This window comes from Manis pentadactyla, chromosome 11, assembly GCF_030020395.1.
Source record: "Manis pentadactyla isolate mManPen7 chromosome 11, mManPen7.hap1, whole genome shotgun sequence".
Taxonomy (NCBI): Eukaryota; Metazoa; Chordata; class Mammalia; order Pholidota; family Manidae; genus Manis; species Manis pentadactyla.
Window position 1 is genome coordinate 27,313,735 of NC_080029.1, and position 137,045 is coordinate 27,450,779.

Below are 137,045 nucleotides of genomic sequence, written 5' to 3' on the forward strand. Positions count from 1 at the left end.
CAATTCTTTGGATGTTATTCAAAGCACAGCTGAAACTTAAAATGTATTGGAAAAATATCCTGGAAGTCACAAAGTGGACAAAAAGGCCATGTAACTAAGTCTAAAACTGGAAAAAGCCGAGGCTGGAGCTATTTTACCATCAAAGCTCTGCATGCTCTAAGAAACAAGGTTCAACTCCTTTTTTTCCCTCTTCAGCCACTCAGTATCTTCTCAGATATATAGAGTGGTAGGAGGAAGAATCTGGAAGAAGGAACCTTCAGTGCTCTCCTCAGCTTCTACAGTGAAAGGGCTGGGCACTCTGATCTAAGTCCTGATACAGCTGCATACAATTTTGGAAAATGTAACATTCCAAAAAAAGTCTGGGTGCTATTAGGAAGGAGTGGATGTGGACAAGCAAAAACAACAAATATCCGCTACCCTGAGGAAGGGCTTCCTTTGTCAGGTAAATGTACTTTTTAAAGACAGGTGCATAAAGAGGACTTTAGCACTATAGATCAAATGCAGAAAACATCATCAAAAAGATCTTGAGAGAGAACAAACTCTCTCTGAGCATGGTTAAGTTGGTAATAACTTTAAAACTGAAGAACTAATGTATTAATCAGGATGCCATCTAAGTCTCTGTAACAATGAGACTCTAAAGTACAGTGGCTTAAACAAAAGTTCATTTTTCATTCATAAAACAATTCAGAAGTAAGCAGCCCAAAACTGTCATCTTCAACATAGACCTTTCATCTGTGAGTTCAAGGTGACTGCTCTGTCTCCTACTGTCAAATCTGCATCTAGCCATGGGGAGGCAGAATGGGTTAGAGGAGCATAACTTTTAAGGAGCATGCCTTCTAAGTCAAGACCCAGAAGAGATACATATCATTTTCAGTTACATCTATTGGCTACAACTTGGTTGGCCATGCCTACGTGCAGGAAGGCTTGGAAATAGGGTTTTTACCTGGGCAAATGACCTAAAACATATGAGATCCATTATTAAAGGAGGAAGAGAAGAGTGGATACTGGGAACAACCAACAGTATCTGCCACAATGACAGTGCCAAGTTCTAATGAGGCTGTGGAGCAACAGAAAGTTCCATACACTGTTGATGAGAGTGCAAATGTGTACTTAAAGAGTAATTTGACAATATCTGCTACAACTGAAGAAACACAATGCCTTATGATACTTTTCAATTCTACTATGTATGTTGTACCAGAAATACTTTTGTATATATGTACAAGGAGGCATGGAAAAGAATGCAGCCCTGTTTGTAATAGCAAAAATTGAAAACTTTTTTTTTCAATAAAGGACCACCTATATGAGAATGGATAAACATTTTTTAATATTCACACAATGAAATATCATACAATTAAGGAGAAAATCAGCCACACATATTAACATGGATGAATCTCACAAACATAACTCAGCAAAAGCATTGAAAGTCAAAACTTGAACAGTTATTTGTATACCCATGTTCATAGTAGCATTATTTACAATAGCCAAAAGGTGGAAGCAGTCCATGTCCATTGACAGATGAATGGATAAGCAAAATGTGTTATATCTGTACAATGGAATATTATTCAGCATTAAAAGGAAATAAATTCTGACAAATCTTACAACACAGATGAATCTTGAACATTATGCCAAGAGAAATAAGCCATTCATGAAAGAAAAGGACTATACTAATCCATTTATATGATGTACATAAAGTAGTCAAATTCATGGAAACAAAAAATAGTATCATGATTGAAAGGGTTGGAGGAAGAGGGAATGGGGAATTATTGTTCAAAAGGGGCGGAGTTCCAGTTTGGGAAAAGGAAAAAACTTCTAGAGTTGGATGGTGGTGATCATTGTACACTAATGTGAATGTATTTAATGACACTGAACTGTATACACTTAAAAGTGGTTAAAATGGTAAACTTTATGTTATGCATATCTTCATATGATTTCATTTATAGGCAGCTAAAAAACAGACATTACAAACATTGTTAGGGTATACAAGTAATGGGTAAAACTATAATGAAAATCAAGAGGACAGCAAATACAAAATCCAGGATAGTGATTACCTCAGAGTGGGGCTAGAGTTGAGGGAAGGAAATATAATCATGAGGAAGGATTACATAGAAAGCTTCAAAGTTATGGATAATATTCTTTTTCTTAAATAAGGTTATGGATGCAAGGGTGTTTATTTTAGTAACATTCTTTATGCCTTAAAATACTCTATATATGCAATATTTTATATTATCCAGATATAGTATACAATATTTTAAATTCAAAGGCATACATGTGAATATATATAATGTATATTTAAATATTTAATATAAATCTATACCTTCAAATGCGTAAAGTATTACCTCCTTTTATGTGAGAAAAAGGCAAATGGAGAAATATTCAAGTGGGTTGAGGAAAAATTTGAAAAATTACTGTTAAAACAATTTTTCTACACTTGCAAACATAGATTTAATTTGTGCAATTCCACCTTAAACATTCAGGTTTGAGTGTTTGAGAATGAGGTGTAGTGAATACTATTGTTTGCTTAAAGAACATCCACTTCCTTCCTTCTTATTAAAATCCCAGTTTTGTTCAGGTGTGTACATCTCCCATGTTACTCAGAAAAAGCTAACCATCTCCAGCTCCAAGAGTAGGTCCCAATTAGTTTAAGTCAATCATGGTTATATCATTCCCTTTACCATTTATTGGTTCAGAGATTCTGGCTTAACCTGATCAACAGGCGGCATTTCTTTGGCTATCTAAGAGTTGGCATCTACCCAAAATTGGCACAATCATACTGAAGAGAAGGGTTTTTATTACATGGTTAGGCGAGAGGTTCTCTTTCTCTTCTTTGGATATGAACAAGGAGTACATTGCTGTTCACAGCCAACTGGGGGCTTTGATGACAAAGTCAACTGAGGGCAAAGGTCAGAATTGAGAACATGGAGCTTTGAGCCTTGATCGTACTGTACACAGAGCTGCACTACCTTTGAAATTGCTGTTGAGATGAATTTCCTTATTGTTCAAGGTAGACTGAACTAGGATTTTTTTTCTACTTGCACTGAAAGCACCCTAACTGAAACCTGGAGATATATTCAAAAGGATACATATGGAAACAGGAACCTCAGACACATAGTTGGGCTCCACGAAAACTCAGGAACTTCACTAGGTACTACAAAAGCTGCATATTTAAGCCTCACAGAGATTGCAATGTGGTTCAGGACCTGGATGGTGCTTAGGACCCAGTGTAGATCTAGCTGCCCCTCTCTCAACTTTCAGAAGTTCTTGACTAATTACTATACGATGACTCCGCCATCGTGGTACTCTGGTGTCAGGTGCATCCCTGCTTTTCTTTAGTATTGTTTCTACTCTGGCTATAGAGGTTCAACTCTTCATGTCTTGAGATCTAAATTCTCCAAAGAAGATCTATTTCCTTAGGACAAAACTTTCCTAACAGTTCACTTCATGATCTCCTGGCCAATCTTTAGATTGAATGTTTGTGGGGAAAGATGCCCCTACCTTTGACTCAACTCACAGAGTCAAGTTTGCTGATTCTGAAGTACCAATTTGGCAATTTATATGGAAGGAACCTCCTAGAACTGGCCTATGGGTGTGCCATTCATGCTGGGCTTCTGTTCAGTATGCAGATGGATGAATCACTGGGCAATTCAGGCTTAAAGTTCTTTCGTCACATCTATCTCAAAATCTTTATCTACAGTTGGTACCCATAGTAACACCAGCCCTTGTCTTTGCTAGAATGGTTCCACCTCTAGTCTTTTCTGTCTGAGTCTTTTATATCTACAGCCCTCTCACTTCATAATTTTTAATATATGTGTTGGTCAACCTCCTTGAGCCTCCAGTCCTGTGACGGATCCTTTCCCTCATGTTCACCACTCCTTTCATGGTTTTACTTCACTTCCTATCAATTCCTGAACCTATGATCCACCAATCCAACCTCACTTGCATGCATCCTCAACTCCTTGTTCTATTGTGGTACTTGCCCTGTAAATTCCCAACTATAACTCATTCCATGCATCTATTTTCTTTTGTTGAATGGTTATGAAGAAACCACACAACACAAAATTAGTCTCACTATTAATTCAGGTTCTGCAATTCTGTCTGGGTTCTCATCATTATTTTGCCATCATTTTATGTCCTTGACCTCCTCCACTCATGAGAGTAGCTCCTTCAATCCTTCACCACTACCCTATGACTTGTCTCTCAATAAATGGCCTTGCTTTCAACTTCGCATAGGTTAAGGCCAGTAGACACAAAAGTCTACTTTTATGTCTACTGGGCTTCAACTGCTGCTCATACACCCAACACTGAACTTTACTGGCAGCCACCCCTGCTTCTTGTCTTCTAGTGTTTAGAGTGGCTCTTCTCCTGTCCCAAGTTAATCCTGGCCTTCATGCTCTAGATCCTATCTCTTGACACTATTCTGTCAGTTATCTTTTCTCTCTGGTTCACTTATCTTTTTCATTGATTTTATTTCAAAAATTGCAAATCTACTGAAAAGTTGTAAGAATAGTAAATAAACACCCCTCTTACCCTTCATTTAGGTGTATCATTTATCAATGTCTTGCTACAGACTCTCTCTCTCTCACCATCTATCTTCTTTTTCTCTTTCCCTTCCTCTCCCTTCTTCTCTCTCCCTTCCTTCCTTCTTTCTCCAAATCATTAAAGTATTTGAAGATATTGTGACCCTTCCTATCTAAACATTCAACATGTATTTCCTAAGAACAAGGATATCCTTACATAAACTACAATATAATGTTCATGCTGAAGAATTTAAGACAAATGCATCAGTTTTTATTTAAAAATCCCCAGTTGCCCCAAAAATATCCCTTATAGTTTCTAGTTATATTTTAAATTTATAGTCCAATCAAGAATCACATTGCATTTAATTGTTATGCCTTGTTAGTCTCCTTTAATATAAAATAGTTCTCCAACCTTTTTTGACTTTCATGACATTGACATTTTTTTAAGAATATAAGCCAATTCACAAGAATGGTAGTACAACATGGAGAATATAGTCAATGACTCTGTAACATCTTTCTACATTGATAGATAGTAGCCACACTAGAGGGGGTGAGGATTTAATAATATGGGTAACTGTTGAACCGCTGTGTTGTATATTTGAAACCAATATTAGATTGTGTATCAATGATACTTGTATTAAAAGAGACAAACCATAGTCTGGCAACCAAAAAAAAAAAGAATATAAGCCTATTATTTAACAGAATGTCCCTGATTTTTGGATCCTCATAACTAGATTTAGGTAATTTTAAAAAAATTTGTGAGGACAACAATACTACATAGGTAATATATCCTTCTGTACATCACATCATGATATACATTATGCTAGTTTGTCCCCTCAATAATGATATCAAGTTTGATAATTTGTTTCAGGCAGTGTCTGCCAAGTTTCTCTAATGTAGAAGTATATATACTAATCTGTGGAGTGATACTTTGAAGCTCTGCAAATATTGTGGTCCTCCCAGTTTTTCAACAGTGGTTTTAGCATTCACTGATGATTTTTGACTGAAAGTTATTACAATGGTGATTGTAAAACTAATTTTATATTTCTATCATTCATACTAGTCATATTTTTATATAAAAAAGGTCTTCAATCTCTCTTATTTTGCTTATTTTTAGGCTTATATCTTATGTACTCATGGATTCTTTATTAAAAATCAATGTGTACCAACATATTATATATCTTGAATTTATATATTATGTTAAACATATAATAAAAATCAGTATGTGATAATCCACTACTGTTATTAATTTTGATGGCTAAATTTTCATCAGTATGAGCCTTTTCAAGCTGTTTTCTGTTTCTTTTGAAAGTCCCCATCAGTTTCTGAGTGTTTTCTTGCATTTTTCTATAACTAAAAGTTTTTCTCATTATGGAAAGGGACTAAGATGGTGACATAGGAGGCTCCTGACCTTCCCTACTCTCATGACACACAGAATGTATAGCTACACACACAGCAGTTCTCTCTGGGAGAAATCTAGAAATTAACTGAGTGACTCCTACACATTGGGTGAATGGAAAATTACCTCAAAATAGGTAGGAAAGGCTGAGACACACTCTCACCATGATCCTCACAGTAAGCATACAATTGGGAGGGAATCTCCAACTCCCATCTTCTCCCTGAGGAGCAAAGTTTGGACCACACATCTAGTACCCCGCCTTTTAAGGCACCCACACCAGGGATGGGTTCCCCAAACACCTAGCTCTGAAAGCAATAGGGCTTGTGTCCATGAGTCCCACAGGACTACAGCAAATAAACGGTTCTTTCTGGGCATGTGACTTTGATATTTACATTCATTGCTCACTGTGCATTGCTTTGATCTTGCCATGTATATTTTTATTATAGTAAAAGCACATCACATTAAATTTACTATATCATTTTTAGTGTAATTAGCAGTGTTAAATATATTTACATGATTGTGCAACAGATCTCTAGAACTTTATAATCTTGCAAAACTGAAACTCTATATCCACTAAATTCTAATTCCCTCTCTCCTCTGCATCTGGCAACTACCTTTCCAACTCTCTGTCTCTATGATTTTAGATATGTAGATACATCTTATGAGTGGAATTAAGCAGTATTTATCCTTTTGAGATTGGCTTATTTCGCATAGCATAATATCCTTAAATTTTATCAATGCTGAAGTATGTGACAAAATTTTCTTCTTTTTTAAGTCTGCATAATATTCCATTATATGTACATACCATATTTCCTTTCATTCCTCAAATGGATAGATAGGTTGTTTCCAACTCTTGGTTACTGAGAATAATACTGGAACAAGGGTGTGCAAATATCTCTGAGATCCTGCTTTGAATTCTATTTGATATATACACAGAAATGGGATTGCCAGATCATATGGTAATTCTTTTTTTTTTTTTTTTTTGAGAGGGCATCTCTCATATTTATTGATCGAATGGTTAACAACAATAGAATTCTGTATAGGGGACTCAATGCACAATCATTAATCAACCCCAAGCCTAATTCTCAACAGTCTCCAATCTTCTGAAGCATAACGAACAAGTTCTTACATGGTGAACAAGTTCTTACATAGTGAATAAGTTCTTACATGGTGAACAGTACAAGGGCAGTCATATCACAGAAACTTTCAGTTTTGATCACACATCATGAACTATAAACAATCAAGTCAGATATGATTATTCATTTGATTTTTATACTTGATTTATATGTGAATCCTACATTTCTCCCTTATTATTATTATTTTTTAATAAAATGCTGAAGTGGTAGATAGATGCAAGATAAAGGTAGAAAACATAATTTAGTGCTGTAAGAGGGCAAATATAGATGATCAGGTCTGTGCCTATAGACTAAGTATTAATCCAAGCTAGACAAGGGCAACAAAACATCCACGGATGCAGAAGATTTCTCTCAAAACAGGGGGGGTGAGGTTCTAAGCCTCCCCTCTGTTGATCCCCAATTTCTCACCTGATGGCCACCCTGCGACTGTGCCTGTCTTAGGTTGTTCCTCCCTTGAGGAATCTTACCCATCTCTGGCTAACCAGTCATCTCCTGGGGCCATACAGGGAAATGTAAAGTTGGTTAGTGAGAGAGAAGCGATATTCTTTGAAAAGGTTAGCTTTTCACTTCTTTGCAGATTTATGCCCTGTGGCTTCTATGCCCAGCATTTGTCTTGAGGTATCTTTATCACTTGGAAGAATTATGATACTCAGTAATTTTCGATATGAGGCATGAATTCTACTAAAGGGTTGTAATTAGGAAGGAAGAAGAGAAGTTATAGAAGTAGCACATGGAAGAAAACATGGGAAGACTGGGGGGGGACTTGGTGAAGGGGGGAGCCTAGTAAACATAATGTCCTTCATGTAATTATAGATTAATGATACCAAAATAAAACTAATAAAAAAAAAAAGAAAACATGGGAAGATTATTTCTTTGACATATCTTCTTGTAGAGTAACATAAGCATGTATAGGTTTTAAACTACTAATTAAATTGCATACGCACATTCACAGAATAGGAGTACAGTTACATAACAAAAGCAGACCTACAATTACCAGCCATATCCAGTGAAACCAAGAAAACCAATTAAGTACCCTAGGCATTTGTGAAAACTTATCAATGATATGATGGATATTGTCTAACTGAATTTGAATAGTTTGAGAAAAATCAGACAAATTAAAACAACACATTCCTGGGAACTGTTCACATCCCATATGTTCTTTTAACAGTAGATAGTCTATAGTTGCACGATTTTGGAGCACTACAACTTGCACTTCTCCTAATTCTTGGTTGAGTTCCGACAGTATAGATCCAGTCAAATTTGTTGTTTTACTGTATGCACAGGCCAGCTTAGATATCTCCTTCTTCATTCCAATGGCAAGTCCAGGAACCGGTGAGATGACTGCAGCTACAACTGCAACAGCACCAGGATCTTTGTTGAAGTTTTTTGATGATCATCTTCTGGAATAACTCTACCAGAGGATGGTGATGTTGGAAGTGACTCTTCCAGAGGATGGTGATGTTGGAAGTTCTTCTTCATATCGTATCTTAATTCATTTTCTGGGTAGCCAAATTAGGCTTTGATCCTCTGTATAAACACAAACAAACCCTTTGCCCACACTTTGATATGACCTTTATACTATTGTGAAGAACCTATTGGAGATCACCACACAGGAACTGCTTTCTTTTTTTTAAGAGAAAGGAGTATTATCAGAAAAATGTACTTCCATAGCTGATCATCTGACACCCTTTAAGATCAAAATTAAGGATATGTAAAGCATGCATTAATCGTTGATTTGCAGTTAGTTTTATCCTATCAGGGAGTAATCCCCCTTTTCTTTCTCTTTTTTTTTGTTATCATTAATCTACAATTACATGAAGAATATTATGTTTACTTGGCTCTCTCCTACACCAAGTCCCCCCCACAAACCCCATTACAGTCACTGTCCATCAGCATAGCAAAATGTTGCAGAATCACTACTTGTCTTCTCTGTCTCACACAGCCCTCCCCTTTCTCCCACACCCCACATTATGCATGCTAATCATAACACCCCCTTTCTCCCCCCCCATCCCTCCCTACCCACCCATCCTCCCCAGTCCCTTTACCTTTGGTACCTGTTGGTCCATTCTTGGGTTCTGTGATTCTGCTGCTGTTTTGTTCCTTCAGTTTTTCCTTTGTTCTTATACTCCACAGATGAGTGAAATCATTTGGTATTTGTCCTTCTCCGCTTGGCTTATTTCACTGAGCATAATAACCTCTAGCTCCATCCATGTTGTTGCAAATGGTAGGATTTGTTTTCTTCTCATGGCTGAATAATATTCCATTGTGTATATGTACCACCTCTTCTTTATCCAGTCATCTACTGATGGACACTTAGGTTGCTTCCAATTCTTGGCTATTGTAAATAGTGCTGCAATAAACATAGGGGTGCATCTGTCTTTTTCAAACTTGAGTGCTGCATTCTTAGGGTAAATTCCTAGGAGTGTAATTCCTGGGTCAAATGGTATTTCTATTTTGAGCATTTTGAGGAACCTCCATACTGCTTTCCACATTGGTTGAACTAATTTACATTCCCACCAGCAGTGTAGGAGGGTTTCCCTTTCTCCACAACCTTGCCAACATTTGTTGTTGTTTGTCTTTTGGATGGTAGCCAGCCTTACTGGTGTGAGGTGATATCTCATTGTGGTTTAATTTGCATTTCTCTGATAACTAGCGATGTGGAGCATCTTTACATGTGTCTGTTGGCCATCTGAATTTCTTTCTTGGAGAACTGTCTGTTCAGTTCCTCTGCCCGTTTTTTAATTGGATTATTTGTTTTTTGTTTGTTGAGGTGGGTGAGCTCTTTATATATTTTGGATGTCAAGCCTTTATCAGATCTGTCATTTACAAATATATTCTCTCATACTGTAGGGTACCTTTTTGTTCTATTGATGGTGTCTTTTGCTGTACAGAAGTTTTTCAGCTTAATATAGTCCCACTTGTTCATTTTTGCTTTGTTTTCCTTGCCCGGGGAGATATGTTCAAGAAGAGGTCACTCATGTTTATGTCTAAGAGATTTTTGCCTATGTTTTTTTCTAAGAGTTTTATGGCTTCATGACTTACATTCAGGTCTTTGATCCATTTTGAATTTACTTTTGTGTATGGGGTTAGACAATGGTCCAGTTTCATTCTCTTACATGTAGCTGTCCAGTTTTGCCAGCACCATCTGTTGAAGAGACTGTCATTTCCCCATTGTATGTCCATGGCTCCTTTATAAAATATTAATTGACCATATATGTTTGGGTTAATGTCTGGAGTCTCTAATCTGTTCCACTGATCTGTGGCTCTGTTCTTGTGCCAGTACCAAATTGTCTTGATTACTATGGCTTTGTAGGAGAGCTTGAAGTTGGGGAGTGAGATCCCCCCCCACTTTATTTTTCTTTCTCAGGATTGCTTTGGCTATTCGGGGTCTTTGGTGTTTCCATATGAATTTTTGAACTACTTGTTCCAGTTCGTTGAAGAATGTTGCTGGTAATTTGGTAGGGATTGCATCAAATCTGTATATTGCTTCGGGCAGGATGGCCATTTTGACAATATTAATTCTTCCTAGCCAAGAGCATGGGATGAGTTTCCATTTGTTAGTGTCCCCTTTAATTTCTATTAAGAGTGTCTTGTATTTTTTTAGGGTATAGGTCTTTCACTTCTTTGGTTAGGTTTATTCCTAGGTCTTTTATTCTTTTTGATGCAATTGTGAATGGAGTTGTTTTCCTGATTTCTCTTTCTATTGGTTCATTGTTAGGGTATAGGAAAACCACATATTTCTGTGTGTTAATTTTGTATCCTGCAACTTTGCTGTATTCTGATATCAGTTCTACTAGTTTTGGAGTGGAGTCTTTAGGGTTTTTTATGTACAATATCATGTCATCTGCATATAGTGACAGTTTAACTTCTTCTTTTCCAATCTGGATTCCTTGTATTTCTTTGTTTTGTCTAATTGCCGTGGCTAGGACCTCCAGTACTATGTTAAATAACAGTGGGGAGAGTGGGCATCCCTGTCTTGTTCCCGATCTCAGAGGAAAAGCTTTCAGCTTCTCGCTGTTCAGTATGATGTTGGCTGTGGGTTTATCATATATGGCCTTTATTATGTTGAGGTACTTGCCCTCTATACCCATTTTGCTGAGAGTTTTTATTATGAATGGATGTTGAATTTTGTCAAATGCTTTTTCAGCATCTATGGAGATGATCATGTGGTTTTTGTCTTTCTTTTGGTTGATGTGGTGGATGATGTTGATGGATTTTCAAATGCTGTACCATCCTTGCATCCCTGGGATGAATCCCACTTGGTCATGGTATATGATCCTCTTGATGTATTTTTGAATTCGGTTTGCTAACATTTTATTGAGTATTTTTGCATCTACATTCATCAGGGATATTGGTCTAATTTTCTTTTTTGGTGGGGTCTTTGCCTGGTTTTGGTATTAGGGTGATGTTGGCTTCATAGAATGAGTTTGGGAGTATTCCCTCCTCTTCTATTTTTTGGAAAACTTTAAGGAGAATGGGTATTATGTCTTCTCTGTATGTCTGATAAAATTCCGAGGTAAATCTGTCTGGCCCGGGGGTTTTGTTCTTGGGTAGTTTTTTGATTACCGTTTCAATTTCTTTCCTCGTAATTGGTTTGTTTAACTTTTGTGTTTCTTCCTTGGTCAGTCTTGGAAGGTTGTATTTTTCTAGGAAGTTGTCCATTTCTTCTAGGTTTTCCAGCTTGTTAGTATATATGTTTTCATAGTTGTCTAATAATTCTTTGTATTTCTGTGGAGTCTGTCGTGATTTTTCCATTCTCATTTCTGATTCTGTTGATGTGTGTTGATTCTCTTTTTCTCTTAATAAGTTTGGCTAGAGGCTTATCTATTTTGTTTATTTTCTCAAAGAACCAGCTCTTGGTTTCATTGATTTTTTCTATTGTTTTATTCTTCTCAATTTTGTTTATTTCTTCACTGATCTTTATTATGTCCCTCCTTCTGCTGACTTTAGGCCTCATTTGTTCTTCTTTTTCCAGTTTCGATAATTGTGATGTTAGACTATTCATTTGGGATTGGTCTTCCTTCTTTAAGTGTGCCTGGATTGCTATATACTTTCCTCTTAAAACTGCTTTCTCTGCATCCCACAGAAGTTGGGGCTTTGTGTTGTTGTTGTCATTTGTTTCCATATACTCCTTGATCTCTATTTTAATTTGTTCGTTGATCCATTGATTATTTAGGAGCATGTTGTTAAGCCTCCATGTGTTTGTGAGCCTTTTTGTTTTCTTTGTAGAATTTATTTCTAGTTTTATACCTTTGTGGTCTGAAAAGTTGGTTGGTAGGATTTCAATCTTTTGGAATTTACTGAGGCTCTTTTTGTGACCTAGTATGTGGTCTATTCTGGAGAATGTTCCATGTGCACTTGAGAAGAATGTATATCCGGTTGCTTTTGGATGTAGAGTTCTATAGATGTCTATTAGGTCCATCTGTTCTAGTGTGTTGTTCAGTGCCTCCGTGTCCTTACTGATTTTCTGCCCAGTGGATCTATCCTTTGGGCTGAGTGGCATGTTGAAGTCTCCTGAAATGAATGCATTGCAGTCTATTTCCCCCTTTAGTTCTGTTAGTATTTGTTTCACATATGCTGGTGCTCCTGTGTTGGGTGCATATATATTTAGAATGGTTATATCCTCTTGTTGGACTGAGCCCTTTATCATTATGTAATGTCCTTCTTTATCTCGTTACTTTCTTTGTTTTGAAGTCTATTTTGTCTGATACTAGTACTGCAACCCCTGCTTTATTCTCTCTGTTGTTTGCCTGAAATGTTTTTCCATCCCTTGACTTTTAGTCTGTGCATGTCTTTGGGTTTGAGGTGAGTTTCTTGTAAGCAAGCAGCATATAGATGGGTCTTGTTTTTTTATCCATTCTGTTACTCTGTGTCTTTTGATTGGTGCATTCAGTCCATTTACATTTAGGGTGACTATTGAAAGATATGTACTTATTGCCATTGCAGGCTTTAGATTCGTGGTTACCAAAGGTTCAAGGTTAGCTTCTTTAGTACCTTACTGCCTAACTTAGCTTGCTTATTGAGCTATTATATACACTGTCTGGAGATTCTTTTCTTCTCTCCCTTCTTATTCCTCCTCCTCCATTCTTTATATGTTGGCTGTTTTATTCTTTATTGTATTTTCAAAAATATATGTGGTTTTGGGAGGAGATTCCACTGCTCTACTCACGCCGCCATCTTGGCTCCGTCTCCCATATGGTAATTCTATTGTTGATTTTTTGATGAACTACCATACAGTTTTCCATAGTGGTTGCACCATTTTTGCATTCCCACCAACAGTGCTCAGTGCTGCAATTTTCTTTGCATCCTCCCCAACACTTGCTATTTTCTGTTCTTTTGATAGTGGTCATCTTAACAGGTGTGAGATGGTATCTCACCATGGTTTTGATTTTCACTTCTCTTAACAGTGATGTCAAACATCTTGTAATGTGCTTGTTAGATATGTGTATCTTCTTTAGAGAATTGTATATTCTTTTGCCTCTTTTTGTTGTTCAGTTGTAGAAGTCCCTTATAAATACCTGATTTTAATCCCTTATCAGATATATGATTTTCAAATATGCTCTCCCATTCTGTAGGCTACCTTTTCACTCTGTTGTTTCCTTTGATGCACAGAAGCTTTTAGTTTGACAAAGTCCCATTTTGTTGCCTGTACCTTTGGTATCATATCAAATAAATCATTGCGAAATCCAATGTTTTTAAGTTTTCCCATGTTTTATTCTAGTTTTATAGTTTTAGGTATGATGCTTAGGACTCTAATCTATTTTGAGTTAATTTTTGTATATGGTGTAAGGTAGGAGTCAAACAACATTCTTTTGCCTGTAGGTATCACTTTTCTCAATACCATTTTTTGAAGAGACTATCTTTTCCCCATTGTGTAGGCTTGTCACCTTTGTCAAAAATCATTTGGCAATTAATGCAAGGGTTTATTTTTGGGTTCTCTATTCTGTTCTATTGGTATATATCTCTGTGTCAATACAACACTGTCTTGATTACTATTGCTTTGTAGTATGTCTTGAAAACAGGAAGTGTGAGGCCTTCAACTTTTTCTTCTTAAGATTGTTTGGGCTATTTGCAATCTGTGGAAATTCCATATGCATTTTATTACTTCTTTTCTCTTCCTATTATTTCTGCAAACAAATGTTCATTGGGATTTTGATAGAGATTGCATTGAATCTATAGATCACTTTTGGTAGTATGGACATTTTAATGATACTGAGTCTCCCAAACCATTAGGATAGTATGTCTTTCCATTTGTTTCTATGTTTTCTGATTTCTTTTAGAGTTAGTTATCTTCAGTGTACAAGTCTTTCACCTCCTCAGTTGAGGTTTACTCCTATTTTATCCTTTCTGATGCTGTAGCAAATTGTTGTTTTTTTGATAGTTCATTGTTAGTGTATTGAAATGCAACTAATTTTTCTGTGTTCTTCGCCCTCCCCTGAAAATTCCTGTTACCTGTACACAGCCAATTCCTTTGCCCCCACCTCAGGCAATCAATGACTTACTTTCTATCACTATAGATTAGATCTGTCTTTTCTAGAGCTTTATATAAATGGAATCATGTAGTATACATTCTTTTGTATCTGACTTCTTTTGCTTAGTAGTTTCAAGATTCATCTGTTTCAGCAGTTCAATCCTTCTATGGCTAAATAGTATTCCACTGTATAACTAAAACAATCTGTTTACCCATTTACTTGATAGATACTTGGGTTGTTTCCAGTTCTTATCTATTATGAATAAAGATAATATGAACATTGATGTACGAGTCTTTGTGTGAATATATGTCTTCACTTCTCTTGAGTAGATTCCCTACAAGTGGAATTGTTGGGTTGTATGATGTATTTTCCCATTATTTCCAGCTGTTTTCTATCATTCTATTTTAGGTATGTCTTGTAAATACTATACAGCCACAAGATTTAAAAAATACCCAATCTATGCATTTGTCTTTAAATAAGAGAATTTACCTAGTCATATTCATCATGACTATGTTTGGACTTTCCCTATCATCTTACTTTATGTTTTCTGTGTACCATTATTTCTTCTTCCCTCTCCTTTTTTCATCTCTTTTTTCTTTTTAAACTTATATATAATGAAATATACAATCTCTAGTGGTGCAGTTCAATAGGTTTTGACAAATTCTTTTTCTTAATTTGAGTTTCCCTTTTTTATTTCTTCTGTTGGTTTAGGAGCTGTGCATTCTATATTAGGATTAGATTTAGCTATACAATTAAAGTAAAATGCAGGTAGGCTTTTCCAATGTAACAGCAAATACTGTCATTCAAATTTGAAGCTTACATTAAAGAATAGTACTCCTGCAGAAAAAAAGGGCAAGTGTACAGTCAAAGCTCTGGTTAAGACTATTTGGCTTAGCTTTAATCACCCAAGTTTGAAATACTCATAATGGCAGACAGAATAAGGATATTCTGATTGGTCCAATCTGGAAGATGAATCATCCATATTATGGGCTGGAGAAGGAGTTATGCCACAATCTGTCCTATGACAATGGTTTTCTCTAAAAGGAATTCTGTTAGCAGAGAAGGGAGGATTAAATAAATATTTTCTGAGAAAGAATTATTTTCAAGCCTGTTTTTAGTCTATTTATACATGTATATACCTATGTAAACAATCGCATATTTTTGTGGCTTAAAAAATGTATAATAGGTATTATGCTGTACCTAATTGTTCTACAAATTGTTTTCCCTAACAATAGGACAGAGTTATTTCCATGTGTGTAATATAGCACTACCCCATTCTTTCATTATCATCAATTGTCGTAAATACACGTAACATAAAACTTATCATCTTAACCATTTTAAAATGTGTAGTTCAGTAGTGTTAAGCATATTCACATTGTTGTGCAGTCCTTATTTTAATTTTGCACAACTGAAACTCCATACCCATTAAACTCCCCACTTTTCACTCCCTCCAGCCCCTGGCAACCACCCTCCCACTTTGTCTCTATGAATATGACTATTTTAGGTACCTTTGTCAGTGGATCACAGTATTTGTCTTTTGGTGACTGGCTTATTTCACTTAATGTCCTCAAGGTTTATCCATGCTGCAGCATATGTCAGAATTTCATAACTTTTTAAAGTGGAACCATTTTCCATTATATGATATACCACATTTTGGTTATTCATTCATCTTCCATTGATAGAAGCTTGGCTTGCTTCCATCTCCTGGCTGTTGTCAATAGTGCTGCTATGAACATGGGTGTGCAAATATCTCTTCAAGATCCTGCTTTCAATTCTTTGTAAATATGCCCAGAACTGGAATTGCTGGATCATATGGTAATTCTATTTTTAATTTTTTGAGAAACTACCATACTGTTCCACATAAAGGATGTACCACTTTACATTTCTACCAACAGTGCAGAGCAGCTCCAATTTCTCAACATCCTCTCATTTATTCCTGATAGTACCCATGCTAATAGATACGAAATGGTTTTGATTTGCATTTTTTGCAGTGATGTTGAGAATCTTCATGTGCTTGTTGGCCATTTGTACATCTACAGAAAACTGTCTATTCAAGACCTTTACCCATTTTTAAATCTTATCCTTTTTGTTATGAAGGTTATCATGTGATAGATGTGAAGATATTTCTACTGATACTTGTATTTTTAGTTTTTTGAGGAACTTCCATATTGCTTTCTTCAATATACAATCTTATGAAGGTTTCACACAATCAACATTGTGCTTACTACATTCAGTCATATTATCAAGTACCCCCGACACATCCCACTGCAGTGACTGTCCATCAGCATAGTAAGATGTCACAGAGACTACTTGTCATCTCTGCTACAGTGTCTTCCCCATGACACCCCCCCATACCATGTGTGCCAATAATAATGCCCCTCAATCCCCTTCTCCCTCCCTCCTGACCCACCCTTACCACCCCCTTCCCTTTGGTAACCGCTAGTCCCATCTTGGAATCTGTGAGTCTGCTGCTTTCTTGTTCCTTCAGTTTTGGTTTGTTGTTATACACCACAAATGAGTGAAATCATTTGGTATTTGTCTTTCTCTGCCTGGCTTATTTCACTGAGCATAATACCCTCTAGCTCCATCCATCCATGTCGTTGCAAATGGTAGGATTTGTTTTCTTCTTATGGCTGAATAATATTCCATTGTGTATATGTACCACATCTTCTTTATCCATTCATCTATTGATGGACACTTAGATTGCTTTCATATCTTGTCTATTGTAAATAGTGCTGCGATAAATACAGGGGTGCATATGTCTTTCTGAATCTGGGATCTTGCTTTCTTCGGGTAAATTCCTGGGAGTGGAATTCCAAGGTCAAATGGTATTTCTATTTTTAGTTTTTTGAACAACTTCCATATTGCTTTACTCAAATGGTTGAACTAATTTATCCCCACCAGCAGTGTAGGAGAGTTCCCCTTTTTCAAATCCTTGCATTTGTTGTTCCATTTCTTTTGGATGTTGGCCATCCTAACTGGTGTGAGGTGATACCTCATTGTGGTTTCAATTTGCATTTCCCTGATGATTAGAGTTGTGGAGCATCTTTTCATGTGTCTGTTGGCCATCTGAATTTCTTCTTTGGAGAAGTGTCTGCTCAGATCCTCTGCACATTTTCAAATTGGGTTATTTGCTTTTCAGGTGTTGAAATGTGTGAATTCTTTATATATTTTGGATGTTAACCCCTTGTCAGATATGTCATTTACAAATATATTCTCCCATACTTCAGGATGCCTTTTTGTTCTGCTGATGGTGTCCTTTTCTATAAAGAAGGTTTTTAGTTTGATGTAGTCCCATTTGATCATTTTTGCTTTTATTTCCCTTGCCTGAAGAGATGTGTTCATGAAAAAGTTGCTCATGTTTATACTGAAGAGATTTTTGCCTGTGTTTTCTTCTGAGAGTTTTGTGGTTTCATGACTTACATTCAGGCCTTTGATTCACTTTGAGTTTACTTTTGTGCATAGAGTTAGACAAAAATCCAGTTTCATTCTCTTACATGTAGCTTTCCAGTTTTCCAACACCAGTTGTTGAAAAGGCTGTCATTTCCCCATTGTCTAACCCTGGCTCCTTCATCATATATTAATTGGCCATATATATTTGGGTTTATATCAGGGCTCTCTATTCTGTTCCATTGATCTATGGGTCTGTTCTTGTGCCAGTACCAAACTGTCTAGATTACTGTGGCTTTACAGTAGAGCTTGAAGTTGGGGAGCATAATCCCCCGACCTTTATTCTTCCTTCTCAGAATTGCTTTGGCTATTCAAGGCCTATTCTGGTTCTATATGAATTTTAGAATTATTTGTTCAAGTTGGTTGAAGAATACTGTTGGTATTTTGATAAGGATTGCATTGAATCTGCAGATTGCTTTCGGCAGGATGATGGCCATTTTGACAATATTAATTCTTCTATCCATGAGCATGGGATGTATTTCCATTAATTGGTGTCTTCATTAATTCCTCTTATGAGTGTCTTGTAGTTTTCAGGGTATAGGTCTTTCATCTCCTTGGTTAGGTTTATTCCTAGGTATTTTATTTTGATGCAATTGTAAATAGAATTGTTTTCCTGATTTCTCTGTTATTTCATCACTAGTGTACAGGAATACCACAGATTTCTGCGTATTAATTTTGAATCCTGCAAATTGGCTGAATTCAGTTATTAGTCCTAGTAGTTTTGGGGTGGATTCTTGAGGGTTTTTTGTATACAATATCATGTCATCTGCAAACAGTGACAGTTTATCTTCTTCCTTACCAATCTGGATGCCTTTTATTTCTTTTGTGTTGCCTGATTGCTGTGGCTCAGACCTCCAGTACTATGTTGAATAAAAGTGGAGAGAGTGGGGAACCTTGTCTTGTTCCCAATTAGAGGAAAAGCTTTCAGCTTTTTACTGTTAAGTATGATGTTGGCTGTGAGTTTGTTATATACGGCCTTTATTATATTAAGGCACTTGCCCTCTATATGCATTTTGTTGAGAGTTTTTATCATGAATGGATGTTGAATTCTGTCAAATCTTCTTCAGCATCTATGGAGATGATCGTGATTTTTCTCCTTCTTTTTGTTGATGTGGTGTATGATGTTGGATTTTCTAATAATGTACCAGTCTTGCATCCCTGGAATAAATCCTACTTGATCATGATGTATGATCTTTTGGATGTATTTTTGAATTCAGTTTGCTAATATTTTGTTGAGTATTTTTGCATCTATGTTCATCAGGGATATTGGTCTGTAATTTTTTTTGTGGTGTCTTTGCCTGGTTTTGGTATTAGAGTGATGCTTGCCTTATAGAATGAGTTTGGAAGTATTCCCTCTTCTACTTTTTGGAAAACTTTAAGGTGGATGGGTATTAATTCTTTACTAAATGTTTGATAAAATTCAGTGGTGAAGCCATCGGGTCCAAGGGTTTTGTTCTTAGGTAGTTTTTTTTTTTATTACCAATTCAATTTCATTGCTGCTAATTGGTCTGTTCAGATTTTGTTTCTTCTTGGGTCAGTCTTGGATGGTTGTATTTTTCTAGAAAGTTGTCCATTTCTTGTAGGTTATGCAATTTTTTATGATTTTTCAAAGTATTCTCTAATAACTTTTTGTATTTCTGTGGTGTCTGTAGTGATTTTTCCATTCTCATTTCTGGTTCAGTTTATGTGTGGAGACTCTCCTTTTTTCTTGATAAGTCTGGCTAGGGGTTTACCTATTTTGTTTATTTTCTTAATGGACCAGCTACTGGTGTCATTGATTCTATTGTTTTATTCTTCTCAATTTTATTTTTTCTCTGATCTTTGTTATGTCCCTCCTTCTACTGCCTTTGGGCCTCATTTGTTCTTCTTTTTCTAGTTTCATTATTTGTGAGTTTAGACTGTTCATTTGGGATTGTTCTTCTTTCCTGAGGTAGGCCTGTATTGCAATATATTTCCCTCTTAGCATGGCCTTCACTGCGTCACACAGATTTTGCAGTGTTGAGTTTTCATTTGTCTCCATATATTGCCTGACTTTTATGTTTTTATTTGGTCATTGATCCATTTATTATTTAGGAGCATGTTGTTAAGCCTCCATGTGTTTGTGGGCTTTTTCGTTTCCTTTGCATAATTTATTTCTAGTTTCATACCTTTGTGGTCTAAGAAGCTGTTTGGTACAATTTCAATTCTTTTGAATTTGCTGAGGCTTTTTTGTGGCCGAGTATATGATATAGTCTGGAAAATGTTCCATGTGCACTTGAGAAGAATGTGTATCCTGCTGCTTTTGGATGAAGTGTTCTGTAGGTGTCTGTTAGGTCCACCTATTTAAATGTGTTGTTTAGTGCCTCTGCCTCCTTACTTATTTTCTGTCTGGTTGATCTGTTCTTTGGAGTGAGTGGTGTGTTGAAGTCTCCTAAAATGAATGCATTGCATTCTATTCCCCACTTTAATTCTGTTAGTATTTGTTTTATATATGTAGGTGCTCCTATGTTGGGTGCATATATATTAATAATGGTTACACCCTCTTGTTGGACTGACCTCTTTATCATTATGTAATGTCCTTCTCTGTCTCTTGTTACTTTGTTTTGAAGTCTATTTTGTCTGTTACAAGTACTGCAACTCCTGCTCTACTCTCTGTACTATTTGGATAAAGTATTTTTTTCTATCCCTTCACTTTTAGTCTGTTTATGTCTTTGGGTTTGAAGTGAGTCTCTTGTAGGCAGCATGTAGACAGGTCTTGGTTTTTTATCCATTAACTGAATGACTTTTGATTGGTGCGTTCAGTCCATTTACATTTAGAGTGATTATTGATAGATACATACTTACTGCCATTGCAGGCTTTAGATTCATGGTTACCAAAGGTTCAAGAGCAGCTTCTTAAGTATCTAATAGTCTAACTTAACTCACTTATTACGCTATTATGAACAGTCTAAAGATTCTTTTTTTCTCCCTTCTTTTTCTTCCTCTTCCACTCTTTATATGTTAGGTATCATATTCTGTACTCTTTGTGTATCCGTTGACTGACTTTGTGGGTAGCTGATTTAATTTTGCATTTGCTTAGTAATTAATTGGTCTACTTCCTTTGCTGTGGGTTTATTTTTTTCTGGTGACAGCTATTTAGCCTTAGGAACACTTCCATTTAGAGCAGTCCCTTTAAAATACACTGTAGAGACGGTTTGTGGGAGGTGAATTCCCTCAACTTTTCCTTACCTAAAAATTGTTTAATCCCTGTTTCAAATTTAAATGATAATCTTGCTGGGTAGAGTATTCTTAGGTCGAGGCCCTTCGGTTTCATTGCATTAAATGTATCATGCCATTCTCTTCTGGTCTGTAAGGTTGCTGCTGAGAACTCTGATGACAGCCTTATGGGTTTGCCTTTTATAGATTATCTTTTTTCTCTCTCTGGCTTCTTTTAATACTCTGTTCTTGTCCTTGACCTTTGCCATTTTAATTATTATACGTCTTGGTGTTGTCCTCCTTGGGTCCCTTGTGTTGGGAGATCTGTGAACTTCCATGGCCTCAGAGACTATTTCCTTCCCCAGACTAGGGAAGATTTTAGCAATTATTTCCTCAAAGACACTTTCTATCCCTTTTCCTCCCCCTTATTCTTCTGGTACCCCTATAATGTGAATATTGTTCCATTTGGATTGATCACATAGTTCTCTTAATATTGTTTCATTTCTAGAGATCCTTTTTTCTTTCTGCTCTGCAGCTTCTCTGTATTCCCATTCTCTTACTTATATTTCATTTACTATCTCCTCTACTTCATCTAATCTGCTTTTAAATCCCTCCATTGTATGTTTCATTTTAGATACTGTATTCTTCAGTTTGCATCTTATTCCTGACTTCACCTTGAGTTCTTGAATATTTTTCTGTAGCTCTGTGAGCATGTTTATGATTTTTATTTTGAAATCTCTTTCAGGAGGATTACAGTTTCACTTGGCCCTCTTTCTGGTATTTATTGGATTTTGGTTTGTACCAGGTTCTTCTGCCATTTTGTATTTGTAATGAATAATATGGAATAATAACTGTGTAGGTGGTGCCCTCTAGTGCCCAGAAGCTCTATTTTCTGGAGCTGCCCAGTACCTGGAGCAATGGCAGAGTTTGCAGGCAAGTAGCGCTGGTGCCTGCCAGGAGGAAGGAGTTCTTTACTACTTCCCGGCTGCAGTGCCTGCCTCCACTGCCAGGGCCAGTGGGCCAAGTGTGCAGGGAGGAACCTCTGTGTTTCACCCCTGTAGCTGCTGTAGTCAGGGCTGCCCTCTGGCTGGCCTGGCACAGTGGTGGGGGCAGCAGGTTTGTGAACTGATGCCAGCCAGGAGGAAGGAGTGTCAGGCTGTGTTATCGCAGTGGGGTGCCTTGGTGTTTGTTGCCAGCCAGGAAGCTGGAGCACTTGAAGCTCCTGAAAGTTCCCAACCTGCTGGGCTGAGTGTGCCTGGATGATTTTGTCCATCTGTCCTTTCTCCTGAGCAGCAAGCTCTCTGTAATCCTTGCTCTTCTATCAGCCCTCTCACTGTTGGGAAATCTTTCAAAGTGACCACCTTTCTTTTTTCCCAGAGTGGCTGGTTGTGGGTACCTGTTCTCCACAAGTGGCTAGAATTTCAGTCTCTCTGAGTATTCCACCGGACTTCGCTTTCCAACCCCATTAATCTCTAAAATACCATGTAATGTAGGTTTGTGCTCCCAGAGCAGATCTCCAGAGCTGGGTGTTCAGCAGTCGTAGGCCTCCACCCTCTCCCTGCTCCATTTCTCTTTCTCCCACCAGTGAGCTGGGGTCAGGGGTATGGCTTGGGTCCCACCGGATTATGACTTTGCTACTTTACCCTTTTCTGTGAGATCTTCTCTTTTCCCCAAATGTAGGCAGTCTGCTGTAGTCTTCTTTCCAGTTGCTCTTACAGGATTTGTTGTATTTGCTATATTTTTGTATTATATGTGGTTTTGGGAGGAAGTTGTCTCACTTCTCACACCGCCATCTTTAAGCCTCGCCTCTTATTCTTTTTAAATGCTCATGACATTCCACAGTATAGACATAATATAGTTAAGACTCTTTTGATGGACATTTACATTCTTTTCAACTTTTCTCTATTATAAACAGGTGCAGTAAACATCCTATATGGTTCCTTGTAAACATGTGTGAATGATTCTGTATACATTTATATTACATTTATGCATTTTTCTCACACTGATCATATGTTTTAAAGGAAATCACCTCTATGATACTATTAATAACCAAAAATAGAATTGGGCTCACAGAGTATCTTCAATTTTTATTTTAACAGATCCTGCCAAACTGCTGTCTAAAATGGTTATACCTATTTGCACTCCTGTCAGCATTACAGGACTACCCATTTCCTCACACCCCTGTAATATATATTAGAAAATCTTCTAATTTTAATAATTTTTTGTTTTTAATATTTTATTATTAATTTTTAATGATACAAATCAGTCACTTGTATTAATTTTTTGGGAGGTTGCTTTGCCCAGAAATCTGTAATTTTTAATATAGTCACATTTATCAATCTTTCCTTTTAGGGCTTTTACAGTTTTCACCTTATTTAAGAATTCTACCCAAAGGGTGAATTCGGTGAAGGTGGGAGTGAAGAAGTCTACTCAAAGGTTATATAATTTTTTTATGTGTTTTTCATAATACTTTCATAAGTTAAAAAACAAGTTTAGATCTTTGATCCATTTGAAATACATTCCCATGAAGGCTATGAAGTAGGAATCTAAATTTTTCAAACAGATAGTGAACTTGCTATTATGTTGATAACCATTAATATTTAATGACCAACACTTACTTGTGTCAGCTACTATTCAATTTAATAACCCCATCTATTAGAGTTGTTTTGAGGATTCAACTAAACATTTTAAATAGGAAGCAAGGAAGGCACCAAATGGTTATGTGGTTTTCTCAATACAGATACTAACTGGTGGACACAGGATTCTCACCCTAGCAAATGATATCTCCACACTACCTGGCCTTCTAATACAATCTCCTTCTCCCACAGCTTTGAAATACCACCTTTATAATATACCAAATTGACATAAATATATAGTTCTGTCTATGGATTTTCTACTGGTCCAATTATCTGTCAATTTTCATACTACCTTGTGATTATTTAAGATATCTAATCTGACTGCATCATCCATCCTAATCAGAATTTTAGTAACTCCCTCTGGAGCACAGGTTTAAGTCTGAACCCTCTAGTATGTTATATAAGTCACCCCGTGCTCCAACTCCTACCTCTGGAGTTTTACATGAGGGTACAGACCCCTTCCCCCCATGTTCTAGTTATAAAAACCTTCTGGCAGTTGTCTGAACAGGTTGCGCACATTAATTCCATGTCTCCATGCTTTTGTTCATATGCTTCCTATGCTTCATTTTCTTACCTCATTTACTGGGCAAGCATCTACTCATTTGTAAAGATTACTCAAACATTACTACCTCTAGCCTTTCTTCCTTCCCCATCCTAACTAAAGAGAAACAAATCATTCTTTCCTCCTATGTGTCCACTCCCTCATACTTTTATCCTAGCATTATTATTTTATAGTATTCATCTATACATTTCTCTTTCCCACCATAATATGAGTACCTTAAGGGCAGAACTATATCTTGTTAAGTACCCAGTGTAACCTTCATAAGTATTTGCTGAGTAAATCTACATAAAGCAATAACCATCAAATTATATGAGCAATCATTTGATTTATAAAAAGATGCAACAAACTTTAAAATGATAAAAATGTCATTTTCACAATATCAAAAAGTGAGTATATTTAAGCATACTCAGCTTGTAACAGAACAAATGGGTGAGTGGAATAACTCATGGTACATCACGTTTAATGAACTGGTAGCAGAGAAAGTTGGTTGAAGGAAGGCAGAGGAACTTTGTTTTTTAAGAATTAGAACCGAGGGGCTCCATAATCATCTGGCATTCGCTCAATGTTGTACCTGATCAGGACAAAAAATTAAATTGGTAAAAAAAAGGTGGGTCCCAAAGCCACCCAAAAACCCATCTTTTACTAATTGCAACATTCTCACCCCAACTGTGAATCCTTTTTTCATTGGCAACACTTTACAGGGATATTATAATGAATGACTTACAGCAAAATGCTGACTTTAATCTCTTTATTCTTTGAAATCAGAAAGGTAACAAGAGGGGGTGCCAGGCACTAAGTGCAGGTAAGCCTACCTCAGCCACCCATCTTCTTTCCACTATTATTGTGTTCTCTGCAGACTGAAAAGCTGGATGTAACAGTCAGCACTGACATGAGAACATCCAAGAAAGATAAAGAGCAGCTTTGGATTTTTATAAGCACGTAGTTGCCTGGATGAGTGTTAATCACATGCAATAAGGTTTTCAAAAAAAAGGTATTTCTGGTCAAAAATATTAACCTGATTTAAATTAGTGCTTTGAATTTAAAGCAACACATCTATTTCTTATATAATTGTAACAATATGAACGTCTGCTTCATTCCTAAATCCTAGCTTTATCTTTTGCCTTTGTTTTTGTTACTTTGTATCATTTCTTCAAATCTGACTATGTAAACATTTGATACAACAATTTTTGTCAAATCTTCTATAACCTAACTTCATTTTTAATTGTTATCAATTATATACAGTTGGCCCTTGAACAATGTGGGGGAAGGGGACCTAACCTCCCCACATAGTCAAAAATCTGCAAGTAACTTTGAACTCCCCCAAAACACAACTAATTGCCTATTGTTGAGTACTAGAAGCCTTACCAATAACATAAACAGTTGATTAACACATATTTTATATATGTATTATATACTGTATTCTTACAATAAATAGGCTAGAGAAAAGAAAATGTTTTCAAATTGTTGCAAATGTCCAAAAAAAAAAAAACCTTCCAGTATATTTATTTGAAAAAAATTGGCATATGTGTGGACCCATGCAGTTCAAACCCACACATTATTCAAAAGTTAACTGTACTTATGATTATTCCCCAAGAGAAAGTTCTCACCTATGGTTAGATATGTACATGATGGGAACTCCAGGGATCTTCCGGATTCTTCGCTTAAGGTCTCGGTCAACCGTGGCCACAATGTAACACTTGTGCTGTTAAGAGACATTAATTGAGCATTCACATAGAGCTCACTGTCTATTTAGCGATACTGGATAATGGGACAACCACTGGCTAGTGTGAAGAATTATTAATTTTCACAGTAAATAACAAAGGAAGGGCTGTAACAATTTGTTCAGTAGCTACTGTGATCTAGGAGCTAATATTTATAAAATATATAACAAACTACCTGGCCTGAATGTAGCTTGAAGAATCTTGAGAGGGAGAAGAGAGAAAAACTAAAAGCTGCAAATTGTTTTTCTATCTCCTAAGTGGAAAGGACTTTCACATTTGAGGCAGACAGTTCCTTGGTTCTGGGAAAACACCCTGAGGGACTTTCTGAATTGCCTTAATTTGGAGGATGCCGCTTTTGCTTTTCCTGGGGTCTCAGAGATTGGGCCTACTCTGAGGCCTCCTACTGATGAAGATACGCTACCTCCTGCCACAAACCCAGTAAAGATTTCCAGGACAGGCTGAGCCTAGCAGCTCTGAAAGCAGTAACATTTGGCTACCAGTTGGGAACCTTTTGTGCCATACTTTACTTCCATCATACCAAAATCTCCTTTTGAGTTTTAGAGAATTGCAGCGTGGTGTCAGCTGTCCTGCAGGACACTAAGGAAAACGCCAGCCCCACCAATGCGATGGAGTGCCTGAAGGGATAGCAGTGTGGTCACCAGAAGATGAGTATCCTTGGTAAAGAGGCTCTTGTCAGAGCAATCAGTAGCAGAAGTTCGTGTGGTGCTTGATAAGGAAGCCAGAAAGGAAGAATCAAAAACCTACTTATTCCAGGATACCTGTGAGACAGCCCCCTGAAAGACTTGACTGTAACTGAGAAATACTTCTGGGCTACAAGTAGGCATGGTGGAGAGGAACCAAATTCCTGCATGGAGAGTAAATGCAAATGGAACCATATTTAGGTTCACAGGAAAGGTGGAATCTGATCTATTACTACATTTATATTCACTCACTTTTAACCATTTTATAGAGAAGATCTGTGGAATAAAATATCAGTAAGTGTTCCAAGCACATCTCCAATAAAGGCAGGTGCTGAGATTTTTAAACCCATGTCTCCTTCTCCTTCCCATGCCTGTTATCTTTCCATTATGGTTAGAGTATACATTTCCAATCCACTTGCTCAAGTAAATGAGGATACCTATGCTTCCTATGAAAAATTTCCATACAAAAATATTACATGTATTTCCATACAAAAAAATAAAATTTTTTTACCATTTATATTCAGATACTTTACTGACCATGAACATTCAGATGATAAATAGTTCACCTTCTTTTTTTAAGCATAAAGTAAATATTCAGAAACTGATGATACCTGAGTCACTCTCTGTACTAAGCAGTCATCTGCATAGGTTCCTTTGTGCGTGCAAGGTAAACGTTCAAATCTTGGGTCTTTGGCGATTCTGCAGGGTTGCAAAAGTGTATTAATGAAAACATTTAGGCAACTGGGTAATTTTCTGAGCCTCAATCAGTAAAGTAAGAGTAACATGATCTATGTGGAGATTTTAAGGCACTCTCCTCCTCCTGAAGGTTATCTTCTAATCAGAAAGACAACGGATAGAGAAGGGAATTAAAGTGTACTGACTGACAGCTGGTGACAAATTATTTCTAAATGATTGATGAAATAAAATGGAGATAAAAATGCTCCAAGCAAAGTGAAGGCAGGCACATCCCAAACAGGGTTCTCTACATGTTAAGGATCTCTAAATTCTGTAAAATTCTGTGGTGCTCAGGGAAGAGCATTCGTGCAGAGGACCGAGAAACAGGGCTGGAAAGGATGGCGGAAGAGGACTTGGAAGTCTCCAATGTCAGGCTGTTAAGTTTGGGCTCCGTGACACAGGTGATAGGGAGCCATTTAAGATTGCTCAGTGACAGAGCGACATGAGCAAAGCTTTTTTGTCTTAGAAAGAGAGCAGACCATGGTGAGGAGGATACACCAGAAGCAGATGGACTGGCTGCTGAGAAGCTAGGTAGGTACCAGTCTAGGCCTGTGTTCTTTTGGTTATCCCTTTCACTTCTGACATCATCAATCTCCTCTTTCCTACTGGCTCTTTCCTAGAAACATACCAACATGTTATAGGATCTTCCCCACCTTAAAAAAAAAATTCCTTCTTTTTACTTATACTTCCTCCTTCAGTTTTCATCCCATTTCTCTGCTTCTCTTCACAGCTAAACCTGGTGCTTCCACTTGGTGCCTCTATTTTCTTCCCTTCTGTTCTTTATTTTTATTATTATTTTTAAACAATTGCCTCTTCCCCCCCTTTTTATTTGAAGTATTTTAAGTATGCAAAAAAGTAAAAGGAATGATGAATACTTTGTACCTCACATCTAGTTAAAGAGATGACACATTATAAATAAAAATGAAGCTCCCCTTCAGTCCATTTTACCTCCCTCAAAGTAACTATTTTTCTAAATTTGGTATTTCTCAGTCCTGTACACATTTTTACTACATATGTAAAATTACATATTACCTGTAAACAATGCAGTATTAATTTGCATGCCATTAAACTTTAGATAAATATGCTCATTTTTTGTTTTACACTGCTTTTGAGATTTATCAATATTGAATCATAACTCTACTTCACTCATTTTTCATGCCCATACAGTATTTCATTCATGAATACCCCACAGTTTATTCATTATCTTCTTAGTGGATCTTTTGGCTGTCTGCAATTTTTGCTACTATATACATAAGAAAATTCCAATACTTGCTTCCAGTATGTGTATGTGAGCCTCTCTATGTCAAGTCCTTTCTTTTTTACTAGAACCCACAGTATGAAACATACATTTTACCTAGCACATAGTAAGCACATATACACACACACACACACACCTATTAAAAGTGGAAAAAGTTCCTTTGACACAATACTCAAACTTTGCTACATGCAATCATGTAATGTAGTTAATCCCTTCTTCCCATCCTCAGCTCCAGGAAATCATTGATATGTATTCTATTACTATAGTTTGCCTTTTCTAGATATTCATATAAATGGAATCACATTTCTGGAGTAATGAAGATGTCTTATTTCATTTCATAACTGTGGACCTTTGCCAAACCCATCAAATTATACAATTAAACTTGGTGAGTTTAATAGGATATAAATTATACCTCTGTAAAAGTCTCTTTATCATACACACACACACAGGTATATCTTGCATTCTGAATGGGTCTTTCTCCCATGCATAATTTTGCAGTATCATGCATTGACCATTTGGAAAATGCTGATTCACTGAATTACATACATCTTCCAAATATTGACACATTTCATTATATAATATAAAAAAATACTCATTAATATCGTCACTCGTTTCTTAACAGAAAGGTCTTTAGTATTGGGAATGTGGTAAGCTCATAATTTCCTAAAACTCTTCACTTAAAAACTCAAATTTTATCATTGGTAATTAACACAGCAAGTCATTTTCCTTGATGTGACACGTTCACCGCACTAATTATTTTTGAAAAAGTACCTGCCAAATACCAAAGCCTGAAAAATCAGTGCTTGTCAGTTGTTCTTCACATAAAAACAATATTCCATGAAAAAGCAGCTGGTTCAGCTCACAACTCAAACAAGCACACAAATGCTTTTCAGATAATGTTCAATCTTTGCAATGCAGCAAAGCGCTTTATTTGTACCTCACATTTCATCACAAGGAATGCTGATGTGTATACTCCAGGGTTGAGATTTAACAAAGTTAATAAATTTTACTCTTCATCAAGGATAATCTTAAGTGACTGGCTTATTTTTTTAACTGCCACTGGGTGGCAATGAAGAAAAGAACAACTCCTAGCATTATTTGGGCACACTGCCTTGATTTGTACAAAAGTACCAGCATTTCTGCCATTAATACAAATGTCAACACAGTGACAAAAGCAATGTCTTGGTATTATTATGAAAGTAATTTTGCAAACTCCCTGCAAAAGTCTCTCAGATTCCTAGGTGTCCACAGACCACAGTTGTGGGACCATGTCTCTAAACTCAAGGGTACTTTCTAGAGTAAACTAGAAACTTAGAATATGACTCTTTTAAGTATGAGATTCTGGAGGAGATATCTAGATAACAAACTAATAGAAAGACACTTTCTAATTGAAAATATAGGGGAAGTTGAAAGGAGGCCCACAGGACTAATGATTAAGTAACTTAGTTAAAAAAGATCCAGCTTGGGCATAAAACCCACAGGGCATAAATCTGCAAAGAAGTAAAAAGCTAACCTTTTCAAACAATATGGCTTCTCTCTCACTTACCAACTTTACATTTCCCTGTATGGCCCCGGAAGATGACTGGTTAGCCAGAGATGGGTAAGATTCCTCAAGGGAGGAACAACCTAAGACAGGCACAGTCGCAGGGGGGGCCATCAGGTGAGAAATTGGGGATCAACAGAGGTGAGGCTTAGACCTCACCCCCCATTTTGAGAGAAATCTTCTGTATCCGTGGATGTTTTGTTGCCCTTGTCTAGCTTGGATTAATACTTAGCCTATAGGCACACACCTGATCATCTACATTTGCCTTCTTACAGCACTAAACTATGTTTTCTACCTTTATCTTGCATCTACCTACCACTTCAGCATTTTATTTAAAAAAATAATAATAATAATAGTAATAATAAGGGAGAAATGTGGGATTCACATATAAATCAAGTATAAAAATCAAATGAATATTCATATCTGACCTGATTGTTTATAGTTCATAATGCGTGATCAAAACCGAAAGTTTCTGTGATGACTGCCCTTGTACTGTTCACCATGTAAGAACTTATTCACTATGTAAGAATTTGAACTTGTTCATTGTGCTTCAGAAGATCGGAGACTGATGAGAATTAGGCTTGGGGTTGATTAATGATTGTGCATTGAGTCCCCTGTACAGAATTTTATTGTGGTTAACTGTTAACAACCATTTGATCAATAAATATGAGAACTGCCCTCTCAAAATAAGTAAATAAATAAATAAATAAATAAGATCCAGCTTAAAAATCTCTAACCTTCAAAACTTTGCTTTCTTAATCATATAGTAAACTAGTTTTACATGATTCATTTAAGCTAATCATCCAAGAAATCTTTGGATAGCAACAGATGAAGGAAGGTCAAAAGAATCTTTAGTATACCAATCTAGAACAAACCAGCTCCTTCCTACCTTAGAGCCACTCGATACTTTTGTCCCAGTTTCTCAATTTCAGCCATTACACAGTCAGTTATACAAGGGATACCTGCCAGGAGAAAAAAATACACATTAGTAACAAAATCTGTGAAGAAACTGACTTTATTCTCTCTGAATTCTATCCTATGTAGAGTCTTTAAAAGACCCATAAGACTCTGGAATGACAGGAGAATAAGCACACTGAAATGAATAGTAAGAAGTAGAGGAAAATAAAATCCCTATCGATAAACAAATCTAGAAGGGTCCAACCCTATACCACAGATTCTGTAAAGTTATCTGTTATAAACATATCTGGGAAAAAAATATAAGCTAGATCCCTGCCATTCTTTATATACTAAAATAAAATCTAGAGAGTGTGTTGAAAGATGGTGGCATAAGAAGTGAGGCAGAAACCTCTTCCCAAAACCACATATAATATGAAAATACAGCAATTACAACTAATTGTAAAACAGTGACCAGAAAGAAGATTGCAATAGCTGGCCTACATCTGGGAGGAAATGAAAAAACCAGACTTCATGGAAAAGGGTAAAGTACCAAAGCTATGATCCATTGGGAACCGAGCCCTTCCCCCACCACAGCTCACCTGTGGGAGGAAGAGAAACAGAGCGGAGAGGGAATAGAAGCCTGGGACAACTAAATACCCAGCCCTGGAGATCTATTCCAGGAGCACAAACCCACATTGTATGGTGCTCTGGAGATTAGAGGGATTGGAAAGCAAAGTCAGGCAGAATACTTGGAGAGTGAGATTCCAGCCACTATGGAGAACAGGTTGCCACAACCAGGGACTCTGGGACAAAGAAAGGTGGGCACGTTGAAAGACTTCCCAACAGTGAGAGGGCTGTTAAAGGGGCAAGGATTACACAGAGGTTGCTGCTCAGAAGGGACAGGTGGACAAAAATCATCCCAGCACACTCAGCCCAAGCAGGTTGGGAACTTTCAGGAGCTTCAGGTGCTCCATCCCGCTGGCTGGCAACGCAGCCCTGAGGCGCCCCACCATGATACTCAGCCTGTCGCTCCTTCCTCCTGGCCCACACCTGCACACAAACATGCTGCTCCTTCCATTGTGCCAGGCCAGCCAGAGGGCAGCCCCACCTACCGCAGCTTTAGGAGCTTAACAAGAGGCTGCTCCCTGTGCACTCGGCACACTGGCCCTGGCAGTGGAGGCAGGCACTGGACCAGGAAGCAGGAAGGAACTCTTTATTCTCTGTAGGCAGTGGCATGGCTTGACTGTGACCCTCACCACAGCTCCAGGCCAGCTGGAAGGCAGACCTGCCTACAACAGCTATACAGGGTCATATCACAGAAGCTTCTTCCTGCGTGCATGGCTCACTGGCCCTGACAGTGGAGGTAGGCACTGTGGCTGGCAAGCAGGAAGGAGCTCTTGCCTCCTGGCACGCACCAGCACCACTTGTCTGCAACCCCCGCAACTGGTCCAGATGCTAGGCAGCTCTGAAGAGCAGAGCTTCTGGGTACTAGAGGGTGCCGCCTATACAAAGCTAGTGTTCCACATTACCCAGTAGGATTATGAGAAGTAAGAAGAACCTGGTTCGATCCAAAATCCCTCAAACACCAGAAAGAGGGCTCAATGAAACTGAAATCACCTATCATCCTGAAAAAGATTTCAAAATAAAAATCATAAACATGCTAATGGAGCAACAGAAAAATATTCAAGATCTAAGGAACAAATTTGAGAGAGAGACAGACACTTTGAAAAATACAGTATCTGAAATGAAACATACAATGGAGGAATTTAAGAGCAGACTAGAAGAGAGAGAGATGGTAAATGGAATAGAAATTAGAGAAGAAGAATATAAAGAAGCTGAGGCACAAAGAGAAAAATTAATCTCTAGGAACAAAAGAATAAGAAGACAACTCCCTGATCAACCAAACGGAACAAATTTCACACTATAGGGCTAGCAGAAGAAGAGAGAGAAAAAGGGATAGAAAGTGTCTCTGAAGAAATAATTGCTGAAAACTTCCCCAATCTGGGGAAGGAAATAGTCTCTCACGCCATGGAAGTGCACAGATCTCCCAACATAAGAGATCCAAGAAAGACAATGAGACATATAAAGACTATAATGGCAAAGATCAAGGACAAGGACAGAGTATTAAAAGAAGCCAGAAGGAAAAAAAAGATTACCTACAAAGGAAAACCCATCAGGCTTTCATCAGCTTTCTCAGCAGCAACCTTACAGGCCAGAAGGGAGTGGCATGATATATTCAATGCAGTGAAACAGAAAGGTCTCAAACCAAGAGTACTCTGTCCAGCAAGATTATCATTTAAATTTGAAAGGACTAAACGATTCCCAGATAAGCAAAAGTTCAGGGAATTTACCTCCCCAAAAACATCTCTACAGTATATTTTAAAGGGACTGCTCTAGATGGAAGTATGCCTAAGGTTAAATAGCTGTCACCAGAGAAAATAAAACCACAGCAAAGGAAGTAGACCAATTAATTACTAAGCAAATGCAAAATTAAATCAGCTACCCACAAAATCAGTCAAGGAATACACAAAGAGTGCACAATATGACACCTAACATACAAAGAGTGGAGGAGGAAGAAAAAGAAGGGAGAGAGAAAAAAGAATCATCAGACTATGTTTATAATAGTGTAATAAGTGAGTTAAGTTAGAATGTTAGATACTAAAGAAGCTGCCCTTGAAGCTTTGGTAACCATGATTCCAAAGTCTGCAATGGTAATAAGTACATATCTATCGATAATCACCCTAAACATAGTGGACTGAATGCACCAATCAAAAGACAAAGAGTTACAGAATGGATAAAAAAGCAAGACCAGCTATATGCTGCCTACAAGAGACTCACTTCAAACCCAAAGACATGCACAGACTAAAAGTGAAGGGATGGAAAAAGATATTTCATGCAAATAATACAGAAAGTAAAGCAGGAGTAGCAGTACTTGTATCAGACAAATAGACTTCAAAACAAAGAAAGTAACAAGAGACAAAGAAGAACATTACATAATGATAAAGGGGTCAGTCCAACAAGAGGGCATAAACATTATAAATATCTATGTACCCAACACAGGAGCACCTACATAAATAAAACAAATACTAACAGAATTAAAGGGGGAAATAGAATGCAATGCATTAAGAGTCTTCAACATACCACTCACGCCAAAGGACAAATCAACCGGACAGAAAATAAGTAAGAACCCAGAGGCACTGAACAACACATTAGAACAGATGGATCTTATAGACATCTACAGAACACTGCACACAAAAGGAGCAGGATACACATCCTTCTCAAATACACATGGAACATTTTCCAGAATAGACCACATACTAGGCCACAAAAAGAACCTCAGCAAATTTTTAAAAAATTGAAATTGTACCAAAAAACTTCTCAGATCACAAAGGCATAAAACTAGAAATAAATTGTATAAAGAAAACAAAAAGACTCACAAACACATGGAGCCTTAACAACATGCTCCTAAATAATCAATGAATCAATGACCAAATTAAAACAGAGATCAAGCAATATATGGAGATAAATGAAAACAACAGCACAACGCCCCATCTTCTGTGGGACACAGTGAAGGCAGTTCTAAGAGGAAAGTATATAGCAGTCCAGGCCTATTTAAAGAAGGAAGAACAATCCCAAATGAATAGTCTAAATTCACAATTATTGAAATTGGAAAAAGAAGAACAAATGAGGCCCGAAGTCAGCAGAAGGAGGGACATAATAAAGATCAGAGAATAAAATTGCGAAGAAAAAACTAGAAAAAGTTAATAAAACCAAGAGCTGGTACGTTGAGAAAATAAACAAAATAGATAAACGCCTAGCCAGACTTATTAAGAAAAAAAGAGAATCTATACACATAAAGAGAATCAGAAATGAGAATGAAATATCACCACAGAAATAAAAATAATTATTAGAGAGTACTATGAAAAATTGCATGGTGACAAACTGGATAACCTAGAAGAAATGGACAACTTTCTAGAAAAACACAACCTTCCAAGACTAACCCAGAAAGAAAGAGACAATCTATACAGACCAATTACCAGCAATGAAATTGAATTGGTAATCAAAAAACTACCCAAGAACAAAACCCCCGAGCAAGACGGATTCACTGCTGAATTTTATCAGACATTTAAAGAAGACATAATACCCATTCTCCTTAAAGTTTTCCAAAAAAAAGAAGAGGAGGGAATACATCCAAACTCATTCTATGAAGCCAGCATCACTTTAATACCAAAACCAGGCAAAGAAACCACAAAAAAAGAAAACTACAGACCAGTATCTCTGATGAATATAGATGCAAAAATACTCAGCAAAATATCAGCAAACCGAATTCAAAAATACATCAAGAGGATCATACATCATAATCAAGTGGGATTCAGCCCAGGGATGCAAGGATGGTACAACATTCAAAAATCTATCATCATCCACCACATCAACAAAAAGAAGGACGAAAACCACATGATCATCTCCACAGATGCTGAAAAAGCATTTGACAAAATTCAACACCCATTCATGATAAAAACTCTCAACAGAATGGGTATAGAGGGAAAGTACCTCAACATAATAAAGGCCATATATGACAAACTGACAGCCAACATCATACTTAACAGTGAAAAGCTGAAAGCTTTTCCTCAAAAATTGGGAACAAGACAAGAAAGCCCACTCTCCCCACTTTTATATTCAACACAGTACTGGAGGTCCTAGCCACGGCAATCAGACAACACAAAGAAATAAAAGGCATCCAGATTGGTAAGGAAGAAGTCAAACTGTCCCTGTTTGCAGATGACATGATATTGTACACAAAAACCCTAAAGAAACCACTTGAATAGCATCTTACTAAGTTGATGGACAGTGACTGTAATGCTTATGTGGTGGGGACTTGATAATGGGGGCAATCTAGTAACCACAATGTTGCTGATGGAATTGTATATTAATGATACCAAAAAAAAAAAAAAAAAAAAGAGAACCCCCTCCAAACTACTAGTTCTAATATCTGAATTCAGCAAAGTGGCAGGATACAAAATTAATACACAGAAAGCTGTTGCATTCCTATCACTAACGATGAACTAGCAGAAAGAGAAATCAGGAAAACAATTCCATTCACAATTGCATCAAAAAGAATAAAATACCTAGGAAAAAACCTAACCAAGGAGGTGAAAGACCTATACCCTGAAAACTACAAGACACTCTTGAGAGAAATTAAAGAGGTCACTAATAAATGGAAATACATCCCATGCTCTTAGGTAGGAAGAATTAATATTGTCAAAATGGCCAACTTGCCTAAAGGAATCTACAGATTCAGTGCAATCCCTAATCAAAATACTAACAGCACTCTTCAACAAACTAGAACAAATAGTTCTGAAATTCATATGGAACCACAAAAAGGCCTGAATAGACAAAGCAATCCTGAGAAGGAAGAATAAAGCTGGGAGGATTACACTCCCCAACTTCAAGCTCTACTACAAAGCCACAGTAATCAAAAGAATTTGGTACTGGCACAAGAACAGACCCATAGACCAGTGGAATAGAACAGAGAGTCCAGACAAAAACCCACACATATATGGCCAATTAATATATGATAAAGGAGCAATAGATATACAACAGGGAAACGACAGCCTCTTCAACAACTGGTGTTGGCACAAAACTGGATTACTGTCTAACTTCATACACAAAAAGTTAAATTCAAATGGATCAAAAACCTGAATATAAGTCATGAAACCATAAAACTCTTAGAAGAAAACATACACAAAAATATCTTGAATATAAAGATGAGCAACTTTTTTCTTAACACAGCTCTTTGAGCAAGGCAAACAAAAGCAAAAATGAACAAATGGGACTACATCAAGCTAAAAACCTTCTGTACAGCAAAGGACACCATCAGAAGAACAAAAAGGCATCCTACAGTATGGGAGAATATATTTGTAAACGGTATATCCAATAAGGGCTTAACATCCAAAATATATAAAGAACTCACATACCTCAACACCCAAAAAGAAAATAACCTGATTTAAAAAATAGACAGAGGATATGAAGGGACAATTCTCCTTCATTCAAGAAGAAATTCAAGAAGAAACTCAGATGGCCAACAGACACATGAAAAGATGCTCTACATTGCTAATTATCAGGGAAATGCAAATTAAAATCACAATGAGATATCACCTCACACCAGTTAGGATGGCCAATATCCAAAAGACAAGGAACAACAAATGCTGGCGAGGATGCGGAGAAAGGGGAACCCTTCTACACTGCTGGTGGGAATGTGAATCAGTTCAACCATTGTGGAAAGCAGTATGGAGGTTCCTCAAAAATCTCAAAATAGAAATACCATTTCACCCAGGAATTCCACTCCTAGGAATTTATCCAAAGAAAAGAAGATCACAGATTCAAAAAGACATAGACACCCCTATGTTTGTCACAGTAGTATTTACAATAGCCAAGACATGGAAGCAACATAAATGTCCATCAGTAGATGAATGCGTAAAGAAGATGTGGTACATATACACAATGGAATATTATTCAGCCATAAGAAGAAAACAAATCCTACCATTTGCAACAACATAGATGGAGCTAGAGGGTATTATGCTCAGTGAAATAAGCCAGGCAGAGAAAGACAAGTGCCAAATGATTTCACTCATTTGTGGAGTATAACAACAAAGAAAAAAACTGAAGGAACAAGACAGCAGCAGATTCACAGACCCCAAGAAGGGACTAGCAGTCACCAAAGGGAAATGGGGTGGGGAGGACGGGAGGGAAGGGAAAGAGAAGGGGATTAAGGGGTATTATAATTAGCACAAATAATGTAGGGGTGGCACGGGGAAGGCAGTATAGCACAGAGAAGACAAGTAGTGACTCTATAGCATCTTATTACACTGATGGACAGTAAAGTAATAAGGGTATGAGGGGGGGACTTGATAGTAGGGGTAAATGGAGTAACCACAATGTTGCTTATATGAAACCTTCATAAGATTGTGTATCAATGATATCTTAATAATAAAAAAAAGTACCAGCAATCCATTTCTGGAGTTAGAAAAATGAATACCTAAGTACATGTGAAAATACCACAAAAGAATAGATAGGACAACACAGAAAACATAAAATAAAATAAAATCTAGATGGAAAAAAATTTATATGTGAACCAAAAGAAACCATGAAATGAACCAGAAAATGTATTATTTGACCACATAAAAATATAAAACTTGTTTGACTATCAAACAAAAGGTCATATTAAAGTAAAATGATAACCTGGGAAAAATATTTCTACACATTTGTCAAAGGGCTAATGTCCTTAATACATAAAGGACTTCTAATAATAATTTAGAATTATATGCTATTTGTCAGACAGTATGATAAGAATTTACAAGGATTACCTCATTTAATTTACATAACAATTTCTATCAGGTAGTATTGTTATTACTGTTATCATCCCCATTTTATAGATGAGGAACCTGAGGCACAAAGAAATAATTAGATAGCAAATGGCAAAGCCAAGATTTGGACAGAGACCATCAGGCTACAGACTGGGTTCTTTTCTTTCTTAAGTTTGCTTTTTTTAAAATTTATATATATATATATTTATTATTTTGGTATCACTAATACACAATTGCATGAGCAACACTGTGATTACTAGCTTCCCCCATTATTACCAGTCCCCACCACCAGACTGGGTTCTTAACTACCATGCTGCAAATCAGTTCACAGAAGACATGCAAATGGTCAATGATCATAAAGATGCTCAATCTCACTCCTAATTGAAAAGACATAAACTGAAATAAAACTTCATTTTCTACTTATTAGAGTGGCAGCGATTAAACAGATGAAAATACCTAGTACCGAGGAAACAGGTATTTTCACACTAGTTTAGTAAGTATATAAATTCGTGTAACTATGTTAGGGCATTTTGCAGTATCTGGTAAAAAAACAAAACAAAACATAATCCTTGATATTGTAATACAGTTTCTATAAAATGCATTCTAAAGAAAAACTCCCCCCTAATACACAGACATATTCGCAAAGATATTCACAACAGCCTTGTTTATAGTAGGGTAGAAACTGGAAATAATCCAAATGTTTACTTGGGTAATATTTTTTAAAAATTATATGTTAGAAATACTATGTGTAACTTTAAAAAATGAAGTATATCTATGTATACTAACAGAAAAACATTCAAGCTAACTCTTCAATGTAAAAAGCACAGAGAAATGGATTAATAACGTGATCTATCCATATTATGGAATATTATCTGGTAATAAAAAGAAATGATGTACTATTAACACGCTTTAACATGAATCACCCTTGAAAATATTATGTTAAATATCATGATGCTGTTTTAATGAAATGTCCAGAATAGGCAAATCCATAGAGACAGAAAGCAACTGGTGGTTACCTAGGGGTGGTGAAAATGGGAAGGGTTGAGTGATGTTGGCTAGAGGGCTCAGAGTTTCTTTTTGGGTAATGAAAATGTTCTAAAGTTGACTACGATACACTAAAAGCCATTGAATCATACATTTTACATGAGTGAATTTTACAGTATATACTGAATTTTATCTCAAAGCTGTTCTAAAAAAGCACAATATAAACATATAATTTATGATGATCCACTGTCATTAATAAAATGAAAATAACTTCCATTCCACAGAGACTATAAATTATTTTAAAATCTGCCCCTCTTTGAAGAAAGGCATCATACGGAATTTTCATTTTTTTATGCTAGATTTAATTTTCAAGTACATTAATACTTCAGAAAGCAGACAAAACTTTTAAACTAAAATACAATGCCCAGAAGAAAAAGCACTTGTAAAATGGAGTATGAAGTCAGTACGATCAGACAGTCATGGAATCAGGGGGCAATATGCCCCTTCAGAGGATCACTTTCACAGCCTTGTGACAGTGAAGCAAGCAAGAGCTTTTTCATTTGGAGCGAGGAAGTGAGTCCAGGAAGATCACTCTAAAGAGAAGCAAAGTAACAGGGAAGCGTACTCATGGGCAGAAAAGAAAGCTGGTGGGAAGGTAATTCCCCTTCCTTGCTGGAATATCATGTGGAAATGAAACAGGAGCTATGAAAAGGTCAAAGGGGCATCTTCAAGGCAAGAGGAAGATAAAGGCCTTCCTTTAGGTATCTTGATACACTAAACTTAGAGTCACTTTTTGTATTTGTTAATTTTAGGCATTAAAGAGTTTAGTTTTCTTACCCTTCACAAAGCCCTTACCCCATCATCCTACCTAGGTTTAATAAATCAACATATTTGCATTATCATCACTCTAAAAGTTGCTCATTATATAGCATTCTTTAAAGATTCAAGAAAGAGGAACACATTTTTTATTTCGATTCCTATTTATTCTCTATGCCAAAGTACAGGTCTAATTTTCATTTATAGCTAACTAGATGACTGGAAAATACATGAATAAACCCATCACAAAATGCAACAGATCTCACAATTAGGAATTTTTTTTCCTACTCATGGTAGTGAGGGAAGATCATCTGGAGGGGACACCAAATACACAAGGGAAATCTACTAATGGTAAACTGCAAACCTAGTGGAAGTAAACTACACCTCAGGTTCTTTGTGTTAAAAGTAATATGAAACTGAATAAACTTAGGAATCACCAACCATAACCACTTAGGGTTCTATGATTATAAATGCCAAATGTCTTATTTAGCTTTTCCACACTGGAGTGGAATGAAGATGTTTCTGCTTTAACTTAAAAGATATATATGCTGAAAAATATAAATTTTCAACTATACAGAATTTAAAATCCAGAATTCTGAAACAGAAAACTCCCCTTCTATGTTCAAAATTCATGTCCATAAAGATAGTCAAAGCATGCTGTGTTTTCTGAATTGTGGAAGTTTAATTATTCCCAAATTTGCATATTTTTTAATTCACTGCAAATGTTCACTGCTATGGTAAGCAAATTAAATGGCCAGCAATTCAGTTAACTATAACTCTATTCCTCTCTTTTCATGTATTTGGATAAGTATGACTATTATTAAAAGTACGGTACTCACACTTGGCATACAGACAGTCCATCATTGACTGCACTAAGTCCAGTTTGGCTTTAATGGAAAAGTTGATAAAGTTGGTATCAACCAGGATGTGGTAAGGTGGGCCCAGCTGTGTGTTATACTGGAAGAATAGGCAGGAAGGGTGTTGGGGGCTGAAGGAAAAAGACACAAAACACAAAGTAATGTCTACAGTGATACTTAATATCAACACAAAAAACAGTTTGGAACAGTTTACTATAGATTAAGCTCCTTTTTCTTTGTTAATTGGGAATAAATCCTAGTAAATTCTGTGATAATATATTCATCACCAATCTAGGGCAAAAAGAAAAAAAATCAAGAAAATGTGATAAGGTTTCATGAAGTTAAATGCATTTAAGAGAATCTTTATTCTAAAAATATGTTACTATTTTTGGTGATACATTCTCTCTCTTATGAAATGCTGGTGTGTTAAACAATGGCGATTACTTCTTTTGAAAGATTCTTGACAAAGAAAAAAAATTAATAATCTGAGATTTAATACCTGATATTTTAGGGGAAATTGCACTGCTCCATGAAATCCAAAAACCTTCAAACATTTGAACTGGTATATGTTCATCAATATCACTTTAGCATAGTTGTGCCATACTTAAAAATGATAGAAAATCAGAGCAGGGAAGCCTGAATTTCTAAGAGGTCTATGGTTTCAGAATGTCTCTTCTAGTTTTAAAGGAAAACTTGAAATTTTTTATTACTCACACTTCTCTTTCCTTGAGTGCACTGGGATCTTTCTTTTCTTTCTTTTTAGGTTTTAATCGATCCTTCTCTTTACTAGGAAAAGAAAAGCAAAATAAATGCAGGGGAGAAGACAAAACCAGAGTAGTTATAATTTCATTAAAAATTAAAAGTTTTTTTTTGGTCTATAGAGAAAATCCCACTTTCTGACTGCTTTATATTAATATCAGCATACACTTTTTGAGCAGTTATACAAATAACTGGAAAGTAGAATGGAAATAATAATCAGTAAAATATGACAAAATTAAAAATCTCTGGCTAATAATCCATTAAAATTGTTATTTGGTAAATAAATGTGGGCTATACTATCATACCTTTCTTAGAAGCTCTCAACCAGGATCAAAATCCAACTCAAAGCAGTGTATAAATAGGCTGACATTTACATTCTGAAGACTCAGATGCTTCAACACTGGGGTTAAAGGGTTCCCCCTTAGGTCTCTTACATAAGGCTAATATGTAACAATACACAAACAAAATTTAACCCTTAAGTGGAAATAACTTATTAATGGGGCAAGTTTCCTAAAAATTACATAATAAATACATACTAAGGGCTGAGAATACCCTAACTCTGATTCCTTTGTTCTGTGGCTTTTCTAGGGCAGTGACAATTTTTTTTTTTTAATTTTTCATATTGAAGTACATACAATAAAATGCACAAATCCTAGTGTACAGTGTTCTGAGGCTCTTAAAAACACGAAAACCAGTCCTTATTTAATAACTTTGACCATTTTTCACTGAAGCAGGGAAGCTATTTAGGTTCTCCTTATAATAGGGAATATCACTCCCCTCTTCTTCTCCAGTGTTCTGGATTCTTATAAAATTTATAAAATGGAGACACCTAGGTGTTTTCCCATTCTTTCTTTAAAAAATATTGGAATGTCAGGCGCTGGAGACACAGGACACACATGGTCTCTGACCTCACTGTTTTTCAATAATTATAAGACAAACACTTTTTCCTGGGGAATGTAGTAATGAAATGGCAAGAACATGAAGATAATTCTACCTACCTCAGAGAACTGTTAGGAGGCTTAAATGTGATATGGCACATAAAGTACATAAAAATGGCAGAACGTGAATACTTAACAAATATTTAATTTCTATCTCCCCAGTGTAATCGCTCAGCAGCAGAGTACTATACACTGGGCTTCTATCCCATGCTATATAAAATCCAAGACACAATAATTAAAAGTAAACACAAAATAACAACAAAAACTTGCACTACTTATCCCCTCGTTGACTCCTATTATCTCTGGGAAGTCTATGAACCCAGTGGATTCCAGACACTCACAGCCTCTGATCTCTGAGACTAAGCATTCGCTTCATGGTCGCATACTTCCTTGCTTTCTTTTGCTTCCCCTTAAAACGGAAATTTTAGAGTTAAAATAGTTGAAATACATTGCATATTGAGTTCCTTCTTTTGTCCATTCCCTTCCCCTCTTCGCTCAATTACTCTTACCCTCTCTGCCCCAATCCCGCCCTCTCCCCACTTCTAGGGGATAACAGGCACCGCTTGGAGCAGTTCAAGAGCTAAGACCAGAAAGAATATAAGCAAGAGGAATGTGGCGGAAATTCGGCTAAAGACTGACTCCTTCAATCTCCGCCCAAATTGTGGTCTAACAATGTCCTTTCTCCAACCCCTTTCTCACCATGTTCACGCCGTATTCTCGTTTCTTCCGGAATCCTCAACGACGCCAAATTTTTGCGTCATCTTCATACCGCTTCCGGCAAAGGATAGCCCGGAAGCGGAAGTCGATTCGGGAAACGGAGAGGCTCAGAGCCGTTTTCTAGTTTTAGACGGGTTCTGCCCCGGGGTCTCTTGCGAGGAAGATCGAGGGCCGGTCTTCTGCCCGGTGGTGCCGCAGCCTTCCGGAACAACAGAGCTGTGACTTCGCCGCGCTGCACCCCCTCAGCTCAGGTATCGTTTCTCTCTGCCCCTCCAACCCAGGGCAGTGCCTAGAGGACCTGCAGGCACCAGAGCTCCAGCAAGAGGGAGGACAAGAGGGGTCGGAGGTCTGAGTGGCCTGGTAGTTTGAGGTACCCCGTTGTCTTCATCTCTCAGCGCTGGTGTGTCGGGGCTCTACGGTGCAACTCGGAGGCTCTGGTTCCTAGTTGGTTCTCCTAGTCAGCAGCGTGCTTCATGCAGCTAGGTGGACGATTCTCCCGATTCTCCTCGAGTAAATAAATACCGTGCATTCCTCGCAATATAGGTACGTCACGGGGAAGGCAGTACAGCACGGAGAAGACAAGTAATGACTATAGCGTCTTACTATGCTGATAGTGACTACAGTGTGTGTTGGGGGGAGACGACTTGATATATGGGTGAATGTTGAAACCACAATGTTGCGCATGTGAAACTTTCATAAGATTGTATATTAGTGATACCTTAATTTTAAAAAAATACCAGTGCATTCGTCTTCGTGAAGCAGCGTTTGAGGGCCTTCTTTAGACTACCTTTAGGTAACTGGGGCTTAAGCTTGCATATACTAATAGTTACTAAGTCAGAAAAATGGTGGGAAATAATTGATATTTATTGTGAAGCCATTCTTAATGGAAAAGGGAAAGTTTTTGAGAAATAGAAGGGAAAGAGTGCTTCCATTTTTATGAGTATCTGTTATGTGCTCCAGTGGTTCTTAACGTTTTGGAGATCACATGCCACTTAAAAGTCTGGAAATCCAGGGACGATTCTTTAAAAATGGGTACACATACTACACTTGTAATACAATCTGTGTGACTCGGGACACTGAAACCTATTTGTGGATCTTCTACATGTCTGTGAACTTTAGGTTAAGAACCCTTCTTGTGTGGTGTACTTGGCACTTTATTTTACTTTTGATATTCACAGTAACTTAAGAGCCCTCGTTTTACATGTAGGAAGCTAAATAAGGCTCAGACTTCATTCAGGGGTTTGTTTAGGGCTGTTTTTGATTACAAAGCTTGTACTTTTCTTATTGCACAAAACTACTCTAGTATTTGAAATCCAAAAAGATTATTAGGTTTAAAAAAGAAAAAGCTGACCATTGCATAACCCTTTCAATGAAACAACATATTGGGGTTAATTCCTGCTCTGCCTCTTACTAGCTGCATGACATTGGGTGAGTTAATCTGCATCAGTTTCTTCATCTGTGAAATGAAGATAATTGTAACAGTACTTGTCTTACAGGGATGTTATCAGGACCAAGTGAAGAAATGAAGTCCTTAGAACAGTGGACACAAGTGATCCCTGTTAAAGTGGTTTTTGTTATTATCATTGTTTGTCTTCCAACATAGAGTAGTGGTGCTTGAATTTTATGCCAGTTGTATGGTAATATGGTTGGTCTGCTTTGGAACTTGAATGTGTTGATAACCTCAAGAACCCTGTGAAGTTTTCAGTTCTTGAAAAGATCACAAGGGGTTTCTTGAGTTGATTTTGAGTACAGGCACAGTCTTCCTGTTGCTTCTTTCTCTTGTAGGCATGCATGCATTTAGAATGCTTTATAGTTCACATACTTGACTTTCTAAGCTCTGAATTTTTGATGGTGAAATAGTTTTATTATTGAAGCATTTACATATGTGCCTGCCACTTTACCCCATTTTCGGTCCCTAGTGGTCTTAATCTTTACAGCTTGTCTGACAGCTTGTCATACATGGGTATTGCCGGCAGCTGCCACTTTTTTGATGCATTAAAACCTCTTGGGGATAAGGTGATAAAGCTTTTTAAGTAGACTGATCAGTTGTTTGTTAATTTTTAATATTTGGAGACTGATTAGTATCATAGCTTCAGAGGAAAATTGCATATAATTAAATAGTAATTTCCATGTAAATGCAGCCATTGACAGACTCCAAACACTCTCCTTGCAATGTGTACCATGAATTTTGGAATCATGAACAATAACAAATTTTGAAAAACAAGCAATTTGTAATACCCATTCTGAGGATTTTCCAATTTCCTTGATTGCTAATACTTGACAGGGAGCCAATTAGTGTAGGAACACCATGGGGGATGAGAACATACTTAGAAACATGTTTTTCTTGCAATTTTATTGCAATCTGAAGTCTAAGATTAAAGTACTCAAATACTCTGTAGCATGTTTTGATGGTGATGGCATGGGGGAGATGTTGCTTTGTGTTGGGTAGGAGCAGAAAGTAATTGCTTTTGATTACATACTTGTGAGAAAAAAATTATTTCAGTCCTAGCAGTCAAGAGGATTGTTTTGTATTTTTCTGCAGTCTTGAAGAGAAAGAATTGTTCAAGGTATTTGACCCACAGTTTGAACACATAATTGGGCTTAGACTTCATTCCGTTCACTAATTGGTCTAACTTACTAATTTAAGTTGATTAAATTTCTTTATAAAATTATGGACAATGAAAGATTCCTTAAAGAACTCTTGTATTGCAATGTTAGAAAGTTAAAGGTAGATTCAGTTTGTGGCCATCAAGGGAAAGAAAATTAATTCACAGATATTTTCTTCATTTCAAGTTACAATTTTCATACTTGCTTTTATGTTTTGTGTGGTGAGAGCTTTTCTCCCAACAGATAGTAGTTGCTATTAATTATTTTTCAATTAACTTGACTGCCTCCTAAATGTGGTAGCATGGTATACAGCATGCTCTGTTCCTAAGGTATTGATATTGAATTGGTTCATAAGGATACCTCAGAGGTACTTTATGGATGCATGTACATTCCTTCAGAAGGCATTGAGGTCCCATTCTGCCCTAGGCAGTGTACTACTTACTCTTCAAGAACTCAGGTCTGTATTGGAGAAAGATTTGTGGACAGATAAATTATGGTAGGTGGTTGAACAGAGGTATGCAAATGGAAATATTTTAGAGCAATTACTTGTTCATCTTTCTGGAAGTGGTCCAGATCAAAGTATTGTTGTGTAATGTATATATGAATTCTGACACTGTATATATATCAAAATTGAATAGTGTTATATCACCATGATATATATATATATATATATAGTGTATGTGTGTGTGTGTATGCACACTATAACATACCATATAACAATATATGGCATGTAAAAATCTAATATAACAAATTAGATTTTATTACCTTAATGGATTCTAGTATATCATTTTACCTTTAAATGACTTTAGCTTAGGTTTAAATTTCAGCTATCTTTCTTTGTTTTCATTTTCTTTGACGGATTCTTGAATGTTTGGCCTTCACTAATATTCTCTTGTATAGTAGTTCTTAAACTTTTGAGGCTATTTAACTTTATTGTAGTTTGTGTGTGTGTGTGTGTGTGCGCGCACATGTATGTGTAGCCTGAGGACTTGATATGGTGTTTTATCACCATGATGTTTTTTTCTGGTGGGACTCTTGAAGCCTGTTCTACAAATTTTGGTTTAATAGAGAGATGAGTATTCATTTAGTATTTGAAATCAAATAGTCATAGTAGATAAATATTTTGTCATTGAGCCTGAATTGAACAGCACCATATGATTGTAATGTGAAGTTTTGTTACCTTGAATAGTTGAGGAATTTGTACCATGTTTTTCAGAGCTTGTAGGTAAATCATTTCAGTGTAGTTTGCCTGTTTGTGTTGAGATGCTAATAACGAACATTTGTCCATTGTGTTTTCTATTCATTATCCTTTTTTGGCCAGAGATGAGGTAAAGGTAATCTAATAATATACAACATACATTTTCTGTAGTGTCCCCTTGTTTTTGTCCAGCAATTCTGCCCTGGTTTAACCTCTCTCTTGTCCACTTAGGGAGATTCAACTCCAAGGATACTCCCTGGTATATGTGGTGAAGCTATTAGGAAGAGAAAACAGTTGAAACCTCCTAAGTGTGATCTAATTTTTCATGTCATGGTGAAGAAGGAAACCCATTTATGGCTGCATAAATGATTTATAGAAAGAAATTGAAAAGGATTTGGAAAAAAATGTTTTAACTTAGCATTACCTGAATTGAGGCAGGGACTAAGGAGGCATGATCAGAATCTTAAGGGGAGTGAGAATGTAAAGTAGGGAACCATATGTAACTTTTTTAAAGCAGATTTTATTCTGGAATAATTTTAGATTTATAAAAAAAGTTGCAAAAACAGTACAGAGAATTCCTGTAACATTTTTCCACTGATTTTTTTTTTACAAGTTTTTCCACTAATTTCCTTTCTGTGTTCCAGGATTCAATCCAGGATACCACATTGCTACACAAACCAGACCATGTGTAGTTTTGATAAATAGGTTGGGGTTTCTAATGAGCTTTTCCTCTGCGATGTATGTGGCCCAGTAATCCATCCCCTCAGTGATGAAGAGAGAAAATCACTTACCATGAGAATAAATAATAATGCATAGGTAGTGTTTTGTACCCCTTGATTCCCAAAGCACTGTTAACTCAGTGGAATAGTTGGCTTTGTTCCCAGGAGGGTGGTGTAAAGTTTCCAGCAAAGCTAAGAGCTGATCCTTATTGAGCTGCTCTTCCTAGGCTCTACTAACATCGTGTGCTCATCTCATAGATTTTACTACAAGGGGCTATCGTTAATTACTTATCTGTCTTCACTACTAAACTGTTTCTAAAGGGGTCAGGGACCATCTTACTCATTTTGTAATCCTCAGAGTCCAACATATTGCTTTGCATGTAATAGGTTCTTGGTACACATCTGAAGAAATTAGTAAATCCTTGTTTGGTAACATAGAGTATTAGTATTAGTTCAACAGAAGTTTTGTTTTGAAGAACATAAGTGTTGAGTTCTTCAAATCAAGTCATCTTAGGTTGCCATTTCTGTTGCTAGTTGAGGTTTTCTTCTTAGAATCTTAAATAACTATAAAATCCTCATTTAAAGTTTTCTTCCCTCTGATTATATAAGTAATTTATTACCTTTAAAAATAAGAGTAGATTTGAAAATACTGGGTGATAGTACAGGTAGAGATTTTGTTAGGTTTTAAGTATATGTGTGACCCACTGGGCTGTGGATCTGGCCGTTTGCCTGCCGTTTCATGTGCAGTTAATGAAATAACACCTTACTAGACTTATTGAGGGAGACGGCTTGTCAGATTCAGAGAATTAGTTTAAAATTTTTCCTGTTATAGCCAAGATTCAGTGGCCCAGGATCACCTAAGCTTAAAAGCTGCCGTGGTATGGGAACACAAGGGTCTGTCTTAATTCTGTGGATTGGGCATCAGAGTCAGTTTGGTAAATAGAAAAAAAAATCAGGATAGGAGGGAGTTGTAAACTGAATCTGCTGTTTTCTCGATTTAAACTAAAGACTGTGACAGGCATAGATGAACCAGTTTTCTGTTTGTTTTTTCTCCAGACATCCCATGATGTTACAAAATGAGCAGTGATAAATTATTACTTCTCTGTGTTCTACTCATGTTTGCTTTGAATGCCTTTTCCTGTTTTCTCTGAACTGTGTTGAGATTTGCAAACTCTATTCCAGGGGGCAATTGAGTTTTAACTATGCTTTCATATATACTATTCATTTCATTTCGTTCCTGAACTCTAGTTTGCTTTAAAGAGAATGGTGTAATAGAATCTGAGTTAAGAAATGTAGAATTACTTTTGTCTTGGTCAGCTTAAACCTTAATAAATGTATGTTTTTTTTTAACCAGTGAATGATAACTCCAGCCTCCTCCCAGTTTAGAGTGACTCAGTATGGTGAGAATAATCTGATAAAAGCTTCTCTTTAAAACCGGAAGGGCAAATAGTTCTTTGTTCCTGGCTTAACCTGAAGGTGCATGCTCTGGGTTTTGGAATTTTGTTGTAGCATTAGGGGTCCAGAGGTTTTATGTCAATTTGAGGAGAACTGAGGGGCTAAAACCTCAGCTATGTTTAGAAATGCTGTTAATTAGGTACAAGTGGGGAAATCTGTTAAAAGATTAAAAGCCTTTCTTTCCAAATTCCAAAATAGACTGCAACTTATACACTGCTCGATAATGTCATGTTGGAAGTTGAATTTGAAAGAAACAAAGGAATAATAAAACTGAGTAACTAATTATGAGATAAAGGAATGTAGGAGCTTAAAAAACTTTTTAAAAATTTTATCAAGAGAGTCTGTGAAACTTTTAGATAAAAATCTTGAAGAAAAAAGGAGAAAATCTTTGTGCCCTGGAGGTAGGCAATTTTTAAAAAAATAAGACACAAAATACACAAACTATAAAAAAAATTGTTAAGTTGGATTTCTTTTTTTTTTTTTTTTTAAATAATTATTTTTTATTGAAGGGTAGTTGACACACAGTATTACATTACATGAGTTTCAAGTGTACAACACAGTGGTAGAACATTTATATACATAATTCTAGGTTCCAGCTATCACCCTACCAGGCTGTTACAATATCTTGACTATATTCCTTATGCTATACCTTACATCCCGGTTACTAATTTATTTTACCATTGGAAGTCTGTCCTTTTTTTTTTTTTTTTTTTTTGTGAGGGCATCTCTCATATTTATTGATCAAATGGTTGTTAACGACAATAAAATTCTGTATAGGGGAGTCAATGCTCAATGCACAATCATTAATCCACCCCAAGCCTAATTTTTGTCAGTCTCCAATCTTCTGAGGCATAACAAACAAGTTTTTACATGTAGAACAAATTCTTACATAATGAATAAGTTACATAGTGAACAGTACAAGGGCAGTCATCACAGAAACTTTCGGTTTTGCTCATGCATTATGAACTCTAAACAGTCAGTTCAAATATGAATACTCATTTGGTTTTTATACTTGATTTATATGTGGATACCACATTTCTCTCTTTATTATTATTATTTTTAATAAAATGCTGAAGTGGTAGGTAGATACAAGATAAAGGTAGAAAACATAGTTTAGTGTTGTAAGAGAGCACATGTAGATGATCAGGTGTGTGCCTGTAGACTATGTGTTAATCCAAGCTAGACCAGGGCAATAAAACATCCACGTATGCAGAAGATTTCTCTCAGAACGGGGGGGTGAGGTTCTAAGCCTCACCTCTGTTGATCCCCAATTTCTCACCTGATGGCCCCCCTGCGACTGTGCCTGTCTTAGGTTGTTCCTCCCTTGAGGAATCTTACCCGTCTCTGGCTAACCAGTCATCTTCCGGGGCCATACAGGGAAATGTGAAGTTGGTAAGTGAGAGAGAAGCCTTATTGTTTGAAAAAGTTAGCTTTTTACTTCTTTGCATATTTATGCCCTGTGGCTTCTATGCCCAGCATTTGTCTTGAGGTATCTTTACCACTTGGAAGAATTATGATACTCGGTAAATTTGATATGAGGCACGAATTCTATTTAAGGGTTGTAATTAGGAAGGAAGAAGAAAAGCTATAGAAGTAGCAGGCGGAAGAAAACATGGGAAGATTGATTATTTCTTTGATATATCTTCTTGTAGAGTAACTTCAGCATGTATAGGTTTTAAGCTACTACTTAAATTGCACACACACATTAACATAATAGGAGTATAGTTACATAACCAAAGCATATCTGTAATTACCAGCCATCTGCAGTGAAACCAAGAAAACCAGTTAGGCACCTTAGGCATTTGTGAAAACTTATCTATGATATGGTGGATATTGTCCAAATGAACTTGAACAGTCTGAGAGAAATCAGACAAATTAAAACAACCCATTCCTGGGGACTGTTCACATGCCATATGTTCTTTTAACAGTAAATAGTTTGTAGTTGTAAGACTTTGGAGCGCTACAATTTGCACTTCTCCAAATTCTTGGTTGAGTTCCAACAGTATAGATCCAGTCCAATTTTGTTGTTTTACTGTATGCACAGGCCAGCTTAGATATCTCCTTCCTCATTCCCATGGCAAGTCCAGGAACTGGTGGGATGAGTGCATCTACAGCTGTAGCAGTGCGTGGATCTTTGTTGGGGTTTTTTGATGATCATCTTCTGGCATGAGTCTTCCAGAGAGTGCAGATGTTGGAAGTTCTTTTTCATATCGTATCTTAGTTCATTTTCGGGGTAGCCCAATTAGGCTTTGATCCTCTGTATAAACACAAACAGACCCTTTGCCTACACTTTTATATGCCCTTTATACCCTTGTGTAGAACTCGTTGGAGGTTACCACACAGGAACTGCCCTTTTTTTTTTTTTTTTTTTTTTTTGCTATCACTGATCTACACTTATATGATGAATATTATGTTTACTAGGCTCTCCCCTATACCAGGTCTCCCCTATAAACCCCTTTACAGTCACTGTCCATCAGCATAGCAAAATGTTGTAGAATCACTACTTGCCTTCTCTGTGTTGTACAGCCCTCCCTTTTCTCCTACCCCCCCATGCATGTTAATCTTAATACCCCCCTACTTCTCCCCCCCTTATCCCTCCCTACCCACCCATCCTCCCCAGTCCCTTTCCCTTTGGTACCTGTTAGTCCATTCTTGAGTTCTGTGATTCTGCTGCTGTTTTGTTCCTTCAGTTTTTCCTTTGTTCTTATATTCCACAGATAAGTGAAATCATTTGGTATTTCTCTTTCTCCGCTTGGCTTGTTTCACTGAGCATAATACCCTCCAGCTCCATCCATGTTGCTGCAAATGATTGGATTTGCCCTTTTCTTATGGCTGAGTAGTATTCCATTGTGTATATGTACCACATCTTCTTTATCCATTCATCTATTGATGGACATTTAGGTTGCTTCCAATTCTTGGCTATTGTAAATAGTGCTGCAATAAACATAGGGGTGCATCTGTCTTTCTCAAACTTGATTGCTGCGTTCTTAGGGTAAATTCCTAGGAGTGCAATTCCTGGGTCAAATGGTAAGTCTGTTTTGAGCATTTTGAGGAACCTCCATACTGCTTTCCACAATGGTTGAACTAACTTACATTCCCACCAGCAGTGTAGGAGGGTTCCCCTTTCTCCACAGCCTCGCCAACATTTGTTGTTGTTTGTCTTTTGGATGGCAGCCATCCTTACTGGTGTGAGGTGATACCTCATTGTAGTTTTAATTTGCATTTCTCTGATAATTAGCGATGTGGAGCATCTTTTCATGTGTCTGTTGGCCATCTCTATTTCTTTTTTGGAGAACTGTCTGTTCAGTTCCTCTGCCCATTTTTTAATTGGGTTATTTGTTTTTTGTTTGTTGAGGTGTGAGAGCTCCTTATATATTCTGGGTGTCAAGCCTTTATCGGATGTGTCATTTTCAAATATATTCTCCCATACTGTAGGGATCCTTCTTGTTCTATTGATGGTGTCTTTTGCTGTACAGAAGCTTTTCAGCTTAATATAGTCCCACTTACTCATTTTTGCTGTTGTTTTCCTTGCCCGGGGAGATATGTTCAAGAAGAGGTCACTCATGTTTATGTCTAAGAGGTTTGTGCCTATGTTTTCTTCCAAGAGTTTAATGGTTTCATGGCTTACATTCAGGTCTTTGATCCATTTTGAGTTTACTTTTGTATATGGGGTTAGACAATGGTCCAGTTTCATTCTCCTACATGTAGCTGTCCAGTTTTGCCAGCACCACCTGTTGAAGAGACTGTCATTTCGCCATTGTATGTCCATGGCTCCTTTATCAAATATTAATTGACCATATATGTCTGGGTTAATGTCTGGATTCTCTAGTTTGTTCCATTGGTCTGTGGCTCTGCTCTTGTGCCAGTACCAAATTGTCTTGATTACTATGGCTTTATAGTAGAGCTTGAAGTTGGGGAGTGAGATCCCCCCTACTTTATTCTTCTTTCTCAGGATTGCTTTGGCTATTCGGGGTCTTTGGTGTTTCCATATGAATTTTTGAATTATTTGTTCCAGTTCATTGAAGAATGTTGCTGGTAGTTTCATAGGGATTGCATCAAATCTGTATATTGCTTTGGGCAGGATGGCCATTTTGACGATATTGATTCTTCCTAGCCACGAGCATGGGGTGAGTTTCCATCTGTTAGTGTCCCCTTTAATTTCTCTTAAGAGTGACTTGTAGTTTTCAGAGTATAAGTCTTTCACTTCTTTGGTTAGGTTTATTCCTAGGTATTTTATTTTTTTTTATGCAATTGTGAATGGAGTTGTTTTCCTGATTTCTCTTTCTGTTGGTTCATTGTTAGTATATAGGAAAGCCACAGATTTCTGTGTGTTGATTTTGTATCCTGCAACTTTGCTGTATTCCGATATCAGTTCTAGTAGTTTTGGGGTGGAGTCTTTAGGGTTTTTTATGTACAGTATCATGTCATCTGCAAATAGTGACAGTTTAACTTCTTCTTTACCAATCTGGATTCCTTGTATTTCTTTATTTTGTCTGATTGCCGTGGCTAGGACCTCCAGTACTATGTTAAATAACAGTGGAGAGAGTGGGCATCCCTGTCTAGTTCCCGATCTCAGAGGAAATGCTTTCAGCTTCTCGCTGTTCAATATAATGTTGGCTGTGGGTTTATCATAGATGGCCTTTATTATGTTGAGGTACTTGCCCTCTATTCCCATTTTGCTGAGAGTTTTTAACATGAATGGATGTTGAACTTTGTCAAATGCTTTTTCAGCATCTATTGAGATGATCATGTGGTTTTTGTCTTTCTTTTTGTTGATGTGGTGGATGATGTTGATGGACTTTCGAATGTTGTACCATCCTTGCATCCCTGGAATGAATCCCACTTGGTCATGGTGTATGATCCTTTTGATGTATTTTTGAATTCGGTTTGCTAATATTTTGTTGAGTATTTTTGCATCTACGTTCATCAGGGATATTGGTCTGTAGTTTTCTTTTTTGGTGGGGTCTTTGCCTGGTTTTGGTATTAGGGTGATGTTAGCTTCATAGAATGAGTTTGGGAGTATCCCCTCCTCCTCTATTTTTTGGAAAACTTTAAGGAGAATGGGTATTATGTCTTCCCTGTATGTCTGATAAAATTCCGAGGTAAATCCATCTGGCCCGGGGGTTTTGTTCTTTGGTAGTTTTTTGATTACCTCTTCAATTTCGTTGCTGGTAATTGGTCTGTTTAGATTTTCTGTTTCTTCCTGGGTCAATCTTGGAAGGTTATATTTTTCTAGGAAGTTGTCCATTTCTCCTAGGTTTCCCAGCTTGTTAGCATATAGGTTTTCATAGTATTCTCCAATAATTCTTTGCATTTCTGTGGGGTCCGTCGTGATTTTTCCTTTCTCGTTTCTGATACTGTTGATTTGTGTTGACTCTCTTTTCTTCTTAATAAGTCTGGCTAGAGGCTTATCTATTTTGTTTATTTTCTCAAAGAACCAGCTCTTGGTTTCATTGATTTTTGCTATTGTTTTAATCTTCTCAATTTTATTTATTTCTTCTCTGATCTTTATTATGTCCCTCCTTCTGCTGACCTTAGGCCTCATCTGTTCTTCTTTTTCCAATTTCGATAATTGTGACATTAGACCATTCATTTGGGATTGCTCTTCCTTTTTTAAATATGCTTGGATTGCTATATACTTTCCTCTTAAGACTGCTTTTGCTGTGTCCCACAGAAGTTGGGGCTTAGTGTTGTTGTTGTCATTTGTTTCCATATATTGCTGGATCTCCATTTTGATTTGGTCATTGATCCATTGATTATTTAGGAGCGTGTTGTTAAGCCTCCATGTGTTTGTGAGCCTCTTTGCTTTCTTTGTACAGTTTATTTCTAGTTTTATGCCTTTGTGGTCTGAAAAGTTGGTTGGTAGGATTTCAATCTTTTGGAATTTTCTGAGGCTCTTTTTGTGGCCTAGTATGTGGTCTATTCTGGAGAATGTACCATGTGCACTTGAGAAGAATGTATATCCCGCTGCTTTTGGATGTAGAGTTCTATAGATGTCTATTAGGTCCATCTGCTCTACTGTGTTGTTCAGTGCTTCCGTGTCCTTACTTATTTTCTGCCCAGTGGATCTATCCTTTGGGGTGAGTGGTGTGTTGAAGTCTCCTAGAATGAATGCATTGCAGTCTATATCCCCCTTTAGTTCTGTTAGTATTTGTTTGACATATGCTGGTGCTCCTGTGTTGGGTGCATATATATTTAGAATGGTTATATCCTCTTGTTTGACTGAGCCCTTTATCATTATGTAGTGTCCTTCTTTATCTCTTGTTACTTTCTTTGTTTTGAAGTCTATTTTGTCTGATATTAGTACTGCAACCCCTGCTTTCTTCTCACTGTTGTTTGCTTGAAATATGTTTTTCCATCCCTTGACTTTTAGTCTGTACATGTCTTTGGGTTTGAGGTGAGTTTCTTGTAAGCAGCATATAGATGGGTCTTGCTTTTTTATCCATTCTGTTACTCTGTGTCTTTTGATTGGTGCATTCAACCCATTAACATTTAGGGTGACTATTGAAAGATATGTACTTATTGCCATTGCAGGCTTTAAATTCGTGGTTACCAAAGGTTCAAGGTTAGCCTCTTTAGTATCTTACTGCCTAACTTAGCTCGCTTATTGAGCTGTTATATACACTGTCTGGAGATTCTTTTCTTCTCTTCCTTCTTGCTCCTCCTCCTCGATTCTTCATATGTTGGGTGTTTTGTGCTGTGCTCCTTCTAGGAGTGCTCCCATCTAGAGCAGTCCCTGTAAGATGTTCTGTAGAGGTGGTTTGTGGAAAGCAAATTCCCTCAGCTTTTGTTTGTCTGGGAATTGTTTAATCCCACCGTCATATTTGAATGATAGTCGTGCTGGATACAGTATCCTTGGTTCAAGGCCCTTCTGTTTCATTGTATTAAATATATCATGCCATTCTCTTCTGGCCTGTAGGGTTTCTGTTGAGAAATCTGACGTTAGCCTGATGGGTTTCCCTTTATAGGTGACCTTTTTCTCTCTAGCTGCCTTTAACACTCTTTCCTTGTCCTTGATCTTTGCCATTTTAATTATTATGTGTCTTGGTGTTGCCCTTCTTGGATCCTTTCTGTTGGGGGTTCTGTGTATTTCCGTGGTCTGTTCGATTACTTCCTCCCCCAGTGTGGGGAAGTTTTCAGCAATTATTTCTTCTAAGATACTTTCCATCTCTTTGCCTCTCTCTTCTTCTTCTGGGACCCCTATAATACGGATATTGTTCCTTCTAGATTGGTCACACAGTTCTCTTAATATTGTTTCATTCCTGGAGATCCTTTTGTCTCTCTCTATGTCAGCTTCTATGCGTTCCTGTTCTCTGATTTCAATTCCATCAATGGCCTCTTGCATTCTATCCATTCTGCTTATAAACCCTTCCAGAGTTTGTTTCATTTCTGCGATCTCCTTTCTGGCATCTGTGATCTCTTTCCGGACTTCATCCCATTTTTCTTGCGTATTTCTCTGCATCTCTGTCAGCATGTTTATGATTCTTATTTTGAATTCTTTGTCAGGAAGACTGGTTAGGTCTGTCTCCTTCTCTGGTGTTGTCTCTGTGATCTTTGTCTGCCTGTAGCTTTGCCTTTTCATGGTGATAGGAATAGTCTGCAGAACTGGGACGAGTGACGGCTGGAAGGACTTCCTTTCTTGTTGGTTTGTGGCCCTCCTCTCCTGGGAGAACAGCGGCCTCTAGTGGCTTGTGCTGCGCAGCTGCGCGCAGACAGGGTTTCTGCCTCCTGCCCGGCTGCTATGGAGTTAATCTCCGCTGTTGCTGTGGGCGTGGCCTGGCTCGGGCAGCTACTCCAAAATGGTGGAGTCGCGTTGGAGCAGGAGCTGCTGGGAGGCTATTTATCTCCGTAAGGGGCCTCCCTGCTCCCTGCAGCCCAGGGGTTAGGGTGCCCAGAGATCCCGGATTCCCTACCTCTGGATTAAGTGACCCGCCCTGCCCCTTTAAGACTTCCAAAAAGCACCCGCCAAAACAAAACAACGACCACAAAAAAAAACAAGAAAAAAAATTTTTTTAATTAAAAAAAAAAAAAGTAGTCGTTCGTTTTTCTTTATTCTCCGGTGCCAGCCTCAGGCCTCTGCTCACCGGTCTTTCTGCCCTGTTTCCCTAGTATTGGGGTCTCTGTCCCTTTAAGACTTCCAAAAAGCGCTCGCCAAAACAAAGCAGCAAAAAGTTCAAAAAAAAAAAAAATGGTCGCGCGCTTTTCTTATGTCCTCTGTCGCCCAGCCTCCAGTGCCTGCTCACTGTTCTTGCTGCCCTGTTTTCCCAGTATCGAGGGCCCTGCACTCTGGCCCGGATGGCTGGGGCTGGGTGTTCGGCAGCCCTGGGCTCCGTCTCCCTCCCGCTCTGCCTGCTCTTCTCCCGCCGGGAGCTGGGGGGAGGGGCGCTCGGCTCCCGCGGGGCCGGGGCTTGTATCTTACCCCCTTTGCGAGGCGCTGGGTTCTCTCAGGTGCGGATGTGGTCTGGATATTGTCCTGTGTCCTCTGGTCTTTATTCTAGGAAGGGTTGTCTTTGTTATATTTTCATAGATATATGTTGTTTTGGGAGGAGATTTCCGCTGCTCTACTCACGCCGCCATCTTCCACCCCCGCCTGGATTTCTTCAAATTAAAAACTTTTTAAATACTTTTTTAAGTGTTTTCAGAAAATTTAAAAAAACAAGCCACAGATATTTTTTCATATATATCTAACAAAGGGTTTGTATTCCGAATATATAAATAACTACAACTCAATAGTAAGAAGACAAACAGCTCAATTTTTTTTAATGCCAAATATTTGGATACCAAAGAAGCTTTCCCAAATAGCCAATAAGCATGTGAAAAGATACTCAATATTGTTAGTCCTTAGGAAATGCAAATTAAAACCGCAACGGATACCACTTCACACTTATAGAATGGATAAAATTTAAAAGATCCACAATACCAAATGGTGGGTGTCCAGCAACTGGAGCTCTCATATATTGTTAGTGGAAGTGCAAGATGGCACAGCTACTCTGGAAAACAGTTTGGCAGTTTCTTGTAAGTTAAATATATACTTGCTATATGACCTAGCAACCCCATACTTATCTGTTTACCCAAGAGAATGCAAACATGTCCACACAAGACTTATACTTGAATGTTCATAACAAGCTTTATCTGTAATAGCCCCAAATTGGATAGAACCAAATGTCCTTCAACTGGTGAATGGATAAACACATTATTGTATGTTCATATTATGGGCTACTTACTACACAGCAGTAAAGAGGAAAGACACACCTAACTCCATGTATGACACAAAAGACTGTGTATGATGCCATGTGTATGGCTTTCTGTAAAAGGCAAAACTGATGTGTTAGGAAACACATCAGTGGTTGTGCAGCGGGTTGGAGAAGGGGGGCTGGCAGAAAAGGTAACTTACCGCGATGACGAAATGTTCTGTATCATGACTGTATTTAATATCATAATCTTACATGATCGTCAAAACACTAATTGTTTAAATTGGTGATTTTTATTCTATATAAATTATACCTCAATAAAGCTGATTCTGTCAAGAATTTTTTTGCCAGTGATTTAGGCAAGATTAGAGAATGGGTTCAGATTAATTTCAATCTGTATTTGTTATAGGCACTAAAATAGTTTTGAAATAATCAGTATCACTGAATTGAGTTGCAAGGAGCTTACTAGTTATCTGTGTTGGGTCAAGTTTAGATCAACATTATTATTAATGAGAATAGATGGAAATAACGTACACATTTTATTTGAAGTTGCATGGTCAGGGAGTAATAGTTCAAATAATTAAAGAAAGTTGGGGCTGATTGTGAATCCCTACTCTGGTCTATGTCTTTACAGAGTCTAATACTGTGACCACCAGTTTCTAGAAATAATTATTTGCTTTTGCATCCAGTCAAGCACTTTTATAACTTTTTCCTCTTCTCTAATGGGTCCTTCTCACTCCTCTTTGCGAGATCTGTTTTTGAGGGAAGGTACATTTAATATTGATCCCCTCAGTGTTCTATAATTAGTCTTTTTCTTCATCTGCTTGCTTTCCATGGCAGTCTTTTTCCATTAACCATGTTTTTTAACTGCCCTCAGGGTACTGGTGTTTCTGTTGCTCCAGATGCTTATTTCCATTTGTCTTGTCAATATATTCACCTGGATATCCTAGAGACACTTCACGCTTAACATGTTCAGTTCTGTACCCATTATCTTTTCCTCCATATTTGCCCCGCCTCCTTAATTCTCCACCATGATTCATCCAGGCTTCTAAGCATAGAAAGTCCCAATTTGTCCTTGGCTTTTAGCTTTCCTTTATCTTTTTGACCTCACAGGTCACTGATCCTGTTGCTTCTAAGAAACAAAGACTACCCTCTGCCCCTCTGCAGTGCCTGGCTACTCTCTTGGACCAGTGTCCTCTTGTCTCCCAGCCATTGGTCTGCTCTCCTCATCAATCTCTTTTGCATTGCCCCCAGAGTTACTTCTTTTAAAACATGTGCTCCTTTTTCTCCCTTAGTTGGAAAAACATGTCTTGGTTTTTTTGGTGGTGGTTGTTACTTCAAGTCTGAAATGAAGTTCTCTTCCTTTAAGTTTCCATGAGAAGTACTTCTGAGATCTTCCTCTCCCAATAATCTTTTTTTCCTTTCTTGGGGTTCTTGATATATCAGTATTATGGGTTAAGATGTAAGCTCTGCGGTCACAGTGCCTGGCTCTTTCAGTTGTCTATAGGCAACTGGGTGACTATAGGCAAGTTACTTTAGCTCTCTGTGCCTCTGTTTCCTAATATATAAGATATGGATAATAATATAAGCATGTTATATGGTTGATATGAGAGTTAAGTGAGATGATACATGAAGCGCTTCAAACAGTGCTGGCACATAGTAAGTTCTCAGTAAAGGTACATTGTTTTCATCATCCTTGAGAAAAAAAATCAAAACACTCAGTATTTTGGATTATTGCTGTGGTTGTTTCCAAATGATATTTCTCTGGAAAATGAGTTGTTCCTCAGGTACACTTAGTGCCATCTTCCTCATTTACTGTGATCTGGGCTGCTGTGGCCCCAGCACAAACTACCGTCATCACCTGGCAACCCAGCAGCCTGTTTTGCACATAGAGCCATATTCCCTAAGGCCCTCCTGTTGTGCCAAGTCACCTGGGTCTAGGTCCCAGTCTCAACAAGTCCTTTCCCTTACACTCCAAGTCTTGCTCCCCAAGAGCAGCTGAATTATTTTCTTTTCTTAGTGCATTTCCATTTTTTGAGCTGAGAAAAGTGTAGAGAAGTTAAGTAGCTTATCTGAGATAACTCAGTAGTAAGATTGATGCCCTTGGCTCCTACACTGTCCTGTACTTAGAATCAGTCACCCTAGTTTGGCCCCAGGTGGTCTTTTAAACGCTTGGCTTTCATAATGCTGAATTTCCATCACTCCTTTCTTGACTCAGTACTTTTGCTAATGCTGGTCTTTCTTCCTAGGGTCCTAGTCCTTTATTTTCTGCCTTGCAAATGCTTACAGTCTTAAGTAACAGCTCTATTTTCTCTCCCATGGAGACTTCCTTATTTGTGGGCAGAGTTAGCTCCTCTCCCCTTCTTTGCCCTCCACATGTTATTCATCCCTCTTTTTTAATTTACTTTATTTTTATGTTTTATTAAGTTATCATTGATGAGCAACATTGTGGTTCTTACATTCACCCATATTATCAAATCCCCCCAGCACCCCACTGCAGTCACTGTCCATAAGCATAGTAAGATGCTATAGTGTCACTACTTGTCTTCTCTGTGCTATACTACCTTCCCTGTGACCCCTCTATACTATATGTACTAATCATAATGCCCATTAATCCCCTTCTCCCTTCCTCCCTACCCACCCTCCCAACCCCCTTCCCTTTGGTAACTGCTAGTCCCTTCTTGGAGTTTGTGAATCTTCTGTTTTGTTATTTCAGTTTTGCTTTGTTGTTATATTCCACGGATGAGGGAAATCATTTGGTACTTGTCTTTCCCTGCCAGGTTTATTTCACTGAGCATAATACCCTCTAGCTCCATCCATGTTGTTACAAATGGTGGATTTGTTTTCTTCTTATGGCTGAATAATATTCCATTGTGTATAATGTACCACATCTTCTTTATCCATTCATCTACTGATGGACACTTAGGTTGCTTCCATATCTTGGCGATTGTAAAGAGTGCTGCAGTAAACATAGGGGTGCATATGTCTTTTTGAATCTGAGGACTTGTTCTCTTTTTTTAAATTATTTTATTTTTTGCTTTCTTAAAATTTTGTTATCATTAATCTACAATTACATGAGGAATATTATGTTTACTAGACTCCCCACATCACCAAGTCCCCACAGCATACCCCATTACAGTCACTGTCTGTCAGCGTAGTAAGATGTTATAGAATCACTACTTGTATTCTCTGTGTTGTACAACCCTCCCTGTGCCGCCACTACATTATGTCTGCTAATAGTAATGCCCCCCCCCTTTTTTCCCCTATCCCTCCCTTGCCACCCATCCTCCCCAGTCCCTTTCCTTTTGGTAACTGTTAGTCCATTCTTGGGTTCTGTGAGTCTGCTGCTGTTTTGTTCCTTCAGTTTTTTTCTTTGTTCTTATACTCCACAGATGAGTGAAATCATTTGATACTTGTCATTTTCCACCTGGCTTATTTCACTGAGCATAATACCCTCTAGTTCCATCCATGTTGTTGCAAATGGTAGGATTTGTTTTCTTCTTATGGCTGAATAATATTCCATTGTGTATATGTACCACATCTTCTTTATCCATTCATCTACTGATGGACACTTAGGTTGCTTCCATATCTTGGCTATCGTAAATAGTGCTGTGAGAAACATAGGGGTGCATATGTCTTTTTCAAACTTGAGTGCTGCATTCTTAGGGTAAATTCCTAGGAGTGGAATTCCTGGGTCAAATGGTATTTCTATTTTGAGTTTTTTGAGGAACCTCCATATTGCTTTCCACAGTGGTTGAACTGATTTACATACCCATCAGCAGTATAGGAGTGTTCCCCTTTCTCCAAATCCTCACCAGCATTTGTTGTTCTTTGTGTGTTTTGTTTTGTTTTGTTTTGTTTTAGTAGCCCATATATTGTAATCATCTCTGCTCTGTTTCTTTTTTTTCTTGGTATTATTAATATACAATTACATGACCAACATGGTGGTTATTAGATTCCTCCCATTATCAAGTCCCCACCACATATCCCCTTACAGTCACTGTCCATCAGTATAGAAAGAGGCTATAGAATCACTACTTGTCTTCTCTGTGCTGTACTGCCTTCCCCATGCCCACCCCCTACATTATGTGTGCTAATCATAATGCCCCCGTTTTCCCATTATCTCTCCCTTCCCACCATTCCTCCCCAGTCCCTTTCCTTTTGGTAACTGTTAGTCCATTCTTGGGTTCTGTGAGTCTGCTGCTGTTTTGTTCCTCCAATTTTTTCTTTGTTCTTATACTCCACAGATGAGTGAAATCATTTGATACTTGTCATTTTCTGCCTGGCTTATTTCACTGAGCATAATACCCTTTAGCTCCATCCATGTTCTTGCAAATGGTAGGATTTGTTTTCTTCTTATGGCTGAATAATATTCCATTGTGTATATGTACCACATCTTCTTTATCCATTCATCTGCTGATGGACACTTAAATTGCTTCCATTTCTTGGCTATCATAAATAGTGCTGCGATAAACATAGGGGTGCATATGTCTTTTTGAAACTGGGCTCCTGCATTCTTAGGGTAAATTCCTACGAGTGGAATTCCTGGGTCAAATGGTATTTCTATTTTGAGATTTTTGAGGAATCTCCATACTGCTTTCCACAAAGGTTAAACTAATTGACATTCCCACCAGCAGTGTAGGAGGGTTCCCCTTTCTCCACATCCTTGCCAACATTTTTTGTTGTGTTTTGAATGGTGGCCATCCTAACTGGTGTGAGGTGATATCTCATTGTGGTTTTAATTTGCATTTCCCTGATGATTAGTGATGTGGAGCATTTTTTCATGTGCCTGTTGGTCATCTGAATTTCTTCTTTGGAGAAGTGTCTGTTCAAATCATCTGCCCATTTTTAAATTGGATTATTTGCTTTTTGTTTGTTGAGGTGCATGAGCTCTTTGTATGTTTTAGATGTCATCCCCTTATCAGATATGTCATTTATGAATATATTCTTCCATACTGTAGGATGCTTAATTGTTCTACTGATTGTGTCCTTTGCTGTACAGAAGGTTTTTAGCTTGATATAGTCCCACTTGTTCATTTTTGCTTTTGTTTCCCTTGCCCGTGGAGATATGTTCATGAAGAAGTTGTTGATGTTTATATTCAAGAGAGTTTTGCATATGTTTTCTTCTAAGAGTTTTATGGTTTCATTTCTCACATTCAGGTCTTTGATCCATTTTGAGTTTACTTTTGTGTATGGAGTTAGACAGTAATGCAGTTTCATTCTCTTGCATATCGCTGTCCAGTTTCCAACACCAGCTGTTGTGTTCCTTGTCTTTTGGATGTTGGCTATCCTAACTGCTGTGAGGTGCTATCTCAGGGTGGTTTTAATTTGCATTTCCTGATGATTAGCAATGTGGAGCATCTTGTCATGTGCCTGTTGGCCATCTGACTTTCTTCTTTGGATAAGTGTTTTTTCAGATCCTCTGCCCATTTTTTAATCAGTTTATTTGGTTTTTGGGTGTTGAGCCTTGTGAGTTCTTTATATATTTTGGATGTTAACCCCTTATTGGATATGTTGCTTACGAATATATTTTCCCATACAGTAGGATGCCTTTTTGTTCTACTGATGGTGTCCTTTGCTGCTCAGAAGCTTTTTAGTTTGATGTAATCCCATTTGTTCATTTTTGCTTTTGTTTCCCTTGCCCAAGGAGATTTGTTCAGGGAAAAATTGCTCATGTTTATATTCAGTAGGTTTTTGCCTATGTTTTCTTCTAAGAGTTTTATGGTTTCATGACTTATACTCAGGTCTTTGATCCATTTTGAGTTTACTTTTGTGTATGCAGTTAGACAGTAATCTAGTTTCATTCTCTTACATCTAGCTGTCCAGTTTTTGAAGAGACTTGACCCCATTGAATATCCATTTCAACACCAGTTGTTGAAGAGGCTATCATTTCCCCCATTGAATATCCATGACTCCTTTATCATATATTAATTGGCCATATATGTTTGGGTTTATCTCAGGGCTCTCTTATTCTGGTTCATTTATCTATTGGTCTGTTCATGTGCCAAGTTGTTTTGATTACTGTGGCTTTGTAGTAGAGCTTGAAGTTGGCGAGTGTAGTCCCCCCAGCTTTATTCTTCCTTCTCAGGATTCCTTTGGATATTTGGGGTCTTCTGTGGTTCCATATGAATTTTAGAACTATTTGGTCTAGTTTGTTGAAGAATGTCATTGGTATTCTGATAGAAATTGCATTGAATCAGTTTATTGCTTTAGTCAGTATGGCCATTTTGACAATATTAAGTCTTCCTATCCATGAGCATAGGATGTATTTCCATTTATTGATGTCTTCTTTAATTTATCTCATGAGTGTCTTGTAGTTTTCAGGGTATAGGTCTTTCACCTCCTTGGTTAGGTTTATTCCTAGGTATTTTATTCTTTTTGATACAATTGTAAATGGAATTGTTTTCCTGATTACTCTCTCTGCTAGTTCATTGTATGTAGTAATGCCACAGATTTCTGTGTATTAATTTTGTATTCTGCAACTTTGCTGAATTATTAGTTCTAATAGTTTTGGGGTGGATTTTTTATGGGTTTTTATATACAATATCATGTCATCTACAAACAGTGACAGTTAGACTTCTTCCTTACCAGTCTGGATGCCTTTTATTTCTTTGTGTTGTCTGATTACTGTGGCTAGTAATTCCAGTAGGTCATCTGTTGCAGTCTTCTTTCTAGTCACTCTTTCAGAATTAGCTGTATTTGCTGTATTTTCATGTTACATGTGGTTTTGGGAGGAGGTTTCTGCCTCACTTCTCATGCTACTCTCTTGTTAAAACCTCTGTTCATCCCTCTTTTGTTGTACTTGGCACATTTCATTGTCCATCTCTCACACAGGACTGACTGAGTTTGTGGAGGTTAAAAAAAGACCCTTTCTGAACCCTCCTATACTGCTGATGGGAATTAAATTAGTTTAACCTTTGTGGAAAGCACTATGGAGGTTCCTCAAAAATCTCAAAATAGAAATACCACTTGACCCAGAAATTCCACTCCTGGGAATTTACTCTAAGAATGCAGCAGCCCAGTTTGAAAAAGACATATGCACCCCTATGTTTATCGCAGCACTATTTATGATAGCCAAGAAATGGAAGCAATCTAATTATCCATCAGCAGATGAATAGATAAAGAAGATGTGGTACATATACACAATGGAATATTATTCAGCCATAAGAAGAAAACAAATCCTACCATTTGCAAGAACATGGATGGAGCTAGAGGGTATTATGCTCAGTGAAATAAGCCAGGTGGAAAATGACAAGTATCAAATGATTTCACTCATCTGTGGAGTATAAGAACAAAGAAAAAAACTGATGGAATAAGACAGCAGCAGACTCACAGAACCCAAAAATGGACTAACAGTTATCAAAGGGAAAGGGACTGGGGAGGATGGGTGGGAAGGGAGGGATAAGGGGGAAAAAGGGGGCACTACGATTAGCAGACGTAATGGGGGGGAGCACAGGGACGGCTGTACAACACAGAAAAGACAAGTAAAGACTCTATAGCATCTTACTATGCTGATGGACAGTGACTGTAATGGGGTATGTGGGTGGGACTTGATGATGGGGGGAGTCTAGTAAACATAATGTTCCTCATGTAATTGTAGGTTAATGATACCAAAATAAATTTTAAAAATACCCTTTCTTATTTATCCTTTGAATTTAGTGTTTAGCATACAGCCTGTTGTACAGCAAGTGCTCAAGAAGTATGAAATGAATAAGTCATACAGAAGAACCTAAAGATGTTGGCAATCAGTATATTTTTCTTTTCCTTATTTTGGGTAAAGATAAAATACAGATATCATGGATGAGGAAACATAGCAGGAAAAATAGTTTTATTTAAAATGTGAGTGTTTGGGGTGGGTAGTAATGAGGTAATAGACCCAGAAGTTGAGCAGGGGTTGTAGGGCTTTTCAAACTTTTCTGCTTAGGTACCTCTAGTGGTGGTGGAGGATGCAGGGTATGGAACTGTTGGGGACTGGGAACAGAGCCCCTCAACCTTTTTGCCTCAAGTACAAAATAACTTAATATTTTGAGCATAGTCATGTTATATCTTTAGAAATTCATGTGAATTTTGCATTCTGTTACCTACGAGTGTTTTAACATGAAAATAGCTTTTTCTCCCCACTTACCTCATCCTCTAGTAAGCAGGTGCTGCAGGAACATGTGTCATTTATCCTCTGGCATCTAGCACATTCTGACAAGACCCAGTGCCCAAGTCAGGGAAGTATGGAATGGAATGAAGTTATGGTCTAATATGGCAGCATTTGGGCTGCCTGTGATTTGGGGGATTGTCTGCTCAGGAGTTATTATGTCATGGAACTGAGGAGGGTGAGCTCATCTTGTTCTGACTAACGAGCCTGTTCCTGGAAGGCTGCAGTCAGTTGGAGGCACCTCATTACCAGGTCACTGGGGACCAGCTGGACAGAGTTCACAAAAGACCCACAGTAATGATTCAGAGACTGGAGGGGCTGACTGATGAAGAAAGAATATAAATGAAAACCATCTAACTTGGCTGAACCAAGAGAGCAGGAATACACAACTGTATAAATATCTCAAGAGTACAAACTTGGTGGAGGGAAGGCAATCTTTTATGGTGGGGTTTTGGAGTGAGGAAAATAAACCAAGATTAAAATTAGGCAAAAGAAAATGTAAACTAATAATCTAAAGTAAAAAAAATAAAGTATCTGATGGTGCACTCCCATTTCTTGAAGTCTCCTTCCTTAGACTACTTTAACTTGTGGGCCTTCTGCTAATTGAATAATTTGTTTTCTCAATTTGATTTCTCTGGACTTGTGGTGGGTGCTTCTGTGTAGTGAATGCGGAGACTACATTCTTGCAAAGCCAGCATCTTTCTCCAGTCCTGTCTTTTTTTGTGGCAACTTGGGGGGTGTTATTTGGAACTCCTAGGTGTTGCCACTACCTCTTCATTCCCCAGAATTCTGAAATGGACTGTCATCACATTGTTTTTTTGTGGCTATTTATAACAACACTTTAAAAGTCGAGATGGAGTCAGTAATACATATTGTCATAATTTTAGAAACCTAGATATAGTATTGACCCCTGAGGTACTGGTTTTAGGAAATTATAGCCTTGCTGAAATGTAAGAATGATTGTAGGAAACTTGTACTTTGGGAAATGATTGTATAAAATTCCTTCTTGCGGTATGGGAGGCCTAAAGCTTTTAAATAATAGTTGAAATTAGCCTGGAGAAACATTTGCATAATACTTCGTTTTATAGCTCTTTTCCTAAGAGGGGATAGTAGAACTGGAAGAAAATGATTCTATGGTTTTTTTTTTTTTATAAAAATGAATTCATTTATACAAGGCCATTATGTAGCTTTAAGACTAAGACCTCTAGATCAGAGATTGGTAAACATGTTTTGTAAAGGGTCAGATAGGAAAGCTTTGCAGGCTGTATGTCTCTGCTGCAACTACTCAACTCTGCTGTTGTAGTGTAAAATCAGTCATAGACAATATATAAACACATGAACTTGGCTGTGTTCACTTTTTTTTTAGAAAAGCAGGCGGCTGTCTGGATTTGGCCTGCAGGCTATAGTTTGCCAACTCCTGCTTTAGACCCTTGCTCCTAAAAGATAATCTGCAGCCCAGCAGTACCAGCATTACCTGTGGGCCTGTTACAGATGCAGAATCCTTTCTCACGCTGACTGCCCAAGCTCCAACCCCTCTCTTCCAGGCCAACCCTCAGGACCCTCTGCGGGCTCTAGACCATGCTTCTCAAACTTCAACATGCAGAGGAATCACCTGGGGGGCTTTTGAAAGTACAGACTCTGAGATAAATCCTGAATGCCATACTAGCCACTAGGAGGCAAAGATGAGCAGGACCCCAGTCAGTGTCCTGAGGGAAAGTACCATCTATTAGGAGCAACTACTGTATGAACCAACAATTATAATACATAATAAATGCTATAACAGAGGTATCTTCAGAATAGTGTCACAAAGGAGAAAGGATTGGTTCTGTCTGACATGGAGGGAATCCTCAGAGGGGCCTGAGGGTTAGACCAGAAGAGGGCAGGTAGAGCTTGAGTTGAGTCTTGAAGCTCACTAGAAATGCTGAAGCTTTGCAGGGTTAAAGCATAGTAGTTCATGGTGGAGTACAGTAAAGATGATGTTGGAACCAGGAGTTACTTGATTTAATAATCAAATTGCTGACTACAGTTAAGATCATGATGAACAGAAATAAAAGTTCAGTACATTATATTATCTTTAGCTATAATTTTTTAATATTCTTATTTGAAAAAAAGGATAATTGCCTGTTTTTAGAAAAACAGTTCCCTGAAAAGCATTTGTTCTCCAGAAATAGAAACTTTTATGTGTTCTTGCATCATTAAGAATTTGTAAAATGCTAAAAGTTACAGGTAGAAAATAAAAATTATTTATAATTCTATACTTCAAGAGATGACCACTATTAACATTTGTATGTTGTTCCTTCTAGACCTCTTTATGTAATGTAATATTTTAAATGTTGGGCTTATGCTTTTTATAAATAATTTTGTAATTGCTTTTTCATTTAATATTTTATTTGTGAGCAATTTCCTGTGTTGTTATCCTTAAAAGTGTTGTTTTTTAAATGCTTACATAAATTTTAATGGATTTCTTATAGTTTATGCAACTCTCATTTGTGGATCCTTTAAGCTGGTTCCAGTGGCTAGCTGACCCAGGTTTTGGCTCATATACTTGGCAAGTCTGTTGCTGTATTTTAAAATAAATACACATACTTACTTCTAATTATAAAAAAGTTCTTTGATTTTCTAGTCTTTATTCATTCTATTTTGCTTTTGTTAGCATTTTATGTTTTTTTTCTTGATTTCTCATGTAGAGTGGCAGTAGAGTAGTCATTAAAAGCATGGATTATGGGTCCAGGTTGTCTGGGTTTGACTCAACTCTTACTATTTTTCCTGTATAATCTTAAGAAAGTACCTTGAGAAAATGCCTCAGTTTTCTCATCTGTAGAAATAGAGTTGAGTGTATCTGTGTCTTGGGGATGTAAGTTAATACAAATGAAACAAAAAACAGTTCCTGCCATGTGGAAAGAGATTCTCTTTTAGTGATTAGTCTCATCTCATTTGTTTTAAGGTGGCCATTTGTATAAGCTTTGCCACAACCCCCATTCTGCTACATTTAGTTTGTGAATATCTTTGAGTTACTGACTTCACTGGACTTTACTTAGTAGCTTTATCTTGAAAGTTCCCAGACTTTTTTACCATTCACAGTAGCAAATTTTTCTATTTGAAAGATAAAATCAGCATTGTTTAACCATGTCTTGGGAATATGTGCATGGGCACAAAGGGAGCAGACTGCATAGGTTGATAGATTAGCTTTTAAAGCTCTTTAATGGTTTCCCCTTTCCAACTAAATTTTATCTTGATTCCTAATGTGGCATATGGGGCCCTTAGTAACCTGGCCCCACCTATTCTCTTGTCTCATTTCTCTTCAACTTGTTCTCAGACCCTGTGCTCCAGCCTCATTAAACTGAAATTGGGCATGTGGTTTTGATGGGGCACATTCTTTAAGTCTATGCTCTAGTTTGCTTCTTCCGAAGGGTTGGAATCAACTGAGGTGCTAGAGCTTCCTCCTGCGAGTGACACAGTTAAGGCAGTGAGATTGCCACTTGGCTTTTTTTGTGGAGTTTTAATTGAGAAAGTTTGGTAAGAGTTCAACAACCCTTGATTATTTTTAGTGTCCCAGTGTTTCCACTGCCTGTCCTGTCTCCTTTTTGTTGTTTTCTGGGGATTCTTTTTCAGAAATAGAAACCTACTCCACTCACCCTTTTTTCTTTGTTGGATAGGATCCTGGGACAGCAAAACAGGTGCATCCTTTGGCAGCTGATTACGTCCTGCACTAGAGAGAAGTCCAGGGATGATACACATTGGGGCTATATTTCTCCACCCTGTAATTCATCCAGTTCATGCCTCTGCCTCTATGATACATCTTCACTGAAGGTCTGATGGATAGACGCTTTCCATCAACCTTGCAACTGTTCTCTTCCATGTGGAAATTGGAAGACAAGGTGAAAGGTGCCCCAGAGTACCTACTTTGTTGAATAGGAGTGTTGCGCTTAGTTCTCAGAACATGGGCCCTCGTTTAAAGGTAAGTTGATCGACTAGTTAAGATTCATGTTATTGGGATGCAGAACATGGAGTTTGTGACTAGTTCCTAAGCGTTTTCGACAAGGGGTAGATGTTGAAGTGCATAGTTACAGTTAGAATTGATTCCCACCCCACAGGCAACTTTTGAATATAAAGAAATTGATTTCTGCGTTTCTGGGAAATGACTTTTTCACAGTTGATCTTCAATGTTGGGTGTAAAATTCATTTGATATTGTAATTATCAATTTTTATACTCCTAGTAAAGCAAAAACATTTTAGAATACGTATGTCAATCAACTTTCTAGCATTCCCTTGAGATAGATCTTCAAGTATTTCCCCCTCCCCTGCCTTTTGTAGGTAATGTGAGCCAACGTGCTGTAGTATTAAGCAACTTGCCCAGGATCCTTTAGTAAGCAAGTGATATTTTTATATTAGATAATTGGTACTGCATTCCATTTTCCTTTGTCATGCTTTATTTTTATTTCAAACGATTTTTAAAAAGCACCGTAAGCATTTATCTTTCCAATTTTAGTCTCATGGTTGGACTCCTCACAGTAAGCTTGGGTAATGCTTTTTATACTCTCTTTTACCTGTTTTCTTAAATCTTTCCCCAAATACTTCACCCTCCCTATGACTCCATTCTTTTTCATGATTCAGTATTCTCTGAGGTCAAGAACATTGGGCTTCAGAGTTAGAAATGGACTTGAGTCTCAGCTGTAATGTAACCAGCTGGGAGGTGTTCAGCAAGTTAACTTCTCTAGGCCCCAGCTTTTTCCCCCTAATCTTTAAAATGAGAATAATTGTGCTTGTCAAGTTGTTATGGGGACATTACTTAGGCTAACATGTAGTTTTGCCTAGTGTAAGTGTAGTCCATAAGGGTAGGTAGTGCATGTTTCCTTACTGCTACAACTGCTGTCCTGCTAGCTTAGGGGATCACAAGTTGATGAATTGAATAAGGGCAAGGATGCTAAAGAGATGAACTTGGAAACAAAATACACATGTAGCTAAATTGCAGGAGACTTAACATGCTGTTTCTTTTATGCTTAGATTAGACTCAGGAAGAATTCCAAAATAATTTTATGAAGGAGAAGTGTGGGCAGCAGAAAGTGGAGGGTGCTACATAAACTGTTGTAGAAAAATAGGAGCTCAAGATAAACTGGATACCATGCCATGCATGAGAATGGATGACTTTAGTCGTTGGTATTTGATATGTATTTATAGAACTAAAGTAAACTGGTAACTTTTGGTCTGACAAGTTCCAATCCCTGGCTCAAGTAGACATACATTCCTGTTCTTAGACATTCTGGCAAAGTAAAGAGCAGACATTTGACACTATCCACTCAAATATTTTATTCATATTTGTTGAAATTACTATATGCAATTATGTTGGATGTTGTAGAGAACTTTTAAGACTAGTCTTTGTCTAATGTTATTTACCACTCTGAAATGAAAAATAAAATAAACAAGGGACTAAAAAGAATATAGGTGCTATAAGATAAATAATAATAAAGCAGTGTGGGAATTCAGAGTGGGGAAGGATTTCTAAATTGAAGCTCAGGAAAAGATTTCAGGAAGGGGAAGTAGGACTTTCCCTAGATGTTAGGATTAGGAGGTTTTTCCATGGATAGAGATTGAGTGGAGGAGAGGGTAGTCTAGGCAGAGGAAATGAATCTTGCAAAGGCACGGATATGGGACATCTTAAACGGGAAATTGTAAAGATTTAATTTGATTAGATCATAGGATGAAAACAAGGTATTGAGAGAGATGGGGCCGAGGAGAATGCTGTGGATGGGAATGGGAGCAGAGAAATAGCAGAGAGCACCCTGAGAGGGTCAGCAAGAGGACAGAAAATGCCTATGGCACAGAAGTAAAATCTAGCATCAAAGTGACTTGAGTGACCAAGATAGGGAGGCTGTGTTACAGCATTCAGGAGGAACAAAACAGAGGGAAAATGTAGAAGGAAAGCAAAGTCAAAATGTGACCATGGGTGAAATTGTTGGGAAGGTTTTTGAGAGCTGTTGTAGAGAAGTGGAATATTTTAGAAAGGTTAGATCAGTGGGTGATTAATTAACAGAACTAATTCCCTGGTCACAAGGAGGTTCCAAGGAGAAGAGAGGAGAGTTGTTTGGGGACAAAGTAATAATAGGATAGGTATGCTGAATTTTAAATAATAAATGGAATTGGAGTACAAATGTAGAATTAACCTCTTGGAAAAAGTCTAGGTGATCTGAATCTGTGGTGATGATTTGGTTGAGAAATAAGTGAATGGGGAGAAAATAGACATGGACTCAACAAGATCAAGCTCATTTCTGCCAGCTTCATGAGGACTGAGACTGTGGCTATTCAACACTGTCCCCAGTTACTGGCATATTAAGTAGGTACCCAGTGTTCATTGGGTGATTTATTTTAGGATGAATTTCAACTCTTCACTATAAAGATTTTCAGACACAAAATTAGAATAGTGTAAAGAACTCCCGTGTAGGCAGAAATTTTAAGTACAGTAAGAGAAGCCATGCCTTTTGCAATTCTGATGCATTTCCCACTTTAAAAAATGTGGGCCAATAGGGATGTTCTCTTCATTTCCTATTGGCTTTGAAGCAAAAGAGTAGTGATACTGCTAATATTATTGAAAATCATTATGATAATAATTAAAACAGAACTTCTGTGTGCCAGGCACCATTCTAGGCTGTGTATATGTGTTAATTCATTTAATCCTCACAGCACCCCTATGAACTCCACACAGATTTATGCCCATTTGATGGATAAGGAAACTGGCACTCTAGAGAGAGATTAAGTAACTTGTCCATAGTGGCAGGGGATGAATTTGAACCCATGTAGTCCATGCCCTCATCTTCTGTATTATACTCTTTGTTATAGTGTTTGATATCAGAGGCTTGATGGCTGTAGGAAGTTATATTGAAGTCTTATCACACTAAAGGAGATGGTACCATAGAAATGATTAAATTTCAACTCTTCTTACAGCAATCAGAATTCTGAAGCCTACACAAGTCACACAGTTGCAGTCCTGGAACTGGTCTCCAGGCTTCTGACTTACTGCTTGTCAGCTCCCTCTCACAGAACCAGTGGTAGAGACTTGAAACCACAGTTCCTATAACATCAGCCACAGATACTGCATTTTCTGCTGAGTGCTATAACTTCACTAAGGGCCAAATTTTCACATCTCAGGATTAGATTGGATGGCATCCAACTGAGGGAATACCTAGGACAGTTAAATTGATGTTTGGGTCCCACCAAGTCATCTAGCAGATCCTGTAAGGAGCAGACAGATTCTTTTTGAAAGATGATAGCAGCTTCTCAGCATAGGTTCCCAGGAGATGAGATACTTGTTTGGGAAGGAGGCTCAGTAGTTGTGATCTCAAATTTGGGGTATTTCTTTTAATAGACCCTTTTGGGAGAAGCTTAATCCATATGTATTGACAGTGCTTAGTGTTCCTTTTGCGGATTTCTTTTCTCGTACAACTTTAGACACCAGTTTAAATAGGGATTTCTCTGAAAGTTGGCACGGTCATTCCTCAAACTAATCTATGGATTCCATTGGGGATATTGTTATAAGGAACTAATGGCTATTTTCTGTTTCTCTTTAAATTTTTCAGCACAATTAGACTAAAAGCACACCCTGTAAAAAATAAAAGTTGTTTTGGTCCCTTACAAATCTGAGCCTAGAAATTATCAGCTGTCTAATCTCTAAGTATTACTCTAGTGCTGATAAAAGGTGCTGAGTTGAGATAACACTGATAAGCTTAATATACATTGACTTGAAAGTAAAGAGTGAATTCAGTGCATTGTACACAGCTTAGAAGATCAAAACTCAGTAAGATACGAATGTCAGTGTACATAGCATTTTCTCTTCGCAGTAAACCTTGGTTACCAAATAACCAAGTTCAAATGAGTGATGAAGATGGAAGCCTTTTTCTTTCTTCTTTTTTTTTGAAACCTTATTCTGGAAACAAGTTTAATAACAGTGGAAGTTTCCCTCAAACTCTGGCCACTGTTTGAATTGTCCTGACCTTGTCAGGCATCACTTAGGATGAGAATAGTCTCCTTTTCTTCCTCTCCTTGGCCTTTCTGCTTAGCTCATCTTCACAGGGCCATTGTCTGATTGGCAACAGATGACTTCTCTTACATGCCCACTGTTATGGTTGGGATGACCCAGAGTTCATTTTAATTACATAATGCCAACATGATGGTAGTAATACTTGCTTTTAATCCACATTTGATATAACTAGTCTATTTAGATGAATTACTTCCAGAAGGCAAATATAAGGGGAAAGTGACTCCATTACCCTCTTTGTTTGTGTTAATTAGCACCACTTTGCCTGGGTAAGGGAGACTGCCTTGGGGCCCTGGATCTAAGAAGATGAAAGCCATCTTATTGCATTTTGTAATTAGCAATAAAGCAAGTGACTGTATGTGGAGTTCCTAACGGGGTCATAGATTGGAAGTCTCGGGGAATGATAGAGTCTCTATTTCTCTGAAATATGTTGTAGTGTACCTGTCAAGCTAGAGAGAGAAGACAGACAATAAGGCTTGAAATGGTTCACTCAAGCCATATACTGTGCTTTGTCTCTCTGAGATGGTGGTAAGGAAGAAGAGAAAAAACTAACCAAGTTTTCTTTACAACTGCAGCTGTGATCCTCGGCTGTCTGTCGGCATTGAAGGGACCTGATGTTTTACGTTATTGGTATGTCATGGAAAGAGCTCTCAATATTTATTATCTTTTTGTTAGGGTTGCTTACATACTTTCTGCCTTCCTGTCTATCTCCCTTCCCCTTGAAAAAATACTTAGAAATATTTCCACTTGTGCCAGAATGTACCTTCACGTTGGCAGTGGAATTCATTCATTTGGGAAATACTTATTGAGGAATTATAGTCTGTGCCAGACACTCTTTCCTGCCCAGTCAAAGTCGAAAAAGACAAAAATCTGCCTTCAAAAACTTCATTACATGAAGGGGGAGATGGTCAAGGGGGAGAAAAAATTATAATTGATAAATGTATAGGAGTTTGAGGGAACACATAAGAGGGAACTCCGAAATCTGGTTGGGATGGGAAGGCTTTTGCCAAGTGGACAAGGGAGGGGGAAGACTTCCAATTGGAGGGAATAGAATGGAACATTCTTTTTACTACTTCTGTGAGGGCCTGGCACACACAGGAAGGTAGGGGGTGGGCATGATATGTGATATGTGATCCGTGGTATAGAACTTTTATAGAAAAGCACACTTTCTGTAAAAGGTTTAAGTATTTTCTGCTTCCCAGGCCATACAGGCTCTGTTACAACTACTGAACTCTGTAAAAGCAGCCCTAGACAATGTAAATGAATAGGGGGGGCTGTGTGTTCCATTAGACCTTTGTTTATAAAAATAGCCAGTGGGTGGGGTTTGGCTTGACTGTAGTTTCTGATGCTTGGTGTAGCAGGTCCTCTCTCTACCCACAGAGGTAGTGACACAGTACAGCATTTCTTTGGAAATCTTGATATCTCATCCTGACTTCCTGTAACTTTTGAGAGATGCTTAGCCTGTTCCCTGATGAGAAGCTGCAGTGTGTAATTGGCAGGTGGTATGTGTGTTCTCTCTTTTACATAGGTGGAATCACAGTGTCTGTGGTTGCATTCTTCTTCACAATTAAGTTCCTCTTTGAGCTTGCCGCACGTGTAGTCAGCTTCCTCCAGAATGAGGACCGTGAGCGCAGAGGGGACCGGACTATTTATGACTACGTGCGGGGAAATTACCTGGATCCCCGGTCTTGCAAAGTTTCCTGGGATTGGAAGGACCCCTATGAGGTGGGCCACAGCATGGCCTTCCGAGTGCATGTAAGGGAATGTTTCTGTCTCCATACCCGTTGGGGTGGCTGAGTCACTTGCTTTCCAGAGCCTAGTTTAGTCTGTCTGTTAGTGGTGCTGACCTGGAATGTTAACGTTTTCCTTTGTTTTTCAGTGCCTCCCAGGAACTTAGGAATTGTTACTATCTGAAGGGTCATGAGTTTCTCTGTCATTTTGGCTTAATAGGTACTTAGCTTTTGAGATGCATAAAGGGTAATGTTACTTTATCAAAATGAGAAAACATTACTGAAAAGAAAAGATAGATCAGGGCTTGGCAAACTGCCCAAAGGCCAAATCAGGCCCACCTCGTATTTCTGTAAATACAGCTTTATTGGAACACAGCCACACCCTTTCATCTGCCTGTATTGCCTATGGCTGCTTTCACACTTGAGTAGTGAACCACAGTTGAGTAGCTGTGTATGACCCACAAAACCAAAAATGAGTGTCCTCTGGCTCTTTGTAGAAAAAGTTTGCTGCCCTCGGGATGCCTTCTCCACTGCAGCAATCTGCTTGGCCTGATGGCCTGAACCCCCCTGGCCTTGCCTGATGCCTCCGTTCACCCTGTGCTAGTGGTGCTGCTGACCTACCTTTACATTTGGGTTAGCTGTGATAAAGAATAAAAAGGGCCAATAAGACAAAGGAGGTAGCATTTATGATTCAAAACGTCAGGTTGAAATTGATTCAGTGGTATATTTTCTTCCTGTTCTCAGAACAGTTTAAGAATTTGTTCTTGATTTGATGGCTTTATTTGAGGCATGGAGAAAATTTGTTTCTCTCTTTGTGAGCAGGACTGTAGGAATACGTGGGTACTGACATTTGCTAGCTTACCTACTCTCTCCGCACACCGTCTTGAGTTAGATGGGAAACACTTTTATTCCCCTGCTCACTAATGGGTGCCTCCCTTCTCTCCACTGCAGTTATTCTACAAGAATGGGCAGCCTTTCCCCGCATATCGGCTGGTGGGACTGAGAGTTCATATCTCTCACGTTGAACTAGCTGTGGAGATTCCAGTGACCCAGGAAGTCCTCCAGGAGCTCAGCTCCAATGTAGTCAAGGTGGCCTTCACTGTGCGCAGGGCTGGGCGTTATGAAATCTCAGTGAAGCTTGGTGGATTAAACGTGGCCTATAGTCCCTACTACAAGATTTTTCAGCCTGGTATGTTTTTTCTTCCCTCTCCATTCCTTCCTTCCTTTGTCTGTCTTTATTGAGCATCTTTATTGAGATTTTCATATAATGTAATTTATCCATTTTAAACATACAGCTAAGTGGCTCTTAAATTCACAGTTGTGCAACCACTACTAAAGTCAAATTTTAGAGCATTCCCATCACCCCAACAAAAAATCCCAGACCCATTAGCAGTCACCTCCCCATTTTCACCAAACCCACCAGCCCTAGGTAACCATTAATTGACTATTTCTGTAGATTGACCTACTCTAGATATTTCATATAAGTATAATCAGAAAATAATGTGGCTTTTTGTGACTGGCCTGTTTCACTTAGCATATAATGCTTATAAGCTTTTAGGTGCATCCATACTGTAGCATGAATCAATACTTCATTTCATTTTATTGCTAAATAATACAATATTATGTGGATATACCACATTTAGTTTATCCATTCATCAGCTTATGGACATTTTGGTTGTTTTTGCTTTTGGTTGCTATGAGTAATGTTGCTATGAACGTTTATGTACAAGTTTTTGTATAGACGTATGTTTTGTTTCTCTAGGGGTAGAATTGTGGTGTCATCAGCATGGTAAGTTCTTAAGGGATAGAGGTGCCAGAATATACAAAAAGTATATTCTTCTGATTTTTGAAACCTTTTCAAGTTAAAGAACCTCAATCCTAATTCCACCCTTGCTGCCAATATGTATTTTACTTCTCACCGAAGAGTGTCTGCCCAAGCTTATGGTATCCAAGAATTGAGGCCTCCATCTCTACTTTTATCCCTCCTCACATTCTTTATGCCAGATAATAGATGCTCACCAACTGAAGCCTGAAAGTATAATCTCTGACTTCTGGTTTGGCAGCATATCCGTTTAGTGTGTTGAGATCCTGTCTGCTCTGTGTGCCCTGCCTTGGTTTCCTTTTGAGGCTTTCAGTAGATACTGGTCTGGTTGAGAGCCACAGAAGTGAGAGGACCATGGGAACCTTTGGAGTCAAACCACCAAGGAGAGGGGCCTTAAGCAGATTGGTGTATCTTTGCTTGAATGGTGCTCAGTTTTCTTTATTTTTTTTATTTATTTATTTTTTTTTTAATAATTATTTTTTATTGAAGGGTAGTTGACACAGAGTATTACATTACATGAGTTTCAAGTGTACAACACAGTGGTAGAACATTTATATACATAATTCTAGGTTCCAGCTATCACCCTACCAGGCTGTTACAATATCTTGACTATATTCCTTATGCTATACCTTACATCCCGGTTACTAATTTATTTTACCATTGGAAGTCTGTCCTTTTTTTTTTTTTTTTTTTTTGTGAGGGCATCTCTCATATTTATTGATCAAATGGTTGTTAACGACAATAAAATTCTGTATAGGGGAGTCAATGCTCAATGCACAATCATTAATCCACCCCAAGCCTAATTTTTGTCAGTCTCCAATCTTCTGAGGCATAACAAACAAGTTTTTACATGTAGAACAAATTCTTACATAATGAATAAGTTACATAGTGAACAGTACAAGGGCAGTCATCACAGAAACTTTCGGTTTTGCTCATGCATTATGAACTCTAAACAGTCAGTTCAAATATGAATACTCATTTGGTTTTTATACTTGATTTATATGTGGATACCACATTTCTCTCTTTATTATTATTATTTTTAATAAAATGCTGAAGTGGTAGGTAGATACAAGATAAAGGTAGAAAACATAGTTTAGTGTTGTAAGAGAGCACATGTAGATGATCAGGTGTGTGCCTGTAGACTATGTGTTAATCCAAGCTAGACCAGGGCAATAAAACATCCACGTATGCAGAAGATTTCTCTCAGAACGGGGGGGTGAGGTTCTAAGCCTCACCTCTGTTGATCCCCAATTTCTCACCTGATGGCCCCCCTGCGACTGTGCCTGTCTTAGGTTGTTCCTCCCTTGAGGAATCTTACCCGTCTCTGGCTAACCAGTCATCTTCCGGGGCCATACAGGGAAATGTGAAGTTGGTAAGTGAGAGAGAAGCCTTATTGTTTGAAAAAGTTAGCTTTTTACTTCTTTGCATATTTATGCCCTGTGGCTTCTATGCCCAGCATTTGTCTTGAGGTATCTTTACCACTTGGAAGAATTATGATACTCGGTAAATTTGATATGAGGCACGAATTCTATTTAAGGGTTGTAATTAGGAAGGAAGAAGAAAAGCTATAGAAGTAGCAGGCGGAAGAAAACATGGGAAGATTGATTATTTCTTTGATATATCTTCTTGTAGAGTAACTTCAGCATGTATAGGTTTTAAGCTACTACTTAAATTGCACACACACATTAACATAATAGGAGTATAGTTACATAACCAAAGCATATCTGTAATTACCAGCCATCTGCAGTGAAACCAAGAAAACCAGTTAGGCACCTTAGGCATTTGTGAAAACTTATCTATGATATGGTGGATATTGTCCAAATGAACTTGAACAGTCTGAGAGAAATCAGACAAATTAAAACAACCCATTCCTGGGGACTGTTCACATGCCATATGTTCTTTTAACAATAAATAGTTTGTAGTTGTAAGACTTTGGAGCGCTACAATTTGCACTTCTCCAAATTCTTGGTTGAGTTCCAACAGTATAGATCTAGTCCAATTTTGTTGTTTTACTGTATGCACAGGCCAGCTTAGATATCTCCTTCCTCATTCCCATGGCAAGTCCAGGAACTGGTGGGATGAGTGCATCTACAGCTGTAGCAGTGCGTGGATCTTTGTTGGGGTTTTTGATGATCATCTTCTGGCATGAGTCTTCCAGAGAGTGCTGATGTTGGAAGTTCTTTTTCATATCGTATCTTAGTTCATTTTCGGGGTAGCCCAATTAGGCTTTGATCCTCTGTATAAACACAAACAGACCCTTTGCCTACACTTTTATATGCCCTTTATACCCTTTTGTAGAACACGTTGGAAGTTACCACACAGGAACTGCCCTTTTTTTTTTTTTTTTTTTTTTGCTATCACTAATCTACACTTACATGACGAATATTATGTTTACTAGGCTCTCCCCTATACCAGGTCTCCCCTATAAACCCCTTTACAGTCACTGTCCATCAGCATAGCAAAATGTTATAGAATCACTACTTGCCTTCTCTGTGTTGTACAGCCCTCCCTTTTCTCCTACCCCCCCATGCATGTTAATCTTAATACCCCCCTACTTCTCCCCCCCTTATCCCTCCCTACCCACCCATCCTCCCCAGTCCCTTTCCCTTTGGTACCTGTTAGTCCATTCTTGAGTTCTGTGATTCTGCTGCTGTTTTGTTCCTTCAGTTTTTCCTTTGTTCTTATATTCCACAGATAAGTGAAATCATTTGGTATTTCTCTTTCTCCGCTTGGCTTGTTTCACTGAGCATAATACCCTCCAGCTCCATCCATGTTGCTGCAAATGATTGGATTTGCCCTTTTCTTATAGCTGAGTAGTATTCCATTGTGTATATGTACCACATCTTCTTTATCCATTCATCTATTGATGGACATTTAGGTTGCTTCCAATTCTTGGCTATTGTAAATAGTGCTGCAATAAACATAGGGGTGCATCTGTCTTTCTCAAACTTGATTGCTGCATTCTTAGGGTAAATTCCTAGGAGTGGAATTCCTGGGTCAAATGGTAAGTCTGTTTTGAGCATTTTGATGTACCTCCATACTGCTTTCCACAATGGTTGAACTAACTTACATTCCCACCAGCAGTGTAGGAGGGTTCCCCTTTCTCCACAGCCTCGCCAACATTTGTTGTTGTTTGTCTTTTGGATGGCAGCCATCCTTACTGGTGTGAGGTGATACCTCATTGTAGTTTTAATTTGCATTTCTCTGATAATTAGCGATGTGGAGCATCTTTTCATGTGTCTGTTGGCCATCTGTATTTCTTTTTTGGAGAACTGTCTCTTCAGTTCCTCTGCCCATTTTTTAATTGGGTTATTTGTTTTTTGTTTGTTGAGGCGTGAGAGCTCCTTATATATTCTGGACGTCAAGCCTTTATCGGATGTGTCATTTTCAAATATATTCTCCCATACTGTAGGGATCCTTCTTGTTCTATTGATGGTGTCTTTTGCTGTACAGAAGCTTTTCAGCTTAATATAGTCCCACTTACTCATTTTTGCTGTTGTTTTCCTTGCCCGGGGAGATATGTTCAAGAAGAGGTCACTCATGTTTATGTCTAAGAGGTTTTCGCCTATGTTTTCTTCCAAGAGTTTAATGGTTTCATGGCTTACATTCAGGTCTTTGATTCATTTTGAGTTTACTTTTGTATATGGGGTTAGACAATGGTCCAGTTTCATTCTCCTACATGTAGCTGTCCAGTTTTGCCAGCACCACCTGTTGAAGAGACTGTCATTTCGCCATTGTATGTCCATGGCTCCTTTATCAAATATTAATTGACCATATATGTCTGGGTTAATGTCTGGATTCTCTAGTCTGTTCCATTGGTCTGTGGCTCTGCTCTTGTGCCAGTACCAAATTGTCTTGATTACTATGGCTTTATAGTAGAGCTTGAAGTTGGGGAGTGAGATCCCCCTACTTTATTCTTCTTTCTCAGGATTGCTTTGGCTATTCGGGGTCTTTGGTGTTTCCATATGAATTTTTGAATTATTTGTTCCAGTTCATTGAAGAATGTTGCTGGTAGTTTCATAGGGATTGCATCAAATCTGTATATTGCTTTGGGCAGGATGGCCATTTTAACGATATTAATTCTTCCTAGCCACGAGCATGGGATGAGTTTCCATCTGTTAGTGTCCCCTTTAATTTCTCTTAAGAGTGACTTGTAGTTTTCAGAGTATAAGTCTTTCACTTCTTTGGTTAGGTTTATTCCTAGGTATTTTATTTTTTTTGATGCAATTGTGAATGGAGTTGTTTTCCTGATTTCTCTTTCTGTTGGTTCATTGTTAGTATATAGGAAAGCCACAGATTTCTGTGTGTTGATGTTGTATCCTGCAACTTTGCTGTATTCCGATATCAGTTCTAGTAGTTTTGGGGTGGAGTCTTTAGGGTTTTTTATGTACAGTATCATGTCATCTGCAAATAGTGACAGTTTAACTTCTTCTTTACCAATCTGGATTCCTTGTATTTCTTTATTTTGTCTGATTGCCGTGGCTAGGACCTCCAGTACTATGTTAAATAACAGTGGAGAGAGTGGGCATCCCTGTCTAGTTCCCGATCTCAGAGGAAATGCTTTCAGCTTCTCGCTGTTCAATATAATGTTGGCTGTGGGTTTATCATCGATGGCCTTTATTATGTTGAGGTACTTGCCCTCTATTCCCATTTTGCTGAGAGTTTTTAACATGAATGGATGTTGAACTTTGTCAAATGCTTTTTCAGCATCTATGGAGATGATCATGTGGTTTTTGTCTTTCTTTTTGTTGATGTGGTGGATGATGTTGATGGACTTTCGAATATTGTACCATCCTTGCACCCCTGGGATGAATCCCACTTGGTCATGGTGTATGATCCTTTTGATGTATTTTTGAATTCGGTTTGCTAATATTTTGTTGAGTATTTTTGCATCTACGTTCATCAGGGATATTGGTCTGTAGTTTTCTTTTTTGGTGGGGTCTTTGCCTGGTTTTGGTATTAGGGTGATGTTAGCTTCATAGAATGAGTTTGGGAGTATCCCCTCCTCCTCTATTTTTTGGAAAACTTTAAGGAGAATGGGTATTATGTCTTCCCTGTATGTCTGATAAAATTCCGAGGTAAATCCATCTGGCCCGGGGGTTTTGTTCTTTGGTAGTTTTTTGATTACCTCTTCAATTTCGTTGCTGGTAATTGGTCTGTTTAGATTTTCTGTTTCTTCCTGGGTCAATCTTGGAAGGTTATATTTTTCTAGGAAGTTGTCCATTTCTCCTAGGTTTCCCAGCTTGTTAGCATATAGGTTTTCATAGTATTCTCCAATAATTCTTTGCATTTCTGTGGGGTCCGTCGTGATTTTTCCTTTCTCGTTTCTGATACTGTTGATTTGTGTTGACTCTCTTTTCTTCTTAATAAGTCTGGCTAGAGGCTTATCTATTTTGTTTATTTTCTCAAAGAACCAGCTCTTGGTTTCATTGATTTTTGCTATTGTTTTATTCTTCTCAATTTTATTTATTTCTTCTCTGATCTTTATTATGTCCCTCCTTCTGCTGACCTTAGGCCTCATCTGTTCTTCTTTTTCCAATTTCGATAATTGTGACATTAGACCATTCATTTGGGATTGCTCTTCCTTTTTTAAATATGCTTGGATTGCTATATACTTTCCTCTTAAGACTGCTTTTGCTGTGTCCCACAGAAGTTGGGGCTTAGTGTTGTTGTTGTCATTTGTTTCCATATATTGCTGGATCTCCATTTTGATTTGGTCATTGATCCATTGATTATTTAGGAGCGTGTTGTTAAGCCTCCATGTGTTTGTGAGCCTCTTTGCTTTCTTTGTACAGTTTATTTCTAGTTTTATGCCTTTGTGGTCTGAAAAGTTGGTTGGTAGGATTTCAATCTTTTGGAATTTTCTGAGGCTCTTTTTGTGGCCTAGTATGTGGTCTATTCTGGAGAATGTTCCATGTGCACTTGAGAAGAATGTATATCCCGCTGCTTTTGGATGTAGAGTTCTATAGATGTCTATTAGGTCCATCTGCTCTACTGTGTTGTTCAGTGCTTCCGTGTCCTTACTTATTTTCTGCCCAGTGGATCTATCCTTTGGGGTGAGTGGTGTGTTGAAGTCTCCTAGAATGAATGCATTGCAGTCTATATCCCCCTTTAGTTCTGTTAGTATTTGTTTCACATATGCTGGTGCTCCTGTGTTGGGTGCATATATATTTAGAATGGTTATATCCTCTTGTTTGACTGAGCCCTTTATCATTATGTAGTGTCCTTCTTTATCTCTTGTTACTTTCTTTGTTTTGAAGTCTATTTTGTCTGATATTAGTACTGCAACCCCTGCTTTCTTCTCACTGTTGTTTGCTTGAAATATGTTTTTCCATCCCTTGACTTTTAGTCTGTACATGTCTTTGGGTTTGAGGTGAGTTTCTTGTAAGCAGCATATAGATGGGTCTTGCTTTTTTATCCATTTTGTTACTCTGTGTCTTTTGATTGGTGCATTCAACCCATTAACATTTAGGGTGACTATTGAAAGATATGTACTTATTGCCATTGCAGGCTTTAAATTCGTGGTTACCAAAGGTTCAAGGTTAGCCTCTTTAGTATCTTACTGCCTAACTTAGCTCGCTTATTGAGCTGTTATATACACTGTCTGGAGATTCTTTTCTTCTCTCCCTTCTTGTTCCTCCTCCTCGATTCTTCATATGTTGGGTGTTTTGTGCTGTGCTCTTTCTAGGAGTGCTCCCATCTAGAGCAGTCCCTGTAAGATGTTCTGTAGAGGTGGTTTGTGGAAAGCAAATTCCCTCAGCTTTTGTTTGTCTGGGAATTGTTTAATCCCACCGTCATATTTGAATGATAGTCGTGCTGGATACAGTATCCTTGGTTCAAGGCCCTTCTGTTTCATTGTATTAAATATATCATGCCATTCTCTTCTGGCCTGTAGGGTTTCTGTTGAGAAATCTGAAGTTAGCCTGATGGGTTTCCCTTTATAGGTGACCTTTTTCTCTCTAGCTGCCTTTAACACTCTTTCCTTGTCCTTGATCTTTGCCATTTTAATTATTATGTGTCTTGGTGTTGCCCTTCTTGGATCCTTTCTGTTGGGGGTTCTGTGTATTTCCGTGGTCTGTTCGATTACTTCCTCCCCCAGTGTGGGGAAGTTTTCAGCAATTATTTCTTCTAAGATACTTTCCATCTCTTTGCCTCTCTCTTCTTCTTCTGGGACCCCTATAATACGGATATTGTTCCTTCTAGATTGGTCACACAGTTCTCTTAATATTGTTTCATTCCTGGAGATCCTTTTGTCTCTCTCTATGTCAGCTTCTATGCGTTCCTGTTCTCTGATTTCAATTCCATCAATGGCCTCTTGCATTCTATCCATTCTGCTTATAAACCCTTCCAGAGTTTGTTTCATTTCTGCGATCTCCTTTCTGGCATCTGTGATCTCTTTCCAGACTTCATCCCATTTTTCTTGCGTATTTCTCTGCATCTCTGTCAGCATGTTTATGATTCTTATTTTGAATTCTTTGTCAGGAAGACTGGTTAGGTCTGTCTCCTTCTCTGGTGTTGTCTCTGTGATCTTTGTCTGCCTGTAGCTTTGCCTTTTCATGGTGATAGGAATAGTCTGCAGAACTGGGACGAGTGACGGCTGGAAGGACTTCCTTTCTTGTTGGTTTGTGGCCCTCCTCTCCTGGGAGAACAGCGGCCTCTAGTGGCTTGTGCTGCGCAGCTGCGCGCAGACAGGGTTTCTGCCTCCTGCCCGGCTGCTATGGAGTTAATCTCCGCTGTTGCTGTGGGCGTGGCCTGGCTCGGGCAGCTACTCCAAAATGGTGGAGTCGCGTTGGAGCAGGAGCTGCTGGGAGGCTATTTATCTCCGTAAGGGGCCTCCCTGCTCCCTGCAGCCCAGGGGTTAGGGTGCCCAGAGATCCCGGATTCCCTACCTCTGGATTAAGTGACCCGCCCTGCCCCTTTAAGACTTCCAAAAAGCACCCGCCAAAACAAAACAACGACCACAAAAAAAAACAAGAAAAAAAATTTTTTTAATTAAAAAAAAAAAAATTTTTTAATTAAAAAAAAAAAAAGGTGGTCGTTCGTTTTTCTTTATTCTCCGGTGCCAGCCTCAGGCCTCTGCTCACCGGTCTTTCTGCCCTGTTTCCCTAGTATTGGGGTCCCTGTCCCTTTAAGACTTCCAAAAAGCGCTCGCCAAAACAAAGCAGCAAAAAAGCAAAAAAAAAAAAAAAAAATGGTCGCGCGCTTTTCTTATGTCCTCTGGCGCCCAGCCTCCAGTGCCTGCTCACTGTTCTTGCTGCCCTGTTTTCCCAGTATCGAGGGCCCTGCACTCTGGCCCGAATGGCTGGGGCTGGGTGTTCGGCAGTCCTGGGCTCCGTCTCCCTCCCGCTCTGCCTGCTCTTCTCCCGCTGGGAGCTGGGGGGAGGGGCGCTCGGCTCCCGCGGGGCCGGGGCTTGTATCTTACCCCCTTCGCGAGGCGCTGGGTTCTCTCAGGTGTGGATGTGGTCTGGATATTGTCCTGTGTCCTCTGGTCTTTATTCTAGGAAGGGTTGTCTTTGTTATATTTTCATAGATATATGTTGTTTTGGGAGGAGATTTCCGCTGCTCTACTCACGCCGCCATCTTCCGCCCCCCCCTTTTCTTTATTTTATAACAGAGGAAAGTGGTGGACACAGTGGCACCCAAGCCATCTCCCTCTCCGTGTATCTCCTCCTTTCTTTCTGTGACCCCCTTGCAGACTCCTTTCCACATGAATTATCATCACCTCTCCTCCTTGCCACCAATAGAGGACAGTTCATATCCTTATAATATGTGCCAACCCTTTTATTTTTAAATTAATCACAGGCTGGTTTTTGACATTGACACAGTCAAGATACAGAACATTTCCATCACCACAAGGATCCTTCATGTTGCCTTTTGATAGCCACACCACTTACCCTCCCCCATCCACCTGCTGCTTAACACCTGGCAGTCCACTAATCTGTTCTCCATTTCTGTAATTTTGTCATTTCAATTACTATATTGAATTATTACATAAATTGAATGATATAGTATGTAATACCTTTCAGCTACATAAATATTCTAGGCACTATATAACTTTCAGTTCTGTGTTCTCCAAGTTCTTTTCTCATTTTGTTTAGTGCTTGGAGTGGTTAGACATTTGTAAAACTGAGTCCCCAATGCTCATTTGAATTAATCTCTTTGTTTTTCTTTTTTCTTTTTTTTTGCTTCTTAGTATGGGTGTTTATCCCTAGAAACTGGTTGGGACCCAGCTCTTTAGGACTCAAGATTGAACAGATCTTTGTGCCCTGAAAAAACCTCTCTAAGCATCAGATCCCATTTGTCTTTGTTCCAGGAATGGTGGTTCCTTCCAAGACCAAAATAGTGTGCCATTTTTCTACTCTTGTGTTGACCTGTGGGCAGCCCCACACCCTTCAAATAGTGCCCCGAGATGAGTATGACAACCCTACCAACAATTCCACATCCTTGAGAGACGAGCACAATTACAGTTTGTCCATTCAGGAGGTGAGCAGCCCTTCCTACTGTGTGGGCTCCATTGTCTGTCATTCTCACCCTTTCTCATTCATTTCCATCTCATCTCCTCATTCCTCCCTGACTTCTGTTCTGTCCGTCCTTCTCTCCCAGTATCTCTGTCATTGGCAGTTGTGAAACTGAGATGATCTCATAGATAGGGAAGTTCTTAGTAAAGAATAGATTTAAATTGCCATGCAAATCAGGAACATTATATATGTTTAGTGATTCTCTGTTTCCCTCTTCTAGCTCGGTCCTCAGGAAGAAGAGACTACTGATGTCACATTTGAGAAGTCAGTGACGTCCAATAGGCAGACCTGCCGGGTGTTCTTACGGCTCACCCTGCATTCTCGTGGCTGCTTCCGGGCCTGCATTTCATACCAAAATCAGCCAATCAATAACGGTGAATTTGACATTATTGTCCTAAGTGGTGAGTTGAAAGAAAAGCTGTGATTTAGTCCCGTTCCCAGGCCACTTGTTATTTGCCTGTTTGCACTCTTCTGACCAACCCTGCACACATTTGCTACTGGAGCCAAAATTTGCTTAGAATCCTATGGACTAACAGTCTAGTGATAGGTAATTTTTTTCCTCTCATTTCCTACTTTAAGCCTTATTCCTTGTTATACTTCAGAGAGCGAGAAGAATACTGTCGAACGCAATGTGTCCACCTCAGGAATGAGCACTTACTTTGAGGCTTATCTTTATAATGCCACCAACTGTGCCAGCACACCTTGGCATCTTCCACCCATGCACATGAGTTCTTCCCAGCGCCGGCCTTCCATGGCTGTGGAGGAGGAAGATGAAGATTCACCCTCTGAGTGTCATACCCCTGAGAAGTTGAAGAAACCGAAGAAGGTGTACTGCTATGTGTCACCAAAGGTTGGAGCTCCCATTCTTGCATCATAATCTCCCTGCCTGAGCCTGCATGTAATTGGCATTTGGTAATAAAACCATAAAATAATAGTCTGCGAATCAGGGCAAGGTCATTGACTTGTAGGGTTTCTAGAATACTCAGAGAGGATACTTCAAAGTTGAGTAGAAGATTGTGCCACCAGTTTGGTTGCAAATGTTTGGTTTGGACTAGATTAAATCTGTCTAGAGATTCTATGCACTGTAGTGCTTTAGAGCACTGGAGGCATTCTGCCTTTTGACTGCTTCTGGGAAGATTTTTTAAGGCATGGCTCTTGGAATTTAAAGAAAGCTACTTTTAACCATGAAAACTTTCTCACTAGTATAAAAATTACTGTTAGCCCCCCGTGCTATTTTGAAACAATTTGATCTTTCAGTCTGATTCATGAAACCACAATAATTGAATGTCACCATAAGGCTACAGGATTAGAATAGAGAGATTTGGCAGAGACAAGGAGGTGAACTTCCCAAGGCCCCTGAGCTAAAAGGCGCTTTGTGTTAGGGATTTCCTTTTTATCATTTGTATTTTGCTTATTCATTCAGACCTCAGAAAAATGAGACTCTTGGGACATCCCATTACATCTCTTGAATCTCATAACCAAAACTGAGTTTAATTCTGTTCTACTATTCATCATTTAAAAAGTCTAGCCTTAGTTTTGGGTTAGGGGAATGGAAATGAGGGAAACAGCAGGGTATAGATGAAACAAGATTAGCTATGAATTGATAATTGTTGAAGCTGGTGATGGGTTATATACTGTTTTCTTTAGTAAGTGTTTGAAATTTTCTTTAATGAAGATTTTTTTTTTAAATCAAAATTTCTGAACTAGACGTTTGGATAAGTTTTTTTTAAGATTAAAAAGTCATTGCATTATCTTTTCCTTTTTTGTAAATGGCATTAAGACACCCTTCTTTATTCTTATGTAAGGGATTTTTATGAACTTTTTCATTTGAGACCCTGCCACACCCCTTCACCCTTCCACCTCCCACCCATCCCCTGGCAAATCCTTGGTACTATTTAAATAGGGGTAAAGCAGTGGGTATGGGCCATTGGAATTTCCTGTCCGTTAACTTTGTGGAGTTCTCTGAGCAGCAACCAGCTGAGCAGAGGGTGATTTTGATTGTTTCTAGGTGAAATATTCTCTACTCATAAAGTGAAAAACTTGATCTTAGGTATTTAGAAGTGGTAGTAAGACTTGAGTAGTAAGATTATGAAATTTCTTGCTGAAATTGCATTGTCAGAGTAAAATTTTTAATTTGCCTATTTTAAGATAGAGTTGATGCTGTTTATTTGATTTCAGTACTGACTGAAGTATCATCCATAGGGGAAAAAGGTTATTGTGAGAAATGTAGATAAGGACTCTGATATTTGAATTACAGTACCCAAGTAGAGCCTTTTTATATATTATTCACTTCATTTTCTATATATTGGTCCTCCAGCAATTCTCAGTGAAGGAGTTCTACCTGAAAATCATTCCCTGGCGCCTTTACACCTTCCGAGTATGCCCAGGAACAAAAGTAAGTTAAACCTTACATCTGGTCCATGCTGAGCAGACTTCAGCTCTGGAATGTTTCAGCCTTTCCTTTTTTCCTGGAAGAGCTTTTGGTGTTCCATGCACAAAGAATTCATTGCCAAATAAAGGATCATTATTTCTTCACACAATGGCATGAGGAATATAGATATTCTAGAAGGATCTGTGCCATCAGAAACAGGAGTTAACAGTCAGAATATTTGAACAGCTATCTTTTGCCCCTGAGACTAAGTTAATGAAGAGGGTGTTGGTAGTTCTGGCCCAAGCTTGGTTTTGCAGTATGCTGAAGCTAACTCTTTGAGAATCAGCATTCTCACATATTAAATAAAATTCTTTTTAACTTTGGAGCTTTTGGAATGTAAAGGCAAATCACTTTCCTAAAGCCAGTTTGCCCAGCTTCTTCAGGTGGTCATGTGCTCTTTTATATTCTTACTGCTTTTACCCTTCTTACATTTCATGTGGGCAGGTTGGTAGTGTTGCCTGTGATCCTTACTAAAGGTAGTCTTTGTGACTCAATTGAAAAAAAAATGTGGATTATAGAACACTGAGATGAAGAACAAGGAGATATACTCCCAGTAGGTACTCACTTGGAGAAAACAGGCTTTATTGTTTTTATTGGTTGGTACAGAAGAGTAAGAATGAGGTGGATTTTTGCTGGATTAGAGGGTTTCCTCGATTAACCCCTTCTTTTTCCCTTTGTTAGTTTTCATACCTTGGCCCTGACCCTGTCCATAAGCTCCTCACACTTGTGGTGGATGATGGCATTCAGCCTCCTGTGGAGCTCAGTTGTAAGGAGAGGAACATTCTAGCAGCCACTTTCATCCGCTCCCTCCATAAGAATATAGGTAAGATCAGACAGCTTCTGATAGGGAACGCAGTGACTGAACCACCTGGGGGTGCCTGAGGGTGTGGAGGTGGACTGCACAGAAGTCGTGTAATGAGGCTGTAACCGTGGTGGATCTTGCTGTTCCTCAGGAGGCTCTGAGACCTTTCAGGACAAAGTCAACTTTTTCCAGCGAGAGCTTCGGCAGGTACATATCAAAAGACCACATTCCAAAGTCATCCTGAGGGTCAGCAGACATGCCTTGTTGGAATCGGTGCGTAAAGTTTCACCTCTGTTAATAGTTGTCAGAGTTTTCCAACTAGAAACCTCTTTGGTATTTGGTTATATATAAGATTACCCTTTTTATGAAACCCAAATTTTTCTTATCTTTAAACATCCCTAATAAAGACTGTTCTTCTGTGTTTGATTATACTAAATTTGGGGCAGATTTGTTCTAGGTATGTTATTGAGGGGAGAAATTAGTTGACACACTGGCTTTAAAATCTGTATTGAACTAGATCCTGAACAATCTTATGGAACTCCTACGGAGAGCAAGTGTGTATAGTTGTTACAGACAAAAGTTCTTGTCACTGAACCTCTGGAATAAAAAGAGCTCTTGTTGGATTAAAAGGAAATGATTTTTGTTGTCACTCTGGTCTGATGGAGAAGGAACACGTGATGTGTATCTGTCCCCACTGCACAGACACCAGCATAGTTCTTACATTCCTTCAGAATGAGAAGGCTTGGGCTCTGTCCAGAAAGTGTTTGTGATGTTTGGCTTTGGTAGGTGTGAATGGAAACCCCTTTTCTGAACCACATTCTCTGGGTGGCATGGCTCCCTGTCTGAACCTAGCCTTGTGGATAAAGATGTCCTGTGGATCGGCTATACTTTACTGAAAATCAGGACTCCTTGTTTCTCTTGCCTAACTTGAATCATTTCTACTTTTTTATGTAAGAGTTCTCCTCATTAATAAAATGAACATTAAAAAAAACTAGCTTCAGCTTTCCAACAAAGTAATGGTGTAAAGATGAGCTAGATTATTTTTTAAAACCTTAAATATCTTGTGGAGATATGTGCATTTTAAATAACAGGTTGTATTTTTAAAGCTTATTATGAGTAATAGATTTCCTCCAAGTACTAGTGGCTAGTTAAATGGACAATGGCAATGTTCTTGTGCTTCTGTCTTTAACACCCAAGAGATGCCAGCCAGTGTTCTGACAGTGACCTTCCTTTCACTTCTTTTCAGTCACTGAAAGCCACTAGGAATTTCTCCATCTCAGATTGGAGCAAGAACTTTGAAGTGGTTTTCCAGGATGAAGAAGGTCAGTTTTGAAATTCCACATTCATCTTTTTTAACTCCTCTGCCAACTCCTATCCTCCCCCTTAACTCATCTCCACAAAAAGCAAAACAACCCCCACACCTGTACCAACAACTCTCACCATGAGTCAGGACGAAAGAGGATGATGCTTACTGGCCAGATGGCTTGATGGCTCTTATAGAGCACAGACGTACAGGACTTGGAGGAGAGCTCTAGAGTTTGAACCAGAAGGGAAAAGTACTATTTGTAGAACCAAGAGAAAAGTCCGTCTCCTGGGATCTCTGATCTCCTGTGTTTCCACACTTAGGGGCATTAGCTTTGTGATTAGAATAACTTTAATTCTACAGAAAGGGGTGGGATTTCAAACACGGTTTCAGTAGGTTGGAATGGGGAAACACTAAGGTAGTGGAATGGAAAGAATGTGGAGAATGTAAAATGATGAATACTTGGACAAAAGTGATAAGAGGTGGTAGGCCAGAATCACTTTATATTTTTATTATACTTTGCAGCTCTAGACTGGGGAGGACCTCGCCGGGAATGGTTTGAACTAATCTGCAAAGCTCTATTTGATACCACCAGTCAGCTCTTCACCCGATTCAGTGACAACAACCAAGCACTGGTGAGTCTGTCTTCCTCATGGGTGGATGGGAAATGTGGATTATATTATAACGATGGACTAACAAGGGTTTGAGATTATGAAACTGCCCTGAAAATCTGACTGCCTGTGCCCTGTTCTTAGTTTTGATACTTAAAATAGGAACTAAGCAGATTGCCTCCCTCCTCTTTGCCTTCATTATTTCATCTGTAAAATAAGAGAAAATTCAGGCAGATGAATATTTGGCTAAAAAGTATTATAATGCAATGGCTATCCTACTAATTATTATAATAATTAAGCCAACTTCTCAAAACATATGTAAAGCAATTGAATTCTGTTCTAGATCTTTGACTAGGCAGAGGTGTCAAGAGTAGAGTAGTAGACATTAGAAAAGCATCTGTTTCAATGATGATCAATTATGATCCTTGGTTAACTTTCATACTCAGCCAGGGACCACTTACTGGAAGATTCTTCAGCTTACTGTAAGTCCACCTTTGCCCTTTATCTGTCAGTCACATGAAATTGACAAAAGACTGGTGCCATTTGGATGGACTCTTTGATCCTAACAGTGAAATTCTTGCTCCCTTGGGATGGAATTTTGGGGAACGATCTTTCCAGACCTAGGCTTGAAGAACAATGGCCTAGAGCCTTTTAATCTCTTCCTTTGCCAGGTGCATCCCAACCCTAATCGTCCTGCCCATCTACGTTTGAAGATGTATGAGTTTGCAGGGCGGCTGGTGGGCAAGTGTCTCTATGAGTCCTCTCTAGGAGGAGCTTACAAGCAGTTGGTCCAAGCTCGCTTCACCCGTTCTTTCTTGGCCCAAATCATAGGACTACGTATGCACTACAAGGTAATGTCTAAGTGTGCGTTACTACCTAGGGCCCTAGCCATTAACTCTAGAATCCCTCTCCTCTGACCTTATAATTCCTTAAGGGTGAAGGAGTAAGTGATTCCAAGCCATTCCAGATTTTGTTTCTGGTAAGAGTAGTAATGTTTTGTTCTTTGTCTTTCTGTCTCCTCAGTACTTTGAAACAGATGACCCAGAATTCTATAAATCTAAAGTTTGTTTCATCCTCAACAATGACATGAGTGAGATGGAGCTGGTTTTTGCAGAAGAGAAATACAACAAATCAGGTCAATTGGATAAGGTGAGACAGAGGACCAAAGCCTGTGAGTCCCATGGTCCCAGCAAGAGTGAGTGGCACTGTTTCATAGAATTTTGTGTAGCAATGGAAGTGTTCTCCATTTGTGCTATCTTTTGCGCACCCAAACTGTGGCTAGCATGACAGAATTTCTTGTTAGATTTTTTTCATTAACTTAAATGTAAATAACCACATGTGGATAGTGGCAGCCATATTGGGCAGCACAGCTTTAGGACACTGCATCCCACCCTTTATCATCTTGGCCCATTCGAGTGGAGCAAAAGACACATGTGCCGATCCGTCCCACCCATGGCTGATTCTGGTGGAAGAACAACTTAGTGATGGAGTGTGATTGTACAAGCAGCTTTGGACAACTATAGTGGTGGTGATATAGAGGACTCCTGTTTTAACACTGCGTCTGTCTGTTTTAAAACTTTTTTAGAAAAGTCTTGGCCAAAACTATTTCTGATGCATATGTGGTTCTGTTTACATCGTGGGGTTAAACAATATGAAATGATAATGATGAAGCCAAAATTGAAGCAAGATGGTAGTAACTGAAAAATTGTGGCCATTGATACCATGGTACACATACTCACATATCCTTTATGAACATTGGGCTCTGGGGTTTAAGAGAAAAGTCAGTAGTTTAATTTGGGGTCATAGAAACATTAAAATATTGCTAAAAATTTTCTGTAAAGAACAAAAATATCTTCCTATTGCATCACCACAATTTGCAGGTCAGAGAAGACTCACTCCAATGCCCTAGTAGCTAGTAGAATACATCTGTAGTGGTAGGAACCCTCAAGCTTATTAGTAAATGTATGAAACCAAGTGTGTTGAGAAGCTGAATGCATAGTGGAAATTTGCAACCTTGGTAGAGTTCAATTAACACTGTGTTTGTGGGACATACTGGGCAGATATTATCTTATAAACTCCTATGTATAGCCTCTCCTTCTTCTGTCTTTTGCCTCTTCATTTAGGTTGTAGAACTCATGACAGGTGGAGCTCAAACCCCAGTAACCAATATGAATAAAATTTTCTATTTGAATTTGCTGGCCCAGTATCGACTAGCCAGTCAAGTGAAAGAAGAGGTAGAACACTTCCTCAAAGGTGAGATCCTGTCTGCTTTTAGCTCTGAGAGGAAAATACCTGGATCCATGGAATGGGTATGGCTTTAACTTGGCTACTTTGTTTCAGGCCTGAATGAGTTGGTTCCTGAGAACCTTTTGGCTATTTTTGATGAAAATGAGCTTGAGGTAAGTGCTTACAATTGCAGACACCCCATTCTTGACCCACTATTTTAGTATGCTCACAGGAACCAGCTTACTGTATCTTCTATTATGAGCTGTGGTAGGAGAACCATTATGTAAGAGGTGATTTCACTTTTGTCTGCTTCCAGGTATTGACCCTTTCTTCAGGTATTAAAAAATAAGAATGTGAAAATTAGAAACCAGCAAATAACTATTTTTGAGGAGTAATAATTAATATTTATTTATTTATCAAGTATTATTGATACTGATTGAATAATAAAGAATGTTGCTGTTTTGCCAATGGGTTTTCATCCCGGGCAAATACACTATGGATTCAATGAGACAGAGGAATGACAATGGAATGTTCTTGGGACGAAAGGGTTTATACCCAACTTTACTCCCGTGGTGGCAGGTCAGTCACTAGAATCCTGTCCACTCAGAGCGAGTCCGCATGCAGCAAGCCGGTCTCTGCCTCTGGGCCTCTCTGCCCCCGCAGCCGTCTCAGTCTCTGTCCTTGGCGCTGCCGCCACTTCAGTCTCTGCCCTCCTGCAGCTGTACAGCCACATGGCCTTTCCATTGTGTTGTTGCCCAGAGCACTGGGCAGGGCTCTTTATATAAAAGAGTCAATAGCAGTGTATGGTCCACATGTGTGTGGTAAGCTAGCCAACCAGGGCAGGTGAGAATCCTGGCCATAGGAACCTTAACTTTATCCACAGTTGCTATCATGTATAGTCTTTGTAAATCCTATAACATTTTAGAGTTGATTTAAGGGAATAATAGAATTTATTTCTTTAGGGACTATTGAGTGCCTCCTGTATGCCATGAATGTTTGAAGCACAGGGGAGCCAGCAATGAGAAAGACAAAGTCCCAGCCCTCGTGGAGCTACATTCTATAGGAGACAAACCGAAATATGTGACATATCTTAAGGTTTGGGGCCACAACACGTTATAGTTAATATATTCTTATTTCAGATCCTGTAACAACCAAAAAAGGGCCATTAGATGGTAAATGCCATTCTGTAATTAGCAAACTTGAAGTTCATATCAGGTGTGGGCAAAAAATAAAATCATTTTTATACCTGCTGCTCACAGGCGATACGTGCAATGCAAGTTACCGTTTCACCTTCCCATAGCCTTCATGAGGAGTGTTTCTGCAACCTGTTTCCTGTAGGGAGAGAATTCTTTAAAAATTAGAAAACAAAAAAGTAGTTTCAGGTGGTCTTGTTTTTTTTTTTTTTCTTATTAAGTGAACTGGCTTCAAGAACAAGAACCAAATTTGTGTGCATTTTTCATCATGTTTTATATGTTCAGATATGAAATCCAAACAAAATGGACTCTCCATCTCATGGCCTAAAGTTTCTGATAGACCTGCCACCTAGTGCTGTTACTGTAGGGGCTGAGGAGTAGCTACTGGTATATTTTGTTCTATTGTGAAGCAAAACACTTATAACAATATGTAAAAGTGAGGAGGGAGGAAGGACTCAGGTCCCCTACAGTTGTCCCACACCCTACTCTTTGTTACTCACTGTGGATAAAGTGAAGGTTCCTGTGGCCAGGATTCTCACCTGGCCCTGGTTGGCTAGCTCACTACACATGTGTGGGCAATACGTTGTTATTGACTCTGTATAAAGAGCCCTGCCCAGTGCTCTGGACAGCATGGTGGCACGGCTGCAAGGCTGCAGGAGAGCAGAGCAGAGGCTGGAGTGATGGCAGTGCCGAGGACAGAGGCCCAGAGGACGGCTGTGCAGGCAGAGAAGCCCAGAGACAGAGACCAGCTTGCTGCATGCAGACTCCCTCTGAGTGAAGGGGATTTTAGTGATTGACCTGACACCATAGAAATAAAGTTGGGTATAACCCTTTCACCCTAAGAACGTTCTACTGTCATTTCTTTGGTCACATTGAATCCATAGTGAGCTTGCCCATTGGCAAGATACTCATTAGCTTAGCAAGTTCTCTTTGAAGAAGTTAATTTGGGCTTTTCTTGTCCCTTGATTAGGATGTAACCTTTTTTATAGCTATTGGGTGAGTACTCACAGTCTGCTAAGTAACATGTTGGATCCTGAACCAAATTAAGACATCAACAGCATGTGTAGGGCTCTGATGTCATTACTGTTCTCATTTTTTTAATGTACTTTTTAATTTATCTGATCAAGTAGAAGGAGGGCCGAAGTGGGAAGGTAGTAAACGTTCAATCCACAAAAGAAGAATGGATCCCGGGAAACAGGAAAGGCCCTCTGATGAATTAAAAAATGGGGCCAGGGATCTTTATCAAAGGAAAAGGCCCTGCCTTTTCTCCCTGGTATTCCCAGGCCATATTCAGAGCAGGCAGACAGTGAACACTGGACTCCCTTTTTGTCCTTTGTTTCAGTTCAAAATAATCCACAGCAACGGTTCTCAATTAGGGCTGCACATCAAGCAGCCTCAATTAGGTGCTACACCTGGGAAACTTTTTCAAACAAATTTTTCAACAAGCTCATAACCCATTCCTAGAGATTCTGATTCAGTAGGTCTGGGTTAAGGCCACAAACATCTGTTTTTTCTTTTTTTAAAGCTGTGTGATTTTTACCACACTGGTCAGGAATCATTGGCTTATTATAATTAATTTTCGTAAAACAGTGTTCTGGCATTATGACCTCACCTTATGTATTTTTCCTGGTGTTTTCTTTATTCCACATTTTGCCTGTTGTAACTTTGACCTCATGTTGGGACTTTGTCCCTCTGACTGTCTTCTCTAGCTGCTGATGTGTGGGACGGGGAACATCAGTGTGTCTGACTTCAAAGCCCATGCAGTAGTCGTTGGTGGTTCATGGCATTTCAGGGAAAAGGTAAGTGGGCCAAACCTCTGAGTTGGATTGTGCCATGTTGTGAGGAAAGTTTCAGAAGAAAAAGGTCGAGCAGTCAGAGAAACAGATGTGTCAACTGGTAAAAAATGATATGTATGGGAAAGACAGGCTGTCCAGGCAGAAGGGAGCCTGGTCCCTAAGGACTGTCATGCTGACCACCGCAGGAGCAGTACATAGGGAGGAGAAACAGAGAACTGAGCAGTTAGCGACTACCCAGCCGACTATACAATGATGTAAATTCCTAGAGAGGTTGCTGGCGCGAACCGTTCCTACCTGTGTCCTCATAGAACAGTAACTGGGGTACCCCCCCCTTCAGGGCATCTGATTCCTTCCCCCAGGGGTCAAATCCTAGGCTTGTGCTCTCCCTGCCAGGTCATGAGGTGGTTCTGGACTGTGGTTTCCAGTTTGACCCAGGAAGAGTTGGCTCGGCTGCTTCAGTTCACAACGGGCTCCTCTCAGCTGCCCCCCGGAGGTTTTGCCGCCCTCTGCCCCTCCTTCCAGATAATCGCCGCTCCGACCCATAGCACACTACCAACCGCACACACGTGGTAAGTATCTGACTGCCTGATGCATGCTCTGGTGGCAGGGTATCTTTCCAGCCATTGCCAGTGTTTCTGGTTGTGTGAATTAATCATTTCTCCCCTTGCCTTCCAGTTTTAACCAGCTGTGCCTCCCTACATACGACTCATATGAAGAGGTGCACAGGGTGCTGCAGCTGGCCATCAGCGAGGGCTGCGAGGGCTTTGGCATGCTCTGACAAGTCTGAGCCACCCACTTGGCTCCCATGCTTTCCCAAGCATCTGGGTGCACGTAACAGACATCACAGCCATTGACCCTGACATACACAAAACCATCAGCCAGAAGCTGCTGCATGCTCCCCAGTGTCTGGAGTATTTGGTCACCTGTCAGCCTTGTCCTTCCTTCTCCCCTGCCCTGCCCACCCTTCCACAGGCCACTCTGGCATAGTACATAATCTGAGCTACTCACTCAGGAAGAGGACCCTGCTGCTGTCATTTCCCTTGGTTCTTAGATCTCAGTAGTGGGAGCTGCTTCAGCAGCTGAGGGAAATTACTCGAAGGACTCAGCTTTCTGGAAAGGCTGGTGTCCTCACCTTGCTCAGCCTCCTGTGCCGATGCTCCTGAAGGCCCCTTCTGCGGCCCTCACTACTTGACCTGAAGTACTCAAGGCCTTTCTGTGGGCAGGGTGATTGCCTCTTCTCGCCAGGAGCCAGGAGAAGCACAGGTAGAAAGGGGCTCACATGCACAGTCTTTGGTTTTGTGCCTTTGCACAATGGCAGACACAGGCCTTAGCACTGGACTACCTCTCACAGGGACTGATAGCACAAGAGAATCTTTTTTTGTGGTGTCAGAACTGGAAAAGAGCTTTCCCTGAAGGTATTTCTAGAAATGATCATTAATCCATAAAGAACTATCTGGCTGTTTCTTGAGTTTGAGCAGGTGACAAAATCGAACAGACTAAGAATATAAAAGATAGCTGGGCAGTAGCTTCCAGTGCTGAGTATGGTTTTCCTTTAGGGTTATGAGCATGCCTAGGCACACGCTGGCCCGAAGACTACTGATACTTGCTTCTGAGTTTGTTCTTTATACTGAGATGTGGCTGGGCCTGGCCAATTACCTCCAAGTTAGGCAGTCTGCCAAGAGCTGGAGATGTTTTAGCTATTAACTGAAGAAGTTTTCCCAGCAGGGGATTGGGACAGTAACTATAGTATCCCAGCGGGCCCCAATTCTGTCTTTCCTTGGTATTCCCTGGTAGCACTGAGGGAAGGGAAGGGGGCTCAGTAGTCCAAGAGCTTATTACAGGTCCGTGGGGCCAGGACACTGGGAGCATCTATAGAGGAGGTAGGCCAGGCAGTAAACATCTAGCCTCCCTGGTTCACTCCCTCACTCATCAGTCTCCAGCAAGGGGAACTAAGGAGGGAAGAAGATAAGTTAGGTCCACTGTTACATGATGATTGAAGAGAACCAGCAGCTCTTTCTTGGAAGAAAACAATATCCTTTTTCATTATGATTTGAATGAAAACATTTTCAAGACTCAATCTCATCAACTCCCCAAATTTATGTTTTTAAGAAGGCTTTGCTGCAAGCTACCATTCCCAATGGGGCATTCAACTCTGAGACTATTACAAGCCATCTATTGCCAAAACCAGCAAGTACACAGAGTCCAGAGTTGCAGCAGGACTGTGGCAACACCTTGGCCTCCTGGAAGCATGTCTGAGCCCTCTCGTTCCCAGGGATCATGAGGAGCAAGACCTCCTGAGTGACTAGAGTTCACTCGCCAACTTCACTCCTTTGCAGTTGTCATTTGTCCTTCTTGGTGTGGGTGCTGACCTCACTCATTCTTGGGGTCCAGGATCCAGCATCAGGCCTCCATGCCACACGGTCACTGCTCTCCTCAGGGACCAGGACAAGGTGCTGCTGCTTGCTCCAGTGTTTTCCCGTGGGATATGTACAGGCAGGTTTCATCATCACACTGGGAAGCACGATGCTGCCCCTCAGGCCAAGGGAGGGCTTTCCAGCTGGGGGCACGTGGACTGGTTCTGCTGTCTTTGGCAGTTGTTCCACTTCTGGATTCTGCATTCTCTTCTCCAACAGCCCTCCAGAGACTGAGGCTGGAGCACAACTTAATTTTCTTGGCTCGACCTGTCATTTTAAACTCCAGTCACAGCGCTTTGCAGAGCATCTTGGGCACCAGTGCAGCCCCTGCTGGGGCAGCTTGTGTCCTTGTGACGGTCCGTAGCCCCAGGGTCTCTGTGTGACAGAACCCTTTGGCACTGCTGTGGTTTCCTATTCTAGTTTACTTTCTCTCTCCTAACTCTATTCAAAAGTGTCTGTGCTCTTTTGGGCCTTTCCTTTACCTTTGTTTTCTAATCCTGCTTTGGTACCAGCAGTGTGGGGAAAGGTACAGTATGTCAGAGAGGAGGAGGAGTTTCTGTTACTTCTTGGACAGCTTCCTATCCACGTTTCTTATTTTGGCCAGTTCTTTTATTTATGCCTTTGTGGCCCAGGTACTTGGGGGGCCAGCAAATTTCCTGGCCTCTTAGTGTCTTTGGCAGAAGCCAGGCACCAAGTGAACACCAAGGAGAGCATCAGTGTGTTACTAGAACTTCAGCAGAGACCACACGCTGCTGCAAATTCATCAGGCCAGGCAAAAGGGCCAGACAGTTGCAGTGATAGTGTAAATATTTCAGTAAATAAACAAAATGTTTAAAAGGACTAAGGAGCAAGTAACTGCTTTAAGTAGCAATTCAGGACTTAAATTGGTGGTGGGAAAGGAAAATAAAAATTTAGAAATTTGTATTTCTCCAGTAATTCCTTAAGAAGCAGTCAGCTTGGGCTAGAATGTACACCTGGAGCCCTGGACTGTCGCAGGACTTCATGCCCTTCACCCTTCTCTCAGATCACTGTCCACACTGCCTTGTAGGACCACAGTGCTCATTCACACAGCCAAGAGACAAGACAAGTCCTTGTGGTCAGCTCAATGCAGAGGTGACCCTGTTAATACTTTGTTGTTTACAGCCTTCTGATTTATGTACAATCACACATTTGTTTTCCAATGCCTAACCCCTGCCCCACCAGACGTACGCAGGTTATTTGGGCATAGCACATGAAAACGCTGCCCCTCAAAATTTGCTGCTGGCAGGTGGCACCAATTCTTTTCCAACCAAAGATGAGCTTGGCAGGGAGAAAACCAGATCTGATTTTGGTCTAGAAGGAAAAGTGTTGGGGACCCTGCTTTATTGGGGAAATAATCATGGTGTCTTATACATTGGTTCCCAATCTGGAAAATCAAAACAAAAATCTCCTTTGAAATTGCTTTTAAAATACAGATTTCCCCCATCCCCCAGAGCTAGTAAATTGGAATCTTAGCTTGAAAACTACTCTTCGAGAGCACATTCTACTCCCAGCTCATCAAGCTTCTGAGTGGTATGAGATGTCTTAAAGAAAACAAAATTCTATCCCTTTAACTTTACATCTTTGGGTGAACGGTCCTGCATTTTTTAAACTTGCTGCTCTTGTGGCTTTGAATGGGTCATTATGAACATTCATCATTGAATGATTTCAGGCCATCATGAGGTTATTCTTAAGACTCAAGAGGGTGTCGGATTGTTCACGATAAATACCAGCTTCTGCCTCTTGTGCGCTGTTCCCTCTGAGCCACTGCAGATAGAGCTCTCAGACCTCTGCCCAGCCACACTTAGGACCACTGCAGTTTCTCCAGCAGGTGGCTTGAACCAGAGGGCTCCTTACCTCAACATGGGCTTCACGAAGACCCTTAAGTATACTAGACCAGATCCAGGTTTCCTGTAGTACTTTAAAAAGGAATAATTCCCTTTCTTATTTTGAGGTGCATGTACAAAAAGTAAGCAAGCATGTGCAATTTAATAACTACTAAGGCAGCACATGGGTAACCACCATCCAGGTCAAGAAATAAAACATGGCTGCACTGCAGTCTCACCCCTCTAGAGGTGACTCTTACCCAGCTTTTAAGACAGTTGTCACTAATTCTCTTTGCAAACTGACCTAAACGTAACAGTGGAGACGAGAAAAAAGAGCCCATGTGGTCTCCTGACAAGACACTAGCCAAGGTCAGTTTCTCCATAATAATGATAATCACTACAGCTCACAACTTGTTTAAAAAGTCTCATGAGATCTTTGTTGCCCCATGAGAGTCTCAGATTCCTGACGCTGAGTCTGATAAATCATACTCAAAGACTACAAGATCTCTGCAAAGACGTCCCCAGATGTTCTACATTGGAAACTCCATTGCTTTTATACCCTGAACAGGTTTTGTGGGCTGATCTAACATGATCGTGATTCTCTTTGCTGATCAGTGGCAGGTTCTTGAATATCTTAGAAGTGTAGTGGTAATACTGAAAATGACAGCACTAAATTGTCTCAAAAACTGGAATAGGCTAATATTTCTGACTCAGTACTGAATCTCTGCTCCATCTTACAGAAAGCCATCCCAAAGTTACTAGAACTTCGGTTTTTTGTTTGGGATGTAAAGGGGGTGGATTTAGAAATCAGTAAGGGGTATTGGGAAGGTTTTGGTTTGTATGTGATAGGTGGGTCTACCTAGAGTTGGTATAGCCTTGCTGTGAATTACTTCTCCCCACCCTGCCCCAGGTTCAGTTCACTTTAATTTTGCTTATATAAGAACACTTTGTGGTAGTAGCCACAGAAGGGACTTGGTTCTGTGCAGTGGAATCAGGTGTAGCGTCTACAAAATGGTCAGTGAATTCCTGGTAAGGAGATGTGGGAGTCTCTTTCCAGAAGTCAGAGGACTGATAGCGGTAGGTTTTGATGTGGCATCAGAGGTAGGATTAGCAAAGTTGTCCAGGTTGTCAGTGGAGCCCTAGCTTGTTAATACCAGCCTGCTGCAGCAGCTTCTTAAAACAGAAGGTGGTAGCAGTGTTGGTACCTCTAGGAGCAGGGATCAAACACATCAGCACGTAACCATAGTAACAAATCACCTTACAAGAACTGGGATTTCCCATCAAGTTCCCCTTGTAGCCTTCCTTCAAGGAGACAAAGGATGGTTTATCTCAAATGAAGCCTGGGGGTATTGTTGCTACGTCTTCAGAGTACCCAGTGAGCAGGCCAACATGGCCTTGGCAGTCCTCGATGTCATGAATGCCTTAGAGCAGGTTTAGCTGCAAACCAGGCAACTTGCTGAGTTAGAAAAGTTGTAGGACTTTATCTCTTAGGGATGACTCTAGGAAGAATGTGATCTTGGGCTACTCAAGCAGTTAGATGAGGGAATGAATTTCATTTATGCACCTCATTGTGTCCTTGACCAAGTGGCCGACCCTGGTGACAGGAACCTACTTCTAGCCTATGTTTCTGACTCGAGGAGCTCTGGGCCTGTAGCTTCCTCTGCAGCACAGGCATCTCCTGTCATTTGGCCTTTTCTCAAAGAAGATCTCTTGGACATGTTCATAACAGTTGGGCAGAATGATAGATAGCCATGAACTAATGAACAAACATTCATATTTTGTTTTTAATTCTCATGGTTCAACCTTGGGCAGGACAATCTTTTCTTTCTTTTTTTTTTATTAAGGTATTATTGATACACACTCTTACGAAGGTTTCACATGGAAAACAATGTGGTTACTACATTCACCCATATTATCAAGTCCCCCCAAAACCCCATTGCAGTCACTGCCCATCAGTGTAGTAAGATGCCACAGAGTCACTATTTGCCTTCTCTGTGCTACACTGTTGAGCAGGACAATCTTGTATCGGTTTCCTGATCTGTGAAGTGATGCTTTTAACTAAGAAAAATAATGACTTGGAGGTCTTGGAAAAAGCTTTTCCTACAGGGTATGTGCGATGCCATATTGACTATGGCTTACCACCCAGTAATTACCATGCAGAAGGTGATTTGGATATGGGGGCTTAATTATCATAGCAGGAGGTGATATGGATCTGGGGGCAGTAGAGGATGCTAGAGTGGGTGACTGGTATAGGACAGTGGCTCTTTTCTTACCTTATCATGTCCAGGAAGGCTAGAGAGAGTGGGTATTCAAGACACCCAGTCCAAACACCTGTGAAGAGACCTCCTCTCCCTCCTTCATGACCCCCTAAAGGCCAGAGGAATTATTTGAGGGGACTGCATCTCAAACCTGCCATGTGGTAGACAACCCAGAGAAAGGCAGCCTAATACCCTTGGTGTAACTCATCTGATTATTGAATCATAATAAATGCCATTTTTTGAGCTCTTCCTTTATGCTAAAAGCTTTATTATAGATTGTCTTGTATTGACAATGACCCTGCAAGGTGGGTCTTGTTTTCCCCATTCTACACAAGACACATTGAACCTCAGGAGACGTAACAGCCAAGGCTTCTTAGCTAGTAAGCAGCAGAGCTGTATTTGACCATGGATCTGTTTCATGTCAGAGTCCAAACTTTCCTCAATTCTGGTTTGTCTCAGGCAGATTAGCTTAGACTACAAAATAGCCCAGGCCCCCAGCCACCAGTGCCCACTGACTGCCTCACATTCACTTGGTGACACTGTGTGACAGATGAACACTTTATACCTTTGTTTACCTGTCAGTTACTTGGGGGTTTGGGATTTAGAGTAGGGAGAAGGCCCTACTCTAAGAGAGAGAGTTATTGGTAGTGGTTTTTAAATCTTTTGCATGTAGGAAGTTATGTAGAATCCCAACTAATGGCTTGAGTCAAGTGACTTCCAAGTTTAAATGAATCCTGCATAAAGAATACAAGACACCCTTGAAGATACAACTGAGGGAAAAGATCCTGAAATTTTAATATCCCCACTTTGGGGAAAAATCTATAGTCTCACCCAAATGAAATTAGAATGAGGTCAGACATGCTACACAATACTCTGATGTGTATCTCTGGTAACTAAGTCTGCAGAAAAAGGCTCATTTAAATAAATCTTTTGTATCTAAACTCACCTTCCATGAAACAGCACCATTTGGCAAAGGCCAAATTCCTTGTAGATAGCTCACTGAGGAAGCAAACATGTTTAAGAACACCACTGTTAAAGGGAGACATAGAAACACCCCAAACAAGACTGATTCTATTGGAACTATATAGCTTCTCTCCCAGGGTGAGGGGTCCTTTTCGTCTAGGATGAGATCACCATTTCTACAACCCCCACTTCACCTGCATTGTAGATTTGCACATGAAGGAATTTCTGAAGCTTCCCATCCTCTCTTTACCGACCAACAATGTTCCCTCTCTCCTCAACTCCCACTCAAAGGTGTTGCCAAGACATTCCTGTTTGCCCGTTAGCCGAGTCAGGGATATTCTTTCCAGGCAGCTGGAGTCTTTGATGACTCTTATGTTATGCTGAAAACAAAATGTGTTATTGTGTAAGAGGAAGATTATGTGTTACCATTTTGTGCAAGGTCTCATAAGTCTTAGGTGTAATCCTATTCCAAGTTGTCTTTCATTTCCTATAAATGTACCTCCCCGGCCCCCACATCCAAAAAAAAGATCTGATGTTCCTGTTCAGTCATTGAGTTTGTGGCCTCCCTTTTCCCTTTAGTTCTTTGGATCTCCCATTTCAGCAGACATTTCCTGTGTTATCAGGCACTGACACAATATAGAATGTGATCCCTGCCTCTCAGCAGCTCACAGTCTTTTAGGGGGAGACAGACATATAAATAATTAACTTCCCTTCGAGTTTCCTTCCCCTGGCGCTTGGGCACTCAACCCCATCACCACCACCACAACCACCACCCATAGTTTCTCTCATTCCTGTTTAGTTTTGTGGCAAACATTTGTGTTTATGCATTTGGAGAGACTTCCCATAATAGAGAGCAACAGCTGCAAGTGAAGTTTGTCTAGCTCCTTACACATATACAAAAGGAGGGAAATTACTCTCCCTGTTGGTTTTCAGAGAAGCAAGAACCTTTGCAACAATGGATTCTAAACGAAGATACCCAAGGAGCAAGCCCCTCATACCCAAAATAGGCCATCACCTGAGCAGATCCCCAGAAAGGCTGGGAAAGAGAACTCTGTGATCTTAAGACTCTCCCTTTTACATACTCTCCCAGACAACGCAAACCTCAGGTGTTGACTTTGGCAGTGGGGGACTGGCCAGTAGCCTGTAGCTCAGTGAATGAAATTAAAATCTTGAGTGGGTGGGGAGAGGGAAGTATCTCCAATACTAACAGCAATCAGTAGGGTTCGTACTATGGTCAGAATACCCAGGAGGCAGCAGAGGAAAGACAAAGCCATAACAGTGAGCCTAGAGGCACAGCGAGCCTAGTCAACTTCATAAACAGCCATGAAGATGGTTAGTTGTGACCACTATGGGTGGAAACACTGAGCTTGGCTCCAATTTCCCTTGATGTTTATCAAACCCAGGAAAATGGAGTCTTTGGCCATCTTTTTGTAGTGTGCTGCAGCTTATACCTATTCCTCTCGGGTTTGGGTAGATCTTCAAGTTGTTTGCCAAAGCTTCTGAGCTGGATCACACGTGAATGGGCAGGCCATTGCCTATAGGAAAACTTGCAGGCACTTTTTCCCAGAGGGATTTCTCCTCTGATGCATTAATCATGTTGATGCCAGCCTCTATCTCCTTAAAAGGTCAAGGCAGTAGAATTGAAGTTTGGGTGTTCTCATACAGGTCTGGTGCTTGCTATTCCAGTCAGGGTAGATAGATGTGTTGCTGGATCCTGGCAGGTTTCTGTGTGCAGCTCTGGAGATGTCTGGAGGTGTGGGTACAATAGCTATGCTTCTGGTTTCAACAGTTCTAACTTATCCCCCTACTCCTTGAAAATTCTATTGTTTTGGCATCCAGGCTATGTCTTCTAGATTGCCTCTCATACCCGGAAACAGCACAAAACTTATTTCATATCTTGAGTTTTGGCTCAAAATAATGTCATTTGGATTATACAGGAAAACAAAACCCCAGTCCTGACTTTTGGGGTTCAGACTGAGCTTAGGGGCTTAGCATGGTGGGAAAAGGGGGCCAAGATAGTGGTTGGCACAGGATATGGAGAACTTTGGAAGCAGAGCCAGAGACTCTGAGGATTGAGGCCCAGGAAAGTTTGGCATGAATAAAAAGCTGGGTATTTAACCAGGAACAGTCACTCTATTTTTCTCAGCCTTGGCAGTAGGTCAGAGCAACAAGCAGTTCTAGCAGGGGCCACATCCTTCCTATTGTCTCCACCCCACCCTCACTCATCGTCCCAAACATCTGCTTCGCATTTGGGCCCTTGCCTTCTCCCTGATTCCTATACCAAACTGCAGTGGCAAAGAGGAGGGGCAGGCCCATAGGTCTGGGGCGGGGAAGAAGAGGAAGGCGCTGGGAAAAGCTCTTAAAGGTTTTGTTCCAGGTGCTCCAGAAGGGTTACAAGTCTGATCTATTTTCTATAAATGTCTATATATATCACCAAAATCTATTCAGTAAATTGTTTCTCTTCCTGGGTAAGGGGAGCAATGGAGGGAGAGAATTGGGACCAGCTGAAGTCTCCAGGCCATCACGTGGTCTGCTTTTCAAAGGCAGCTCAGAGTCACTCCAGAGGGAGCAAACTGAAGTGATTAGTGCCCACAATGAGCAGAGGGGAGGTGCTAACGAGGTAGTAAACATTCCGCTCCAGCTAGCAGCTGCATATAAGCTGAAACAGGCTCTGTGAGAGCTCGAAACTAGCCTGGGACTGGAGGTGGCAAGAGAGAAGAAAACAAGCCAGAGCTTGCAGTTAGTCACAGCAGCCTCAAAAGGCTGGCAAGTAGGAATTTGGAAGTTTCTCCTGCATTTGCCCTGCAATCTCAATCCATTTAAATTGATAGGAACTTGTAGGGAAAATACCGGGGAGCCTGAGGGAGTAATCCCAGAACTCCTCTAACAACAGCCAGCATCTAATACTATGCTACACCCTGTTCTAAGCACTGCCTGTGTTGACTCATTTAATCTTCATTATCAATCTACAAAAAGATAATTACTACTGCCATTTTACAGATGAGGAAACTGAGGACAGAGAGGTAACTTGCCTACGATTCCATGTCCAGTGATGAGTTTAAGTGTCAAGACACATTATCTCACACAAGCTTAAGCTAAGTGGAGTTTGGAGTCAAATCCAGAAAACTGGTAAGAGTTGCTAGTGTTCTGTTCATACTTCAAACCAGAACCAGATTTTGTGGGCCTCTGACGTCTGGGCCCACACGAAGCCAGTCTGGCAGGCACTCCTCCACCCAGCCCCACCATTCTCTGCTTCCTCAGGCTTCTGCTGCACTGCCAGCAGCAGCCTCTGTCTCTGGGCCAGGAGGTGTCTCTCCATCAACCCAAATCAGCTGGGGGAGACACTTTAGGGAGTTGCCTAAGCTCCAGGCCCCTGGTGGGAACTGGAAGAGGAGCTAAAGGACAGGAGCTAGCCAAGGCCCACAGGCTACCAGGAGCCCCGGTAAACTTCAAAGTGTGGGAGCCAAGCCCGTCGCTTGGCTGGAAAGTTGGGAGCCTCAGTGACATCCCAGCTCACCCTGGCAGGCCTCTGTCTTGCAGAGAAGCCACCATATGACCGCGAGCCTCTTCCAGCTGCTGCTGCCAGAGCTTTGCCAGACCCCACTTTATGTGGGAGCAGCCCCTTTCCATTAGGAAGAGTATGCTGGTGCGAGGTCCTGGAAGGCTGACCTACCTCAGCTGGAGGCCCAAGGACAGCGCTCTGCAAGCACGGTGAATGTGATCTGAACAAGCCCAGTTCGTGCCTGTCTTTAAGCCTCTGCTATGTTGTTCATCCTGAGAGGACCACTGCGCATCCCAGTCCATCCTTCTTCCCTATTCTTCAAACCCAGCTCATGTCAGGGAGGTAAGGATTAAATAAGAGAACTGTGCAAAGTTCTCTTATTTAATAACACAGTCTAACACGTATTAAAACTAAAAGAAAGGTAGGCATTATCATCGTTGCTATTATTATCAATAGTAGACCCATATCCACAGCTATCTTTGGCTTTGTTGTAGATTTGAATTTGGAAGATATGGGTTCAAATCCTGACCTTACCACTTCTTAGTTGAACACTCTTGGATAAATTGCTTAATCTCTCTTAACTAGAAAATATTGATTCTAACACCTACACAACTCAAATGAAATAATAGATGTGAAAGATGCTTTGCAAATCACAGAACTTCCTATAAACGTTGGCATTGGCTTTCTCGCCTCCACTGGCCCACATGGGACTCTGGCATTGGTGGAGCTCCTCCACCCCCCTGCCCCTTGGAATGATCTGATTCCTGCAACCGGTCTGGCCTGGGTGTAGCTAAATCCCCTTGTCCTTCTATTCAGCAAAGACAAGCCTGGAATTTTTTTTCAGAAGAAACTTTGGTTTAAAAATTAAGTGTGTAAATTATACCAAGAAAATGCAAACGAAGAGCAGCTGGGCACATAATTATTGATGTCTCTTGCTCTAAAGTCCAAACTAGAACCAAGTTCACTGCAAGCCCTGACCACAGGCCTCATTTTCTGTCCCTCCTCAGCCTTGCCCAGTGGATTTGGGGTTGTAGGGCACCAAAGAAAAGGAAAGCCCAGAATAATAGCCCTCTCCTCCCTTACACACATGCACAAGGTGTGGCTGAAACCCACAGACCTTAAAATATTATGTGTCCAAGTGTCATAGTGAGTTCAGCCACCAGAGTCAGATGTCCTGAGAAGCCAGTGAGGCCTACATTTAGGGCCTCTCACTTGTATGAGCCTCTTCCGAGGTCATATATATATTTTAAGATCGTATATTTTATAATATTTGCTAATTTAAGATTTTTTAACTGTAGTATAGTAGGTTCAGATCATTGTCTCTGCCATGATTTCTCCTCTGTGTGTGCACACCTTCCTTCATGTCACATTGGGGGAGGTGGCTGTGGCATTCAGGAATGTGACTAAGGAAATTTGAGTTGGGAATATATTCAGATGGATTTACTGATAGGATATAATCATCCTAGGAGTGTTGGGGGGGGGAGAACTGGGAAGAGGAGTCCAAACAAGGATGCAATGTCAAGCAAGAGGCCGCAGAGAGACATGGCTCAGTTTGCAAGGAGCTCAGGAAATGGAGGTGTTTGTATCCCACACCCAGAGCTGCTGTTTGGGGGCTGAGGGCAGTAACTTCCCAGGCACTTCCCTAACCTCTATTATGTTGGGAAAGTAAGCAGTTGGATTATGTATAACACATTTATGACATGTAATAGATTGCTAGCCGACCTGGTTAGAAATGGCTTTCTAGAATATTCTCACTGCACCCTGGGGACTCACCTGGCAGTGACAGGTGCAAGGCCAGAAGCTAGCACATTTGGCACCAGAAGTGTATGAATGGGTTGAAATGTACAGAGCCAGAAGTCAGGTTGAAAAATTTTTCCACTCATCAGATGGTGAAAGCATCCCGAGGCTTTCTGATGTCTGAACCTTATAAAATGTTGGGATCCCTCTTAAAGAAAAATAATACAAAATTGGGTATGAAGGAGATTATTTATTTGGAATTTTAAAAAAAATCACAAGTCATGAAAAAATTTTAAAGCTAGGAAGTACCACAAACATCACAAAGTCTGGAAAAATACACCAGACCAGCATCTGGATCTACCCCTGCCCCTGCTGTACGTTTCTGTCCGGGGTAGGTCTGCCATTTCCCCTCTGATGAGATGTGGGAAGAGTGGCAATAAAAGATTAATTCAAGATAACTGTTTGGGGTTCCCAGAAATAGAGAAGGATGGTAATAATTAAATATGGATTTTATACCATTGTTTGACACCCCGTGTAGGTTCTTGGAGGGAGGAAAAACAGCAGCTGGGACAATTTTCTGAACAGAGAGCTGAGAGCTGCAGACCAGGGTCAACCTGCCAGCTTCCCACAGCACTGGACTTTGCCATGTCCAAATACAGGAAGCACAGATTTCTTCAGAGGTTAGAAAGCTACTGTGATAGCTCCCTTAGGAACTTGGATGAACCTGCCTTGAACGGAGGGCAGCTGTGCAGGAAGACCAGGTCACCCAGCTCAGGGAACACCCCCTAACCTTTACTTGGCAGGTCCCAGTGCCTTAAGTTGTATTCCCCAGAAGCAGATCCTGCAACGAGGGTTCGTGTGAAAGTGATACTTTCTTAGGAATCATCCTAGGAGTGGGGGGGGGAGGAGAACTGGGAAGAGGAGTCCAAACAAGGATGCAATGTCAAGCAAGAGGCCGCAGAGAGACATGGCTCAGTTTGCAAGGAGCTCAGGAAATGGAGGTGTTTGTATCCCACACCCAGAGCTGCTGTTTGGGGGCTGAGGGCAGTAACTTCCCAGGCACTTCCCTGACCTCTATGAAGGTGGCCAAAGCAGGTTCCAACAGCTGGGGAGAGGTGCTGGCAGGGGAGTCCTGAAATGATACAGGAACCTAAAGGCCTGGGCAGAGAGCTGACACCACCCTCTTTGCCCATGCCCTGTCTGCCGTTGCTACCGGCTGCTGTAGCTCCATGCCCTTCCTATGGTTTGCTCTCTTGCTAGTTACCATGTGTTGACTATCTCACTGGATCCTCAAAACAGCCCTGTCATCACCCCCAATTCACGGGTGAAACAACAGAAGCTCAGAGATAACTGCTGCAACCTGCTGCGTGCTCTCTGGGGTGCACCCAACCATGACGCCAGGACTCACTACCCTATTTGCTTCCTTCATGAGCAGAGGTATTCTGTGTGGTTTGCTCACCACTTACCTCTTCTGCCCACACAGCATCAGCATGTAATAGGTGTTCAACGCACAGATTCCAGAGCAGAGGGCTTATCCCCCACAGCCTCCAGGGAGCACACCTCACGAGGCAGTTCCACAGTGGTGGCCCCTTGGTGCCAGCCCAGTGCTGGGGATGACAGGGTACCTCTGGGTCCTGGAACAAATGCCTGCTGGGCAGAGAAGGCAGCCCTGAGCAGAGACTTGGAGAGTGCCAGGGAGATGGGCTCCAGATGTATTCTGACAGCATCCTCAGTCACATTCACAGAAGCATTTGTGAAATTGCCCTTTAAATAATTCCTGTCTCCTGAAAATGACAGCAACCTGTTTTGGCGTGGTTTTCAGTGCATCCTTCGAGTTGCCCCCAACAGTTGCACAGCATTCCCAGCCTGTACATGAGTTTAAAGTTAATGTGTGAGATCACTAGTAGCTTCTGGAATGTGCCACAGAGAGTCCCAGAGTCTTGTCTATGAGCCCAGAGGGCTGTGGACAGACCCATAAAGGAAAACAAGGCAACTGGATGTGGAGCCTATATCACCTGGCTGAAATATTTAGGCTGTACAGAAGCCCAAGGGAGAGCACATTTGCCTTTGGAGCCGGAGGCCCCACAGGAGTTGAAAGGGAAGGGCTGTTCTGAACGCTTGGGAGAGCAGCAGGGATATAAAGCACACCCCATCCTGCCTGCCTGCCTGCACCAGGGCCTGTGTCCTTGGGGGAGACAGTGGCTGTGGTGCCCAGCTCTGCTTCCTCTCTCTGGTGACAGAGTGGGCAGAATCCATGCCAGGAGCACAAGAGAGATGTCACAGGGGGACCTCAGGCTAGGCAGGGACTGCAGCGGGGTCGCTCTTACAGGCTCTGGAGCTCCAGGCTAGGTGCCACCTGCCCCCCTCAATTCAGACTAAATATATAGCCCTGCGGGTGAGTGGGAAATTCTTGTCCTCAGCCTGCTCAGGCCTCTCTGGTGTAAAACCACCTCCTTCACAGAACTGGGGCTGCTGTCTGCCTTTGGCCTCTTCTCCCTGTTCCTCACCCCAGGGGCTCAGCCCTATTGGCAGAGTTACCCAGGCATGGACAGTAGGGCACTGGCCTTGGGAAGCAGCCAGGAAGAGGGAGGCAGGGAGAGTCAGAGATGGAGGACAGACCTGGAGTCAAAGACCACCTGAGAGCAAGAAACAGTGTAAGACAAGTGGTCACGAAGGGGGAGAAACAGAAAGACTGGGAGACAGAGGGAAAGAGAGAGACAGGAGAAACCCAGAAAGCAGGCAGCTTGTGGAGTGTAAGAGAAAGACAAAGGGGGCAACAGCTGAGCAGACTGGGCCCTGACCTAGGGCTCCGTTGGTCCTGGCACAGCCTTGCCCATCAGCCTTCAAAGGGAAAGGATGTGTTCTCCAAGGTGGGCCCGAGGTGCTGGATTGGGGACTTCCCTCATCCCCACATCTGCTTCCCATCTGCATCCCACTCGTGGCTTTCAGGCTTTCTTTCCAGAGCCACATTCCATCCAAGACAGATCGGGACTTTTCATTCATTGCTGCAAATCCCTGCAGGCATCTGTGGCTCCCTTGGGTTGTGTGGGGCCCTGCGAACTCTGGCAGTGCCCGTGAAGAACAGGAATGGGGAATGGGTGCCAGAGGGTGGAGAGGGGAGCCTGTAGAGGAGACATAGCAGCCCTCTGGCTCTGATCTGGAGAGGACCTGGGATCCTCACTGAAGGGCTTTCAGGAGACCCCCCCCAAGCCCCACCCCCTCTAGGGCTTTTTGATTCTTCAGCCCCTCCAGTCAGTCCTTCCTGTGCCTGCCTCTCATCATTAGTCTATTCATTCATTCACTGGCTCATTTCATTGATTTCTTCATTCAGGGTTCCTAGAGCACTTTGCTATACTTACAGTCCAGTTGCTATGCAGCCAATGTAGTTCATATGTTGAAGCCCTAATCCCTTGGAGGTATGGAGGTAATGAGGCTTAGATGAGGATATGAAGGTAGGGACCCAATGATGGATTTAGTGTCCTTATAAGACAAGGAGGAACCCAGAGCTGCTTTCTGCCATGTGAGCACACAGAGAGAAGGCAGGCAGCCATCTGCAAACCAGGAAGAGGGCTCTCACCAGACACTGGTCTGCTGGCCTCTTGATCTTGGACTTCCCAGCCTCCAGACTGTGAGAAATAAATTTCCGTTGTTTAAGCCACCCAGTCTGTGGTATTTTGTTATGGCAGACCAAACTGACTAAGACAGCAGCCAGTCAAAGAGGCAAATCATATACCGAGTGACCGTTAACATGGGAAGAACTAGAGGACAGCTCAAGAAATGTCCTAGGTCAGGGTACCAAAAAGTGGTGTTGACAGTGCATTCCCTAGAATGTGGAAAAGGAAGATGGAAATCTTCTCAAAGGAAGTGGAAGTCTGAGGTCCCTGATCTGCCCTTAGGACATGGCTTCTACCAGGACATGGAGGTGGGAGAGCTCCAATATTCTTGAGTCAGCCTGAGGCTGCCCAGGCCTGCGGTTATGGGGAGACACTGGGACAGGTAATAAACGTGGGAGCCTTCAGGGGTGTGAGCCTCAGTGTGACTCCCGAGGCTGTGAGTGGCATTCTCCCGCTGGCCACCGGGGACTGGGCTGTGCCCCTCTGTCTTGATGGAGAGAAGGAGGCAGGGCCACAAAAGACAAGTGGGGCCTAGGAATTCAGCCAAACTTGCCTCAGAAGGAGAGACTTGAGCAGAAGACTTTGCAGGGTCGGGGGCAAGGTGAGCAGGAGGTAGAGGCTCCAGCTCTGGAGGATGGGGGAGGGGAAGCAGCCTGTCCTTGGTAAGGGGTCTCCTCAGGGAGGCAGCAGGGTGGCTGGGCCAGAGGTGGGAAGTGGGATGGAGTGGTGACCTGTGTGTGGTGGTTGACACCTGGGGACAAGGCAGGAAACTAAGTGCTCAAGAGTAAGAGCAGGGGCGCAGAACAGGCCCAGCTTGCCACACAGGTGTCAGCTTTCCCAGGAACTGAAGACAACTCCGGACTCTGACAGTAATGAGTAGCAAAAGGGAATGTACTGGCTTGAGTAACTGAAAAGCTCACAATAGGACAGACTCCACGCCCCTCTTCTTGTCTCTGGGGGCTTGAACAATGCCATCTGGATTTAGTTTCCCTCCACACTTGGCTCCGCCCCTAGTGGCAGGGGCTTATTCCCAGGTCATGCCCCTCCCTCTCCAACCCCCCTGGGTTCTCACCATTTGGAGGGCCGGCTCTCTAGCGTCTCTGGTGCTGACTGGGTCATGTATTATTGCCTGAACCAATCCCTGTGGCTGGGGCAGTACAGCACCTTGATAGGCTAGGACCTCAATCCCAGGATACCATGGGGGTGGTTCTCCAGGGGAAAATAAAGACTTTAACCAGGAAATGGGCGAATGGTTTTCATTTTGGTGGACGTCAGAAACGCAGCTGTTCCCAATCCCCTACTACCGTCTTAGAAAGTACCTCAGCCTCTCCGTGGAGTTGGGCTATTTCTATTCCAGGAGAATTGTAAGCTCCATGAGAACCGTGACTTTGTCTCTTTTGTTTACTGATGGAACCAACAAACAGTGCATGCTACAATGCACAGTAAGTAATTGCTGAATGAATGCAGCAGGCTGAGTTAATTGTTAGAAATGCCATACTCTTGGTTTATGATTATGGAATGTTTACGTGTACCACAGACTGTTCTAAGCAATTTAAACATTTAAATTAATTTAGTAATTAAACGATTCCATTGCAAGTACTGGTTATTATCACCTGCCTTTTACTGATGGGGAAACTGAGGCACAGGGAGGTTACACAGTAAGTAGCAGAAGTAGGGTTCAGATCCAATACACTCCAGCATGTGTATCTTTTTTTTTTGATATTGTTAATGTACAATTACTTGAACAACATTATGGTTACTACACTCCCCCTATTATCAAGTCCCCTCCACATATCCCTTTACAGTCACTGTCTATTGGAATAGTTAAGATGTATAGAATCATTACTTGTCTTTTCTGTATATACTGCCTTTCCCGTGTCCCCCCCCGCTGACTACATTATGTGTGCTAATCGTAATGCCCCTTTTCCCCCACCCTTATCCCTTCCTTCCCATCCATCCTCCCCAATCCCTTTACCTTTGGTAACTGTTAGTCCATTTTTGGGTTCTGTGAGTCTGCTGCTGTTTTGTTCCTTCAGTTTTTTTCTTTGTTCTTATACTCCACAGATGAGTGAAATCATTTGATAATTGTCTTTCTCTGCCTGGCTTATTTCACTGAGCATAATACCCTCTAGGTCCATCCATGTTGTTGCAAATGGTAGGATTTGTTTTCTTCTTATGGCTGAATAATATTCCATTGTGTATATGTACCACATCTTCTTTATCCATTCATCTACTGCTGGACACTTAGGTTGATTCCACATCTTGGCTATTGTAAATAGTGCTGCGATAAACATAGGGGTGCATATGTCTTTTACAAACTGGGCTGCTGCATTCTTTTTTTTTTAGATAATTATTTTTTATTGAAGGGTAGTTGACGCACAGTATTACATTACATTAGTTTCAAGTGTACAACACAGTAATAAAACATTTATATACATAATCCAAGGTTCCAGCTATCACCCTACCAAGCTGTTACAATATCTTGACTATATTCCTTATGCTATACATTACATCCCGGTTACTTATTTATTTTACCATTGGAAGACTGTCCTTTTTTGTTGTTCTTGTTGTTGTTTTTTTTGTTTTTTGTTTTTTGTTTTGTGAGGGCATCTCTCATATTTAATGATCAAATGGTTGTTAACGACAATAAAATTCTGTATAGGGGAGTCAATGTTCAATGCACAATCATTAATCCACCCCAAGCCTAATTTTCGTCAGTCTCCAATCTTCTGAGGCATAACAAACAAGTTCTTACATGGAGAACAAATTCTTACATAATGAATAAGTTACACAGTGAACAGTACAAGGGCAGTCATCACAGAAATTTTCGGTTTTGCTCATGCATTATGAACTATAAACAGTCAGTTCAAATATGAATACTCATTTGGTTTTTATACTTGATTTATATGTGGATACCACATTTCTCTCTTTATTATTATTTTTAATAAAATGCTGAAGTGGTAGGTAGATACAAGATAAAGGTAGAAAACATAGTTTAGTGTTGTAAGAGAGCAAATGTAGATGATCAGGTGTGTGCCTGTAGACTATGTGTTAATCCAAGCTAGACAAGGGCAATAAAACATCCACGGATGCAGAAGATTTCTCTCAGAACGGTGGGGGTGAGGTTCCAAGCCTCACCTCTGTTGATCCCCAATTTCTCACCTGATGACCCCCCTGAGACTGTGCCTGTCTTAGGTTGTTCCTCCCTTGAGGAATCTTACCCGTCTCTGGCTAACCAGTCATCTTCCGGGGCCATACAGGGAAATGTAAAGTTGGTAAGTGAGAGAGAAGCCTTATTGTTGGAAATGGTTAGCTTTTTATTTCTTTGCATATTTATGCCCTGTAGCTTCTATGCCCAGCATTTGTCTTGAGGTATCTTTACCACTTGGAAGAATTATGATACTCGGTAAATTTGATATGAGGCACAAATTCTATTTAAGGGTTGTAATTAGGAAGGAAGAAGAAAAGCTATAGAAGTAGCAGGCGGCAGAAAACATGGGAAGATTGATTATTTCTTTGGCATATCTTCTTGTAGAGTAACTTCAGCATGTATAGGTTTTAAGCTACTACTTAAATTGTGCACACACATTAACATAATAGGAGTATAGTTACATAACCAAAGCATATCTGTAATTACCAGCCATCTCCAGTGAAACCAAGAAAACCAGTTAGGCACCTTAGGCATTTGTGAAAACTTATCTATGATATGGTGGATATTGTCCAGCTCAACTTGAACAGTCTGAGAGAAATCAGACAAATTAAAACAACCCATTCCTGGGGAATGTTCACATCCCTTATGTTCTTTTAACAGTAAATAGTCTGTAGTTGTAAGATTTTGGAGCGCTACAATTTGCACTTCTCCTAATTCTTGGTTGAGTTCCAACAGTATAGATCCAGTCAAATTTGTTGTTTTACTGTATGCACAGGCCAGCTTAGATATCTCCTTCATTCCCATGGCAAGTCCAGGAGCTGGTGGGATGAGTGCATCTACAGCTGTAGCAGTGTGTGAATCTTTGTTGGGGTTTTTTGATGATCATCTTCTGGCATGAGTCTTCCAGAGAGTGCTGATGTTGGAAGTTCTCTTTCATATCGTATCTTGGTTCATTTTTGGGGTAGCCCAATTAGGCTTTGATCTTCTGTATAAACGCAAACAGACCCTTTGCCTACACTTTTATATGCCCTTTATACCCTTGTGTAGAACTCATTGGAGGTTACCACACAGGAACTGCCCTTTTGTTTTGTTTTTTTGTTTTTGTTTTTTTTTTGGTATCACTAATCTACACTTACATGACGAATATTATGTTTACTAGGCTCTCCCCTATACCAGGTCTCCCCCATAAACCCCTTTACAGTCACTGTCCATCAGCATAGCAAAATGTTGTAGAATCACTACTTGCCTTCTCTGTGTTGTACAGCCCTCCCTTTTCTCCTACCCCCCATGCATGTTAATCTTAATACCCCCCCACTTCTCCCCCCCCTTATCCCTCCCCACCCACCCATCCTCCCCAGTCCCTTTCCCTTTGGTACCTGTTAGTCCATTCTTGAGTTCTGCGATTCTGGTGCTGCTTTGTTCCTTCAGTTTTTCCTTTGTTCTTATACTCCACAGATAAGTGAAATCATTTGGTATTTCTCTTTCTCCGCTTGGCTTGTTTCACTGAGCATAATACCCTCCAGCTCCATCCATGTTGCTGCAAATGATTGGATTTGCCCTTTTCTTATGGCTGAGTAGTATTCCATTGTGTATATGTACCACATCTTCTTTATCCATTCATCTATCGATGGACATTTAGGTTGCTTCCAATTCTTGGCTATTGTAGATAGTGCTGCGATAAACATAGGGGTGCACTGATCTTTCTCATACTTGATTGCTGCATTCTTAGGGTAAATTCCTAGGAGTGGAATTCCTGGGTCAAATGGTATTTCTATTTTTAGATTTTTGAGGAACCTCCATACTGCTTTCCACAATGGTTGAACTAGTTTACATTCCCACCAGTAGTGTAGAAGGGTTCCCCTTTCTCCACAGCCTCGCCAACATTTGTTGTTGTTTGTCTTTTGGATGTTGGCCATCCTAACTGATGTGAGGTGATATCTCATTGTGGTTTTAATTTGCATTTCCCTGATGATTAGCGATGTGGAGCATCTTTTCATGTGCCTGTTGGCCATCTGAATTTCTTCTTTGGAGAACTGTCTGTTTGTATCCTCTGCCCATTTTTTAATTGACTTATTTGCTTTTTGTTTGTTGAGGTGCGTGAGCTCTATGTAATTTGGATGTCAACCCCTTATCAGATATATCATTTATGAATATATTCTCCCATACTGTAGGATGTCTTTTTGTTCTACTGATGGTGTCTTTTGCTGTACAGAAGCTTTTTAGTTTGATATAGTCCCACTTGTTCATTATTACTTTTGTTTCCCTTGCCTGGGGAGATATGTTCATGAAGAAGTTGCTCATGTTTATGTCCAAGAGATTTTTGCCTATATTTTTTTTCTAAGAGTTTTATGGTTTCATGAGTTACATTCAGGTCTTTGATCCATTTTGAGTTTACTTTTGTGTATGGGGTTAGTCAATAATCCAGTTTCATTCTCCTACATGTTGCTGTCCAGTTTTGCCAACACCAGCTGTTGAAGAGGCTGTCATTTCCCCCATTGTATATCCATGGCTCCTTTATCATATATTAATTGAGCATATATGCTTGGGTTTATATCTGGGCTCTCTATTCTGTTCCACTGGTCTATGGGTCTGTTCTTGTGCCAGTACCAAATTGTCTTGATTACTGTGGCTTTTTAGTAGAGCTTAAAGTTGTGAAGCAAGATCCCCCCTGCTTTATTCTTCCTTCTCAGGATTGCTTTGACTATTTGGGGTCTTTGGTGGTTCCATATGAATTTTAGAACTATTTGTTCCAGTTTGTTGAAGAATGCTGTTGGTACTTTGATAGGGATTGCATTTAATCTGTAGATAGCTTTAGGCAGGATGGCCATTTTGACAATATTAATTCTCCCTATCCATGAGCACAGGATGTGTTTCCATTTATTGGTATCTTCTTTAATTTTTCTCATGAGTGTCTTATAGTTTTCAGCATGTGTACTCTTAAGCACTACTTCATACTACTTGATAGATGTGGGAAGTCCATGAATTAGACTTTCTGGAAAGAGCAATTTCCCAGCGTACAATTTCCATAGATGCTGTTTCTTTCATCTTCCCATTAAAAGTTTCTCCAGCTTTCCTTGACCCTCATAAGGCAGTGGAAGTGAGTGATTCAGTGGGGCATGTTCCTCCTCCCAGCTGAAAACTGAATTGGATACAGCTTCCTAGCTGGGAAATTGTAGAGGGGCTGAGTTTCTTTTATATACGCACCTTCATTTTCATTCTACCATTCAGTCATTCAAAACTATGTGCTGAACAAAGTGAGTCTTGAACATCTTGTGGTGTCAGAAAGTAAGGACACACTTGGAAAAGGAGGCAGCATGGTGAAAGGCTAAGGAGCCAACTTGTGAGACAACTCCAAGTGGGTGGAGCAATTTGAAGAATAAAATGAAATAACAATAATATTGGACTATAACCCATAGAATGAAATAAATAGCCATGAGTCCCTACTGAAGTTAAAAATACATGAAAAAAAATTGGGAGGAAGGAACAGCTGTTCTTTATAGAAGAATTCCAAGTAATACATATAGAAGTAATGAGGAAAATACAAAATCACCATTAGGCAAACACAACAGTAATAATCATGTAGACAAGATCCACCAGTGATGGAGGCTAAAATCAGAGGGGAAGACGGAAGAGAATCAGGATATTTTCAGTCTCAAAAAATCTCCCTACACTGAGATACTTACTAATTACAAAGGGAAGGATAGTAGTAATTTTACAGTAGAGAAACAGTGGAGAAACCCAGCAGACACAGCTTAACCAAATAATCAAGGTCAGCATCACTAGAAATAAGACATGTCCACGTGAGGGGACAAGGGTGCAGCACCACTTGTGTGGTATTCTTACCCAAAATGCATAACCTCAATATAACCACAAGAAAATATCAGACATACTCAAGTCTAGAGACAGACTAAGAAACAACTAAGGAGGACTCATTAGAAGAGTCAAGGTCGCAAAAGACAAAGACAGACTGAAGAATTGCCACACATTAGAAGGGACTAAGGAGACTCAACAACTAAATGCCGTGAGGGACCCTGGAACAGAAAGAGGACATGAGGGGGGAAACTGTTGGGATTGGAAAAGGGACTGTGTCTTAGTTAATAGTCTTATACCTCTGTTAATTTACCCAGGTTAACTTGGTAATTGTGCTATGGTTATAGAAGGTGTTGACAGTCTGGGAAGCTGGGTGAAGGGTATATGTGAACACTGTATTATTTCTGCAACTTTTCTCCAAGTCTAAAATTATTTCAAAATAAAGAGTTAAAGCATATAATTATTGAGCATCTACTTATGCCATGCACCCAGGATACCAAAGCTTATTCATACAAAGATACCCTGCCAGGGCTAACTCTGGCTTCCAAGTAGCTGTGTTTCTCAAACTTTAATGTGCTTGCAGATCACTGGGGATCTTGTTGATACAGTATTCCCCCTTCTCCGTGGTGGTTTCAGTCACCCACAGTCAAGTTAACTGCGTGCTGGCAGCAGACGATGATCCTCCTTCTGACATATTGTCGGAAGGTCAGTAACAGCCCAACGTGATGCACAGTGCCTACATCATCACCTCACTTCATCTCATCACATAGGCATTTTATCATCTTAGTCATCACAAGAAAAGTGAGTATAGGACAATAAGATATTTAGAGAGAGACCACATTCACATAATTTTTATTACAGCATATTGTTATAAAATTGTATTTTATTATAAGTTATTGTGGTTAATCTCTTCCTGTGCCTAAATTAAACTTTATTATAGGTATGTGTGTATAGGAAAAACATAATATATATAGGGTCCACTATTATCCATGGTTTTGGGTACCACTGGGGGTCTTGGAACATATCCCCCATGGATTGGAGGGAACTACTGTCCACAGATGCTGATCCAATATGTCAGTGATGGGACTCTACATTTAAAAAATTTTTATTGTGATTTTGTGCTTTTATTTGTAGCAATTGGGTTCATAACACTCAACAAATTCTTTTTTTGGTATCATTAATATACAATCACATGAGCAACGTTTTGGTTGCTAGATTCACCCCATTATCAAGTCCCACCACATACCCCATTACAGTCACTGTCCATCAGCATAGTAAGATACTATAGAGTCACTACTTGTCTTCTCTGTCCTATACTGCCTTCCCCATGCCCCCACCTACATTATGTGTGCTAATTGTAATGCCCTTTATTCCCCTTCTCCCTCCCTTCCCACCCATCCTCCCCAGTCCCTTTCCCTTTGGCAACTATTAGGGACTCTACATTTTTAACAATCTCACAGGTAATACTGTTGCTGGGCTATGGACCACATTTGGAGTGGCATGCTTTAAAGTACAACAGGACAGTAAACCCTGCACACACAGCCACAAAGAACATCAGAAAGTGAGTAGAGCAGTGAGGGCTGGAGAACACAGGTGACAGGGGCCATGGGCTTTTCACAGGGGTTCCTGCACACTGGAGTCTCCAGGCTTTTCACTCCTTCTTTTTTTTTTTTTGTAGATAATTATTTTTTATTGAAGGGTAGTTGACACACAGTATTACATTACATTAGTTTCAGGTGTACAACATAGTGATTCAACATTTATATACATGATAATTCTAGGTATTAGCTATCACCATACCAAGTTGTTACAATATTTTGACTATATTCCTTATGCTATACATTACATCCCGGTTACTTATTTATTTTACAATTGGAAGTGTGTACTTTTTGTGTGTGTGTGTGTGTTTGTTTGTTTGTTTGTTTGTTTGTGAGGGCATCTCTCATATTTATTGATCAAATGGTTGTTAACAACAATAAAATTCTGTATAGGGGGGTCAATACTCAATGCACAATCATTAATCCACCCCAAGCCTAATTTTCATCAGTCTCCAATCTTCTGAGGCATAACAAAGAAGTTCTTACATGGAGAACAAATTCTTACATGGTTTTCACTCCTTCTGACCTCAGCCCAGTTCTCAAAGTGTTGGCCATTTCTTCCCAGACTGCTTCTGGCTGAAACCTTGCTGGGCCAGGCCAGGCTAGAGCTAAGTGAAAAGGGACAGGTGCAGAATTACTGATGAACTCAGAAATTCCTTCAGTTTCTATGAGAGCCAGGCCTGGGCCTGGGTTTGCACACATGGTCCTGATCAGACCCCCGCTGGCCTGGAGTGGCCCTGCTTCCCCTGGAGCTATCCATCTGACCAGCTTCTAGGCTGGAAGTGCTTGTATGACACATTGGATTAAATCCCCTCCCACCCCCGCCCCAACTCCAACATTTTTATGGCTAAGTGAAATTCAAGCTTCTCTCTAAGATTTCTGTGAACCCCAGATTTGCAGCCTCACTGCCCCTCTGGGTGAGTGCCTACTGAGGCAACCCTATCAGAGTCAGAGCAAAGCAAATCTTCCTCAAAGCAAATCTTATGGTCAATATGGAGATGACAGGAGATCAATCTGACGCTGGCCGATCCTATGCTCAGGGCCTCCCAGGGGATCCATTGCTGTTCTCACTCCATTCTGATGTTACAGACCCCATGCAGACCCCATAGGTTCCTGTTCAAGCTCTCAGTCCTTTCTTGGACAGCCAGATTGGCCAAATGACACTGCTTCAGAGGAATAGCAATCCCTCATGTTCTAAGGATGGGGGACCTCCTGATGTCCTATTGTGGGTTACATGAGTCTTCAGGGATCATCTTCCAGCCTACAACTTATTTCTTCTTAGATTCACCCATCTTGCCCTTCCTTCAGGGTCCACCCACTCCAGGAAGCTTTCCCTAAATGTCCCAGCACATACTGACATCTTTCTCTGACCTCTGACAATCTTATTGTCAGATTCACCCCATCAGAGGCTGTAGAGAGTAGAGGTTACCAGTGCAGGTTCTGGACTTAGCTGTCTGGGTTCAAATCCAAGTCCTGCCATTCAGGAGTTGTGTGACCTTGGACAAGTTATTTAATATCTCCAGACCTAAGTTTCATCATCTATTAAAGAGAGATAATGAAAATAATTCCTATCTTCCTGAGTTGTTATGAAGATTAAAAGAGATAATGTACTACTGTGTAAGCTACATAGACTAAAACCTGGCATTCAATAACTGCTCAGTAAACATTGCTGATCAATATCTATTAGCATCAACTATTCAATTAGTACTTAATGTGATACTATTTTACAACAAGGGTCAAAGATACCTTGCTGATGTGATTACAGAAAGAGTTCTCTCAATGATAATAATTGCAACGACAACATGTTGAATGCCTATTATGTGCCCAGCTTCATTGACTTCAGGCATCAGCGCAACCATTAACCAATCAGATATTATAGAAACTGACATGTAATAAGGGTCAAGTTGAAGTGCAGGACAAATGTAGATACAAGGGTTTGAATTCATTGGTTTGTTTTTGTTGTTTTGTTCTGTACTGCATAAGTGGGAACTAGATGCAGAAAACTGGAAGGTACAGATTCACCCAGGTTTTTCCAACCTTGTCTAGGAGGAAGTGCTCTGTTTCTTTCCTGGACGAGAGCAGCACATTTATCAGAGCAATGGGGCCAGCCCAGAAGTCTTCAGTTTAAGATTTGGGTGGTTTAATCCAATCCCTCCATCAGACCTAAATGAGGCCTGGAAACTGGGAGAGTTGTACCTTCATGCCCAACTCCTTTATTTAGGTGGTTAAGAGCAAAGGCTGGTTTGACTCCCAGCTACACTTCTTAGAAGTTGTGCAGCCAGCATAAGTTGCTTAACCTCTCTGAGCATCTCTTCCTTATTTGTGAAAGGAAGATAATAATACTTGTCTCAGTGGGTACCCTTGGGGGTTAAACAAAATAACATATATCAACAGCATAGTATAGTGTCTGATACTTGGCACAACCAGTAGCTATTATTACTTTCCTTATCTTAGGACATGAAAACATCCTTATAAATTCCTCTTTCCCAGATTCTTGTCTTATTAGATTTTTATTTTGTTCTGTTTCAAGTTATCTAGATAAGCTCCTTTTGAGAAATTCAACCATGCCTTGGCTGAACTTTGGGAAAATGAGCATGTCCATCCCTAGAATAGTGAGTGAAGCCTGCTCTTTGAGCGCAGACATGATAGTGACACCTGGGAATCTAGGAAAACTGAGGCAGGTGGTGAAGTGAAGCTGAGAACTGGGCTACCTGGGGTGGTGGAGAGCAGTCCATATTTTTTGCCCTTCTCACATGGGGTATTAACTTGTAGTCTTGCCCCACCGCCAACAGGTTATAAGCCCCTTGGTTAAGACTCTTAATTACTCTGTGCCTCAATTTCTCCATCTGTAAAATAGGAATAATAATGGCATCAACTTCATATGGGGATTAAATGAGATCATATACATAAGTGTTCAGCACAAAGCCTGGCAAATAATGTGTGCTCAACCTTTTATAGTGTTATATTTTCTATCTTATAGTGTCATGATACTTCGCATTGCTGGGCACACAGTGAGGCTCCTGGGTCCTGGCTTCCCCTGGCCAGGAGTCGGTGCCCTCTGCCCTAACTCCCTGCAGTCTGCCCTGAGTTCAGTCCCACCTTGTTGATCCAATTGGAGGTGATGTTGAAAGCGGCCGAAGCTGTCGGTTTGGGGACTCTGAATTGTTTCTGGACCATGTGTCCACGGTGTAAAGGGGCCAGGTTACAGCCATGCTTAATGAGGAAAACAGGAGCTAAGTGGCTGCCAGAGAGCAATGGAGCAGAGAACACCAGCCCTTCCTCCAGAGGAGACGCTGTCTGCCTGGGCTCTTGGCTGATGTGTGTTGTGAGATCTGACTTCCCTCTTTCTGCTTTCTTTTTAATCGAGAAAAACTTTCCCTACCTCTAGGCCTCACCACCCACTATGCCAGCCCAGCCTCTAGCTTGGAAATGGGATGAGAAACTTTTAGAACCCTGTCTTGAGAATTCAAAGGTCCCTCAACACTTCCCATTTCCCCCTCCCCTCTCCCTGTCCCATTGGGAGAACCCATAGTTAACTAAGTAAGAGCTGAGATCTTTACCTTCATTTTCTCATTCAATCATTTCTACAGCCCTACTGCAGGTCTTCTTCATCCCATTTTTACAGAAGGGAAGTAAAGCCTCAGAGAAGTTGAGATCTTTGCTGAAGATCATACAGCCGCCAAAGGAAGCAGCCAAGGCCTGAATTCAGCCTTTGTGACAGCTGCTTCCTTGTTCCCCTATACCTGAAGGGGGGGAGGTGTGTGCCCAGATGAGGGGCAGGAGGGAGAAGTGGGAAGGAAGGAGCTGTTGTGGCACAGTGTAGCCTCGGGGCAGCCTGGCTGATGAAACCACTTTCCAGGCCCTAAGAGACTTCTCTCTCCAGGGCTGCTCCTCCTGATTTGGCCCAGAGGCAACTGCCTCTGCCTCCTCCATCTTCAGAACCTTCCCACCAGCCTGACCTGCTTAGCCTTTGTCCCCTTGCAGGGCTGTGAAGGATTCTGCAATGCCTACACCACCTGGGCCCTGTTGGGGGCTCTTGGTCCAGCTGCTGTCTCCAGCCTGGTGTCGTCTTTAGCTTCTGCCCCAGGAGCTGCAGACAGGGTCTCCAGGGAGGTGAGACCCTGGGGTTAGTTAGATGAGGACCAGCTGAATTGGGACAGGAAAATCCCAGCTTCAGCTCAGACTCTTGCCATGCACCCCCTCTTCCCATCACCAGCTTCTACTTCTACTTTCTGGGGCCAAAGTTAGTGATATATTTCAGGCCCCCACCCCCACCCCCAAGCCCTTCCTCTTGAAGCTCTGCTTTGGGAGCCAGCTGACTGCTCTCCTTTCCAGACTGTCTGCCCTGGTAGCTGCCCTTCTAGTTGAAGGCAATAGCAGCCGATGTCAGGAGGCGCCTCTGTTCCCCAGGGCTTGGGAAAATACCCCACACTTGACCCTGACTCCTGGGTGGAGAGGAATGTTGAAGCCGGAGCTTAAGTGGGATCTGCCGTCCTGGCAGGCAGCCTTCCTGTGCCTTGGGTTGAGTGATGGGAAGGGGTCGAGGGGGTCAGGGACTCTCCCAGCACAGGGTGAAGGACTGAGGGCCCCAGAGCAGGAGAGAGGCAAAATCCCATCCTTGGAGCCCATCCTCCACACCAGAATCTGGGCTGGCTCTTGAGATTGTGCCCCTCCTTCCTGAAACATAAGATGTGGAGTGTTCTCAGTGTTTGTCCCCATGCCACACCCGGGCAGCCTTCTGTCCCGGGAGGCTGGGTTAGGTGCCCAGAGTTAACAGAGAGGGCACTAGGGGTGGATGATTGCCAAGCCTCACTCTTCTCAGCTGGAAATGGCAACTAGGGCCAGATTAGTGGTGTCCAAGCTGTGTTCTGATAAACCCTGTGGGTCCTCTGAGATGCCCCAGAGGCTACAAGGCAAGGGGATGTGTGTGTGTGCTTGGGGGAGTCAGGGGTAGGTCCCTGCTCATCCAGAGCAGCTCTCCAGTTTCCTGGTTTCATCCTTGGGCTGGTCCATGAGGCCCTGGTGGTGTGGCCCTGCCTCCCTTCACCTTCATCCCATCCTACTGGGGTTGCCTGGCTTCATCTCAGCAACCTTCTGCAATTTCCTCTCACGCTAGTGCCCCCCCACCGCAGGGGTTTTTCTTGTGATATCTCCTGCCTGGACCATTCTTCTCCCCATCTCTTTGCTTATTTCCTATGCATCCTTCAAATCTCAACTCAAACGTTACTTCTTTGAGGATGCCTTCCCCAGCACCCCCAAGTATTAGGCCGCCTAGCTGCACTCGACTTTCTCACAGCTCTTCTTCAGTGGTAACTCATAATCGATTTACTTACCTAAATGTTTGTTGGATGCCTGCCTTCCCAACCAGACTAAATTTACAAGGGCAGAAAGCAGGTCTGTATTGCTGTTGCTCTATTGCCTCGCAGAGTGCGTGGCCCACAGTAGACATTCAATAAATATTTGTTGAATGCTGAAATAATGCAGAGATTTTTGCAAATTTTTTTTTTTAAGTTTAAAAACCACTCTCTCAGGCCCCTTCCAGTTCTCTATTCATACCTTGAGAACTTGGATGCAGTTACATTCACCACCAAAATATTTCCGGCCCTCCCCATTAACACCTTTTCTTAATTTTCAGGGTGCTCAGAAGGGAGAGCTATGGACAATAATGGGAAGAAAAATAAGGGAGTTCCCCAAAAGGCAGGCAACAGCCCCCCATCCCTCTGGAGAAGTAGGGGGGGTGGGGAGGACAGCCATGTTCTGGAGGAGGAGCGCAGGGCCCAGGATGGAGTCCCAGGGGTTTTGCTCCCCCCAGGACACACCTGGCCCAGTTCATCAAGCTGCCTGGTGGGGGAGGGGTGGGCAGCCACTCAGGCCACATGGATCATGGCTCTCAGGCAAGCTGTTTCCTACCCTTTGAATGGGTGGCTGACCCTCTGTTGTCCCCAGCCTGTTCCAAGCAGCCTGGGAGACTTCCAAGCATGTCTTTTGTAGGTCAGATGCATGTCCACTGGCTGTGAATTCTTGCATGGAGAACAGGTGGGTGGTAATTACTCTAGCAGGAGCAGAGCATGACTAGAAGCTAAGGAGACAATTCTATCAAGCTGTCAAGAACAGAAACAGTGTTCTTTCCCTAAGTTTGCTTTTATAGGGGAAGAGGGGGAGGGAATCCAAGGCTGAAGCAAGAGCCTTGGCCCCTGTGGCAGATTCTGGGGTGTTCTGGATATTCCCATACCCCACCCACTCACTTCCCTCCTCTCTAAATTGACAGGACATGTGCAGTGAACATCGGTGTGTGCATATGCCCAGCATCCCTTCCCCATTCTCGGATAACAGAAACTCACTTTTCCTTTGGGGAACTCCACCTCTCCAATTCCAGGCATTTCTGGTGGGGCTCTCTGCCAGGGGGCCCTCCCAACCCTCCACCTCCAAAGAATGGGCACAGGACCCCAGGTACGTCCATCAGACTCTCTCCTTGGGGGTTTGAATCTGGGGTGGAGGGGCTACTGAACACAGAAAGTAGTTGGCTTAGAATCATCCGGAGCCAGCCAGCCCATGGGTTCCTGCCACCCAGACTCCCAGAGCCGCCTGGTCCCTGGCTTCCCAGGCCTGGTTGTTGAACACCTCCTTCAGTACTCTGTATCTTTCCAGTAAATTATTTTCCCCCCATTAACGTTTGCCAGAGTCAGTTTCTAGAACTTGCAGCCAAAGCTGATGTGTATTCCATATGCTTATACTGGCCTTCTTTCCCAGCCCTTGCTTGGCTTCTCATTCCACCTGCAGACCCATTTTCACTTTCCACACTTGGAAAACCTTTATGCTCCCATCATTTCTTCTCTTTCCCAGGACTGCTCTCTGGGAAAGGTCTGCACCCATCATTTACATTTCAGAGTGATTGAAAACACTGTCTTTACTCCCCCAGGGGTGATGTATTTCCAACCCTACGTCTACTGGTTGTGAATTAACAAGTAGTTAATCTTTCTACTACTAATTGGCTGCCTGTCTTGCCAATTCACTTAGTGTCGTTTCCTCTTATTTCAGGAATTAGAAATATGGATGAAGAGTTGGAAGAGATATTTTGGGGGACAGTCCCAAACACACTGAAATGGGCCCTGATCACTTCTTCCCGGCACTTATCCCTTGCATGCACTGGGAACCGCCTTGCCCCAGCCCTGGTCTGTTCAGTAGATGTTTATGTCTACCCTCCATGCGTTATCCCCACTGGAGTTACCTGCTCCAAGCTGTAAGATCTTAATTCAATGCCACTGAGCACCTGTGGTGTGTAAGACCCTGAACCATTGGTATCTGGGATACAAATGTCCTTAGTTGTTGATGTTCACAGTCTTGTTGAACACTCTATCCCACCATGTCTCCTCCATGAGCCGAGTGCTATTGGAGAGCTGGGCCAATTGTCCTGGAACCACAGAGGAGGGAGGTCTGCAGAGAGGAAGGTCCCAGCATCTAATCCACCTGGACTCTCTCCCTTGGTTTGTGTATAAATTAGGGTTCTCTGGTTGCAGGCAACAACAAGGACTCTTGGACTAATGTGTACCTAAAGAATGGGGTTATGTGGACAAAGTGAAGGTTCCAATGGCCAGGATCCTCACCTGAACCTAAACTACTTGATGATGTAATTGCCCGCTGCTAGGCTACTGCTTCCACACCCTAGGCAATAAGCTATTATTGACTGAGTCACTATGTAAAGAGCTCTGCCCAGTGCTCTGTGTGGGGGCAGACACGAAGGAGGATTACAGACCTGAGGATTGTTGGATGCAGACGTATTTCTAGTGCTCAAGCTATCGGCAGGAGAACAAGCCGGGTACTAAACCCTTTCACCCCAAGAACTTTCCATTGTCATTCCTCGGTCTCACTGAATCCATAGTGAACTTGCCTGGGGCTGAAACCCACTGGCAAGACAGGTTACCACAGAGATTTTAGGAGCAAACAGAATAGAAAGAAGTAAACAGGTATCATTAAGGTCAGGAATCTAGGCAGCAACAGGGCTCTGAACCCCAGGAACTCTTTGGAGTATGCCTTTTTTGGCAGCTGCCATTTGATCAAGTTATAACCATGTATCTCAGCTCCAGGGTCAAATCATGGGAAAGAATCTGATTGGCCAGTTTGCATCATGTGCCCTGTGGCAGGTATTGCAATTGGCTGCCTGTCTCGCCAATGGGTTTCAGCCCTGGGCAAGTTCACTATTGATTCAGTGTGACCAAAGAAAATGACAGTAAAATGTTCTTGGGGTGAAAGGGTTATACCCAACTTAATTTCCACGGTGGCAGGTCAATCACTAGAATCCCGTCCACTCAGAGCGAGTCTGCACACAGCAAGTCAATCTCTGCCTCTGGGCCTCTCTGCCAGCACAGCTCCTCTGGGCCTCTGTCCTTGGTGCTGGCACCACTCCAGCCTCTGCTCTGCTCTCCTGCAGCCTTGCAGCCATGCCACGGTGTTGCCCAGAGTGCTGGGCACAGCTCTTCATATAGAGTCAAGAGCAATGTATTGCCCACACATGTGTAATGAGCTAGCCAACCAGGGCCAGGTGAGAATCCTTGCCACAGGAACTTTCATTTTATCCACACTGCCCCATCAGAATGATCTAGAAAATGGATAGAGTGTCCTAAAGGGAAAGGGATGCTGTTACCAGAATAAGAGAGAGGAAGAATCCTTAGTAGGCAAATCGACAAAACCCATCTTAGTCACAGGCTAGAGGATGGCACCCCTGCCTGCTGTGTCCACCTTTGGCTTGGGCTGTTCCCATGGCAATGACAGGCTTAGTGAAAGGCTGTAAACAATGAAATCACTGCCTATACAGCAGGGTCAGTCTCCTCATTTTGCAGGTGGATAAACTGAGGCCCCAAGACAGGAGGTGACTTGTCCCAGGACACAGCCTCAGCTCTTACCTGCAACCAGTGCTGAGTGAGAAGAACACGGAAGGTCAGACTGGACCCATGGCCTTCTGTTTCTGGGAGAGATTCTCCATTTCAGAAATGGGGTTGGGGTGAGGGTACCTGTGGGAGCCACTGGGAGGAGTCCTAGGATTCTGCATGTGAAAGGTTAATTTGGATGTTCCATAAGTACTCATCCAGCAGCCCTGGTGCTGGGAGGCAGAGTTGGCTCCCCACGCTTCTAGTATCACACCCAGGATTGAGTCTTTGGATCCTGGACCCCTGAAGGAGTGACTGTCTGGGTCTGTGTCCAGCTCCTGGCTCTAGTGGGGTTTTCTGAGCCGGCCCTGGGGCCCCCAAAGTGATATTTCCTCAGGGCCTCAGGATGGTCCGCTGCAGAGAATGGTAGCTCAGGCCTCCGTGGCAGCCCTGCACCTCCCCTGCAGGCCTAGCCAGGTCCCTGCAGACCCAGACAAGCCCTGTCCCTCATGGTGTTTGCAGTCTGAGAATACTTGTGGCCATTTCTGCTGTGCTGGTGGGGTTCGGAGGGCTCACCCATTCCGCCTGTCCTTGTTAAGTCAGTCGGCCACCCAGGCTTTGCCTCTGTTCATTTTCTCTCCTCACAGCCTGTGGACCTGATGACTCCCTCACCGGCCTTTTCCTTCCCTGGGTTTGGCAGGGCACCTCTGCATTCCCTTGGCTCTTTGCCCCCTGTGCCACCATCTCTTGGCATCTCTCTAATCCTCTTTTCCCCAGGAGCTCTCATTTCAGCTTCAGCTGATCTGCCTCACCTCCCAAGTCCCTTCTCCTGGAAGTTCCAGCCTCCAGCTTGAGAATTCAGGGTATGGAGAGGGAATGGGCCCTGTTCCCACCCTGCTTGATCCTCTCCCATCCAGCTGGCATGGGGAGGCCCTTCCCTTTGCTGGCCCTCTCATGCTGGGCTATTTCCATCCCCTTCCAGCTCGTTAGCTCAGGTATGAAGAAGCCAGACCTGTCTCCTGCCCAACGCTGAGCTCATGGCCTTACTCAGGTTCCTGCACCCCTGCCCCAGTGCCCTGTCTCCCACCCAGTCTAGAGAACTTGGCCCTCCTCCCCTCGCCTGCCACTAAGGTCCTCTGTCTGGCTTTCTCTGGCCTGGCTCTCTTTCCAGGGTCTGGAAATGGGAAGGCCTTTCTGCTTGGGAATCCTCCGGCTGAGCCCAGCCTTCCCCAGCCAACACCGAGAGAGGGAAAGTCCAAGGGCAGATTCTGAACAAGCTTTGAACAGGGAGGTTATGACCCCTAGGGCAGGATGAGACCACCTCAGCCCTTCCCCTGTCTTCCAGAAAAAATACTGAAACCATCCCAGACTGACAAGAATCTAACCAGCTTTGAAGGGCAGCAGCCTTCCCCTTGCCTTTCACAGGAGGAATGTCCCATGAACCTTTTCTAGTGTGTAAAATCTCTGGCTGCCCTTCTTCTCACATGTACTCACCTACAAATCCTATGTTGAACTGAAATCTTCTCCACTGCAGTTTTACTCGACTCCCCTTCGCACAGTCCTGAGCAAACAAGAAGAATAAATGCCCACCTTTTTTCTACATAAAATGAACAAACAATCAAAGACAACATCTCAATATACATGAAAACCTGATAGAGTCTTCCTCTGCTTCCTTTTTCTGTGGACTGAAGGGTTTCAAGACCTTTCTTCGGGGGCATATACATTGAGCATCTAGGTTGCTTCTTACTGACTTGCCCTTCTTGATTTGCCCTGAGTTATCAGACCTCTTCAGGACCCCAATGGTGGAGCCCACACCTCTAGCCTAGGTGAACATTGAAGTACATTTGTGGGTTGTGAAATCAATGCAGTGAGTCACAATCAGCATTCGGCAAAAAGGAGAGCAGAAAGAGGAAACATGAGAACACCTTGCATGTAGCAAGGGTAAGTGGTTCCAGCTAGAGATGTATGCCCATGGGTAGTGAGTCATGTTGTAAGATGTGCTTCTGACTGTGAGCTGTGCTTACAATGTTTGAAAGCCACTGCTGCCACCCGACCTGAGCTGCAGGTGCCATTTGGTGTGGAAGTGGGGGTCATGGTCATCTGTGTGACTGCCAGACCCTAGGACTCCCCTGTGGTCAGAGCTTGCAGAAGGAGAGACCAGAAAAGGCAAAACCTGGAACCTTCTGTCTGATGGAATCTCTGGGTACAATACTGGATGGGTGTTGGGGGAATGAGGGAAAGTGGATGGGCTGGAGGTTCAAGGACGCTGAGGTCCCTTTTGACTGTGTGATTCTGCTGAGGCCCCACCTTCACGCTGCACACCTTCACTCTCTTCCTTTACCCCCGCTGTGTGCTGGGAGAGTGACCGAGGCCCCTTGGTTCTGACTCCTCATGCCACAAGCAATGGATTTAGAACAGTTGTTCTGGTCACTTGTCACACGCTCTGGCTGGGAGTGCAGCAGTCCAGATGGCAGTGTTGTCCTCCATACCACGAGGAACGCAAACCGTTGTGCATCCGCCTCACTCCTCACTCCTCACTCCTCACTCTTCCAGCTGTGGTTTCTGTCCAGAGGCCAGGAAGAAAGGCTGCTGGGTTTGACTTCATGAGGCAGGTTCAGAGGAGTGCCCTTAGCTCTTCCTCCTCCTCTGTTACCCACCTGGGTTGGCTTATTCCTTGGATTTGGGGGCAGTTCTCCTTGTACTTCAGAATGAATAGACTGCAAGCTTTGTGAGGGGCCTGGCACATAGATGTTGCCCAACAAATGTCTGGATGAATGAATCGCCTCTTGAATGTCTGCTTTGGTGACAGGCAGCACCATAGCTTGGGTGCTCCACTCGTGGGGCTATTAGGAAGGATTCCTTCCCCTTTGCCATGGATTCAGAGTTCATGCCGGAGCAGTACCAGCAGCTAGTCATGATCATTGGCTTGGGCCATGCAGGAGCTCTCTACAGGTTTCTAAGAAATAAGACTGCCAACTTCTAGACGATTTTTATTTCTATATTGTGGGGGCCATTCTTGGTGGGTAACTCAGACAGGGTATCAAATAAACAAAGACCCATTTAAGAAAGCTGCATTAAATTCTTTTCAAACGCACTCACATGATGAGTCCCGAGCTCCCATTTGCCCCTCGGGACATGTGCAGATACATTCGTATTTCATCTCCTCCTCTCCTTCCTGTCTCAGGAACCCTCCACATAGTCACCATAGACTTATCGTGCATCCTCTCCTTCCCATGTCTCATCTCTGGGAGGATGCTGCACAAGTGTGAGGCAGAGACAAAAAAGCAGCTGTGGGACAGGCCTTTAGGCACATATTTAAAAATGAGCACCCATCCTCTCCTACCATCACTGGCCCTTCAGCATGCTTTCTCCTGGTCTCCCAGGATTAGTCGGCCCTCTGCATTGACTTTTGTGAAACTGCTGTTGTGTGACAACTGACCCCCTGAGCTAGCTCATGACTCAAGGGAGCCCTTAGTGGCTGAGGGATTCCTGGACAAAAACAGTGAGTTCCATGGGGTTAAAGGAAGCAGAGCCACTCTGCCTTCGCAGAGCTCAGTTCTCAGTGTCTGCAGTGAGGAGCCTGAGGCAAGAGCGGATGGGACACCTTGGGCAAAGAGATATAACGAAGTCTTAGGAAAGCTCCTCAGAGGCCTTCCTCGCATGTGGAGGGCCTTTCTGCATTGCCCATCCAGCCTCTCTTTGAGCATTTTCACTGTCAGAGAGCTCATTACTCAGCAGCAGGTTCTGTCCAGTTGTTGGACAACTCCAGAAGTTGTGTTTACTGGAAGCGGAAATCTGTGTTCCCATGTTTTTTCTGGCTCCTGACCCTAAATCTGGAACAATACTGTGAATCTTACTGTGGCAGAGACAATACCACAACTTTTATTAACCTCCTAGTTGATGTGACATCTCAGTAACTTTGAATAGAGTTGGCTATGCTTTCCTTCTTTAAATGTTCTCTTTCCTTGGATTCTATGCCACTTCCTCCTCCCACTTTGGATATTCCATTAATATTTCCTTTGCAGGATTATTCTCCTTCTCCCAACCTCAAAGTCCTAAATTCTTAACTCTTAAAAAAGATAACGTTATTGAGGCATATTTTGTATACCATATAATTCACCATTTTCAAGTGTGAAATAATTTTTTAGTAAACTTACTGAGTTGTTGAGCAAACAACCATCACCATGAGTCAGTTTTAGAACATTTTTCTAAAGATCTCTTGTGCCCATTTACTATTAACTCCCCTCCCTCCTCTACTATCCCTGTCCCTCGAATCTACTTTCTGTCTCTATGGCTTTGCCCTTTTTGGATACTTCATAATAAGGGGAATCATATATGATATGGTGGTGTGACTGGCTTCTTTCACTGAGCATAATGTTGTTGAAGTTCATACATGTGGTAGCATGTATTGGTAGTTCTCCAGTTTATTGCTGAATAATATGTCATTGTGTGGTTTTATCAGATTTTGTCTGTCCATTAACCAGTCAATGGGCAATAGCTAACCTTTGGTTTTTATGAGTATTGCTGTGAAGTCTGCATTATTCATGTGCAAGTCTTTGTGTGGATATACCAAACCCTTAATCTTCTAACTCCTAAGGCAATGTCTCTTTCAAGTCCACAACTCTGGAGCCTACACCCACAGCTTTTTTCTCCTGGGCACACAGATTACATTCTCCAGCCTCCCTTGTAAAGTATGCCCCTGCAACTGAGTCCTCGTCAATGTGATGTGGACCGTGATGTTCACCTCTTACGGACATTGCCCTTAAAAAACCTGTGCGATCCTCTTCCTCCATCTATTGGCTGAATGTAAAGGAGAAAGAACCTCTGTACTGTAGCTCCATGATGGAAGGATTCTGGGGCCCTGCATGACCATGTGAATC

The 137,045-nt window shown here is 40.6% G+C and overlaps 2 protein-coding genes across 9 annotated transcripts; one reads left to right on the top strand and one right to left on the bottom strand.

Annotated features, from left to right (window-relative positions):
* Positions 1-24,786: 24,786 nt before the first annotated feature.
* On the bottom strand, positions 24,787-43,684 carry FCF1 (FCF1 rRNA-processing protein). 3 transcript variants are annotated; one of them, XM_036913187.2, is made up of 9 exons: positions 43,616-43,684; positions 43,258-43,325; positions 41,934-42,005; positions 41,202-41,350; positions 31,191-31,263; positions 27,377-27,464; positions 26,844-26,929; positions 25,951-26,045; positions 24,787-24,914 (listed from the first exon to the last, which is right to left on the bottom strand). In XM_036913187.2, the coding sequence occupies exons 1-9, from the start codon at positions 43,616-43,618 to the stop codon at positions 24,859-24,861; spliced, it is 690 nt and encodes a 229-aa protein (XP_036769082.1). In that variant the 5' UTR covers positions 43,619-43,684; the 3' UTR covers positions 24,787-24,858. The 3 variants fall into 3 exon arrangements, with proteins under 3 accessions (XP_036769082.1, XP_036769084.1, XP_036769083.1); XM_036913189.2 differs by lacking the exon at positions 26,844-26,929; XM_036913188.2 differs by lacking the exons at positions 43,258-43,325; positions 43,616-43,684 and adding an exon at positions 42,977-43,228.
* Positions 43,685-43,731: 47 nt separating this feature from the next.
* Positions 43,732-105,175, top strand: AREL1 (apoptosis resistant E3 ubiquitin protein ligase 1). 6 transcript variants are annotated; one of them, XM_036913181.2, is made up of 20 exons: positions 43,732-43,884; positions 70,606-70,907; positions 75,554-75,608; positions 76,507-76,733; positions 77,660-77,897; positions 87,844-88,013; positions 88,269-88,449; positions 88,651-88,898; positions 90,366-90,443; positions 91,161-91,302; positions 91,433-91,554; positions 92,528-92,603; positions 93,110-93,219; positions 93,867-94,046; positions 94,219-94,344; positions 95,319-95,448; positions 95,536-95,594; positions 98,324-98,413; positions 98,804-98,979; positions 99,086-105,175. In XM_036913181.2, the coding sequence occupies exons 3-20, from the start codon at positions 75,593-75,595 to the stop codon at positions 99,186-99,188; spliced, it is 2,472 nt and encodes an 823-aa protein (XP_036769076.2). In that variant the 5' UTR covers positions 43,732-43,884; positions 70,606-70,907; positions 75,554-75,592; the 3' UTR covers positions 99,189-105,175. The 6 variants fall into 6 exon arrangements, with proteins under 6 accessions (XP_036769076.2, XP_036769078.2, XP_036769079.2 ...); XM_036913183.2 differs by having other exon boundaries at positions 88,269-88,422; XM_036913184.2 differs by having other exon boundaries at positions 76,507-76,703.
* The last annotated feature ends 31,870 nt before the right edge of the window (positions 105,176-137,045 follow it).

What these genes read in the sequence shown, in the direction of transcription:
- FCF1 (XM_036913187.2), bottom strand. An exon ending in AGTCTCAGAGATCAGAGGCT is followed by an intron (nt 42,006 to 43,257) that starts GTGAGTGTCTGG and finishes TTCTTTTCCTAG; the next exon opens with TAAAGAGAAGGATCGATTAA. An exon ending in GCACTCAAGGAAAGAGAAGT is followed by an intron (nt 41,351 to 41,933) that starts GTGAGTAATAAA and finishes TTTTTCCTTCAG; the next exon opens with CCCCCAACACCCTTCCTGCC.
- AREL1 (XM_036913181.2), top strand. An exon ending in GCATGGCCTTCCGAGTGCAT is followed by an intron (nt 76,734 to 77,659) that starts GTAAGGGAATGT and finishes TCTCCACTGCAG; the next exon opens with TTATTCTACAAGAATGGGCA. An exon ending in GGTTTTCCAGGATGAAGAAG is followed by an intron (nt 92,604 to 93,109) that starts GTCAGTTTTGAA and finishes TATACTTTGCAG; the next exon opens with CTCTAGACTGGGGAGGACCT.